We start from the raw sequence: 141,985 nt of genomic DNA on the forward strand, positions 1-141,985 counted from the left end.
CCCTGATCACCTGACCTCAAAGGGTCTGCCCACCCACGCCTTGGAGAATTAGGGATGGTACCTTTTCAATTTCCATTTTCACAGTCCAAGTCCCTCTGGGGGCAACCTGCCCACTATGTGAGAAGCTTAGCAGTTTCCTGGAAGGAGTGGAATTTAAGGGTGGGCTGACCCAGGAAGCAAGCACAAGGGCATTCTGGGAGAAGAGCAGATCCACGTGGAGTAGAGAGAAGAGCCAACGTCCTAATTAAGTTTTAAAAGATACTTTAATGATTCTTTCTGAAGCCTCTTCTGGCCCGTTCAGGAGGCCCACGGTCACATTAATTCATGGTTGAGTCCTTGTCCATTTATTTCTAGTAGGGAAAGGAGAAGTATCAGACTGAGTTAGGGTCTGGTGTAATTGCCAGGTCTCAGGGACTTTGTGATTCCTGGAGCGTAGTCCCCAAGACCCAAGGGAGGGAGGGAGGGAGGGAGAGAGGGAGGGAGGGAGGGAGGGAGAGAGAGAGAGAGAGAGAGAAGCAAGGAAGGAACAGGACTGGATAGAGAGAAATCAAAAAGCAATCCCAAAGCTAGGCTAATCTATGGGTTACATCTCTTTGGGCTAGAATTTTGGGCATGGGGCTGAGTGATTGGACCCTCCGGTTAATGCTTGGAGACTGGAAGATTTCCCAAAGGCTGTCTTGATTTGTAGAACTAGGATTCTCAAAGCTCTGAGATCAGAATTGGTGGGCTGGGTGGAACTCAGAAAGGTGGATTTGGTCAATAAAAAAGGACGGGCTCCAATAGACCTGAGCAGGGCAAACACAGTTCTGGCAGATCTTTGTCCTCCCCCATTCCCTCTGCCTTGCTAAACTGTTAGATTACATCCCTAACACCATGGTCTATTCCCTTATTTGGATACTTCCTCCTCCTGAGGCTGACCACCAAGGTCCAGTTTCAAAATGTTTAAACTCAGCAATCAAAAGGCCCTTTTGTCGACCCTAATTAACATACCAAATCAAAGCAAGCCAACTCATCCTAACAAGGGGTTACCCTTTTCCCTTCATAAACTGCCATTTGCCTATGGGCCACATCTGCCTCCCCTTTATCCAAAGGCAGTCCTTTGTTCCTCTGAGGAAATATATCTTCCTATTTTCCTTTGCCCCTACTCCCCTCTCCCTTGTCTCCTATTCCCTGCCTTTGTCCCTCTGGGGCAAATAGGTCTCCTTTGTGCTGAGAACTTGGTCTTGGTGTGTCCTTCCAGAAAGTTCTACTGAAGGAAGAAGAATGAGGGGTTGGGCTAGCTCTGGGGCAGGAGATTGGTAGTATTCAGTATATATGTCTGGTCAGGATCTAAGAACTGGGGCTTGAGGCCAACCTGGCAAGGGGTCAAAAGGCTTCATCGTGTGTAACTTCAACAAGTAGGCACACTGATTTGTTTCTGGGACTTTGGATGTCAAGAGTGAAGACCTGCAGTTTAGAGGAACCTGGTCTGAGTGTTTGGGGGGGTATTTTGTAGGAGCAGGTTGTCTTAGATGCAATTGTTAGCAAACTTGGGGCTGAGATTGGATTTGTGCATCTAGAGGGGAGGAGCTTACTAAGTTCATGCGCAGCAGCTTCAGGGCAAAGTGCACGCAGTTGTTCTCAACAAGATGATAGGGAAGAGGGATGCTGTTCATCGCTTCTCGTACACGTCTCTCCAGCACCTTAGGGTCAACGCCACCACGTTTGCGAAGTACACGTTTGAGATTTCGGGAGTATTTCATCGCAAGGAGGCCCTCTTTATACACCACACCTTCCAAGTAACCCTGAAGCTTTTGTCGTATACTATTTGAATCTTCCGTGAAAATCATGTCTATGAAGCTAATAGGCCTGGTGAACATCTTGCCTGTGGAGATAGCAGGCCCAATGCAAATCAGAGACAGCAGTTCCTCAAACTAAAGTCCCACACCAGGGCTGCCCCTCCACCTTTCAGAAACCTACAATTTCATCCCAGTTTTCACCCCACTGCAACAACCCTGTGATAGGCCAAATTTGTTCTCGCTCACCTTCATATTGTATGATCTCTCCCTGGCCGCAGTAAACACCCACGTGGGCCACAAAGAGCACCAGCACAGGAAACTGAAACTCAAACAGGAAGAGGTCTCCAGGCTGAGTATTCCCGTTGTCTAAATCCACCTCCTGGAAGTTCTGACCAATGTAATCCTCAGAGAAGAACTTCAAGATGGTGGGTGCCCCTGCCAGGGTCTGAGAGGAGAAATGTCACAGACTGCAGGGTGGATGCACAGGTATAGCCGGGTCATTCTGCTCATCACAGAGGTAGACCTGGCTCGGGGTGGGGCTCTAGGCACAAGGTCTTCACTGTTCTACACCAGCCTCCCTGTCCTTAAGGGACTCTGGAGACCCGAAAACCACAGATGTAAGCTGCCCTGGGCCACCCTTGTGGATCCCACACTGTCTAGCAGTTGGGCCTTCCTTGCTGTCCAGGTTTATCCACTATTCCCCAATCCCACCACTCTATTCTCCTACCTCTCCCAGTTCCTGGATGGCCTTCACCATCTTCCAACTCAGTGTTCCTACAAGCAACACTGGATTCTGTGTATCGTCAGGTTCCTGGGTTGAGTCGTTGTCCTCCTGAAGAAACAGAAAAATTTCAGTGAGATCTGGACCATGGTAGACACCTCCCAAGTCCAATAACTTCAGTAGCCAACATGCACTCATTCACGCCTTGCTACCATTCTCAAGATAGGTGTAGTATCCCTATTTTCAGGAGGAAATTGAGGAATATCAAATCTTGCTGCATTATCAATGAAATACTCAGAGAAAAACTTCAAGGTGTTGAATACCTCTTCCAGGGTCTAAGAGGAGAAATGTCACAGACTGCAGGGTGGATGCACAGGTATAGCCTGGTCATTCTGCTCATCACAGAGGTAGACCTGACTCGGGGTGGGGCTCTAGGCACAAGGTCTTCACTGCTCCACACCAGCCTCCCTGTCCTTAAGGGACTCTGGAGGCCTGAAAACCACAGATGTAAGCTGCCCTGAGCCACCCTTGTGGATCCCACACTGTCTAGCAGTTGGGCCTTCCTTGCAGCCCAGGTTTATCCACTATTCCCCAATCCCGCCACTCTCTTCTCCTCCCTCTCCCAGTTCCTGGATGGCCTGCATCATTTTCATCTTGGTATTCCTACAAGCGACACTGGGTTCTGGGTATCGGCAGGTTCCTGGGTTGAGTCGTTGTGCTCCTGAAGAAACAGGAAAACTTCAGTGAGATCTGGACCATGATAGCCACATCCCAAGTCCAATAACTTCAGAGGTAAACGTGTATTCTCATTCACTGCTTGCTACCATTCTCAAGATAGGTGTAGTATGCTTGTCTTCAGGGGGGAATTGAGGAATATCAAATCTTGTTACTGTACACACAGATAATGTGTGCCCATGTGACCATCCTGCATCCCATGTACTAAATAAATACTGTGGGTTTTTTTTTTTAAATATAACACAGAGAAGTCCAAGTAGTTTCTCATCTTCACCAGGAACAAAGGGCGCTGTGGACATGGAAGGATGATTTCACGGCCCTGGTTAAACCTGAGCTTTGGTTTCAGGGTAGGGGGCCATTGAGACACAGCTAAAGGTCCTGAAAACAACAGGTGACAACTGACCCAGGCATCTCTGTGTCCTTGTGCCCTTGGTCAGGGATCATACTCTCTAACATCCACCAGATAGGGAGACACCTTCCTCCCAGCTCCCCTCCCATCCCATACCCACGGGGTCAAGCAGAAGTTACAGCTGTTGATGGCGGAGCACTGTCCTGGCCCCTGTTGAAACAGCTGGGACCCTGCCTGGGGAGGAGACAAGATGAGGCAAGGACTTCTGCTCCATTTACCTTGGAAAAGATGAAGCCCATCTAGGGAGAGAAAAACCAGTCATTACCACCGGGTTCGTCCCCTGTCCTCACTGCTCAGTCTGCTCAATATCTGGGTGTTGTGCATAAACCTGCTCTAGATGGTTGATTGCAGGTTGAGAGACCTGTCCCCTCTCCATATGGGACAACAAAAAGGCCCTTCTCTCTCGACCTCAACTTCCTCATCTGTAACTGGGGAAAATAATGTTGGTGAGCTGGGCATCACCTGACCACTGTGAAGCACTGAGAGCTCTTTGTGATCCTTACAAGGCCTGAGGGTTTATCTACGGTTTATCTAGGTGTAGTTGGCTCCTGAACGTGCACATTTGCCTTCAGTGGAGGGCTGCAGAGAATACCTCTCTCTCAGCTCAGAGGAGGACATTGGGTCTCAAAGGCTGGTGTTGTCCCTGGGACCCCCGCATCACAGATCCAAAGGAATTACTCAACAGGAAAGCCCAGACTCTCCCTCAAATTTTCCACTAGAGTGGGGGCTGAAGGCAGAGAGCCTCTCTGGCTGCCATCAACTGGGCCTTTGCCCCTTCAAACAGGATTCCAGGTCCATGGCTGCTGTTCCACCCATAATGAAAAATAATACTTGTTCCCAAAAGCTGTATGAAGGCTCCCATTAGCCCAACAACAATGTCATGCAGATCCTACTGTCATTCTCATTGGGAAGAAGGGAAAAATGGGTCTGGGGTGGTTGTTAAGTTTACATCTAAAAAGTGGTAGAAGCAGTGTTCAGACTGAGGTGGTCTGATTTAGCCAGGGTAGGGGACTGGTCCCGGAGTACTGGGACTTCTTGAATGGCACATGGAACCCCGCTTCCAGCCCCCACCAACGGAAGTATTGACTCCTTCTTTCTTCCTGACTAGAGGAGCAGCTACTTTTGCCTTTAGTATTCATTCACTTAGTTATGTTAAAAGGAGAAAGAGCAACACCCTGGAACCATCAGAGTCTGGGACACAAGTTTTCCAATTTTAAGACCCAGGCCCAGACAACACTGCCCACCCTGTTGGGGATCCTGACTTGGAGGCCTGAGTCCTTCCTTCTGTCGCCCTGCCTACCAGAAACAGAGCAGTGTCAGGGTGTCTCTGTAACTGACTTTGGGGTAACTGCTCCCAGCCAGGTACCTACAGCTAAAGCAAGGAGCCCACCTCTTCTGACCATCCTTCCCTGTCCAGGGGCCCCCATCACTGTGACCCCACTGGAATCTGAGCCCATAATGTAAGCTGCTCACCTTGTAGTGAAGATCCCAGGAACATAAAATGGTAAGCCTGGAGAGAGGAGAGCTGACTGCCTGCAGGTCTGTCAGCAGCCAAATTTTAGCTTTGAACAATGGGTTTTTGTCTTATGTGCAGAACCTTTGTCAGTGGCCAATGGTTAACTTATAACAATAAAATCTGTGCCTTACAAGTGTGTGGAGAAGGTTAGTCTTTACTAGTTGCTTTATGACACTAACAGCCTCTCATTTCTTTAATCTCTAGTTACTGCCTCTAAGCGACCTTTCTGCATTCTCTCTGTCCTTCCCAGCTATGGGAAGAGCAGCTGTGTCAATATCCGCAGGCTTAAGCCAGCACCCTATAAGCATGTGTGTGTGTGTGTGTACATACAAGTTGTTAATATTAAAATGTATATGTGACTATACGTTGAACCTCAAGATTACAAAAAAAAATCCTTTTGTCCCACATCTGATGCTTAGTTTTCACTATAAAAAGAGATTCAAGTCGGGCGCTGGTGGCACACACATTTAATCCCAGCACTAGGAAGGCAGAGGCAGGTGGACATCTGTGAGTTTGAGACTTCCTGGTGTACAAGAGCTGGTTCCAAGGCAGGCTTCAAAACAACAAAAAACCCTGTCTCAAAAAAACAAAACAACAACAACAACAACAAAAAAGCTCAAAATCCATCCCCATTGCCACAGTATTAGAAACCCAAACTGTGACTGTGGCTCCAGTTAGCTGGCAAGTGTCTCTTTGCCCTGCGGCGTCTGGAATAAAACTTGCTGTGACAGAGGACTGTAAAGAAGGCCATAACAGTACACAGCAGGTGATAACTAGTGTTCAGATGTCAACCCACTAGGTGAATGATTCTCTGGGGAGCCCCACCTGGGGAGGCTGTTAGGTTACTGACTATAAATGACCACTTGCTCCTGTCTGTAATTTCTCTCACGTGCCTCTTCATTTCTTCCCTAATGAACAGCCATGGCTGTCTTCCCACTGCTGCGTGTTTGTCTCATGTATATATTGCATCTGTTGGGCACACATATGTCCATGGATGGTCAGGGAGATGAGTTCTCATTAAGCTGTATAATATCAATGTATAGAAAATATACTAGGATATGCTTCACAACTAGATCTATTGTCCCACGAGGACTGTAAAGCTCTTAAAAGCCTGCCTTACTCCATTTACTCAGAGTAACAAGAAAATAACAATTTAGCCTTAGTCTAAGACTAACTGCACACAATTAGCTCATATTTACCTGGAGGTAGTCTTGCAGAGCTATACACCAATGTTACCAATACTTTGCTTCTGGTTCACAGACCTTGGTGATCTGTTCCCTCTTATTTGTGTGTCCCTGGGACCCAACAGTAGTTACCACAATTCACTCCTTGTGAGATGTCAGTCTTCTGTGTCAGGGGTAAGAGAACAAGTTTCCATGGATCTGGCAGATAAAGGGGCTAAACAGGAATTTCTGGGGCCAGATTCTGGGCACCGGTGTCCTGGCCAATCTGAGTGAGGCAGCAGCATTAGCCAGAGCCTGAGGGCCAGGGTCCAGGTAGGTAAATGGCTCCTCCTTCCCCTCCTCCTACCTTTCATCATCTGATCTCTGACATCCATGACCGCCCGTTCTCCTCAGCTCCCTTCCCTCACTCTTCACTGGCCTCGGGGAACTCAACGCTTCATCTCCACACTGCCTTGGACAAGGACGGGAGCTAGCTTTCAATCCCATGAATTATTGAGGTTTGCTTTATGCTCTGTTCTAGGGGACATGCTGGCATCCTTGCAAGTGTATTTTGCATGTTTGAGTGTAGTGTTCTGTGAGCACACGCTGGGCAAGGTGGTGGCTATATTTCTCAAGTCACCTCTGACTATATTAACTTTGTTTTTTCTACAGTTTTCTGTCTGTTAAGGGGAATGGTAAGAGTTCCTGCTAAGTACAGGGGCAGAATTGTCTCCCTTTCTTCCTATAGATTTTGTCTGTGGAGTTGGAAACGCTTATTACGTCTAAATCTTTTATGACTGTGGCATCTTTGGATGAGCTACATTTATCAATATGAATGTCCCCCATAGCTCTGTGAATGCTGGAGTTTAAGTCTTCATCTAACTCTAAGCTTGCTAATTGCATCCGTGTCCTTTTTCACTCATTTGCTTTCCTTTTTCCCTTTGACGTGCAATCTGTTTGTGTCTTTGCGTTTACGTTTGATTTGGAGATGGGAGTCTCACTTGTTGCTCAGGCTGGTCTCAGCTCAGGCTCAAGTACACACCATAGGCCTGGCTTTATATTACTGTGTTTAAAATACATACATAGAATATAATTGGGTCTTCCTTTTCAATCTAGAAATATTTAATGTGATGACTTGATATGGTTAATCTTTGGTCTATCATTATTTACAGGTTTTCCCCTTCTGGAGTGTGAGCGTGTGTGTGTGTGTGAGCATGTGTGTGTGTGTGTGTGAGCATGTGTGTGTGTCAGCGTGTTTGTGTATGTGTGAGAGAGAGAGAGAGCATGTCTCTGTGTGTGTGTGTATTCTTTTGTTCGTGTGTGTGTGTGTGAGAGAGAGAGCATGTGTGTATGTGTGTGTGAGCGCGTGTGTGTGTGAGCATGTGTGTGTCAGCGTATGTGTGTGTGAGCATGTGTGTGTGTAGAGAGAGCATGTGTGTATGTGTGTGTGTGAGCATGTGTGTGTGTAGAGAGAGCATGTGTGTATGTGTGTGTGTGAGCGCGTGTGTGTGTGAGCATGTGTGTGTGTCAGCGTATGTGTGTGTGTATGAGAGAGAGCATGTCTGTCTGTGTGTGTGTATTCTTTTGTTCTCCGTCTCTTGTCTACTTTTAGTATATTTGGATAATTTTACTAATTGACTTTAAGATGGGCATGGCAGCACACACCTGAATACCAGCACCCAGGAGGCTGAAGTAGGAGGAACTGAGAGTTTGAGAGCAGCCTGGGCTACATAGTGAGTTCCAGACTCACCTGGGTTATATAACCCGTGTCATATAATAAGACTCTGACTCAAATAGACCCCACTTTAATCATCTGCTGGCATTTAGCTCCATTTCTTTGTTTTATGTATTATCAGTCACTTTAGACATGATAATGTAACTAGTTTTCCAGCTGGACAGTTAGGGTAATTGGTTAGAGTGTGGTGCTAATAATAAAATAATACGTACTTTACACAAACTACTTCATTATGGAGCGTGTATCTGCACAGCCAGTGTAGAGACCATCAGTGCTGTAGCTCTGGTCCCACCATCCCTTCCTGTCTTATGTCGTGTTTGTCATATGTACGTGACACACTCCACGGGACAGTTTTATAAATTTTGCTTTAAAACGTTGTGTGCTTTAAGAGAGAGTAAGGATGCCCCCTCACAGTTACATGCTTGGCGGTCTAAGTGTTTCTCTGATACTATTTCTCGACACACAAATGAAATTCCTTCACCATTTTTCATGGGACAGCTGACTGATATGAACCCTCTGAGTTTTATTTGCAAACAACTTTGCCTTTATTCATCCTGTTGGACAGAATTGTGTTCTAATGTTTTCTTTTTAAATTTTTTCTTGATTCTTTTTCGATTTCTCATCAGGTATCCTGATCTCACTCCCATCCCTTCTTTCCGCCCTCTGCCCTGCAACCTCCGCCCCCACACCCTGAAAACAAAGTTTAAAAATAGAACCAAAAAAAAAGAAAAAAAAATCAAAACATCATGGAAGCTGTAGCGTGGCCCAGTGAGGCACACAGTATCCCCTTTAGCATATACCTCTTCACTTGTACGTGTTCATTGCAATGCATTACCCATGTGGTTCGAGGCCTCTGGCTTGTGCGGCACCCTCAACACTGGCCCTCACTACACTGTCCTGGATGTGCTATTGTTGCCTTGTGCCCTGGGGATCCTGGAGCTGTGGATCTGCAGGTCCAGCCCCTCCCATGCTCCAGCAGTTCATAGATGAGGTGGATATGGGGCGGGCGACTGTGTGGTCCTGGCTCTGGGCCTGGGTGGTACCTGACTTAGCCTGCCAGCTTTCTCTCATTGTCAGCACCCAGGGGAGAGCTCACCAGCCCCGCCCTGGCCAGCTCACCTAATGAAGCAGACAGTGAGGAGTGGGGCCAGGTCCCCTGCCCTCACACCCCAGGTTCACCTCACCTGCGTTCACATCAACAGGACCTGCTCTACTCTTTTGCCCTGGTGAGGGGCAGGGCCTGCCCTCCAGATTGCTGGACTTTACAAGGGGCAGGCCCAGCTCTTGTTCTCATGGCTCCAAAGTCAGTTCTCCTGCCTGTGGCAGGCAGCAATAGGGGTAGGTATTTTCTTTCCCTTTTAATCCAGGTCATACCAGGGATAGGGCAGGGTGGGGTGGGCAGCTCTTCTCTCACACTGGGTCCCAGCACATCTGGCCCCACCAACAGGCTCAGCTCTAGTGTGCTGCCCAGGTGAGGTGCTGTGCCCGCTCTCCCGTGTGCTGCAGCTGGTGAGGGCAGGGCCCGTTCTCCCACCCTTGTGTCCCTGTGGAGAATTTTCTCCGCAGCATCTGGACTTCATCTTTTTTTTTTTTCAGGCCAATTTTTCCGTATAGAAAAGATTTTATTTTATTTTTTTATTTAAATTTGTTTATTTATTAAGGATTTCTGCCTCCTCCCCGCCACTGCCTCTCATTTCCCTCCCCCTCCCCCGATCAAGTCCCTTCCCTCATCCTCTGGAAGAGCAATCTGGGTTCCCTGCCCTGTGGGAAGTCCAAGGACTGCCCACCTCTATCCAGATTTAGTAAGGTGAGCATCCAAACTGCCTAGGCTCCCCCAAAGCCAGTATGTGCAGTAGGATCAAAAACCCATTGCCATTGTTCTTGATTTCTCAGTAATTAATTTTGTACGAGTATGTGGGGTTTTTTTTGTTTTTTGTTTGTTTGTTTGGGTTTTTTTTTTTTGGATTTTTTCGAGACAGGGATTCTCCGTAGCTTTTTGGTTCCTGTCCTGGAACTAGCTCTTGTAGCCCAGGCTGGCCTCGAACTCACAGAGATCCTCCTGCCTCTGCCTCCCGAGTGCTGGGATTAAAGGCGTGCGCCACCACCGCCCTGCTTGGACTTCATCTTAGCAAGTGAGGAGTCAATGAAGGTGCGCACTGTTGAGAATCAGAGCCTGTATTGTCCTTGGCTGCTCTCGGGTTCTCCTTATCTTTGCTCTCTCTATCTCTAGCTTTGATTGTGTTGTGTTTGGGGTGCGATCTTCGTGTTTCCCTTGTCACCGCTCCAGCAAATTTAATGTGAGTTTTGTCTTTCACCTTTTGCTTTTATCCCCGCACATTTTCTGCTCTACTTTCTTCTGTTCTAAAACTCCAATTAATAATATCAGCCTAGGGAGTGAAGAGATGGTTCAGCGGATAAGAGCACTGGCTGTTTATCCAGAAGAACCGGGTTCAAGTCCCAGCATCTACTTGGCAGCTCAGAATGGTCTGCAACACCATTTCCAGGGGATCTGGCACCTTCACACCAATGCACATAAAATAAAGTTAAATAAATTATTTAAAAAATAATTATATCAGCTGGGTTGTGGTGGCACATGCCTTTAATCCCAGCACTTGGAAGGCAGGGACAGGTGTATCTCTGTGCGTTAGAGGATAGCCTGGTCTACAAAGCAAATTCCAGGACAGGCTCCAAAGTTAAAGAGAAACTCTGTTTCAAAAAACAAAAAAAAAATTATATTACTGTGATACTATTTGATGAATCATATACATGAGTAAGATATGCCTTGGTATTTTTTCAAATTTATTTCATTTACCTTTTCTTACAGCATTTCCACTTGCTACTAAAATATTCTTAAGAGTTTTTAAAATTATTTCTAATTATGGAATTTCTTGTTACTGTTACTGGAGTTTTTGTTTATATTTCTTTTTTGCAAGAGATTCTTACTATGTACTCCTGACCACCATGGAACCCAACATATAGTTCACTCTAGCCTTAAACTATTTATTGTTAATCCTCTTTATAAACATATAGAACAAGGAATATTACAATTTGAGAAGCAGTGCCAAGGTCCCCCAGCCCTGTGCCTATGCTGAGCAAGGCATCTCTCCACAGAGTATTGTTGTATGGAGCTGAGACTCCTAGCAACAGCAGATACAGAGGCTGAACTGGCATCTCCTGTGACCAGATGGGTGCCTAGCCAGGTTGTCATCAGAGATGCTGCATCCAGCATCTGATGGGGACAGATGCAGACCCACAGCCCAACACTAGGTGGAGTCCAGGGAATCCTGGAGAAGGGGTGTGAGGAAGAGTTGCAGGAGCTGGGGTTTGGGGGGGTGGGGGGGTCAAGGAAACCAAAAGAAAACCCCAGAATCAACTAACCTGGGCTCATAGGGGCTCAAGGAGACTGAACTGACAACCAGGGAGCCTGTCTGGCACTGACCTAGGCCCTCTGCATGTATAGAACAGTTGTGGAGCTTGGTGCTCTTGTGGGACTCCTAACAGTGGGTGCAGGTATTTTTCTGACTCTTTCACTGGCTTTTGAGACCCTATTCCTCATACTGGGTGACTTTGCCCAGAATCATATAAGGGGAGGTACTCAGTCTTACTGAAACACGATACGCTATGTTTTGTTGATGTCCATGGGAGGCCTGTTCTTTTCTGAATAGAAACGGAGGAGGAGTGGGGTCTCTCATGACACTTCCTGCATGGCCACCCTTGATGCAGGCCTTGGGGTTCACATAATCATGTGAGCATTTTAGGAGCAGAATTTGGGCCTGTTTTATCTCTGTCTCCATAGCCCTTTTCCCATGAAGGGTGTTAAAGTTTTTTCTCCTTGCTTTGAGAAGTAACACAGAAAAGTACTGTCTGACTTTATGTTCTACGGGTTTATACCTTAATAAAACCTAGCAAGGAAAGATTTATTAACAAAACCCTGATATCCTGGAAACACTATATGATACACTCTCCAATCTGATGCCCTGGTTGAAATAGCCTCTCAATTTTAACAAAAAGGAAGATACATGGAGGAAGACACAAAACTAAGGAACAAAATTAAAAATCAGATTCTTGGAGTTGGTGTGGTGATGTGTGTATTGTTATCATTCATAATGCGGGTGACACGAGACCAGTTCCACGAGGGCCTGTGCTGGTGACCTGAGGTTTTGCAGGTCTCTTGGTGTGGGGGAGACAAACAGCTACATCGTGCAGAGAGTGCTTGGGTATAGAGTTTACTTAGTGGGTATTGGGACCAGCATAATAGTAACGGGTTATAGAGGAGGGGAGAGGGAGAAGGTAAGAGAGAAAGGAGGACAGAAGAGAGAGAAAGGGAAGAAAGGGAAAAGGGGGAGAGAGAGAGAGAGGCAGAAGCTGCCTCTCCAGAAGAAGAGAAGACCGGGAGAGCTGGTTGGAGAGAAGGCAGGAGAGGTGGAAGGGAGAGATTGAGAGTGGGCAGAGCTTGTCTCTTAAAGGGGCACAGTATTCAGGTGACAGATCAGGCCAGCAGATTACAACATACATGAAGTCCCAATTATCAGAGAAACTGAGGCAGGACTGAGTATTTGAGACCACCCTGGGAAATTTAGCCAAACTGTGGACTAAAATAAATATAAATAGAAAGGACTGAGGATGAGTCTGATGTGATTGTGCAGATCTAGAGCCTGAAGGCTCAGGAGACTGAAGAATTGTGAGTTCCAGGCTACCCTGTACTGCATTACAGCAGGAGACTGACGGAGAGAGATAATATGAAGCCCAGCATTCATTCATCTTTCTTTGCTTCATGACTGAGGTTGTCCTATGTCTTGCCTCAAACCCTTCCTATCACATTTTCCCAACATATATCCTCAGCCTATGAGCAAAAATAAAGCCCTGCTTAAATTGATTTTGTCAGATGATTTATCAAAGCGTTAGGAAAGAAAGCCCTTATGTCCTTTTCTGTCTCCCTAGTGTAGGTCAGGACATCTTAACATTGCTACTGAGTAAAACTTTGTACCTGAGAAATTTTTACATGACTCTGTATGCAGGGATCTAAAGCAGGCACACATATCAATAAATCCAATAACTAAATCCAAAAGAAAAGATTTTTAAAACAATTCTTTGTGGCTGGAGAGATGATTCAGCAATTAAGAGTGCTGACATATGAGACTAAAGTTCAGATCCCAGCACGCATGTAAACGTCAGACATGATCCTGTTCACACCTCTTACCCAGCACTGAGAGGTCATGGAGAGAGCAGAATCTCTGAGCATGGCTGAGTGCCAGCCTAGAGGAAATCTGTGAGCTCAGTTCAGTGAGAGACCCTGCATCAAAGAACAAGGCAGAGCATGACAAAGGAGGATATCTCCCTGTAGTTTTGTGGCATGCCCACCCGCATATACATGTGCACATACAGCACACACATACACTTCACACGCATACACATACACTTCACATGCATACACACATATACTTCACACGCATACACACATACACTTCACATGCATACACACATACACTTCACATGCATACACACATACACTTCACACGCATACACACATATACTTCACACCCATACACACATACACTTCACATACATAGACACATACACTCATATTTATGTGTAAAATTAAGAAGCAGATAACAAAACCAGTTATTTGTCACACATAATTTTACCAGTCAGGACTAAAGTAAATTTACACACTAATGAGAGAGATGTGCTTGTTTGTGTAACACTGCAACCAGAAGACACGCTAATTTGACACATGCTGAAGAATAGTGGTAAGACCATGACAAAGTCCCTGTGTCTGTAACTGGATCATTATATTTCTGTAAGAGGAGATCGTGGCCCGAATTTCAATTGGTCTTCATAAGAAAAACCCAGAGTCAAAATGGGGTAAACACCGAAGTAGATCAAAGAAGTAGAGGATCCAGCCACTAGAGAGACATTTTACCTCTACTGAATCCTCAGACCGAATACCATGAGCCCCTGTCTCCTCCTGCCTTGTTTTCTTCTCTTTGACCAGACATACCCCTGCCTGTCTCCTCCTCCCTAGTCCTGGTTTAAAGGCTTATGACTCCTAAATACTGGGATTAAAGGTTGAGCCACCACCATTTGGCTCTGTTCTCTTTAGACTGGGTCAATCTTGTGTACACTAGGGTGGCCTTGAACTCATGGAGATCCCTCTGTCTTTGCTTCCTGGATGTAAGGATTAAAGGTGTATGCCACCACTGCCTGACCTCTATGGCTCTCTAGTGGCTTACTTTGCAATCTGATTTTCAGGCAAGCGTAATTGTTAAGGCATAAGCAAATATCGCCAGAGAAGACTTTGTATGTACCGTTGAAAGTGCTGTGGTTCATGGCATGTTATTCTCCAGGGAGGGTCTGCAGTGTGCACCAAGGTGTGTCAGGCAGTGTCAGTGTCTGGTGTGATCAGGTCAGAGTTGTAGCGTGTGATGTTCTGTTTAGAGTTACAATTGCAGTAAAGTCACAGTAGGCAGCACAGGCCAGGACTCCCCACTTCCATTATGTGTTTGATTTTGAATTCATTTCAGGTTTTCTGGGTTCAGAATCCTTTACTTCTGCCAACCTTTTTCTGAATGCTATGCTCAGCTACCAGACCCAGTTGGAACCCTCAGTTTAAACAGCTTTGTTTAGGCCATCCTCATGCCCAGCCAGTCTGCTCTAACATTCCTTTCCCTGTAGTGATATCCTGTTTGTGTTTTAACAATAAAGTTTGCCTCAAGATCACAGTGCAGAACTAAGCCTCTAGAGACCAGGGAGGGGTGGCACACACCTTTACTCCCAGGACTCCGGGTGCAGATGGATCTCTGTTAGTTCAAGACCACCCTGGGCTACACAAAATTGATTCAGTCTAGAATATAAATAGAGCTCACACAAAGGTGATCCCAGCACTTGGGATCCCAGGCCTCTAATTCCAGCACTAGGACGGGATGCAACAAGGTAGAGAGAGGAATATAATGCAGCAGGAGACAGGAGCTCCATTCAGTCTGAGGCAGCAGTCTGAGGACAGGATCACCCTTTGGTCTGAGCATTGGTAGAGGTAAGAACTCTCTAGTGGCTGGCCACAGGTTTCTCTGATCCTCAACTTTCACCCCCAACTCCGAGTTTTTATCATGAACATCAATAAAAATTCATGCTATGTCTCCTTGTCTCTTGCTCAACACAGATCAGTTTCTTTTTTATGGTTCGTTTATTTTTTATTTCACAGTTGTGAGTGTTTTGCCTGCATGTATGCATGGGCATCGTGTGCATGTTTGTGAGGTGTTCCAGGAGGTCAGAAGTGGGCATCAGACCCCCTGGAGCTGGAGTTGGAGGTAGTCATGTGTTAACATGTGGGTGCTGGAAATCGAACCAAGGTCCTCTGAAAAAGCAACAGGTGCTTTTAACTACTGAGCCATCACCTCTCTAGGAAACCCCTCCCCACTTTCACTTTCCTCAGTCCAACTTGAGATCCTTCCAATCCACAAATCTGGGGACAATCTCCCCACCCGCTTAGAACCCTCATTCATTCTAGTGACTTCCAGTGATTCCAGCCACACTGTGCTGACAGCAGAAGAACCTACATATTGCTTTCCTTAGTCCTCTGGACTGTAAGAAATGTATATGAAATATGATCTCCCTTCCTTCCTTCCTTCCTTCCTTCCTTCCTTCCTTCCTTCCTTCCTTCCTTCCTTCCTTTCTTTCTTTCTTTCTTTCTTTCTTTCTTTCTTTCTTTCTTTCTTTCTTTGTAGTTCTGGCTGTCCTAGAACTTGCTATGTAGACCAGGTTGGTCTCAAGCTCAAAGAGCTCTGCTCTCCTGAGCGCTGCACCCAGCGGTTCCATCTTTTCTACCAGTGGGAGTTTTATATAGATAGAGAGCACAGGCTCCATCTCCTTTGTCTCAGGTTTCCTCTTCTCAGCAGAGTCCTGTAGCCTTGGATGCCATGAATTCTGGACAGGCTCATAGCCTAACATTTGTCTAAGATCAAAGTGCCCAAGGCTGCATCCTATGCCAGGTGGTCTTGGCACAGAGCTTTAAACCCAGCACTCAGGAGGCAGAGACAGGAGGATCTGTGAGTTCAAGACCAGTCTGGTCTACAGAGTGAGTTCCAGGACAGCCAGGGATTCACAGAAACCCTATCTGAAAACAAAACATACATATCAACAACAACAACAAAAAACCCATAAACAACAAAAAAGCTGGGCCCTGTTCTCCAAGATTACACTTGATTATCAGTTGCACAGCGTTTGTTGATGTTAGCAGCCACCTAAGCTGTGAGGCCTAGCTCTGGCCTAGCACTGGCCATCCAGAGTGAGGGACAGGGTCACCTTTTCGTTGATAGTAAAAACCCAGGTGCTCCTAGTGCTTTGGACTCTGTGGTCATTTCCCTGAGATCCCAGACCCATTTCTTATGTGTGTCCCTAAAAACGGAAGCAGCCTCACACTCCCCTGCTGACCCTAGAAGCTGAACGGCCACTGCTTCATTCTTGCTCCTTCAGAGCAATCTATGGTCTCCTGTTCACTGCTGTATTGCCTGAGGAGCAGGTCTGCGCGGTAGGCCTCTAATAAATGATTGCTATTGAATTCATGAACGAATAAATGAGTGAGTCAGAGGGCAGGGGCTGAACCATACTTCAGACAAGCAGGGCTGAATCACAGGGCAATAAGGGGGTGGGGTGGGGAAGAGTGGGAGAATGAGGTGGGAGAAGGGGAAATGAATTTGTAGGAGGAGCCTACACCCTGAGCAGGCTTCCTGGAGGAGCCAGAACCAAACTCCAGTTTAGGAACTTAGAGCCCACCCCCACGATGTTGCTTTTTTGTTTGTTTTGTCTTTGTTTCTCCTTGAGCCTAGACACCCAGCTAATAAAAGGCTACAAAGCAGAGATACCAAGTGCACTAGGAACCAGCAGCTGTTTTTGGCGGCACGCTCCCCCTCTCCCTCTCCCTTTTCTGTCTCTCTCTCTCTCTTTCTCTCTCCTCCCTCACCTTTCTCCCCTTTTTGCCTTCCCCTCCATAGCTCCCTGAATAAATATTTAACCTCATTTCTACATGTCTGTCTATCCATGTTTCTGTCTCCTGCCCGCTGGCCATGTGTCTCCCTGCCTGGGACCAGCCACTGCTCAGGGACTGGCAGCCATCTCTGCAGGGTGGCTGCTCCCAGGGCCCCCTGCCTGCCACCACATGGTCCGCCACCACCATTTGGGGACCTACAGCATTTCTGCTGCCTACTGCCGCGAGGATCTTGCAGCATTTTTAAAAAATCATAACATCTAACATCCTAAATAGATTTTAGAAGATATTTTAATGATTCTTTCTGAAGCCTCTTCTGGCCCACTCAGTGGGGCCCAAGGTCACATTAATCCATGGTTGAGTCCAGTCCATTTATTTCTAGGAGAAAAAGGAGAAGTAACAGACTGAGTTAGGGTCTGGTGATATCACCAGGTCTCCAGAACTTTGTGATTCCTGAAGCTTAGCGCCTAAGACCCAAGGCAGGGAGTAAAGGAAGAAAGGAACCTACGAAGTCTGAATGGAGAGAAAGCCCTGAAACTAGGCTGATGTGTGGGTTGCATCTCTTTGGGCTAGAGTTTTGGGCATGGGGCTGAGTGGTTGGACTCTGCTGGTGTGCCTTGGAGACTGGAAGACTTCCCAAAGGCTGTCTTGATTTGAAGAACAAGAATCCCCATATCTCCGAGATGAGAATTGGTGGGCTGGTTGGAAATGGGTGGAACTCAGAAAGGTGGATTTGGTCAATAGAAAGTGAAGGGCTCCAGTAGACCTGAGCGGGGCAAACATGGCTCTGGCAGATCTTGTCCTCTTCCATTTCCTCTGCCTTGCTAAACTGTTAGATTACATCCCTAACACCATGGTCTATTCCCTTATTTGGATACTTCCTCCTCCTGAGGCTGACCACCAAGGCCCAGCTATCAAAATATTGAAATCCCAAAACCCAAGTCCCTCTTTTGTCTCTTCCATAATTAACAAGCCCAATAAAAACAAACCAACTCATCCTAACAAGGGGGTTTCCATTTGCCTATAGGCCACATCTGCCTCCACTTTATCCAAAGGCAGTCCTTTGTTTCTCTGGGGAAATATATCTTCCCTTTCCTCCTTGCCCCTTTCTCCCCTCTCCCTTGTCTCCTATCCCCTGCCTTTGTCCCTCTGGGGCAAATAGTTCTCCTTTGTGCTGAGAACTTGGTCTTGGTGTGCCTTTCCAGAAAGTTCTGCTGAAGGAAGAAGAATGAGGGGTTGGGCTAGCACCGGGGCAGGAGATTGGTAGTATTCAGTAAATATGTCTGGTCAGGATATAAGAACTGGGGCTTGAGGCCAGCCTGGTAAGGGGCTCAAAGGGGCATCATAGTGTGTAACTTCAACAAGTAGGAACACTGATTTGTTTCTGGGACTTTTGGATGTCAGAGTGAAGGCCTGCAGTTTAGAGGAACCTTGTCTGAGTGTAGCAAAGTCTAGGTACATTTTTTCTTTTTTAGCAAACTCAGGGACTGGGATGGAGATTTATGCAGTGAGAAAAGAGGCACTTACTGTGTCCGTGCCCAGCAGCTTCAAGGCAAAGTGCACACTGTTGCTGGTGATATCATTGTAGGGAGGAGGAATGCTGGTCATAGCTGTTTGCACCCTGCCCTCCAGTTCTTCAGTTTTAATGTCACTGCATTGGCGAAGTACGTGCACAAGACGTCCAGAGCTCCTCAAGGCATTGAGGTTCTCTTTGCATACCACACCTTCACAGCTATCCCAATGCCTTTGTCCTCTGCCCCTGCTGGAGGTCCTTCCTGTGGAGATAGCAGGTTCAGCACATATAGGAGCTGGCATTTCCTCAAACTGAAGTTCTATACCTGGGCTGCCCCTCCCCCTTTCAGAGGCCTACACATTTTTCATTCCAGCGCAGCCCCCACCCGATGACTGGCCAAATTTGTCTTGCTCACCATCAAAGTGTATGATCTCTCCGTTGCCGCAGTCAACACCCATGTGGACTTTAGAGGATTGTGGCATAGAAGATGGCTTCTTGAACAGGAGGACATCTCCAGGGAGAGTGTTGCCTTCGTCTAACTCCACCTCCTGGAAGGGCTCGCTCATGGACTCCTTGGAGCAGAACTTAAAGATGCAGTATTTCTCTAGAAGGGTCTAAGTGGAGAAATGTCAGACTGTAGGTTGGATGCACAGTTATTGCTGGGTCTTTCTGCTCATCACACATGGTAGACCTGGATCAGAGTGGGGCCCTAGGCAGAAGGTCTCCATTGCTTTACACCTGCCTCCCTGTCTATAAGAAACTGCAGAGGCGTGAAAAGCACATATGTACCCTGCCCTAAGTCACCCCTAGGGACCCTATACTGTCCATCAATTGGGACTCTCATACACGTATTCCCAAATCCTGCCACTATTTTCTCCTCCATATCATGCTTCCTGGATGTCCTTCCTCATCTTCCAAGTTGGTATTCCTACAAGCAGCACTGGGTTCTGGGTGTCAGCAGGTACCTGGGTTGAGATGTAGGCCTGAAGAAACAATAAAACTTCAGTGAGATCTGGACCATGGTAGACACCTTCCAAGTCCAATAACCTCAGTAGCCAATATACCCTCATTTAACTGCTTGCTACCATTCAAGATAGATGTAGTATTCTTATATTCAGGAAGAAATTGAGGAACAGCAAATCTTACTATAGTTCACACAGCTGACCTGTGTCCACATGATCATCCTGCGTCCTATGTACTAAATAAATACCATTGCATGTTTCTTTCTGTAAAGGAACTAAGGCATTCAGCTTAGTTTCTTATCTTTACAGAGGGCACTGCAGACTTTGAAGGATGATCTCACTGCTCTGGTTATACCTGAGCTTTGGTTTCAGAGGAGAGATAATAGGAGAAGGACTATAGGGGCACTGCTAAATGACCTGGAACCATCAAGTGATCCCTCACTTTATGTCCTTCTGACCTCTGGCTAGAGATCATACACTCTAAAATCCACTGAATAGGGAGACACCTTCCTCCTAGCTTCCTTCCCATCCCATACCCACGGGGTCAAACAGAAGTCACATCTATGGAAGACAGTGGACTGTTGAGATGCTGGAACCCTGCCTGGAAGGAAAAAAAAATGAGCCAAGGACTTTGGCTAAATTTCCCTGGGATGAGAAGCTCATCTAGGGAGAGAAAACAGTCATTACCTCGGGCTACTTTCCCTGTCCTCCCTGCTCTGGCTGCTCAGTGTCTGGGTGCTGTGCATAAACCTGCACTAGATGGTTGCTTACAGGTTGAGAGACCTGTCACTTCTCCATATGGGACATGATATTTGGAAGAAAGCTAAAAGTAATGGACTGACTTAGGGTCTGGTGTAATCAACAGGTCTCCGGCACTTTGTGATTCCTGGAGCTTAGCTCCTAAGACCCAAGTCAGGGAGACAGAGAGGAAAGTAAGAAAGGAACTTACTAGGTCTGGATGGAGAGAAAGCCCTAAGCTAGGCTAATTGTGTGGGTTACATCTTTTTGGGCTAGAGTTTTGGGCATGGGACTGAGTGGCTAGAAACTCCTGGTAAGGCTTGGAGAATGGAAGAGTTCACAAAGTCTGACTTGATTTGAAGAAGAATCCCCAGATTTCCAAGATGAGAATTGTTGGGCTGGATGGAACTCAGAAAGGTGAATTTGGTCAATAGAAAAGGAAGGGCTCCAGTAGACCTGAGCAGGGCAAACACAGTTCTGGCAGATCTTGTCCTCCCCCATTCCCTCTGCCTTGCTAAACTGTTAGATGACATTCCTGAAGATAGCCACCAAAGTCTATTCCCTTATTTGGTCACTTCCTCCTCCTGATGCTGACCACCCAGGCCCAGCTATCAAAGAATTGAAGTCCAGCAATCAACCACCCTCTTTGTCTATCATAATTAACAAGCCTCCCCCCCCCCCCAAAGAACCAACTCATTCTAACAAAGGGGTTACACTTTTTCCTTTATAAACTGCCATTTTCCTATGGGCCACATCTGCCTCCATTTTATCCAAGGCAGTAGTACTATGTTCCTCTGGGGAAATATCTCTTCCCTTCTCCCTTGCCCCTTTCTCCCCTCTCCCTTGTCTCTTATCCCCTGCCTTTGTTCCCCTGGGGCTAATAATTCTCCTTTCTGATGAGAACTTGGTCTTGGTGTATCCTTCCAGAAGGTTCTACTGAAGGAAGAAGAATGAGGGGTTGGGCCAGCACTGGGGCAGGAGATTGGTAGTATTCAGTAAATATTCTGGTCAGGATATAAGAACTGGGGCTTGAGGCCATCCTGGCAAAGGCTCAAAGGGCATCATAGTGTGTAACTTCAACAACGGGGCACAGCGATTTCTTTCTGCAACTTTTGGATGTCAGAGTGAAGACCTTCAGTTTATAGGAACCTGGCCTGGTCTGAGTGTAGCAGGGGAGGGGAATGTCGGAGTTTTGCTGGAGTAGGTTGTCTAGGTATATTTCTTAAGAAACTCAGGGTTGGGATGAGGATGTGCAGCTGGAAGAGAGGCGCTTACTGAATCCATGCCCAGCAGGTTCAGGGCAAAGTGCGCGCAGTTGCTGCTGATAGCATTGTACTCAGGAGGGTCGTTGTTCATAACTTTTTCCACCCGGTGATCCAGGTCCTTAGGGTCAATGCCACCACGTTTGCGAAGCACACGAGAGAGCTGTCTTTCTCTCTGCATTTGACGGAGGCCCTCTTTGAACACTTTACCTCTGCTGTTCTCCAGCAGCAATTGTACTGTGCCACCTACACCATTCTTGGTGGTTACTCCTGTGGGGATAGCGGGCCCAGTGCAAATCAGAGACAGCATTTCCTCAAACTGAAGTCCCACATCCGGGCTGCCCCGCCCTCTTTCAGAGACAATTTCGTCCCAGTTTTCATGCCAGCTCAGTCCTCTCTTGACTGGCCAAATTTGTTTTCGCTCACCCTCAAAGTGTATGATCTCTCCGTTGCGACAGTAAACACCCACATGGGTCCCACAGCACTGTAGACTAGAACTCAACAACTTGAACAGGTAGAGGTCTCCAGGCTGAGGCTCTCCTAGGTTTAACTCCACCTCCTGGAAGTGCTCATTCAGGAATTTCTCAGAGAAGAAGAAATTGATGGTGATGGCTGCCTTTGGTAGGGTTAAGAGGAGAAATATCACAGACTGTAGGTTGTATGTAAAGGCACAGCTGGGTCATTCTGCTTGTCAAGAGTCAGACCTGGCTTGGGGTAGGAACCTAGGCAGAAGGACTTCACTGCTTAACACCTGCCTCTCTTCCTTAAGGGATTCCAGAGGCCTGCAAACCACAGATGTACCCTGGCCTGAGCCACCCTTAAGGATCCCATACTGTGCAGCAATTGGGATTTTCTTTTCACCCAGGGTTATCCACATATTCCCAAATCCTGCCACTCTTTTCTCCTCCCTCCTCCGATTCCCGGATCTCCTTCCTCCTTGGTCTTCCATCTTGGTATTCCTACAAGCAACACTGGGTTCTGGGTGTCGGCAGGTACCTGTGTTGAGAAGTCGGCCTGAAGAAACAGGAAAACTTCAGTGAGATCTGGACCATGGTAGACACCTCCCAAGTCCAATAAAATCAGTAGCCAGTGTGCACTCATTCACTGCTTGCTACCATTCTCATAATAGGTGTAGTATTCTTATTTTCAGGAGGAAGTTGAGGACTGTCAATTTCTATAGTGCCACAGTGATAATTCTATGTCCCATATACTAAATTAATACTGTGGCATTTTCTTTTATTTTATAAGGAACTAAAGCATCCAGTTTAGTCTCTCATCTTTACTGGGAGAGGGCGCTGGAAACTTGGAAGGATGATTTCAGTGCCCTGGTTATAACTGGACATTAGTTTAAGAGGACAAAGAGAGAAAGAAAGGAGAGAGAGAGAGAGAGAGAGAGAGAGAGAGAGAGAGAGAGAGAGAGAGACTATTGGGGCTTTGCTATAAAACCTGAGAATAACAAGTGACCCCTCACCCCAGGCATCTTTGTGTCCTTGTGCCCTTGGTCAGGGGTCACACTCTCTAGCATCCACCAGATAGGGAGATGCCTTCCTCCCAGCTCCCCTCCCATCCCATACCCACAGGGTCAAGCAGAAGTGACAGCTATGGAAGGCCGTGGACTGTCCTGGCCCCTGTTGAGACAGCTGGTACCCTGCCTGGGGAGGAGACAAGATGAGGCAAGGACTTCTGCTTCATTTACCATGGATTTGGAGGAGCTCATCTAGGGAGAGAAAAACCAGTCATCACCACCGGGTTCGTCCCCTGTTCTCCCTCCTCTGTCTGCTCAGTGTCTGGGTGTTGTGCTTAAACCTGCTCTAGATGGCTGATTGCAGGTTGAGAGACCTGTCACCTCTCATTTGGGACATTAAAAAGTCCCTTCTCTCTCGACCTCAACTTCCTCATCTGTAACCTGGGGACAATAATGTTGGTGAGCTGGGCATCACCTGACCACTGTGAAGCACTGAGAGTTCTTTGTGATCCTTACAAGGCCTGAGAGTTTATCTAAGGTCTAGTTGGCTCCTGAACTTGCACATTTGCCTGCAGTGGAGGGCTGCAGAGAATACCTCTCTCTCAGCTCAGAGAACAACATTGGGTCCCAAAGGCTGGTGTTGTCCCTGTGGCCCCTGCTTCACAGAATAAAAGGAATCACTCAACCAGAAAGCCCAGACTCTCCCTCAAATTTCCCACTAGAGTGGGGGCTGAAGGCAGAGAGCCACTCTGGCTGCCATCAGCTGGGCCTTTGCCCTTCAAACAGGATTCCAGGTCCATGGCTGCTGTTCTACCCATAATGAAAAATAATAATTGCTGCCAAAGCTGTATGAAGGCCCCAGTTATCCTAACAACAATGTCATGCAGATCCTACTGTCATTCTCATTGGGAAGAAGGGAAAATGGGACTTTGGGGAGGTTGTTATGGTTACATCTAAAACGTGGTAGAAGCAGTGTTCAGACTGAAGTGGTCTGACTTAACTGGGGTATGGGACTGTCTCTGGAATGCCAGGAATGCCAGGATCTCTTGAATGATACATTGAATCGTTTACTTCCTGACTAGAGGAGCAGTTACCCTTGCCTTTAGAATTCATTCATTTAGTTACTTTTTAAAGAAATATTTATTTATTTATTATGTATGCAATATTTTGTCTGTGTGTATGCCTGAAGGCCAGAAGAGGGCACCAGACCCCATTACAGATGGTTGTGAGCCATCATGTGGTTGCTGGGAATTGAACTCAGGCCCTTTGGAAGAGCAGGCAATGCTCTTAACCTCTGAGCTATCTCTCCAGCTCCTCATTTAGTTACTTTTAAAGGAGAAAGAGCAACACCCTGGAACCATCAGAGTCTTGGACACAAGTTTTCCAATTCCACAGCTCAGGGCCTGACAACGCTGCCTACCCTGTTGGGGATCCAGGCTTGGAAGCCTGAGTCCTTCCTTCTGTCACCTTGGCTGTCAGAATCAGAGCAGTGGCAGGGTGTCCCTGAGACTGGCTTTGGGGTCACTGCTCCCAGCCAGGAACCTACAGCTAAAGCAAGGTCAGAGTAGAAGCCCACCTCTTCTGACCATCCTTCCCTTTCTGGGGACTCCGGCTACTGTCACCCCACGGGAATCTGAGCCCATAGTGTAAGCTGCTCACCATGTAGGAAGATCCCAGGAACATAAAATGGTAAGCCTAGAGAGAGGAGAGCTGACAGTCTGCAGGTCTGTCAGCAGGGAAATGTTAACTTTGAACAATGGGTTTTTGCCTTACAGCCACCAGCTTTGTCTGCAGCCAATCGTTAGCTTTAAAGATTGCCTTACAACTGCTGTGGACCAAGGCTGGCCTTTAATGGTTGCTTCGATGGGACTCCCATCTTCTCATTTATTTAACCTTTAACTACTGCCTCATCTTTATCTTCTTCCTTACACTGTCTTATATACTTCACAGCTGTGGGGAGAACAGCTGTGTCAGAACAGCTACAGGTTAAACCTTAAGCCAACACGTCATAAGCAGAAATTGCTAATTTTAAAATGTAAACCTGATTCTATGCTAATCTCAAGCTTATAAAGAAATCATTTTGGGGGGCTGGAGAGATGGCTCAGTGGTTAAGAGCATTGCCTGCTCTTCCAAAGGTCATGAGTTCAATTCCTGGCAACCACATGGTGGCTCACTACCATCTGTAATGAGGTCTGCTCTGCTGCCCTCTTCTGGTCTACAAACACACACAGACAGAATATTGCGTACCAAATAAATAAGTAAATAAAGAAAAAAAAAGAAATCATTTTGTCCCATGTGCTATGGAAGAGTAAGGATGCCCCTCACAGTTACATGCTTGGCGTTCTAAGTGTTTCTCTGATGCTATTTCTTTATACACAGATGGAATTCCTCCAGCGTTTCTCATGGAGCAGCTGACTGATGTGAACTCTCTTAGTTTTTATTTTATTTTATTTTATTTTATTTTTGAGACAGGGTTTCTCTGTAGCTTTTTGGTTCCTGTCCTGGAACTAGCTCTTGTAGACCAGGCTGGCCTCAAACTCACAGAGATCCACCTGCCTCTGCCTCCTGAGTGCTGGGATTAAAGGCATGCGCCACCACCACCCAGCTTCTTAGTTTTATTTGCAAACATCTTTGTCTTTATTCATCTTGATGGACACAGAGTTTAGTTTTAGCCTTTTTCTTGCTCCTCTGTGGATTTCACATTTCTCCATCCCTTCTCTTCTGCCCTCTGCCCTTATAACCTCCCCTGAAAACAAAATTTAAAAGTAGAACCAAGAAAAAAAAAGGACATCAAAAAACATCATGGAAGCTGTAGCATGGCCCAGTGAGGCACACAGTATCCCCTTTAGCGTATACCTCTTCACTTGTACGTGTTCATTGCAATGCGTTACCCATGTGGTTCGAGGCCTCTGGCTTGTGCGGCACCCTCAACACTGGCCCTCACTACACTGTCTTGGCTGTGCTATTGTTGCCTTGTGCCCTGGAGATCCTGGAGCTGTGGATCTGCAGGTCCAGCCCCTTCCCATGCCCCAGCAGTTCATAGATGAGGTGGATGCTGGGGCGGGCGACTGTGTAGTCCTGGCTCTGGGCCTGGGTGGTACCTGACTTAGCCTGCCAGCTTTCCCTCATTGTCAGCACCCAGGGGAGAGCTCACCAACCCCGCCCTGGCCAGCTCACCTAATGAAGCAGACAGTGAGGAGTGGGGCCAGGTCCCCTGCCCTCACACCCCAGGTTCAGCTCACCTGCGCACTGTTGAGCCTCACAGCCTGTGTTCTCCTTGGCTGCTCTCCTGTTCTCCTTATCTCTCCTTTCACTGGTTTGATTGTGTTTTGTTTGGCGTGAGATCTTCATGTTTCCCTTGTTACCGTTCCAGCACGTTTAATGTAAATTTTGTCTTTCACCTTTTCCCTTTATTCCCTCATATTTTCTTCTCTCCTAAAACTCCAATTAATATCACCCTAGGGGTTGGAGAGATGGTTCAGCAGTTAAGAGCACTGGCTGCTTTTCCAGAATAACTGGGTTCAAATTTTTAATTTGTCTTCCAAACTCTTGCACCTTACTCCAGAGGTCTGAAAACCACGTGGTCAGATTGACCACAGCAGTGACCTCCCTTCTTTACACCAACTTACTGTATCAGCTACTTTTCCCTTGTTTTGGTGGCGAGATACCTGGCAGGAGCTACTGAAAGTGGGCAATAGTTTAGCTCATGGTTAGTGGGAAAGCAATGGAGTGTGAAGGGTGGTGAGACCGCACCAGAGTCAGGAAACAGAGAGGTGAACCTGTTTTTGTTTAGTTGGCTTTGTTTTATTTGTTTGTTTGTTTTCATACTGAGTTTCACTGTATAGACCAGGTTGACTTGAAACTCATGGCCTACCTGCCTGGAAGTACATGCAAGGACTTGAACAGCCTTTCGGTTGCTTTTAAATTTTTTTTTTTAAATTTTAGGTGGATCGATGTTTTGCATGAATGAATGTCTGTGTGAAGGTATCAGATCTTGGAATTATAGACAGTTGTAAACTGCCATGTGGGCTTTGGGAATTGAACTCAGGTCCTTTAGAAGAGCAGTCAGTGCTCTTAACCAATAAGCCACCTCTCCAGTCCCTGCTTTTCAATTTTTTTCCTTTTTCTGGTCCTGAGAAATGTGACACCGCTCTGACGTCACATACGGTATAATTTTCTTCACATTTCTTAGTGTCTATTAATTTTTCTTCCGTAGATTGACAGTATTTATCTTTCTGAGAAACTTTTAGGTCTTTGGTTTTTGCCTCACCCCCATGCTCCCTCCTCCTTTTTGAGACAGGGTGTTGCCCTGGAGCTCTGGCAGACCTAGAACCTGCCACATAGGCATAGGTCAGGCCAGCCTTCAACCTGCAGCAATCCTCCTGCTTCTGTCTTCAAAGTGCTGGGATTACAGGAATATGCCACTATACCTCACTTCTAAGTTTTCAGATTTTTTTTTCTGTCCTGCCCTATAGCATATTCTTTAAGGCCCTGTGGAATTGCTCCACAGTTCACTGGCACTCTGTTTATTACTTTCAAATCATATTTCTCCTCTGTTTCATGTTAGATAGTTTCATTTATGGTGCCTAAAATTCACCAGTCTGTCATGCTGTCTGCCCTGATGTGGAACCAATAAACTTATCTTCATCTCTGGCATTTTTCACAAGAAATTCCATTGGGATATATACATTTTATTTTATTTTATTTTTGGTTTTTCAAGACAGGGTTTCTCTGTAGCTTTGGAGCCTGTCCTGGAACTCGCTCTGTAGACCAGCCTGGGCTCGAACTCACAGACATTCACCTGCCTCTGCCTCCTGAGTTCTAGGATTAAAGGTGTGTGCCGCCACTGCCCGGCCCATTGGGATATTTTTAACATTTTTATTAATCCAGTTATGTTTTAACGTGTAGTATACAGTTGGAATAATTTGTAATATCTTTTTCTAAAATTCATGTCTTTGGTTTATTTTGCCTGACTCGTTGTTGACCACACTGTGTGCTGTGTTTTCCTATCTGGATTCAGCGGCTGTGTCTTTCACCCCACCTAGCATGTAAGTAAGGTCTTTGCCTGCCTAAGGTTTATGCTTGGCCATTGTCCCATTATTCTTTAGCCACTGTATTTTTTAAAAATATTTATTTGTTTATAAATTATGTATATATTATTTGTTTATTTATTATGTATACAATATTCTGTCTGCATGTATGCCTATAGGCCAGAAGAGAGCACCAGATCTCATTACAGATGGTTGTGAGCCACCAAGTGGTTGCTGGGAATTGAACTCAGGACCTTTGGAAGACGAGGCAATGCTCTTAACCACTGAGCCATCTCTCCAGCTCCCTACCCACTCTATTTTTGCATTGCTACAAAGCATTTGAAACTTTGACAGATGTGGTTAGGCTTGGGAACAGTCTCATCTTTCCGGATCTTGCTGTTGCATGTTGCTAGGTAGAGATCTGTGGGTTTTGAGTGGGAGTGGTTATTCTCCAGCACAAAGCAGGGTATTTCTAGAGCTCCCTAATATTCAAGGAAGGAAGAAATTTTCCAGTCTTCATGATGGAAACGGGTATTTAGGAGAGACCCAGGCACTGCACTCATATGGTGGCACTATATATGTGCATTCAAACATCCTTATACACATAAAAAGTACTTTTTGGACTGGGGCTGCTGCTCAGTGGCAGAGCACTTCTCTAGCAGGTATGAGGCTCTACATTCAAGCCTCAGCATCAGGAAAGAACAGACTTACTACGTACCTTTGGAGACGTTGCTTCAGTATCTTCTCATACACTTTTCTCTCCTGAAAATGAGATAGATGGTAATTTAGTTCCCACGTCTGTTTTGGGTAACCTCTATTTTCCTTCTATGGAAGCTTTTAGGTTCTTCTTTTTAGCTTTACAACATCTTGTAAGGATTTGTAGTATGCATATGAGTGCACTTATGTGTGGTTGTTTGGTATGTATAGTGTGTGTGTGTGTGTGTGTGTGTGTGTGTGTGTGTGTGTGGTTTAAATGTACTCTGCTTTGTATCCTCTCACTGGCCTGGACTTTGCTGATTCGGCTAGGCTGGCTGTCAGCGAGGCCCCAGAAGTCTGTCTGTCTCTTGCCTCCCAGAACTGGGATTATAGATATAGGGCATCTTGCCTTTTTTTTTACATCAATTCTAGATATCAAAATCAGGCCTTCATGCTTGATGCACACGCACATCACCAACTCAGCAATCTCCTAGGCCTCATCCATAATTTCCTTCCCTTTTCTTATTTATTTATTTATTATGTATACAATATTCTGTCTGTGTGTATGTCTGCAGGCCAGAAGAGGGAACCAGACTTCATTACAGATGGTTGTGAGCCACCATGTTGGTTGCTGGGAATTGAACTCAGGACCTTTGGAAGAGCAGACAATGCTCTTAACCTCTGAGCCATCTCTCCAGCCCTCCTTCCCTTTTCTTATGTAGGATTGGAGTCGGGAGAGCTAGAGAGCACATAGCTTTTTTTTTTTAATTTTAAACATGATGTTTATTGATTCATGAGAATTTCACATCATGCACCCCAATCCCACTCATTTTCCAATTCCTCTGTGCCCATTCTTCACCCTTGTAACATCTTCCCCCAAGGAAAACTTAAAAAATAAATAAATACAAATGAGAATAATAATTAAAACAAATAAACAAAACAACCCCCAAAAACCAAAGAAGCAAAAGAAACAAAGCAAAAAACCATTTCACTCCTGCAACCTTCCTTTCCCTGGTCTTAGCCGCACTGGGGGCTGCAGTGTGTCAGGCAGTAGACCCTTTTGTCCACACAGCTTCACTTGCAAACGTTCCTTGTGTGGTGTATTGTTGGTCAGGTTCTGGCTTCTGGCATCCCATCAATGCTGAACCCTCACCATACCCTCTCCCTGATATTCTGCTGTTGCCCTGAGTCATGGAGATCATGCAGCTATGGTCTCATAGGGCTAATCCCTTCTTGTAACTCCAGCAGGTCATAGGTGGGGGTAGATGTTGGGGGTTCCAACTCAAAGCCCTGGATGTGGGCCTGGGTGATAGCTGAGTTGGTCAGTCTGGGCTGCTGGAACCCTGCCCCTTAGGTGAGGGGTGGGGCTAGCTTTCCCAAGTGCAGAAGTCAGTGCTCCTTTGAGAGGTGGAGTCAGCGACAGGGCAGGACCTCTTCTCCCCAGGCCAGTGAGGGGTGGGGCCAGCTCAGTATGGCCCTTGTACTTCACACATGGTTTGACACATGGTTCAAACATAGGCAATGGACATCAACACAGACCCCGACATGGGCTGCAGCAGCACCTTGGGCCCAGTTTTCACCATGGCCTGGGTGATAGATTGGAATGGGTCCATCAGTAGCATGATCTCTAGACTCCAACATGACTCTAAGTAGAGGCCCAGACATGGCAGTGGCACGGCCTTCAATTGTAACACAGGAGTCAGGGACATCAGTACAGCCCCTGACGGTGATAAGCCCATGAACCCAGACATGACCCTGGCCCTGGGTGGTAGTGCAGGCTACCTAGATTAGCATGGCCCAAACAACTACACGTTCCTCTGATCACAACATGGACACAGGTGGTGGCCCAAAAGCCATGCATCCTTGTGGCTTTTGATGGCACCATGGGCTATGGACATCAACATGTCACCATGGCCCCTGGTGGCAGCACAGGCTCCCCAGATCAGTATCGCCCAAGCAGCAGGGTGTTCCTCACACACCAGCATGGCCCCAGGTGATGGCCCACCACACCTTGGGCATTTGCATGACCCTTGACGATAACAGGTGCCTTAGATATCAACATGGATCCCAGCTTCAATAAGGCCATGGATTCAGACATGGCCTCAGCTGCAGCCTGGGCCTGGATGCCTCCATGGCCCCAGGTGACAGTGCAGGCCACTCGGATTGGAGTGGTCCCTTCAGTGGCATGGCCCTCAGGCATCAACATGGCACATGTGGAGGCTCAGGCCTCGGCATCCTCAAGCATTCAGTGATAATAGGAGCCACAGACATCAACACAGACAAGGGATGCAGCAGGGCCTTGGACCCAGATAGCAGCCCAGGCCCAGATGTTACCATGGCCTGGTAACATCTCACCTCTTCAGGTATGCCTTTCTCCACAGTCCATGGTTCCTTCTGCCTCTTTCTCTCTCTCTCCCATGCCCCACCCACCATATACTGGTTCACCATAGGGCACTGAAGAGTCAAAGAATAAGAAAATAAAAATGTAGATTCCAAAAATAAGAATGTAGAAATAAAGAAATATAGTTATAAGTCTAGGAGAATGAGAACAGATTATCAGCAGCTTTCTCAGCAGATCAAGGCTCAATCATTCAGGTGAGCTATTTTCTCGGATGCTTGGGAAGCCTCCAACAGCTTAGGTCATTCCATTTTACAACTGGCTGTTTTATTTACAAGGCCAGAGCTTCTCCCTGCAAATTGAGAGTAGTGTCCTGGCCATCTTTGATAAACGACAGATGTGAACTGAGTTAACCTTTAGGAGACAGAGATGCGTGATCTCTGGTTTAGGCACTGTCTCTGTTATGGGAAACTGGCGCCACCGGAGGAGAGGCAAGAGGCTTCAGTATACACCTGGAGGTACCAGGAGACAGTAGACAAATACAATGGGTTAATTGATGAGCTCTGATAATGGAGGTTGTAAAGTATGCAGTCTGTATCTGAGTTTTACCTTGAGATAGTGTGAAAAGCTTTCTGCTATCTCTTAAGTTCTCAGCCTAAGAACCAATTAATTCTAATTTATTAACCTTCTAGTATTACTAGCAGTCTCTTTTCTGACTAATTGCTAAAGACATCTGTTTTCTTGCAATTAGTGACTTTTGCTGTAATCTCCTCTAAAACACATTTCATGAAGACTGCCTAGTTACCCATTGACATTAGAACTCACTCCCCTATTGAGGGTCTCTGTTGACTGACCCACTCATGAAGGAGAAGAGTGGGCAGTCACACTGTGCTCCGGAAGTCCTGTTGGTTGCTCGGCTACTGCTGTTTCAGTCAGGGGAAGTCCCAGCTAGGGGCTGCTTCACCTGGCTGCTTTGCTGGGGACTTTTCCTTCCCTTTTTAGAAAATACACCTGGAAGATTCTAGCTGTGTGCTGATGCTACAACTGCAGCCAAAGGGCTTAGACTCTACCAGTCCCTGTCACAGGAGCCACCATGGTAGCCAGAGCCAAGAATCCAGTAGCAAAATGCAGCTCCTGCCTGATGTTTCATGCCATGCTTTTGTTTGTGTGATTCCTTGTTCAGTTGATTCTGGTTACCTCAGAAATCTAGGTGCTGGCATGATACTTAGGGTTCTTGTGTCCTTTCAAGGTCTCACATTAACATATTAAAAATACAAGACATACTTTGTATTAGATTGTGATTTATTGAGGTGGGGTGAAAACAAAAGAGAGGAGGCTTACGCCACACAGGCAGACTGCCCTCTACTGGACAGTGAAGGGCGCTGCCCCTCTGAGCGGGTGGGGACTGTGCGCTGTGGTGCTGGGAAGACCCCGGTTTTCTAGGAGATGAGAGGGAAGTCGGGGCAAGGAATTTTTGTGGTTTTTATTAGAACTGCTGGTTGGATAGATGCCTGGGGCTGTTCCAGAATGGAAAGTTTTGCTTGGTTGGATTTCTCCTGGTAAGGAGGGTCAGGGGGATTCTAGGAGGCCTTCACTCAGTGCTTGGGAGGCTGAGGCAGGGGGATCACTACTAGTTTGGTTAGTTGGGTTACAGGTTGGTTAGTTTGGGTTATAGAAGATGGCTCTGTCTCAACAACAAACAAAATTCCAAAACGTAACAAAAATTGTAGAACTTTAAGACAACTCTGAGGCCATTTCTGAGCCCTCTCAGCCTCAGTGCCTTAGTGCCCCCCCCCCCCCAGGAACCAAGGACCTAACAACTATACATGCACGTACTGAAATGTTGAGAACTTTCCATCTCCCTGAGTCCTTGTGAGTATTTTCCAAATAGAGCTCCGTTCCTGGAACTGGGACAAGATAACCCACAGATGTCCACGGATGTTTTGACTCAGTCCCTGGGAAAGGGGAAAGTAACCCTCAAATGTTTCCTCTTACCTCACCTGATCTGGCAAGAGCTCTCCAGCCAATTATTGGTAATATCCCTTTGAATAAGCCAATCACAATAGTTAAAGAACAACCCCCACACTCCCCTCCTTGTTTCTCTGGCTTTTTTGCTTTAAAAGTAGTCCTTACCAGCTATTTGGGGCCTTTCTGGCTTCTCGAATGCTGAAAGACCCTGTTGCAACGGAATTAATTAAATCCTCATGCTTTTACATCCAACTGTGGTGTGAGGGTGGTCTCTTGGGGTGACTCCTCCTCAGTGATTGGACTCCAGGGTACAACATAATATCACAAGATATAAAAACCCATTTTTAATACTCTCCCTTGCTGTTTTAGGATGGATAGTAGCCCCTCTTCATCTGCAGTGTTGCTGCTGGTAGATCTGTCTGCAAACATTACATGAACTGTAAGGAAATTTTTAAGAAACTTTGTTTGATCAGGAGCTGGTTAAGGCATTGGTTTCAAGAACCTTTAAAACATCAAGAGCTAGTTGAAAACAGAAACCTCTGCAAAAGTGTAAACCACAAAATGTTCCTAGCACCTGTTGACACCCAGCTTTGTGATCTAGACAGAAGCAGGAGTAATTGCTAGGGGAAGGGAACATGCACAAAAGCAAAAGTAGCTGCTTACAGGGGAAAGAGGGTGTGCAGAAGTAGTCCACATCCTGTATCTAGCAAAACCCCCTTGACCCTGAGTAAACCTGACTGGCAGTTTTTGTCTGTATATGTCAACCCCAAATGAATAATAAGAGCTCTCCCTACTGCATTGGGGACTGCTCGTAGCTAGCTAGTATGCTCAAAGAAATGCCGGGAGCAAAGACCTGCACTTGGTTATAGTCAAGCCATCTTAGTTCACAAGTTAAGTAAGCTGTTCAGAAGCCTCTGTAGGGCAAGTTCCAGGCCCAGGAGAATAACCCAGTACCTTCTTATCTCTTCCTGTGAGTTAAGCAGACTGCAGGTCCCAGGCCCCAGAAGTAATTAGCATTCCTCTGCTAGCAAACAAACACAGACCCTCAGTATTTCCTTCTCTTCCTGTCAGCTAGGACATTCCAGTTAGAACAATTGCACAGCAACCTACCAACCCCCCACCCCTTTGCCATATAATGCTCCTGAGAAAAAATAAAATTTGCAGCTTGATCAGAATACAGACTTGCTGTCCTTTTTCTCTTGTCTCTTGTCCTTTCATTTCTCCCCTCCAGGGTCTGGGCTCTTGGTCTGTGTCCACTGATTGGGACAAAGAAATAAACCTTCTTTTGTATTCAGAATTTGACTGGATTCCAGTGGTCTCTCTGGGGTTCTCAACTTGGGCACAAGAGAACATTTTCAGAAATGAACAATCGGTAAGTTTTCAGCTGCATGCCATTCTGCATGATGAAGTCACACTACTCTGCTGTCTCGCTGGGACAGGACTCATCCGAGGAACAAGTGGAAAGGTGTGAAGGCCATTATCAAAACAGTTGTTAGCCCGGCCAGTGGTGGTGCACGCTTTTAATCCCAGCACTCAGGAAGGAAAGGGAGGTGGATTTCTGTGAATTCAAGGCCACCCTGGTCTATAGAGAGAGTTCCAGGGCAGCCAGGACCGTTTCACAGAAAAATCTTGTCTCAAAAACCAAACCAAATCAAACCAAAACAAAAAAACAAGTCATTAAAGCTGGGCTGCTGGTACATGCCAACACTCAGGAGATGGCCGCAGGGCAATCAATCAAGAGTTAAGTCCAGCCTGGGTTCTATAGGATCTTGTCTCAAAACCAAATGAAACAAAGCAACAGCAACCAGAAACACCAGTTATGTTTGGGAAGAGAAAAGTGCTAAACAGGGAAGGAGACACGGCAGGCCCAAGCGGTCTCTTGGTTTTGTCTTAGACAAGAACCACTAGTGGGTGCAATCTATCACTTCTGGACAACTTAGGGGAGGCTTGAATTTCGGTTCAGACAGTGTTAGTTTCACCCTGAGATTCTACAGAGCCATGTGGGTGGGATGAGAGTGGGGTAGCCATGCTGAAAGCTGAACACTGGTGGGCAGCATCTGGATAAAGGAGAGGGAGGAGACCACAGTGATGTCTGGCTGGGGAGAGGACAGGTGTTGGGCTGTTAGCCAGTTAGTTACTGAGCTATTAATGTTAGCGATTCGTTCCTATCAATGAAACAGAGTGGTGTAAAAGTATGAGCTCTGATGGGCAGAGGCAACCAAGGGAGGCACGGTCATGCTGACCATGAGATGAAGGAGATAAAGAGGGGGAGAGATAAAAGTTGAAAGTATGTCACAGGATAAGAAGAAATTTACATAAGGCATAATTTACAAAATGACAGCTAAATCACCGTCCCATGGGAACCACAGATATAGTAACTAAATACATGAAGACCACACTTGGGAGAAACAAAGCACAACAAGCCCTGTTCTGACTCTGCGCCTTATATGCAGATGCCACCCATTGTCCAGCATAGACTGCTACATCCCCATTTATGTAATTCAAATGTACTTACTGTCAGGGGACTGCAGCAGTCCCGCTAGGAACATCCACACAGAGGCAAGACGGTGATGACCCTGAGAGAAGCTGGAAGGCTCCTTTTAAGCACAGCTCAAGGGGCGGTCCTAAGGCGATAATTTAGATACGAATGGCTCGAACAAGTGGCAATCATATTAGCATGTTCTAATTGGCCAGGGCGAGTCAGGGGCTGGTTAAGTCTACAGCTTTTTTATTTGGGGGCAGGCCTGGCCAAGCCCCAGGCTTTGTCCTTATTTGGATATCACCTTGAGCTTATTGTGGAAGCTGGCTGGCCGGATGTGCACTGATTGGGGGAGGGGGCAGGAAGAGCTGGCTCAGGCCTGACCTGCAGTACTAGGCTTCCTCCTCCTCGCTGTCAGGGGTGTCAGATTGACTGCCCTTTGCTTGTGGCTGATTCAGAAACTGCTTGCTCAGTTCCAAAAAGCACGAACCGAGGCCCAGTTCTTAACTGAGTTCTTAGGGCAGGCTGTCGCGATGTTTGCTGGCCCTCTCAGCTACCAAAATAGATGGGCAATACCTAGGCGTGTGTCTGTGCTAAAATCATCCCAGAAAAGTAACACTGAGACCTTTTCTTTTCTCTTTCTTTCTTTCTTTCTTTTTTTTTTTTTTTTGGTTTTTTTGAGACAGGGTTTCTCTGTGGCTTTGGGGCCTGTCCTGGAACTAGCTCTGTAGACCAGGCTGGTCTCGAACTCACAGAGATCCGCCTGCCTCTGCCTCCCATGTGCTGGAATTAAAGGCATGTGCCACCATCGCCCGGCCCCGCTGAGACCTTTTCAAACATACCAGACCGATGCATGATGTAGTGCTCTCACCTGAATCACATGAAAGGGACACCTTAACACTGTAACGGTGGTGGCCCCCGGACCTGTCATCTGATCATCGGGCTGGGCATTACGAGGACTTCCGGCAGTTCCCGTGGCTTTGCTCAGCACGGCCCCACTGTTTTACACGGTTCAATCAAAGAACCCACTGAGATTTCCATCAATCTACTGCATTTGGTCCTGTGCTTCCTCAGCGGTCCTGCACCTCCCTCGATGGTGCTAAACCTCAGGGCCTAGGTGGCTGCTGCTTTGGCTTTCCCCAGCTCTCAGGTGGGTGGACTGATGTCTGACCACCTCTCTGTATTGGCAGTAGCTCTCTGCTTCAACAAGTCCTCTCAACTCTGTGGTCTCTTCACTTTCCTGTTGTCATTCTGCAACACACGCACGCACACGCACACACACACACACACACACACACACGCACACACACATGCACACGCACACACGCACACGCACGCACGCACTGCTGTGTGGAGTGTAATGTGTGATCTGAGAATTAATGTTAGTAATTTAGGGGCTGGAGAGATGGCTCAGAGGTTAAGAGCTCTTGCTGTTCTTCCAGAGGTCTCCAGTTCAATTCCCAGCAACGACATGGTGGCTCATAGCCATCTGTAATGAGATCTGGTGCCCTCTTCTGGCGTGCAGGCATACACAATAAATAAATAAACCTTTAAAAAAATACCATGTCTCAAAAACAAACAAAACAAATATTAGTCAATGAGAGCCAGGGAGATGGCTCAGTGGGTAAAGGTTCTTGCTACTACTAACCCGGATGACTTGAGCCTAATCCCAGGAACCCACATGGAGCAAGGAGAGAGCTGACTCCCAAAAACTGTCCTTACCTTTACACACGAACCAAGGCTGGCTCACACGTGTGCACACAAACACACACAACTAAGAGAAACGGAGGAGAAATGGAGAAGAAGGGGAGGATAGAAGGGCTGGGAGGTTGGGGGAACTGGGAGCAGAGGAGGGAAGGGAAACTTTGGTTGGGATGTAAAAACAAAAATAGAATCATTAAAAAATTATTAGGATAAAAGAGCTGCAATTACCAATGGCCATGCTGACAGTTACAGCCAATGAAACTGATATATTTCACTAAGTATCATTCAATAAATTATGACTATGTTTCCGACAGCACATTCATAATGCCTAGCATGTGTAAAACCTTGGATTCAATCTTCAGCATGACAAATAATATTTTTTTTAATCAGAGAAAGATTTTCAACTGAATGAAAAGTCAAGTCACAAGCAGGGGAAAAATATTTGAAAAGACACATCTGTTGAATGGGTGCTACCCAAAATATGCAAAGACTTCCTAAAACCTGGTGATGAGAATTCATTTTTTTAAAACTGAGCCAGAGACCTTAACAGAGACATCATCGGGGAAGGTGTGCTTCTATGGTAAAGAAGCACATGGAGAGATGGCCACGCCATCAGTTAGAGAAACACAAACTAAACAAGAAGAAACTGTTGCACACTCCTGGAATGGCCAAAGCCTGGAACACAGCATCAACTGTTAGCAAACATTTGAGTCATTAGGAAGTCTCTCTCACTGCTGGTAGGAATGCAGAGTAATCCAGTTTGGAATTATTTCTGTCCTTATCACATGATTTGGAGATTGTCTTCCTTAGTATTATTAACCCAGAGGAGTCAAAACTGTCCACCCAACATCTTGCAAATGGATGCTATTTTAGTTACTTTTAGTACTGCTGTGACAAGACACCATGACCACAGTTCCAGAGGGTAGTAGAGTTCATGGCATCGTGACAAGCAGTGTCGCAGCGGGCAAACAAGCATGGTACGGACAGCTTATATCTGATTCACACGCAAGAGGCAGGTGCTAACCTGGAATGGTGGTGTGGGCTTTTGAAACCTCGAAGCCCACCTCCAGTGACACATGTCCTCCAACATGGCCACACCTTCTAGTCCTTCCCAAACAGTTCTACTAACTGAGACCAAGTATTCAAACACAGGAGCCTATGGGGGCTCTGTTGTAAAAATAACATGGTGGGTGGTGCCATCCCTGGGCTAGTGGTCCTGGGCTGGTGGTCAGAAATCAGGCTGAGCAAGCCATGAGGAGCAAGCCAATAAGTAGCACCCTCCATGGCCTCTGCACCAGCTCCTGCCTCTAGGATCCTGTTCTGAGCTCCCATCTTGACTTCCTTCATTGATGAACAGCAATGCTGAAGTGTAAGTCAAATAAATCCTCTCTTCCCCAACTTGCTTTTTTCTTGTTGTTGTTGTTGTTTTGGTTTCTGAGACAGGGTTTCTCTGTAGTTTTGGAGCCTGTCCTGGAACTCACTCTGTAGACCAGGCTGACCTCGAACTCATAGAGATCTGCCTGCCTCTCTCTGCCTCCCAAGTGCTGGGATTAAAGGTGTTCACCACCGCCACCGGGCTCCCAACTTGCTTTGTGATCATGGCATTTTGTTGCAGTAATAGAAACCCTAAATAAGATACTAAGACTAGTAAATGACGAGTACTTTCTTTTTTTAAAAAAAAATATTTATTTATTTATTATGTATACAATATTCTGTCTATGTGTATGCCTGCAGAAGAGGGCACCAGACCCCATTACAGATGGTTGTGAGCCACCATGTGGTTACTGGGAATTGAACTCAGGACCTTTGGAAGAGCAGGCAATGCCCTTAACCTCTGAGCCATCTCTCCGGCCCAACGAGTACTTTCTTATGTTAAAATAGTGTTCACGCAGCCAATCAGGCAGGCAAAGAGTATGCAACTTGGTGGCAGCATTGCAGACAGAGGAGCGACTGTGCCTATACTAAAGCGAGAAAATGGCACAGGCCATGCCTAGAAAACAGGAGTATGGTCTCACGGCATAGCCCTGGCTCTCTGTCCTTCTTTCTTCTTATCACTGGGCAGTTCTGGCCAGCCTGGAACTCTACATAGACCAATATGGCCTTGAATTCACAGAGAGAGATCTGTCTGCCTCCTGAGAGCTGGTATTAAAGGAGTGTGCTATTATACCCAGAACATTATATCTTCTTAAATGAGTAAGAAAAATTAAGTGGGTTTGAATCAAACTAATAACAAATTAACATTTGCTTCTGGTTTTGTGTATAAAATCCAACGACCTTGGACTGCATGTAAAACCCTTTCTTCTTTAAACCTGCATTCACAGACCAATTCTTATTTCCTTATCTTGTTCCTTTTGCTTCAAATTCTGGCCCCATACTTCAAGGATCCAAAGGAACTTCGTTTGAATTCATTCCTACAGCCAGTTTTGGGTTTGCATATTCCTGGAGAACTCTGATAACTTACTGGGGTATCTAGTGCCGCCTCCGAAGTTGATGTCTCACAGTGTGAACTTCTGGAAATGTCACGCTGCACATCTGCAATACTGGAACAAGATAGGCTTTTTCATCCAATAAGTCACAGAAACAGAGAGCTAGGGAGAGCACCGTTTGACAACAGAACGGAGTGATGTTGCTCCAAGACACAGTACACACACGATTCTAGCAACCACCGGAAACTAAAAAAAGGCAAAGAATTCTATCCAAAACGACAGAAGCCTGGCTCTACCCAGGCGCAAATATCCCATAGTCTGTTGTTTAAGCCTCTCAGCATTTGAGGCCTTCTTGGGGTCGCCCCACAGGAAACTAAGCCAAAAATGATTTTATTTGTCATCTAAAGAATCAAAATTACCACGACCCTGAACAAGGAAGGCCAGGATGCTCTCTGTCCTTTCCTCGGTGAAGATGCAGGGACTTGCAACCCCGGGAAGCAAAGAATAGCCCTACTGAGGTGCAGTGCAGGCAGCGCTGGATAAGCAGGATGGCGAGACTGAACACGAAGCTTAACAGCCTGGGCTGGGTGGCGTAAGGCCGCAAGGAGAGTCGCCGGGACAGGGCGGGAGGTTGCAGCCCCGAGATTGCAACTGCAATTGCCAGGGGAGCGGAGAATAACATGCTGAAGCGGAGAATTCATGCTGAAGCCATGAAGCACCTGTCCAACAAACAGCCTAAAACCACAAGTCTGTCCAGAGTTTCGGGACACTTTGGCCAAGCAGCAAGCCTGTGATTGGTGGCGCTGCTGCGTGAGGCGGGACTTCCTCCCCACGTCCCGAGACAGGAAGTGGGTCGATTTTCCGCCGAAAGGAGAGAGAAGTTGCGACCCGGAGCCAGACACCTGATGCTGGTAGGTTTTGTCCCGTGAAGTTGGGCTAGTGTCTGTTGCGGTAGGCGTCCGTGGTGTCCCAGTAGGTTGGCTGGTGTCAGAGGAATGGGAGAAGAAGAGCTGGGTAAGCTACCCGGGCGTCGGTCCTACTTCTCTCTGCTTTGTTTTCTCCATCTATTTAAAGAGTGTTTGGTAGCCCGCGGAGCTGCTGTGGTGGGTAGATGTGCAAGAAATACGCGCTCACACAGACTGAAGTTTAGTTAAGCACACACACATGCGATGCGTACGTACGCACATACAAGCACACATGCATACACACGTACACATTCACAGAGCTGATGAATATCGGCTCTACAAACTCCGAATCGATGACTCTTGTTGGAGGAATCACCTGTAGCAGGAATTTGAAGCGCATGCGCGCGCACACACGGACTTGGTGATTTTTAAGCTTCTTGAATGTCAGCAAAGTCATTTGATGTTAGAAGTGGAACGAAGACATCTTGATAATACATCATCTTTCATCTTCTACTGAAAAACAGTAAGGAGACCGGTGGGAAGTCGCACGGTGTGAAGGATGGAGTCACGACTAACATCTCATTCCATTTCCAGCTCACAATTCTTGTAGTCTATGCAGATTGCTTTTCAGTTGCTTTCAGATGGTGTGGGTGTATGGGCAGGAGCTTGGAGACGTGAAGGAATGAAGAGAGTGGCGAGGTGCATCTAGATACCAGGTTAATGGCTCAGTAGTTAAGAACATTTGTGGCTCTTGGCAGAGGATCAGGATTTGATTCCCAGCACCCACATCGTGTTGCTTACAATGAATGACTTTATTTATGTAGATAAATGGTTACCGTTGAATTGCGACACGGGCAGAAGTATCACCTGAAAATGTCATAATATGCACAGTATTGCGTGTCTAGACGCTGTATAATTCTAGACACAAGAATACAAATGGGCTTACATTTTGTATTTTTTTTTAAAATACAATACAGGAGTGTTGCCTATCACTCCTGCTAGGAATTTTAAGGACAAGGCTCAGACCTATTTCTAGAGACTTAACAGTTCGCTGGGTTGGAACGTGACCAAAAACAGGCAGTTCTTATTTCTGCTCATTCTGTTGGCCAGTTAGCTGTGTCTTACCTTCTACCAGTAGCCAGCTGTCTGTTACTGTTCCACTGACACATCCCTTCTCTCTTTAAATGCTCAAGAGTTTTTAATTGATAAGTAAATGTACAAATGCACCTATTACTGACTGCAGTTGTTATGTGAGTAGGGAAGTTGCTTATATTGGGCTGGGGGCGTAACTCTGGTAAGGTGGGTACCTTGTATGGACAAGACCCTGGCTTGATTCCCGCCATCAAAGGTGGGGAGGAGGGGAGAACAAGGACTTTGTTCTCTGTAGTAAACTAGGAGATAGCCATACTGTTGTGTGGTGCTCAAAATGTTTGGCAGGTAGTTAAACTTGGTGGGGGTCAGGAGCAACTTGGACACAGTGGTCTCCAGGGATTATGGACCAGATTCATGATTCAGAGAATTTTAAATAGCAGATCATAGATCTCTGGGCTATTTTAGAGATAGTCAAAACTATACCAAGTATTGAATGTGAGTGTCTTGTAGTAACAGGGGGCGGGGTCATTATATACCACATCCACCACCACGCTTGGCTCTTCTACACTCAGGCTACACAAATTAGAAGTCACCACAGTTACTAATGGGACTGTGTATTCGGGCAGAAGAGAACTATTGGCCCACGTTTTTAACCTCATTTCACAGCCCCCCCTGACAGCTGCTTTGATTTCTGGTGAGAAAGCTTTTCCGTCGATTTGTGTCATTAATGTCTTGTTTCTCTCTTCAGGTATATGAGTTTCCTGAATGCAGAGAGCAGTTGTTCCCATGCTCTGAGCATTCAGAGATTATGCAGCCACAACCATGCCTTTGATACGCATAATTCAAGGGGAACAGACACAAGCCAGTGGTTGCAGTATCATCGCTTGAGTGTTCTGTAAACGGTGAGTGTGTGTTCCGTACCTGGAGAGAGGTGGGAATTAGGCTGTACGTCTCAGAGGTGATTCTGAGCCATGCAGGCATTAGGAGAACAGAGAGGAGGAGGACCACTCTAGGTATCCAGGAATCAGTTGATGGTTTATAAAGTATAAGTGGTAAAAGGACAGTATTGAGTATCTTTCGACTTTTGCAAAATGCTGTCTATCCTTTGGGTATTGCTTCTTGTTTCTTCCTTCTCACTTGCTACTTTTCTCCCCTTCAGATTAATGTTTGGGATGTGGAAGGAAGTAGAGTAGGTGGCAAAATGAGGGGCAGGCTTATGGGAGAGCAGTGTGCACGTCTACTCGGTCCGTTTCTAAACAGCGTGCTCCTGTTAAATAGGAAAGCTGGGAAACTCGAGTTTTGTTGGCTGGGAGCTTTCCCGGGGGTGTGTTACATCACTGTCTCCAGACCAGTCTGTTTACATCTCTTAAGATCCCTTCGGGGGAAAAGATCCAAATGTAGGCTCAGGGATGGTGAGGGGGCAGACTCGGGTTCTAGTTCATACTGTGGAAGTATTTTGGCTTAGTCACTGCATGTTGTTTGAATCAGCTATAACCTGTTTAATTCTAAAAACTCAAATAAATGGAGGTTTAAATATACCAAGTTTGACTAAGTGAAAACATCAGAGAAACCAGATTCTGTCAGAGTCGAGAATAGGAAGAACAGAAGTCCAGCTGTGAGCTGAGCCTCGTTTGTTTCCAGGATTGGTGGCGGCAGCACACAGTGATGTGATGGGCCACAGTGAACTTGACAAGAACTGTGCAGCAACAGCTCTGTTGAGTGGCTGTGGTACCGGTCATAGGTACCTCCTTGCTGATGACAGATGCTAACTGGCAAACTGTCACCTTCGTTCAGCTCTGTTACATTGGCACTAAAGGAAGCTTGTCTGCAATGTTCAGGTCTTCAAGCCTAAAGTTATGAATTATCTTTTCTTTAGTATCTAGGCATTTGCCAGGCGGTGGTGGCGCATGCCTTTAATCTCACCACTCAGGAAGCAAAGGCAAGTGGATTTCTGTGAGTTCGAGACCAGCGTGGTCTATAAAAGCTAGTTGCAGGACAGCCTCCAGAGCTACAGAAAAAAAACCCTGTCTCGAAAAACCAAAACCAACCAACCAAACAAACAAACAAACCCAGAATACATAAAAAATATCTAGGCATTTTAAGAATAGTGGTTTAAGAACAGATTTGTAGTCCAGACTAGCCTTCTACTGTGGAGTCCTGCTTGAGCCTCCTGAGTGCTGAGATTACGGGGTGAGCCACTATGCCTAGCTTTTAGTTTAATTTCTTCAGGTAGGGTCTCATGAAGCCCAGGCTTTGCTATGTAGCTGAGAATGACCTTGAACTTCTGATCCTACTGCCACTACCTTCCAAGTTCTGGGGTTACAGGCATCCCCAGCTAAAGAATAATAATGCCTTAAATGATAGATTCAATCATATTGTTCTGGAGACTAAGAAAACAGAGTCCTTGAAGTCAAGCTGACCCTGCCTTTAGCCTCCTAAATGAAAAGGTAGATAGAACAGGTCTTGTTTGCAAAATAAATTCAAGACCTACTTATCTACCAACAGCCATTCCCTACTTTCTGCAGCCTTACCACAGGAAATGGTTGGCGTGAACGGATAGATGAGAGCAGTGGGGAGAGCCAGAGTGGACACAGTCTCACTCCACTAGTGATAGGAAGGTGCCTGGAGCTGAGAAGACGTTTCCTATAGTGCAGGCTCTAAGAATCCAAAAACTGCGGTATCATCCGCAGAGTGCCACACCAGAGTAGATTGTGCTGTGCACAGCCTCTGGTGACTGAGTCACGCAGGGCGGTGGCTTTACCAGATGTGAGGGTGAGAAGTTGAGAATGCCCAGCTGCCAAGAAACTTGTTCTGTTTTGTACTGACAGCCAAGTACATGCTATAGAAATATTTTATTTCACGTGTTTAATTGATTGCCATCATTTGAGCCAGCAGGGAGCCTGTTACTTATTTTCCTTTCTTGTGTGGAAGGGGTATGGTGAGGTTATGTGTCGTGGTCCACACATGAAGTTTACAGGACAACTTGCAGATTCTTTCTTCATCACATGGGCTCTGGGGGTTGAAGTCAGGTCATCAGATTTGGCACCAAACCTTACCCGCTGAGCCGTCTCACCAGCCTCAGGAGGCAGTCACACACGGCACTTTTTGCCATTCACAATGGCTCATGTATGTTATCCCAGCATTTGGGAAGCTGAGCCAAGAGGATTGCTACACGTGTAAGGTCAGCTTGGGCTACCTAGTGAGACACTGTCTCAAACAACCAAAACCAAACCACTACCATCAATGACAACAAACAACAACAATAATAATTCTGTAAAACTATTTAATTTTACCAAAAGTCAGTAGTGTTTTATATCCTACGTTCCTAACTGCTTGTTCATTCTGCTGCTAAAGATGATACATTCGGGGGCTGGAGAGATGGCTCAGCAGTTAAGATCATTGCCTGCTCTTCCAAAGGTCCTGAGTTCAATTCCCAGCATCCACATGGTGGCTCACAGCCATCTGTAATGAGGTCTGGTGCCCTCTTCTGACCTGCAGGCATACACACAGACAGAATATTGTATACATAATAAATAAATATATGTAAAAAAAAATAGGATGCATTCGGATAGTCTGGCTACTAAATGCTTGCCAGCCTCACACACACACACACACACACACACACACACACACACACACACACACACACATCCGGTCCTGTGAAGGTTTTACAGACTCGTTCCCCTTGCTCAGGTAGGGTTCAGGACTTGTGTGATGGGAGTTACACAGCAAGTTGGGAAAAGCTGGGAGAAGAGCAGATGTAGTTGGGTTTATCTGCCCAGTTCAGGGGTTGTGGTCATAGTGGTCTGTTTTTTAAAAATACTTTTCTATACTGGGTGTGGTGGCAGGAGTTCAAGGCCAGCCTGGTCTAAATAGCAAGTTCCAAGCCCCCAGGGTTACATAATGAGACCTTCTCAAAGAAACTTTCAAACACACATACACACACAAAATTTAATGTTTTTCTGTTTTGTTTTTTAACAGATTTATCAGCAAGTCGAGCTGAACATGGACATGAGGTAAGCCCTACCCTTGTCAAAATTTAGTTTCCTCAGCTTCTGCATGGGATTGTAAGGATTTGGGATATATCACAAAATCCAGCAGATTTTCTCTTATTTTTGGATTAATCTTTTTCTCTTGAAGAAGATGACATTCTTAGCCGGGTGGTGGCGGCGCTCGCCTTTAATCCCAGCACTCAGGAGGCAGAGGTAGGCAGATCTCTGTGAATTTGAGGCCAGCTTGATCTAAAGAGCTAGTTCCAGGACAGGCTCCAAAGCTACAGAGAAACCCTGTCTCGAAAAACCAAAAAAAAAAAGAAAAAAAAAGAAAAAAAAGTGATGACATTCTTAAACAAAGGTTCCTTATATGTGATTCTTGAAGTTGGCTGACCTCTAGTTTAAGTAAATTTTAAATGTCAAAGATCTAGATATCTTGTTAAATTAAAAGAGTTTTAAAATCTTAACAGGTGTCCTGTTTCTGTCATTTGCCCATGTTTGTAGTCTGTGTGACACATTCCAGGGGTCCCACTAGAACTCTGAAGCCAAACTGGCCACCATGTCTGTGATCCGCATTTCCCATTTGGTGGTTTCTATTTCAGTAGAGAGTACTGTTCACTATACACATGCGTATTTCAGTAATGTTCTAGCCAGTTCTGTGTAAGGTAAGAGGCCAGGTTGGCAGAGCAGGGGTGAGTGTGTCTATGTGTGCATGTGTGTGACACGGACAGGGGAGACAGGGACACACACAGAAGCTGTTAAACTCTCTGGGCAAGTGATAACCAGGATTCTCAGCTGCTGCTCACACTAGTTCAGTCTGGAAGGAGACGAGAGTTGTTACCGTGCTAGAATTGAAGTGTGCTAGGAAACAAAGTTGTAAAGAGAAGGACAGTTCCCTTCAGCTAAACCCTGGGTGGTCAGAGTAGGGCTTGCCTGTGTTGGGCGGCATCAAAGGACATGGCACTCAACACAGTCTCCATTTTACAAGAGGAGTTCTTGCTGTGCAGCTGGAGTCCCGAGCTGGACTGTGACTTAGGAAAGTATTGGGAATGTGGATGGGAAGCCAGGTCCACGGTCACTAAGTGGCCCTTGCGAGCTGCTGGCCAGGGCATGTTCTTCTCAACAGGACCCAGCTTTGACTTTGAACACCATAACTATACCATATGTCATTTGTTACTTGGCACTTAGCTTTGTCGTGACGCCTCACATCCCTACGGACAAACACGACTTTCCCTTGGTTTGAACGGAAGCTGGTCTGTAAGGTTTTAGGCTAGTAGGTACAAAATAGCAGTCAGGCCCAGTTGATGGTTTCCAGTCTGGCTGCTTACATTTTGTGACAATACCTAGAATGAACCATCACTAATGTTCTTCCTCGTAACTCCATCCATCCCTGGCCCCTTTCTCGGCACACAGGAAAGCACCCCATTCACAAGTTGTGTGTGTGTGTGTGTGTGTGTGTGTGTGTGTGTGTGTGTGTGTGAAATGCTCCCCTGAGCCGCTACCTCATGGGGTTTTCTTCCTGCCATAGGTGCTTTGCTGTAGTTGAAGGAGCCCTGCCGACTTTGCCACAAAGAGCAGTGGTTAGATGAAGGTGTTTGTTTACACATATTGGCGTGCACCTGGTGACATGTTGGCCTCCAAGGTCGCATTATAACAAGGCACACACCGCCCTGCCTTTAGTCATCCTAGGGGTAACCTCAGCACTAGAGTGGGGTCAGACCACCACACAGAAGACAGGGCATTACAGAACCTGGACACTGGGAGGAACCTGCCATGCTGCTACCGTTTTCGTTATGAAACGCAGGGATGGATGGCTGTTTCAGTCACTGTTCTGCTGTCCTAACACTCTTAAAAGTTCAGTTTCCTCTGAGACTCAAGGCAGTCTCTGAACTGTGACCCTCTGTAAAATCAAAATAAAAACACAGATTGCATACTTCCTCCCAACATACTGTAGCACAGAATATACATTACCATTCCAAGGGAATGAAAGGGATCAGAGTGAGGAGCTCTGGGCCAAAGCCAGACCTAGCCCAGCAGAGCCCACTAAATTCTTCATCTACACGTCTAATGTTAACACATTCTTCAGAATGCTCATCCAGCCCCCACTTTGGCAACCATGACAGGCTGCAGAAAAGACCCAGCAAGATGTGCTAAGTCCTTGACCTTACCTGACCTTGTCCTAATTACTGCCAGACATCCTCCTGTGTTGAAATAGGAGCAGCAGGGGGGGGGGGTGCTGCGTCCCAGGCACCCGGCTGCCCCCAGGGCTAGCTTTACCCGAAATAATTACACGGAAACTGTATTCTTTTAAACACTGCTTGGCCCTTTAGCTCTAGCCCTTACTGGCTAATTCTGATACCCCGATCAACCCGTCTCTAATAATCTGTGAGCACTGGTCTTACCGGGAAGATTTTAGCCTACGTCCATCCTGGGTCGGAGCTTCATCGTGTGCTCTGCCCAGGAGTGGGGCATGGCGTCTCAAGCAGAGCTGTCAGTCTGAGCTCACTTCCTCTTCCTCCCAGCATTCTGTTCTGTTTACTCCTCCCACCTATGTTTTAACCTATGAGGGCCAGCCAAGCAGTTTCTTTATTGCTTAACCAATGAAATCAACAGATTGATATATGACACTCCCACATCACTACTGTAGTAAGGAACCAATCAGAAGTAAGCTGGCAGGCTCTGGGTATTCTTTACTGATAATGGTGAGCGCAGGAACTGCCCCCCTGGAGGGCCTCCAGGTCCAGCAATCTTTCCACAGCTGCAGCTGACTGATCAGCTCAGGACAGGTTCCCTCAGCCTAAGGTGTGCCAGTCCAGAGACTTGAAGACCCCCTAGACCTTCGCCTTGCAGTGCCCCCAATAAATGCCCTGCCCCACTGTGGCTCAGGGGTCCTGCCTACTCCACCAGCTGTGTTGGACTGACCTGAGCTCGTAATTAAAAGGACTCTTGCTTTTTCATCTGTCTGGTCTCTTGGTTTGGGGGTCCAGACTCTGGGCACAGCACTGTCAGACATGCTGACTGACATACACTTCTCTTGGGGCTGGTTCCACACCCTGTCAGCAGCTCCCCTTGGCAGCTATCCCAGGGTTCTGGCATCTCCAACCTATTTTGGTTTCCAAGGTAATCAACCTTTATAGCTTCACACTCTGGGTCTCCCTGCAGGGACAGCCCAGGCACACACCTGGCTTCAGGGCAATCCTTAGCTGTGGAGGGAGATTCCACAACCCCCTTTGTGTTCTTGACTCTGGAGCCAGAAGTGGCTAAACTGCCAAGGTCTGCTGCTTGCTGGGGCTGGGCCGGCCCCCTCTCTACGCACATGGTGACCTTCACTGTCCAGGCTTTCCTGGAAACTTAGCTGGGTGTGTTCTTGCCCTGAGGTCACCACTTTCATTTTAGCGTGGGGCTTTTCCTTAAATGTTTTGTCTCCTTGAACACAGACTTGGCTCAAACAAGCACTTCCTGGTGTTCCTTTTCTCCTCTAACTGTACATTTTGTGCTTTGCTTGCTCCCCTTCCTCTTCGTTAAGAATCTGCATAAGAGCAATCACCAAGAGCCACACGACAGGGTCAACACCAGGCTGTCTTGAGATCTCTGCTAAATCCTTAATCCAAAACTTGAGTTTAGCTTCAGGCAGATTTTTAGTGCAAGGGCAAAAAGGTCTTTGCCAAAACAGCAACAAGAATGGTCTCTAGGCCACTTGCTAATGTTCATCCCCTCTTGAACTTCTTGATCTGGGCCCTCACAGTTCAAATCACCCCCAACACTGTTTTCCATGCTCCTAATAAGCCCCACATAAGTGTCCAACCATTTTTTTATTTCAGAGTCTCAAGTTCTTCCATATTCCTCCGACAAGCAGCGTGGGCAGGCCCGTCACAGCAGCACTCCAGGCCCTAGTACCAGCTTCTGACTCAGTCACTGTTCTGCTGCTGTGACGAGACACCACGGCCAAGGCAACTCTTACAAAATGTAATGGGGGCTTAACAGTTTCAGAGGCTTAGCCCATCATCATGGCAGGAAGCAGGGCAGCACTCATGGTGCTGGAGCAGTAGCTCAGAGAGAGGGACATCCTGATCCACAGGCGGAAAGACAGACCGGGCCTGGCCTGGGCTTTTGGAACCCCAAAGCTCACCCCCGGTGGCACACTTCCACCAGCAAGGCCACACCCCCTAATCATGCTAATCCTTCTTAAATAGTGGCACTCTGGATGACTAAGCATTGAAATAGATGAGCCCTTCGTACACAACCTACCACTGTGGTCTAGAGATGGGTACCTGACTTCCTTGTATTTCTGCAGAGTTTCTTGCCTTCTTGGGTCTGTTCTCAGTAAATAGTGAAACGTCACACATGTGTGGGGCTGCTGAAGCCTTAACCCTTATAAATTATAATTTATAAATGACTTCCTGACGCTATCCTTATGTCTATAGGCTTAGGAGACTCAAAATACTTTACATATCCACAAACAGACAAGTGCAGTTCAAGCCCACAAGAGCCCTTTGAGTTCAGAGTCTGGCCCCTTCTCTGACAGCCTGGTCTGATAATGGCTCCCTGGGCATCACACAGGGAGTGGCACCAGGATGAGTCCATTATCAGGTGAAATGAGTCCAGCACCCCATCCACCCATCTACCCCGTGACACTAGCGTGAACTGTGGCTTGTGCTGGCTGCAGGAAACTTGAATACCAAGTTCAGCCAGCGAAGTGAGGGTGGCTGAGGGAGAGAACAGAAAGACTTGAAACAACATCAGAAGGACCTAAAAAAAAGTGACATGCTTTGGCATTGAGATGCCATTGCGGATCTTTAGGCTTCCGGACTTTTCCAAAGAAAAACAGGGGTGCACGAATTGGGGGAGCTGACAGTTGAATGTGTACAGATGCTGAGCAATGTCCACGTTGAAAAACGACAGCTTGGAGTTTTCATAGTCTAGCAGGATGCCGATCTTCTTTGGGGCAACTGTGATTCTTATGTCTGGAGTTGTCCTGTCGTGCAGAAATTCGTACCGGTGCCTGAAAATTCAATGTTGATACAACAAAGCTTTGGGAACCACAGGAAGCTGCTTGCAGAGTGTTTCGTACTGACCTGATTTATACCCCTACGATTTTGTCCCTTGTAATCCCTGACTACCAAGTAACATGACATTTCCAAACTACTTTTGCTAACATTTGTCGTAAAACAGTTTGGGACTTTCTTCTTGAGCGAATTCTGCACCTAAACAGCTCTTATACAGAACCATGAACTCCCACTGCATCAGAATTGTGCAGAAAGAGGAAATTTGAAGCCAGTGCTACTCGTTTGGAGTAAAGACATTTGAAATGGGAGTCCTGTGGGCCTTCATGAGAAACGCTTTCTGTATAACCTGAACCAGGACTCCATGACATCCAGTTCTTAAACTTGCACCCAAGTCAGAGGCTGTGGTCACCTGGCTGCCACAGGTGAGTTGTGAGCACTGCCGTACACTTTTTATGTAACCTGTGTACTTTGGAAAGTGGCCACAGGACGTGGACATCTGAAGAACCGTGTTTTCCGCAATGTTGATTTAGACTCCTAGATCGACATTGAAGTGTCAGTGAGCTAGCTAGGCTCCACCTCCTTCACCTTCTTCCGCCTTTAAACTAAGCAGCTACCAGACAGCAAACGAGTCCTTTCTCTACCAATGGACTCAAGAGCATGAACCAAAAATGAGTCATGGAGGACTTGTCCCAATAACCTGCTACTGGCCCCTTCTTCCTGCCCCCCCCCCAACTCCAATGCCTCCTTTATCTCTTTGATTCTGACCCTTGTTCTTTCTAAAGAAGCCTTTGACCTTTGTTCTTGGTTCAAATTAAATGTATGTAGAGAATTCTTATATCCCTGAAGGGGTTCGGAGGGTCAGCAGAGTCCAGTCTAATCCACGTCTCTCCGGGGAAAGCTGCTATTTGTGATAGATGGTCATGGTCAGGTTTCATCAAGTCCAGAGTGTCAGAGGCTGCCTTTCCCTGCTCTTTGGTTTTTCAAGACAGGGTTTCTCTGTGTAGCCCTGGCTGTCCTGGAACTCCCTCTACACCAGGCTGGCCTTAAACTCAGAGATCCACCTGCATCTGCCTCCTGAGTGCTGAGATTAAAGGCAGCCAGAGGCTGCCTGCATCTTTATAAGAGGTGCTTAGAAAGTGGTAGGGACTTGGGGTCATGCGTGTGTGCTTTGTTTTGCAAGTTTTCAAGTGAAGGAAGGTAGCTGCCATGGCTTTGTCAGTCCAAACGTTTAGCACATTGGCCAGGGCTCCAGGACCTTTTGTTCCTCCATCCACAGGGAACCAACCATTTCATACAGATCTGTTCTACACAGTGCTTGGCTGCAGAAGCCTTGGTCTTAGGAACTATTAGCCACACCGACTAGAGATGGAATTGGGCTTCCTCAGCAGCTGGAAACTTGGAATGTGGGAGCGGAGCATAAATGAAAAACCCACCAGTGGTTAAGATGCACAGCATGAGCTGTAGCTGTTGCTCCTCTTTCAGGAGTGGGTGGCAACAACTGGGAGACCTGTGACTTCTCTAAGCAAGCGCCTGCCTTGTTCACTATTAGTAAACCTTGCGTCTTTGAAACCCTCACCTTGGGTGTGCAGACTGAGTTTACCTTGTGGAGGCGAATGTATGCCTCATGCACCAGGACGAGCAGTTCGCCCCCAGGTCTTCCTGTTTAGGGACGTCCTCACAGGCCACGCCAACCGTGTAGTCCAAACGCTCATCTACCTCCACCTCCCAGTAATGGCGTCCTCGGACTGGAATTAGATCTCCAATGACAGCAGCACACCTGGTTTTAGAAAGCAGAAGCGTTGGCTGGAACCAGGTGTTAGCTTGTGTGGCAGGCACAAGACTCGGGGTTCCATCAAAAGGTGGGAACACGTTTCATTTAGGGGTCCACAGGTGTAGCTAATGCTGAAGATTGAAATATTACAGCACCTGGTAATGGATGAGATGAAACCCACAGAACCGGTCCTGTTATCTCTTAAAAATGGCTCGGGCATTTCTAGTAATGAAGGTAGATTCATTATAAGATGGAGGGGCTGAAGTATCTCCATATGCTTGAAGTTCATGACTGGCCGGCCCTCAATTTGGGTATAGCGACAAAGGATCTCAGGTAACCTTCATGCTAGGGGTGTCAGGACTCCAGAGGCTGGGCTGGTGTGAAGGTGTGCTGTATAAGCCTGGCAACCTAAGTTCCACCCCAGATCTCAAAAGATGGAGGGAGAGCACCAACTCCACCGTGTCGTCCTCCGACCCCCACTCCCCATGGTATGTGTGTGTCTGCGCTCATCCATGTGTGTCTGCACTTATACATGTGTGTCTGCGCTCATACATGTGTGTCTGCGCTCATACATGTGTGTCTGCGCTCATACATGTGTGTCTGCACTCATCCATGTGTGTCTGCACTTATACATGTGTGTCTGCGCTTATACATGTGTCTGTGCTCATACATGTGTGTCTGCACTCATCCATGTGTGTCTGCACTTATACATGTGTGTCTGCGCTTATACATGTGTGTCTGCGCTCATACATGTGTGTCTGCACTCATCCATGTGTGTCTGCACTTATACATGTGTGTCTGCGCTTATACATGTGTGTCTGCGCTCATACATGTGTGTCTGCACTTATACATGTGTGTCTGCGCTTATACATGTGTGTCTGCGCTCATACATGTGTGTCTGCGCTTATACATGTGTGTCTGCGCTCATACATGTGTCTGTGCTCATACATGTGTGTCTGCTCACATGTCTGTCTGCACTCATCCATGTGTGTCTGCACTCATCCATGTGTTTCCATGCTCATACATGTGTGTCTGCGCTCATACATGTGTCTGTGCTCATACATGTGTGTCTGCTCACATGTCTGTCTGCACTCATCCATGTGTGTCTGCACTCATCCATGTGTTTCCATGCTCATACATGTGTGTCTGCACGCTCATACATGTGTGTCTGCACTCATCCATGTGTTTCCATGCTCATACATGTGTGTCTGCACGCTCATACATATGTGTCTGTACTCACACATGTGTCTACACTCATACATGTGTGTCTGCCTGCACACATACATGTCACATACACTAATAATGAGGATGATAGAAAACTTTTTTGGAAGAGATTCAGAGAGTGACCCAAGCAAGATGACACGTTCTCACCAGTCATCAAAGCTGACCCCAGCCCTCCTCTGGGAACCGACACCGCCAGCTCAGAGGGACATTCTGGTGTGCAAAGTACTCAACAGAGGAAGGTTTCCACTGCAAGTGGGGTCACATCAGAACCCCCAAAGTATCTAGGTCTCATCTATGCCAAGATACCTGTGCTAGCCAAACCTTCTGCAGCCTCTAACTGGGAAGATTTGTCCAACGGACATCTTTTCTTCCACTCTCTAAGCCCCTGTCTGATCGCCTGAGCAAAGCTTTGGGAAGGCAGCCCCCGTCTCTACCTATTGCAGATGTCAGCTGTTCAGTACGTCAAATGGAAACCATGTTCCCACCCCTCTCACCTGCCAGAGCGGAGAGGGGTATATGCCTTTCAGATCTCCATTTTGGTTAGCAGACTCACTGTCCAGGGGCTGGGGAGCTAGCTCAGTTGGTACAGTCCTTGCCTTGTAAATATGAAGACCTGAGTTCAAGGCCCAGAGCCTGTGTGAAAAACCCAGGGGCTGCAGAGATGACGTGAGTGTTTGAGTATTTACCACTGTTTCCCAGCACCCCCATGGCAGCTCAGAAGTTTGTAACTCCAGGTCCAGGGATAGGACACCCTGTTTTAGACTGTGTGTGTACCAGGCATGCATGCACGGATATACATACAGTCAATCACTTGTACATACACAGTAACACAATTTAAAAATACATAAAGTAGTTAGGCAGTGATAGCACACACCTTTTAATCCAGCACTTGGGAGGCAGAGTCAGGCAGATCTCTGTGAGTTTGAGGTCAGCCTGGCCTACAGAGTGAGTTCTAGGACAGCCAGGGTTACACAGAGAAAGCCTGTCTTAGAAAGAAACACAAACACACACACACAACTGGTATGGTGGTGTGGCAGATTTCTGGGCTCACTGACCTAGCCTACTAGCTGAGCCCCAGTCCAGTAAGAGACCATGTCTCAAAAACAAGATGGGTGACTCCCGAGGACACCTGAGGTTGTTGTAAGATAAATAAGCCCTTTCTTCTTTTGGTCATGGTGACAGCCATGGAAAGCACATAGGACAGGCTCCAGCAATGCCTTGGGTACCTCTGCCTTTCAGAGGCGTGTCTGACTCATGCTTGGGTTCTAGTAGAGGGCACGGACAGGATCTTTCTCTCCACCCTTGCACACAGCATAGCCATTCACAGAGCAACAGCTACACTGGAGTTGGAGAATAAAATGGGGCTCTCTAACTCAGCTGGGCCCCTAAAGAGCCAAGACAGTGGGTCTTAAACACTCCCAAAGCAGACCCTAAGCAGAACCCATAAAGAAGGATAGTCCAAAAGCATTTTCTAGAATCAGGAATGGTGGCTTACCACCTGTCTTCCCAGTGCTTAGGAAGCAGGGACAAAGATGAGACATTCAAGGCATTCCACATCTGATGTGGGATTCCCCTCTGTGTGCTGTGAATATGTTTTATCGTCATTGATTAATAAAGAAGCTACTTTGGCCTGCAACAGGGCAGAGTAGAGCTGTGGTGGAGGGGGGAACTAAACTGAATGCTGGGAGAAAAAAGGCAGAGTCAGGGAGAAGCCATGTAACCGCTGCAGGAGGCAGATGCTTCTGGAACCTTTCTGGTAGGCCACGACCTTGTAGTGATACACAAATTAATAGAGATGGCTTAATTTAAGATGTAAGAGCTGCTAAAAATAGGCACAAGTTGATAGGCCAAGCAGTGATTTAATTAATATGGCTTTGTATGATTATTTCAGGTCTAGGCGGCTGTTGGCAGTACACCAACAGATTGGTGGCCAACATAGGACTTGAACCTACAACCCTGGGATTAAGAGTCCCATGCTCTACCACCTGAGCTAGCTAGGTCCGGATATACAAGCAATCTGCCAACACACATCCTTAGGAGAGTCTTTCTCAAAACAAGTTGAAAAGCCACTTAAGCGAGACTTGATTGAGAGTCCACTTGCACCTCCCTGAGTACAGACAACTGTTTTCTTACACCATCTCCGTCTGCCTCTCCACCCATGCTTGCTCTACAGGGAAGGCTTCTCTTAGCAAACTCCAGCTTTTCTTCATACTGCCTCATCCTGAAATCGCCCGTGGTCTGGGCTTCTCCTTGGGCTGGAATAACTGGCAGCGAGGAGCTGTGTCTCCAGCTGCTGCTGGCCATGGGAGAGCCCCTGGCTTCCTCAACAGCTCCTCTGAACTCTACTTTTGGCCACCTGGACATAGAGAGGCTGTGTTTACTGTTTAAAGCCTGGAGATGGATTCAGCCTTGGGAGTTCTTCTACCCCTTCCTTCTGTTGTGCTTTTCTCCCTGTTATATGGCAGCCCTGTTTTAAGGGTCTTATATCTCCTTGGAGAAAGAACGGTAGAGGTAAATAGCTCACATAATGTACTGAGCTCTAAAAGGAGCGAGCAAGTTGGACAGACAGATGGCCCTCAGGCAACGTCTGTTCTCAGGTTTTGTGTAAATGCAAAGACAGTTTTCTGCACCCACTTAGTACTGGCCCACCCCACCACTTTGTACTAAAGCATCACAGTGTGAGGGTGACGGGGCAGGCCAACGGAGGTGAGGACCAGGGCTTCTCTCCTGTCTGGGGGCAGAGTGGTAAACACCTCTGAGGTGCAGTTAGTTCTTGCTGCTACACCAGAAGCTAAGGACCCGGGATGCTTCCCCAGCTGCCACACATGCGCTCACAAAGGGGCTGCATCCTTAGGAAACCTGACGTCACGTGTCACTTGCATCCTGGTTGTGACTTCTCTTGGCTTTTCTAGAGGCTCGGAAAAATTCTCTAAAAAGGAGATCTGGTTCACCTTGACTGGGGAGGGAAAAGGGTCACCAGCGGCCACCTTATAAATATTCATAAACCTCATTAAGAAGCTACAAAGGACCCACTGTGCTATGATCCCTTCCCTTCAGCTCTGCTGTGCATGCACTACTTTGCCCAGTGAACTCCTGCCAGGACTGCAAAGACAAGACCTAAGACAGTGGTTCTCAACCTTCTCAATGCTGTGGCCCCAACCATAAAATTATTTTCATTGCTACTTCATAAGTGCAATTTTTAACACTGTTATGAATCATAATGTAAATATCTGGTATTTGGGATGGTCTTAGGTCGTGACCCCTGTGAAAGGGTCGTTTGACGATCCCCCCCACCCCCCCACCCCCCCGCAAAGGGGTTGTGATTCACAGGTTAAGGATCATAGCAACAAGGGGAGTGCTTAGTGTCCCTGTGCTATGTGACCTGACTTCCTGGCCATGTCCCACAGTACCCACAGGCTGGGATCCACTGTGAGTCTTCCCCTTTTCTAGGTCCCATCCCCAATAGCTGCATGCTTTTGTCATAATCCAACTTCCTCTAAAGAACAGTGGCATTAGGTAAGTTCCCCGAATGCTCCACCGGGTGGCCAGTCAGTCACCTGGTAAACTGGGTCTTGCTGGGCGGCAGCTCCCTTCTGAAGGTTTTCTTCTCACTCCGAACCACTGTGAACCCATCTTCAGAAATGGTCAGCCAGGGATGGCAGCTGTCCTTGTTCAGCTGGAAGTAGCTTCCTGTGGAGGGAGGGAACATGGAGAAGTCTCAGCCCGTCATTTAAGGACTTCTCCAGCATGGCCTGGCAATATTACTGAATCACGTGGGCTTCTTCCAGAGGGACACACAGACGCTCACCCGGGCAGGCTGAGCGACCTGCAGACAGGGCTGGCCGGACTTGAACCCTCAGTGCCCGGCAGAAGTTTGCACATTTTATCTCCCTTAGTCCTCAGGGCTATACCGAGACAGGGGCGTTACTGTGTTCATTTTGTAGATGAGGAAACTGAGGCACAGGTGATCAAGAAATAGGCTGGTATATGATAGAGCTCAGACTGAACTTCTCGCCTCTCTGATTCCAGAGACCGGTTCTTAATTTGCAGGCTGTGAGTGTGTGTACCTGAGTAAGAATTTCTAACCTTGCCAAAGAGAGAGAGAAAAAAAAAACCTGAGGGAATTTGGGTTTTGTTGTATTTTTTTTAAAGACGGGGCCTCATACTGCAGTTCAGGCTCATCTGAAACCATTCTTTCACACAAACTGGCTTTGAACTTGTAGCAATCCTCCTGCCTCAACCTATTGTATGCTGGGTATGAGCCAAGGTTCAACCCTTTGCTGTTTAAAGAAGAAAGAAACTAAAGCTGGCTGTCCCTTTGCCCTGTGTGTCACTGCTGGTTTGTTTGGAGCAAGCATCTGTTATTTCAAAACACCCCGCTTGCTTTTCCCGTCTGTGTGGCAGGAATAGGAATGCGGGTTACTCAAGGACCTCCTGCCAATGGAAATGGGGACAAAGAGACACAGTGTGCTTCCGTGAAAGATCTCAGTCGAGGGAAATTTGTCCTGAAAACTGGCTAGGCTCGGTTTCTGCTGCTCACCTGAGGGCCACCCACTCAGCCCCTGCTTGAACTGGCTGTGAACTGAGTCCAGTTCAAGCCTTATGAGGCTGGTCTCAGCAATGCGGAGCTGTAGCACTGCCTGGGGAGGGTTGTAGATGTTTCTAATGAGGTCTCTGCTCACTCGGGACTTGGACATGGGACATGCCAGTTCTCTGGCACGATGAAGGTAGATGAAGGCAGATGAGAAGGGATGTCAGCACGCAGTACGGTCAGACAGAGAGGGAGGCAGGGAGAAGGCTGACTAGTGGAGACTCAGTTGGCTGCTAACTGCGGAGGTGCTTGGTCTGACAGCAGAAGCAGGCAGGCGGCCATGGCTACTTAGAGATCTCAAGAATGTTGTAAAAACCTTCTTCCAAACCAGGTGTGGTGGCTCACATCTGTAATGCTCAGCCCTAGAGAGGCTGAGGCAGGAGGATCACCTTGAGTTCTAGGTCGGCATGACTATATATTGCGTCTAGACCAGCCTGAGCTACAGAGTAAGACCCTATCTCAAAACACAAAACCAATCAACCAACCAACCAAACCACTTTTTAGTGAGATAAGAAGTGTATAGGCCACCCAGATCCAGGGGGTCAGCCTCTGGTACCCGAGGAGCATGGGGAAAAGCCTTGAGTTCTAGCACTCTCTCAGCCAACACAAGTTCTTTGGGGCTTAGGCCTTCATTTATAAACAGCAAGGGCTCTGATGACCCGGAAGTCCCATCGATGCCTGATCTGCCCACAGTGTGATAGTTTTTTTCTGGTGCACTCTTGGCAGTACTGAGTCTGTAACACAGTAGCTAATTTTGGGTCCCAAGAGTATGTGGCTGGGGCACAGACCTGTGGTGTGCACTGTTGCAGGCTCACTCCTGGCACTGGTGCCCCCGACATTGAGGGCTCGGACGTAGATCGTGTAGCTGTGCCCAGGCTGCAGCTGGATCAGGGACTCACAGGTTGGGATGCCTACAACAGACCTGTGTGCAGAAGCAGAGTGAGCGTCAGCATGAGCCCAGGCACACACCAGCCATCCCTCTCACATACACTGTGCTCCCCCTAACCCACAGCAGCACAGACAGGAGTGCCAGCTTGGCTCCAGAGCAGGCTCCCACAGTTCACTTAGCTTGCCAGTCTGTGTTTGGCTGTTGCCCTTCTAAGTTCCTCAGCCAGATTCCCTAAGGACCTAGCACTGTGCTCAAAGTGTCTACTGGAACGTTGTGGAGTATGTGCCCTGTATCTGTCGCTGGCTATTAGAGGCTGTGACCTCCTGAGGGCGGGACTGAGTACAGGAACAGCAGAACAGTCCTGGACCCATGGATGCCTGCCAGTGTATGTCTATGACCAGACAACTTTGTTAAAAACAGCTGCCACGGAGGCTATTCCAGTCCATTTCAGCTGGACCGTATGGGAGTACAAGCTCGTAATAGCCCCATCTGGATTTCTGCAGCTGTCAAACTCATTTCAGCTCAGTGGACAAGCAGAGTCTTCAGGATGGTGCTCATGTACAAATGTGACAGTTTACCCACCAAGGACAGGACGCCATGTCGGAGGCTGCAGCTCTGGGCCAGAGGGGCACCTCTACATGTTCATGGGCCAGAGGGGCACCTCTGCATGTTCGTGGGCCAGAGGGGCACCTCTGCATGTTCATTCAGTAGATATTAATAAAGCACTGTTCAGGTGCTATCTGTGTCCTGGGGGAAACTAAACACAATTCCCATACCTGGGGAACCTGCGGTGTGTATGGGAGGAGAGGCCTTTCTCGAGAGGCCGCATGGTATTCATGACAAAACTGTGGTGTGTGACAGTGTCGAAGGAGGGTGGTGGCTTTAAAGTTGAGCTCTGAAAAGTGACTAAAGCAGGTGAGAGGGGATAGAACAGTGTCCCGCACAGAAAACACGCGCACAGAGGACACATGCACAGGGGTCCCGTGGCAAAGGGGATAGGACAGTCTCCCGCACAGAGGACACGCGCTCAGGGGTCCCGCGGCAAAGGGGATAGGACAGTCTCCCTCACAGAAGACACGCGCTCAGGGGTCCTGCGGCAAAGGGGATAGGACAGTCTCCCGCACAGAGGACACACGGGCAGGGGTCCCGTGGCAAAGAGGATAGGACAGTCTCCCGCACAGAGGACACACGGGCAGGGGTCCCGCGGCAAAGGGGGTAGAACAGTCTCCACCACAGAGGACACACGGGCAGGGGTCCCGCGGCAAAGGGGATAGGACAGTCTCCCGCACAGAGGACACATGCACAGGGGTCCCGCGGCAAAGGGGGTAGGACAGTCTCCCGCACAGAGGACACACGGGCAGGGGTCCCGCGGCAAAGGGGGTAGGACAGTCTCCCGCACAGAGGACACACGCTCAGGGGTCCCGCGGCAAAGGGGGTAGGACAGTCTCCACCACAGAGGACACACGGGCAGGGGTCTTGAGGCAAAGAGAAAGTGAAGCAGGAGCTGGGGAGAGAAGGGTTGTTGATATGGGATGAGGGATGGAGGAAGAAAGAGGCACAGCCTGTGGAGAAGCTATAGCCTTCCCTTCAGAGATGGGACCTGTGAGTCAGGCTGTTCTGGGAGAGTGAGCACCACTGTAGATCACCCAGGCTGCTGACCTGTCCTCTGAGGGCTCCATCACCATGGGTTGGCTCAGGGTCCTGGGTTATTATAAAAAGTGCAGCAAACCTGAATCACCGTGGTGGTCAGAACCACTGCCCCCCCCCCCCCGACTTCTGACTCTCTTCAGAAGTAGAGAACAAAGGTCAGCTTTGATGTGGTTATAGGCACATAGATCCTGGCAGGAACAGATAAATAGATTCATGTTAGATTCCATAGCTGTCAATCATCCCCAGCTGGTGATGCTTAGTCTCCACAGATTGAGGGAAAATGCCAAAGATCTGTGTGGGGTAGCCTGGGGACTCCAGGCATTTGAGCTCGAGAGCAGTGCAAATAAAGCGCTTCTCGTTTTCTTAGTGAAGCAAGCACAACACGAGGTGACGTTTACAGTCTGCTTAAGCAAACACAAGCGCAGCTGGGGAATACACCTGAAGTTGTGTCTTATCGTCTTTGGTCATGTGCAAAGAGCCAAGAATATTCTTCCTTTGCCTTTGCCTTTCCCACAGATTTAATGTGGGCATGCTTCATGTCCTTGCTTTCAAGTGTTTGCTCATCACTGTTTATGCAATTCTTCATAGACAGTCCCCTCTGGGAAGTATTCTGCATTCTGCCCATCCACAGTCCACAGTAAGTTCACGCTTTCTTACATAGGCTCCCATACGAGGCCAGCATTAGAATTTACCTCCCTTTCTGAGTGATTATGGAGGAGGGGTGGATTGAGCAGGGGAATAAAGGAGGAGGAGGGAGGGAGTGGAGGAGAGAAGGGGGGAAGCTGAGGTTAGGCTGTTTAATAAATAAGTAAATAAACAAACAAACAAATAAATACTTTGCTTCCCCAAAAGCTGCCCTGAACCCTCCTCCATTCTCTTGATGCAGCTCGGTGCTGCCCTCCACAGCAGAGCTCCGCTAGACTCCATGACAGGGGCTGGGCTGCCCAGCTGGATGATCCCTTGATCTGCAAGCTTTCGAATGGCCTGACTATAAGCCAGAAGCAGCCAGACTCCCTCTGTGGTCCTTGCCATAGCTCTTGGGACCCACAGACACTGGTGGCCATCATGTCCTGTCCTCGTGGTCATGGGAAGGCCTCCCGTTCTCCAGACAGCCTTCTGTAACCTTTGTACTTGGTACTTGGAGTCTCTTTTGGCGTTCCTGTGCCCTTCTTCCTCACACCCTATTCAGTCACTTTAATCCCCGTCCTGTGGCACGTCCAGCCCACCCCTGTCCCCAAGGTCATGCCCTGAAGCCCTTCTGGCTCACTCCTGCCCTTCTCAGGCTTAGTCCTCCTATCCTGAACTCAGTTTAAACATCTATCAAAAAAGCAGGCCCCGCCTCTGCTAGCGCTCTCTCCATTGTATTTCTTTCTCGAACTGTGTGTTTTACACGTGGTTTATTGGTTTGCTTGTACTTGTTTTCCTCCCATGCCATTTAAATAATTAACATGAGACACAACTGCTCCTGGCAGCACCGATCTATTCCCAAGAGAATGTTGAACACCAAAGACACTCCACTTGGAGCTTGTTTTCTTCTTGGCAAAACTGGCCTTTGGGTAAAAAAAAACTGCCCATGCCTCAACCCCTCAACCACTGACGAAATGCATGGTGTCCAGACTGGACAAGCAGGATACAAAAAAAAAAAGAAAGAAAGAAAGAAAGAAAGAAAGAAAGAAAGGAAAGAAAGAAAGAAAGAAAGAAAGAAAGAAAGAAAGAAAGAAAGAAAGGAAAGATTGTCAAACCTTGCCAAGGCAGGGTAAGATAGTTTTAAATTTTTTCCTGCCTCTAGAAATGATCTGTCAGTTACTCTAGACCTTAGCCAAAGTTGGTTGCTTCAACATTGCAAATAAAACTTTGGGTGATTGCCCAGGTAGCCAGTTGTCTCCATCATATACTACATATTTTGGAAGCTGCTTGATTTCATTTCCTACCTACTCAAGAAATATTATCTCCCTTCTCAGGTTTTCAATGGGATTGAAGATTAGATAGTCATGGTTACTTTTCTCTTATGATTTTGTCAAGCCATTTCTAATACAAGATTTAGACTCCTTAGGATAGAATAATTATTAAAACAATATATGTTCCTTATTTACTATTGTTTATACTGGTTGTAATTCTAATTTTTATACTTGATATCTGTTCTTATTGTGTATAGTTTTATATTGGGTTTGGAACTCTCTTATTTAGACAAAATTGGGAGGTGATGGGGAACCTCCTTCAGCCAATGGCCTTTGAGAGGCTGAATCAGACAGGGCATGGCTTTGGGGTACCAGAAGGGCAGCAGGATCACCCTCTTGGTCTCTTCCTGATTCTACACCTGGATGTTGGACACCCCCTCCCCGTTTCCTTGCTGTGATCCGTGAGTTTCCCTTTTCAATAAAGAAAACCCTAGTACCCTATTCAGAGCTAGCCTGGGATTATTTGATTTGTGTTCCTCCCATCTGCTTCAGACCGTGAGCTCCATAGGGCAAGAAACGTGGTTTTTCTAGTTCTCTAAGGTCCTCAGTGCTTGATACTCGGTACGTGAATGAAAAACAATTTTTTTTTAAAGGCAGGATCTCAAACGCGTGCTTGGCTTGAATTTGCTGTATAGATGAGAATGATCTTGAACTCCTGATCCTCCTACCTCCACCTCCCAAGTGCTGGAATCATAGATAAGTAACACTGTGCCTAGATTGTTTTGTTTGCTTGTTTATTTTGGGTTTTTCTTTTTGAGATGGAGGTGGGGTGGAGGTGTATCTTTGTATCCCTGACTACTCTGGAACTCACTCTGTAGTAGACCAGCATGGCCTTGAATTTAGAGAACCGCCTGCTGCCTCTGCTTCTCTAGTGCAGGGATTAAAGGCACGCACCCAGTGATTGTTTTGTTTTTATTGTTGTACCATCTCTTGGCAATGCTGTCTGCCTTAACCTCCCAAGTTCTCAGTTTACAGGTATATGCCACTATGGTTGGCCTAAAGATAAGTTTTAATTAGACTGTGTGTGTGTGTGTGTGCGCATGTGCACATGTGTGCTTGAGTGTGCTTATGTGTGCAGTCTGTGCACATAGAGTTATGTGTAGGTTATGTACCCGTGTGTACACACATAGGGCCGAGGAGGACATGGAGTGTTCTTCTCTGTCACTTTCTGCCTTTTCCCTTTGAGACAGGGTCTCTCACTGATCCTGGAGCTAGGCTAGCAGCCAATAAGCCCCAGTGTTTCTCCTGTCTCCTCCCACTACAGCACTGGGGTTACAGGTAAGGAGCCACACCCAGCTCTTGACACAGGAGATGGGGATCCTAACTCAAAGACGCCCACTTGCACAGCAAGCACACTTACCCAGCAAGCACACTTACCCAGTGTGCCCTTGATTATCCACCCAGAGCCAGGTGGTGTAGTGGCCCGTGCTTTTGACCCCAGCACTTGGAGGCAGAGGCAAGCGGATCTCTGTGCGTTCAAGGCCAGCCTGGTCTACAAAGTGAGTTCCAGGACAACCAGGACTACACAGAGAAACCCTGTCTCAAAAAACAAAAATCAAAACAAAACAAACAAAAACTTTCCTCCCCACCCTTTGGGGGAAAAAAAAACCTAACACAGGGTTTTGCCTCTTGTATTCCTCATTCGTGATCAATAGCATTCTAGCTACTTCTCAGGCACCTTAAGTAACCCAATTAAGATTGCCGTGTGCCACAAATTGTGCCCTTGTCCCCACACTGCACGTGCTGTAGTACCCAGCCAAGGCCTCCAGACTCACTCAGTTACCCCCGAGGCTTCCGGCGTCTCTGCCTGGATCAGCTCCACTGTGTAGGAGTCCACAGGATTCAGGTTCCCAGACTCCCAGCAAATCAGCGCAGCCTCTTCACAGCTTCTGATCGCCTCACTTTTTATAGTGGGAGGAGAGGGGGCTAAGCGCAGGAGAAAGGAGACGGGACCAACCATTAGGCTCTGGCCCAGCCATCACCACAGCAAAGCAAGTACCTGGTCACCCTTTCAGACATTCCTGGGGCTGTGGTGGTTTGGGTAATAAATGTCCCACGTAGCCTAGGGCATTTGAATGAATGCTTGGTCCCCAGCTGGTAACCCTGTTGGGAGAGTTCTCAGGAGGTATAGCCTTGTTGGAGGAAGTGTGTCACTGTAGGTGGCTTTTTTAAAAAATATTTATTTATGTATTATGTATACAATATTCTGTCTGTATGTATGTCTGCAGGCGAGAAGAGGACAACAGACCTCATTACAGATGGTTGTGAGCCACCATGTGGTTGCTGGGAATTGAACTCAGGACCTTTGGAAGAGCAGGCAATGCTCTTAACCTCTGAGCCATCTCTCCAGCCCTGTAGGTGGCTTTGAGAATGTAAAGGCTCACACACGTTCACTCTGCTAGCACTTGTAGTTTAAGATATGAGCCCTCAGTCTGCTCCAGCTCCTGTACCTTTGCCATGTGTCTACCATGATTCTTCTTTCTTTCTTTCTTTCTTTCTTTCTTTCTTTCTTTCTTTCTTTCTTTCTTTCTCTTTCTTTCTTCTCTTTTCGAGACAGGTTTTCTCTGTGTAACAGTCCTAGCTTTCCTGGAACTAGCTCTTGTAGACCAGGCTGGCCTCAAACTCAGAGAGATCTGCTGGCCTCTGCCTCCCGAGTGCTGGGATTAAAGGCGTGTGCCACCACCGCCTGGCTCTGCTGTGATTCTTATCTCTCTGGAACTGTAACCCTAAATAAATCCTTCCCTCTTTAAATTGCCTGGGGCATGGTGTTTCAAAACAGCCATAGAAAAGTAAATTAATACAAGTCCCGAGTGTCAGTAAACTGTGGGTGATGGACCAACTATGGGGGGAAATGTCCCTACAACACTGGCATGTAGATCTAATGCATTAAATGACACACAGAGAAGAAAAGCAACCACACGCAGCTCTTTCTGTCCTTTCAAATGAAATGGAAAACCCAGTCACGGCTAGAAACCCGCAACTCCCGCGTCGCCTCGAATGAGAATGAGCCATTCAGTACCTGTCATATACACTGCGTGCTCACTGGAGGGGCTGGGGCCGGTCCTGTTCTGAGCGACCACCCAAAACTCATATTGGGTATTTGGCTCAAGGTTTGTCACTGAGCAGTATGTCTCTTTGACTGTCTTGGTAAACTCTGGAAGAAAAAGGAAAGGTCAGAATTCAAACCCTCCAAGGCCACATGGCTTTACTGTGTCCCCCTTGTAAAAGACAGGGCTGCAGATTCCATCCTCCCCTGGCACGACCCCGCCCCTGTGCTAAGAGGCTCTGCAATCCTAGCCAATCTTTGAAGTCAGGCTTATGTAGGTGACAGTTTAGCAGTGGTTTAGTGACGAACAAGATGCAAGGGGAGGCTTGGGACCCAGTGACAGACTTGCCCCCTTACTGCTGGGTTTGCTTTCACTACGTGTGGGTGAGTCTGAGGACAACCTCTGGAGAGAGAGTTCAAGGCCCTGGGGAGGAAGCCCCGCACCCTGACCCTTGACCAGCTGGCCCAGCTCAGGCCAGGGGAGAAGACTTTAATTACTTTTACCTGGTAAGAAGCAACTTGAGGAAGGAAGGATTCCTGCCTCAGGGCAGGGAAGGCAAGGCGGCTGCAGCCACTCGCTCACAAAGTGTCCTTACCCAAGAAGCAGAGCTGATCTCTGCTGACCACGCTTTCCCTGTGTGAATCCCTCTGAGACACCAGGTGGGTCAAGCCTGCTCTGTTAAACCTTTCTGGAAACACCTCCACAGACACGCCCACAGATGTGTTTCCATGGTGATTTTAAATCCTTCAAGCTGAGATAAACCATCATAAGTAAGGCCATCTTGGACCATCATAGCACACTCAAGGGGGTCTCAGACCTGAACTGCCTAAGACAATAACCAACCCATAAAATTTTAAGACAATAAATGTGTATTATTTTAAGTCACTAAATTCGGAGGCAGGAGAATTGCCACAGGGCAAAAATTAACTGGCACAAGGCATGATGGTGCACATTAGTAATCCTAGTACCAAGGAGGCAGGAGACTAGCTGTGAGTTCAAGGCCACTCTGGGTTACTTAGACCTTCTCTCAGAAATCTAACCAATTGAAAGGTATGAAAAAGTGTTAAAGAAAGCTGTTACTTGCTAAACTAATAATAATTTAAAAACGAACAAAACCAAATACCCTGCGTGCGTGGATAAATCTGCTCTCAGAAGCCAGAGTTATCAATGAAAATCAGTTTTAGGAATCGGCTGCTGTGTTGGCTACGATAAAGCAGTGTGACTAAAGTGGCTCCTGGCAGAGTGTATTGGGGCTTATGGTTTCAGGGGGATAAGCGTTGTTTGTGGTTGGAGGCTCAGAAGCAGGCAGGCATGACAGTGCTCAACAATACAGGCCCTTGCCACCACTGCTGGCTGCCCATCAGAACGCTCACAGAGCATAGAAAGATCAAGTTGGAACTAAGATTCTTCCTGCTGGATAGCCCTCACAGTGCCAGTGGGCACTCTGCAGGCTCCTGTAAGAAAAAGGCATCAGTGATCTTTCCCACACTGGACCATTCATGCCCTGACCGTGGGAAAAAGGCATCAGTGATCTTTCCCACACTGGACCATTCATGCCCTGACCGTGGGAAAAAGGCATCAGTGATCTTTCCCACACTGGACCATTCATGCCCTGACCGTGGGAAAAAGGCATCAGTGATCTTTCCCACACTGGACCGTTCATGCTACAACCCTGAGTTACTGGTGGCAAATCTACTCGCTGGTGCAATAGTGATCTGATAGTTATGAGGGTAACCAACCACGCTCTAATTGGTTATGAGTCTGCTCCACAGGAATGATTTGATGCCTGGCACTGTAAACCTGGTTAGAAGTCCATGACTAGGGAGATCATAGGCCCTAGTGGGGAACCGACTACTGTTTGATAAGTGGCCATGTTGCCAAACTGCACTCTATAAACATTTATGATCACATCCATAGATCTGTGTTGCTCTCAACCTTGGCCAGAAAAGTTTCTTTATGCAGTGGGTAGTGGTTTATACAGAGATTCAAAACTGGTCAAAGTGCCAAGAATAAATGACCCTGAGTGGTTAGCTGTGGAGGGTGGTCTATGATCCAAGGCTCAGGGAGGTTCAGAGAAGAGTGCTCAGAAAGAATGAAGGGAGCAGATGGGGAGGAGAGCTGTGAAATGCGGACATCTAGACATGATGTGACATCTAGACATGGTGTGGCGTCTAGACTTGATGTGGCGTCTAGACATGGTGTGGCGTCTAGACATGATGTGACGTCTAGACATGGTGTGGCGTCTAGACTTGATGTAGCGTCTAGACTTGATGTGGCGTCTAGACATGGTGTGGCATCTAGACTTGATGTGGCGTCTAGACTTGATGTGGCGTCTAGACTTGATGTGGCATCTAGACATCATGATGTGGCATCTAGACATGGTGTGGCCAGTGCGCATATCAACTGGCAGCAGCCGTGGCTCCCCCATGACATCAAGCCAGTCAAGTTTCCAGTGTGGGCGGGGGAGGGCCCTGGAGACCCCACCGAGCGGAGGAACTACTGGCAGTGGATGGCATGTGAGTGAGGGTGGGTCGCTCTTCTTTGCGGATGTGGCCACTGTAGGCTGCTCATGCCCCAGTGGAAGGCCGTGTGCCCATGTGCATCTGGGCAGCACTAGTTGGAACTGGAGTTATTAGGAACAAAAAGTTGGGAGAGAGATGGTGTGGGGGAACTAGGAAGAACTGGACGGTGGTAGTGGTAGACAGATATGATCAATATACATTGTATAAATGTATGAAACTTTCAAATAATAAAAAAAATAGTCTTTAAAAGTCTCCTTCCTGGCCCCTGGGCACAGATGCTACCCTGACCTCCCTTACACAGAACCTCCACCTGCACAGCCTGGAACAGTGTTCAGTGCTCTGGGCAGAGAGTCTGCCCACAGACCTGGTTGTCATCCTGGTTCCTCCACAACTCACTGTGACCCACAGACAGCTCATTTCTCTCTGAGCCCCCACCATCTGCATCTATTAAATAGAAATCTCCAGGTCCGGCAAGCTCACTCTAACCCAGCTCATACTGGACGGACCTATCAGTATGACCAGACCTTCATTACTTGTGGGGCTTGGGAGGTAGTTTTTCTGCACTCTGATCTCCCCTTCTTGTTATGGTTTAAAGAAGTGGCCCTCAACAGTTGTGTGTTGAGGTTGTCCCTAACCCAATAAATACCCCAGGAGGTGGCGAAAACTTCAGGAGGTGGATCTGATGGGAGGAGGTTAGATCATTGGGGACATGACTCTGAAAGGGATATTGGTACCCCCAGTCCCTCCGTTTCCCTTGGCCCCATGGATGCTACCAGGTGAGCAGCTTCTCTGCCACCTTCTATTGTGATATGCTGTGTCATTAAGGATGAAAACTATGGGCTACTAAAGTTTCTTCTTTAAAAGTAGATTTATCTTTGATAGTTGCTATGGTAACAGCAAGCTGACTGATGATTAATCTTAATTTCAACTTGATGAGATTTTGAATCACCAAGGAGACAGGCCTCTGGGTGTCTATGAGGGCATTTCCAAAGAGGTTTAGCTGAGGAGGGGTGACCCACCTTGAATGTGTGCCATCATTCTGAGGGTGGAGGTCCCGGACTGAATATAAAGGAGAAACCGAGTAGAACACCAGCATGCATCGCTGTTTCTTGACTGTGGATACAATGTAACCAGCTGCTCGTGCACCTGCTACTATGCTCTCCCTTGGTGCTGGACTGGACCCTCCAACTGTGAGCCAAAATAAACCCTCCCCTCCTAAAGCTGTTTCTCATTCACAGCAAAGACAAAAGTAACTGATGGCTAATACAAATACACTGTTCACAGGAGACAGGCTGATGGATTAGTGGGGGAAGGGTGGCCCCCGCCCTAGTACGACCCAAGCCATTTCCCTGGCAGTGAGGATAGTCCCAGAGCTGCCCAGAACAATGGGCCGTTCCTGGAAGCATTCTGGTCAGCAGCAACTCTTTCAGGGTCTAGACTCTACCTGCTTGGTCCTTGCCAGGTGAGCTGTCCCGCACTGGCCTGTAGGACAGCTGATAGCTCTCCACGGTGTCATCGGAGTATAAGCTCCAGCACACACGGACGGAGGACCCTGTGGCCGAGTTGGGGGCTTGAGGATTTATCACTGGAGCAGAGGGAGCTAAAAATCGAAAAGAGAGAAAGCAACATTGAGGAGCCATGCAGGTGTGGGATGGGAGTAGCCACCTTCTATTGTATTGTACGAGTTTGTGTGCATGGGTGTTTTGTCTGCATGCATGTCTGTGGGGGTGGCCCAGTCAGCAAAGTGCTTGCCAAACAAGCCTGAGGACCCAAGTTAGGAGCCCCAGTGTCCACGTAAAGAGCCAGGTGCAGTTATGTACACCTTGGAGATAGGATTTCTGCAGCAGACGGGCCAGACAGCCCACACAGCCTGGGAGCTCCAGGGTCAGCGAGAGACTCTGGTTCAAAATATGAAGTGCAGAGCAGTAAAGATGCCTGATGTCCATCTCTGGTCTCCACATGCACATGAATGCATGTGAATGTGTTGTGCCCCACCCCCAACACACACACACACACACTCACTCACACACTCATACACACACACACACAAACGGGGGTGGGACATGCTTTTTACGACCCCTTAGCATTAGATCTACTCTCTCACCATGTGTGGAAGTGATGGATGCCATATTGTTAGCTCCAGGGGCTGGGCTGCCCAGCACATCTCCAGATCTTATTCACCCTGCAGAACTAAGTCCTTCTACTCATTCAGCAGTTCCCACTTCTCCCTCCCCGGTCCTGGGCTGTCACCATGAATTTGACTTCTTCAGGCACCTCACGGAGAGTCGTGCAGTGTTTGTCTTTCTGTGAATGATCTGTTCCACTTACTATACTGTCCATTTAGGTCCATTCATGTTCTCTCTGTCTGTCTGTCTCTGTCTGTCTCTGTCTCTGTCTCTGTCTCTGTCTCTCTCCCTCTCTCTCTCTGTCTGTCTCTGTCTCTGTCTCTGTCTCTCTCTCTCTCTCTCTCTCTCTCTCTCTCTCTCTCTCTCTCTCCCCCCTGGTGAGATGCCCAGACCAGAACCACACCTGGAACGGTATTGATGGAGTCCATCAGCTGCTCCACATCCGAGAAATCCAAGGTCTGGTCTTCAAACTCAGGCTGTGCAGAGAGCTCCACGTCTGTTTTGGTTTTTAGGAATTTCCCCAGCCTGTAGGTATACAAAGACATGGCCAGGGCCTGGGGAGTTGGCTCAGCAGTTAAGAGCACTGGCTGCTCTTCCAGAGGATCTAGGTTCAATTGCCAGTACTGACGTGGCAGCTCACAACCCTCTGTAACCCGGTCCCAGGGGATGTAACACCCTCTTCTGGCCTCTGTGGACACCAGATACACACACGGTCCACAGACCATGCAGACAAAACACTCACACGTGTTTTTTTTAAAAAAAAAAACACAAATTCACACAAAGATGGACGGGCTTTCTTCTTAGGGGTCATCTATAGTGCTAGGTTACTAGGAGGAAATGGGGGCCCCTTTGCCAAACTTGCATTTCTTCCCGTGCTTCTAGATTCTGCTATCTTATTTGATGATGGACCAGGAGGTTACCTCATCATAATCTTGTGGCTTTGACAAATCACAGAGATAAGCACTGGAAGGGAGGCAATGTTTACTTTGGCCCATGGTTTAAGTCCACGGTCAGGGGCTCCATTGTTCTTGGGCCCTGTGTGGAAGCATGGTGGAGGGAGGGGCAAAATGGAGGAAAGCTGTTTATTGTGGGCAGCCAGGAAGCAGAGAGAGGCAAGAAGGAGGGGCCAGGGACAAGGCTGCACCTCAAAGGCAAACCTCTAGTGACCACTTCCTTCCGCTAGGCCCCAACTCCTCATCTCCACCACTCCTCACTGTACCACAGAATTATAAACCCATCAAAGGATCCCCATCATGAAATGGGGGCTCTACTGATCCAGTCCTTTCCCCCAGAACCCTAATTTCTGAACACAGTTGCTCTGAGAACAAAGCCTTCGACCCATGAGCCTGTTAGAGAACACTTCCTATCCAAACCACCCATCACTGTCTAGGCCAGTGGTCCTCCACCTTCCTAACGCTGCGACCCTTTAATACAGTTCTCATGCTGTGGTGACTCCCGACCATAGAATTATTTTGTTGCTACCTCATAACTGTATTTTTGCTACTGTTACAGATTGTAATGTAAATATCTGTGTTTTCCATGGTCTCAGGAGACCCCTGTGAAAAGGCTGTTTGACCCCTCCCCAAAGGGATTGTGATCCACAGTTGAGAGACATTGGTCTAACCCTTCCCAGGGACGGGGAAGGGTTGGCCTAAGAATGAGGGGAAGTCCATCCTTCAGCAGGATGCAGATCCACATCTACTCCCACATCACCCCCCCATCCCCACAGGTACTTGGGGGTTCTACTCTGTAGCCTCGTACTCCCCATGGCCAGGAGCCCTCACGTTGCTGCTCCAGAGACTCTAGATGGATAGTCCTGCGTCTGCTCCCCAGCAGATGCGAGGCTTCTAAGTGGTGAAGGTGGAATTTGAAATCCAGCTCCATTTTTGCCAAAACATATGTATGTAGGCCCTGGCACTATTAAGTTCCCATGCTGCTCCCAGATGCTGTCTCACTAAGTTTGCACCGAGCTGGCCCTGTTTATAAACAGAGAAGGCGGGGCATTGCCTTGGAGCTGTCCACGGTCACTGTGGAAGCAGTGTTTCTGCTCTGCTGTGTCGGACTTGAAAACGTGCATGTTTTCCTCCACAGCATGATCAAGGCAGGAGGAGAGCTGGGAGCACGTTCCCAGTCCTCAGTTTCTCCCAGTGAAGCAAAGTTCCTGTGTGTGTGTGTGTGTGTGTGTGTGTGTGTGTGTGTGTGTGTGTGTGTGTGAGGGGGACCCGAGCACAGGCTTGCTGAGTGGGCCTCACCACACACATTCCCTTCCAGCCCAGAGATTCTAAGATTCAACTCCAAAGGGCCCTACTGTCCCCACTCTGCCATTCCCAAGTCAGTAGTGATTTATTTATAGGGTCACCGGAGCTGAAGAGGGAAGCCGATAACCCAGTGGAACCGAGTCTAGCAGGGAAAGGGGTGGAGACAGAAACTAGGTCAGGACAAACTATTACCTGTCAGTCATAGCCACTGCATCCTGAAAAGGAAGAGAAAATATTAAACCGGTTTAGGAAATATTTTTTCTCAGCAATATAATAATGTAATTTTTTTAAAGTTGGAAATTACAAAAAGGGGGGAATCACCCTAACAAACCCACCATCCTTGTGCATTTTCTTCAACACCCCTGCACCTCCTGGGTCACACAGGGTCCTCTGGACCACTGACTACAAAGAACTGCAAGGGATCGTTGCCTAGAAATGCCATTGTTTACTTAATGGTTCCTCTGTTGTAGGACCCACCACAGGTTTCCATCATCATAGGTAACGCATGTTTCCTACATCTGTATGTGAGATGCAGTGGCACCGCGGGACCACGGGCTCAAGAAGTTGAGCACTGGGTCCTCTCCGGCTCTTGCCGGATTGTTGTCCACCTTTATTTGGGGGTCTCTTACCATGATCAGGCTGAAAGGAGGTTTGGCTTTGAGGAGTAGCTGTGAGCTTGGACAACGAGGGGGTCATACTCAGCAGCTAAGATGACCCTGAAGACCTCTTTGCGAAACCACATCTGCCCCATAATCCCATGGGACCTTGCAAGATCTCTAAATGTGGTTGATATTCTCATAACTTCTTTACATGGGGTTTGGGCCAGATTTAATATGATCTGGATATAATTAAGGCTTAGATATTTTGTATTTTGGCATATGTATGAAGTTACAAAGCAAGATTTGCAACTGCCATCCTTGGCACAGGCCAATTTAAGGTACCTTATTAACCTGGACCAACTTTCTCCCAGAGACCCAAGAGAAGCTGCAAAAGCAACCAAGAAACTCTCATGGCACTGCCTTTGCCCACGTCCATGAGCAAGGGACAGAGGGACAAGGCTTGGAGTTACCTGGGGAGTGAGGGAAGTGAAGGGCCAGGTATCTCTGCCTGCTTGGCCACCAATCAAGTGATATGGAGAGATGGGGGGACAGCCTCACCCACGAACATAAGATAGATGTGGACCTCTGGGAGGAAACGGGGGGCTAGCCTACTCTAGGCTAGACCTGGGATTCCATCTCGGGGTTCTGACCCTTTCCTTTCTGTTTCAGCACGGGTGGGCTAGCCTACTCTAGGCTAGACCTGGGATTCCATCTCATGCTTCTGGCCCTTTCCTTTCTGTTTCAGCACAGGTGGGCTAGCCTACTCTAGGCTAGATGTGGGATTCCATCCCAGGGTTCTGTCCCTTTCCTTTCTGTTTCAGCACGGGTGGGCTAGCCTACTCTAGGCTACACCTGGGGTTCCATCTCACACTTCTGTCCCTTCCCTTTCTGTTTCAGCACGGACCTTTAGGAACTCCACCTTCTCTTGGTGACACATCTCCTCTATGGTTTCCATCAGCTCTCTACAGGCGTCCAGGTTTTCTCCGCAGGTGACCAGCTGTCCGTATAAAGCCTCCAGCTTCTCTTTCTTTTTCTCCCCTAGGGCTTGAATTTTTTCTTCATACTTTTGAGCGAGGGTTTCCAAGATCTCATTGTAATGTGACTCAAAGTTTTGCTCTTGTCTTCCGAAATTCTCCTGCAAGACAGTTGACCTCAGGCATCATTTTAGCGCATGTGCTGTGTTGGCTCGAGTCACTGGGGTCCTGAAGTTCTGTCTACTCCGAGCTGTTTTCACCCCTTCATTTTATCCTATCTCTTAGCAAGATGCTGGGGTGGCTGCTGGGGACGTGAAAACAGAGGAGATTCCTTCTGACATTCCCCAAAATGTCCTTTAATTACTTATTTAGTTAATGCATGTGAACAGGTGCGTGTACATACATGTGTGTGCATGTGGAAGTCAGAGGATAACCTCCGGTGTGTGTACATACATGTGTGTGCATGTGGAAGTCAGAGGATAACCTCCGGTGTACATACATGTGTGTGCGTGTGGAAGTCAGAGGATAACCTCCGGTGTGTGTACATACATGTGTGTGCATGTGGAAGTCAGAGGATAACCTCCGGTGTGTGTACATACATGTGTGTGCATGTGGAAGTCAGAGGATAACCTCCGGTGTGTGTACATACATGTGTGTGCATGTGGAAGTCAGAGGATAACCTCCGGTGTGTGTACATACATGTGTGTGCATGTGGAAGTCAGAGGATAACCTCCGGTGTGTGTACATACATGTGTGTGCATGTGGAAGTCAGAGGATAACCTCCGGTGTGTGTACATACATGTGTGTGCATGTGGAAGTCAGAGGATAACCTCCGGTGTGTGTACATACATGTGTGTGCATGTGGAAGTCAGAGGATAACCTCCGCTGTACATACATGTGTGTGCATGTGGAAGTGTACATACATGTGTGTGCATGTGGAAGTCAGAGGATAACCTCCGGTGTGTGTACATACATGTGTGTGCATGTGGAAGTCAGAGGATAACCTCCGGTGTGTGTACATACATGTGTGTGCATGTGGAAGTCAGAGGATAACCTCCGGTGTGTGTACATACATGTGTGTGCATGTGGAAGTCAGAGGATAACCTCCGGTGTGTGTACATACATGTGTGTGCATGTGGAAGTCAGAGGATAACCTCCGGTGTGTGTACATACATGTGTGTGCATGTGGAAGTCAGAGGATAACCTCCGGTGTGTGTACATACATGTGTGTGCATGTGGAAGTCAGAGGATAACCTCCGGTGTGTGTACATACATGTGTGTGCATGTGGAAGTCAGAGGATAACCTCCGGTGTGTGTACATACATGTGTGTGCATGTGGAAGTCAGAGGATAACCTCCGGTGTGTGTACATACATGTGTGTGCATGTGGAAGTCAGAGGATAACCTCCGCTGTACATACATGTGTGTGCATGTGGAAGTGTACATACATGTGTGTGCATGTGGAAGTCAGAGGATAACCTCCGGTGTGTGTACATACATGTGTGTGCATGTGGAAGTCAGAGGATAACCTCCGGTGTGTGTACATACATGTGTGTGCATGTGGAAGTCAGAGGATAACCTCCGGTGTGTGTACATACATGTGTGTGCATGTGGAAGTCAGAGGATAACCTCCGGTGTGTGTACATACATGTGTGTGCATGTGGAAGTCAGAGGATAACCTCCGGTGTGTGTACATACATGTGTGTGCATGTGGAAGTCAGAGGATAACCTCCGCTGTACATACATGTGTGTGCATGTGGAAGTGTACATACATGTGTGTGCATGTGGAAGTCAGAGGATAGCCTCCGGTGTGTGTACATACATGTGTGTGCGTGTGGAAGTAAGAGGATAGCCTCCGGTGTGTGTACATACATGTGTGTGCATGTGGAAGTCAGAGGATAACCTCCGGTGTGTGTACATACATGTGTGTGCATGTGGAAGTCAGAGGATAACCTCCGGTGTGTGTACATACATGTGTGTGCATGTGGAAGTCAGAGGATAACCTCTGGTGTACATACATGTGTGTGCATGTGGAAGTCAGAGGATAACCTCCGGTGTGTGTACATACATGTGTGTGCATGTGGAAGTCAGAGGATAACCTCCGGTGTGTGTACATACATGTGTGTGCATGTGGAAGTCAGAGGATAACCTCCGGTGTGTGTACATACATGTGTGTGCATGTGGAAGTCAGAGGATAACCTCCGGTGTGTGTACATACATGTGTGTGCATGTGGAAGTCAGAGGATAACCTCCGGTGTGTGTACATACATGTGTGTGCATGTGGAAGTCAGAGGATAACCTCTGGTGTACATACATGTGTGTGCATGTGGAAGTCAGAGGATAACCTCCGGTGTGTGTACATACATGTGTGTGCATGTGGAAGTCAGAGGATAACCTCCGGTGTGTGTACATACATGTGTGTGCATGTGGAAGTCAGAGGATAGCCTCCGGTGTGTGTACATACATGTGTGTGCATGTGGAAGTCAGAGGATAACCTCCGGTGTGTGTACATACATGTGTGTGCATGTGGAAGTCAGAGGATAACCTCCGGTGTGTGTACATACATGTGTGTGCATGTGGAAGTCAGAGGATAACCTCCGGTGTGTGTACATACATGTGTGTGCATGTGGAAGTCAGAGGATAACCTCCGGTGTGTGTACATACATGTGTGTGCATGTGGAAGTCAGAGGATAACCTCCGGTGTGTGTACATACATGTGTGTGCATGTGGAAGTCAGAGGATAACCTCCGGTGTGTGTACATACATGTGTGTGCATGTGGAAGTCAGAGGATAACCTCCGGTGTGTGTACATACATGTGTGTGCATGTGGAAGTCAGAGGATAACCTCCGGTGTGTGTACATACATGTGTGTGCATGTGGAAGTCAGAGGATAACCTCCGGTGTGTGTACATACATGTGTGTGCGTGTGGAAGTCAGAGGATAACCTCCGGTGTGTGTACATACATGTGTGTGCGTGTGGAAGTCAGAGGATAGCCTCCGGTGTGTGTACATACATGTGTGTGCGTGTGGAAGTCAGAGGATAGCCTCCGGTGTGTGTACATACATGTGTGTGCATGTGGAAGTCAGAGGATAGCCTCCGGTGTGTGTACATACATGTGTGTGCATGTGGAAGTCAGAGGATAACCTCCGGTGTACATACATGTGTGTGCATGTGGAAGTCAGAGGATAGCCTCCGGTGTCATCCAGAGTCTCTCACTGGCAGGGAGTGTGCCAATTAGGTTAGGCTGGCCAGCCAGTGTGCCCCAGAGATCTTCCTTTCTCTGCCCCCCAGCACTGGGATTACAAGCATATGTCGCCACACCTAGCTTTTCTATGTGGGTTCTCAGGGTCAAACTCGGGTCCTTGAACTTCACCAAGTGAGATCTGTGCTCCCCAGCCCTGAACAGCCTTGCCAGAAAGTGCTACCTTCCCTGGCACCATGTTGTAAACTTCACCCTGTTTCAGCTACCTCCTATTACCATAGCAACCAGCCTTGCAGCTCATCAATGGTTAATCAGCTTGTTGCTGGGAGCTTTGACTTGGAGGCAGAAGTGTTTGCCCTGGGAGAGGTCCGCCTGCCATTCCCCCCTGTGTTCTCACATCTCACGATATCTGTCCTCACTAACGGAGACGTGGACAAACCCCAGGAGTGTACCAACTCTGTTCACGGCAGCGAGGAGAGATTAGGACAGCAGAGAAGGAAGGGTTGTAGCAAATGCACTGCCTGGTGAATGAGGAAATGCTGGAAGAAGGATGTAGACAACGACTCTCACATGTGTGGCATTTATGAATGTGTTGGTTTTCTTGACATAGCATCCTATTAGGTGTCCCTGTATGGCACCCACTATGCAGGCAGGCTGGCCTGGAATTCACAGCAATCCTCTTGCCTTAGCTTTGCAAATGCTGGGATCACAGACATGCATCAACACACCTGGCTGATACCTACAGTATTTAAACTGGAGGCTCAGAGACTGGGAAACACTGAGTAGACAAGACAGATTTCCAGTATCCTTTCCTCACCCTGGAAGTAAACAGGAGTTCAGTGGTCTTTGACTGTTGCCACCTTCATGCAATTACAAGGATGTCTCTCAGAGCTATTACAAGCACCTACTGTGTGCTAAGACTCAGTCAGAATAGTGAGAGGGTCAAGCAGGAGATGAGTCTCTGGAGGAGAGAGCAGGAGGCCCCCAGCATCCTCACTGGAGATGAAGATACTTGGGTGTGGGAGTGTGACAGAAGGCATGGTCACAGAATGGAGTGTCAGCCGGGCGGTGGTGGCGCACGCCTTTAATCCCAGCACTCGGGAGGCAGAGGCAGGCGGATCTCTGTGAGTTCGAGGCCAGCCTGGTCTACAAGAGCTAGTTCCAGGACAGGAACCAAAAGCTACGGAGAAACCCTGTCTCGAAAAACCAAAAAAGAAAAAAAAAAGTTTGGTGTTTTGCCTGCATGTGTGTCCGCACACCACATGTGTGCAGTGCCCACAGAGGCCAGAAGGGGGCATTGGAGGCCCAGACCTAGAATTACAGGCTATTGTGAGCCACCTGGTAACCAATCTCAGGTCCTCTAGAAGAGTAACAGTGTTGTTAACCCTATAGTCATCTCTCCAGTCCTAGCACAGCAAGCCTGCCCTGACTGTCTCATTCCTGTCTCTCCTCCTGCCACCTTGTGTTTGGAAGGAGAAGAGCTCCCATCCTCCTCACGCCTTACACAGGAATAGTGGGACAGCTCTCTCCTCTTTAAGGCTGAGGGTGAAGAATGGATGTCTTGCAGTGTTTAACTAAAGCTGGCCAGGACAGAGGACGTACACTTGCTTTGTGGAGATTTAGAGTGTGCCCAGCTGGGCAACTAAGAACAGCTTCTGGCTTAATAATCTTGGTCCATGGATGAAGCACCTGCATTCTTCCCGTTTCAGGACAGGAAGAGAGCTGGCACTGAACGATGAGAAGTCCCTTTTGAGGCAATGCAGACACAGGGAATAGCTTAGCAACCCTGGACTCCACTTGTCTTGGGCTCTGCACACTCCTAGACTCCAAACAATGCACCTAGCAGCCTGTTAGCAATCTAGGATCCCTGTTTGCATAGAACTGCATGTATACATGCTCTAAACAATGGAGATAGTTACTCTTCTCTGCAATCCTTGATAACAAAAACACATCCTGGAACACAATCTAGGACTATGGGAAGGGGGCTGGTCTGGCCTAGACTGGATTTGGGTGCAAGCATATAAAGTCAGACTGTGTCCTCAAAGTGAACTTTCAGAGAGGAGAGAGCGCTGTGTTACCATCTTATGCTTCACATAATTGGGCGTGCATAATGATTAAAGTCAGATGCATCATGGGCAGGGGTATGGGCAGCAAGCAAGGGTTCATGTAATCTAAGCCTGTCGGTTGAAATAGCGAATTGCCCAAATTATAGCCCTAATGCCCAAACTCCTCTTCTTGAGCCCCATAAAGGGAACCCCCAAAACAATAATCAGGGCTCCTGAGTACTCTCACTCATGTGCCCTGTTGTCAACCTTTTGGTTTTTTCTTTCTTTGAGACAGGGTCTCTACAGCCCTGGCTGTCCTGAAACTCACTCTGCAGACCATATATACAATGGAATTGTTTACAAGAAAACGGATGCCGGTAGAGAGAATTCAATTAAGTGAATTAAGCTAGTCTCAGAAGACAAATACACATTCTCTCCCATTCGTGGTTCCTACATCTTACGTAGATTCATAAATCATGTATGCACATACGGCATGGAAGTGTCTGGGGAACAGAGAACATTAAGGGGTAGAGGAACAGGGAAGATAAAAGGGGAGTGGAGTTGGGGGAGTACTCTCAACACACATCATAAATGTGTGAGAATTCCTGATGTAACACAAAATGTATAATGAGTATTTTCACCCCTGACTGAATACGGCAACATGACGCCACCCTAAAGACCTAAAATGAAAAACTCCAGAGATGAAGGCAACAGCATGTCCCGCCATGTCTGGTGATACAGCAGGCCATCAGATGGTACCCTTGGGAATCTCAGGCTGAGCCCAAGAGCAGGAAAAGAAAGAAGAGGACAAAAACAACCAACCAAACACAAAGCCCACCAAGGGCAGGGGCCTGGGGAAGCGGCTCAGTTGGTAAAGTGCTTGCCATGTAGGCATGGAGGCCTGAGTCTGGATCTCCAGAACCTATATAAAAAACCAGGTGCAGCAGTGGTCCTATATAATCCCAACACTGAGGGCCGCTGAGACGGGAGTCTCCAGGTCTTGCTGGTCAGTCAAATTAGAGAGATCCAATTTCAGTCATAGATCCAGTCTCAGAAATAAGGTACCGAGTGACTGAGGAAGACACCCAAACTTGACCTCTGACCCTCACATGTATGAACATACATGTACATGTACACTTGTATACACAGGTGCACATGAACACACACATACCTTCCCCCACCCCATCCCAACTCTAAGGACAAAAAAACTGTTCAATTCACCATCTGGATGTGTTACCGTGGAGTCATCATTGTTAGAATAAAAAAAATCTAAACCCTGTGCAATTGGCACTTTGATTGGAAATTTTCTGCTTTATCTATCTATGCAATAAGCATGTATAACACACTTGCTTTGAAATATCCCATGCAGTAGGCCTGGAGATACACACACACCAGCCTCCCCCACCTAGAGGACACAGAGGACGTAGTAGGGGATGCAGACAAGTGACCATCACCTCTGTGGCTGCCCAGGGCTGGTGGGAGGCCTATGGGTAACCCCTCACATTCTAAGAGATAGCTTCCAGAGCTCGCTGGGACTGCCTGCTTGATGTGGCCACAGGCGGAAGCTGCACGTGTGATGAAGTCCCCAAGGACATTCTCACCTCCACTGTGATGAACACCTCCTCCAGGTGGCTAGCGAAATTTTCCATCTCGATAATCTGCTGCTCCAATCTGCACATGTTTTTGTGAATTTCATCCTGTGGAGCAGAACAAACAAGGCATTAATGCTATGCTTGCTCTAACGTCTTTAAATTTAAAAATATGCATATGGATGCTTGTCTGCATGTATGTCTGTACGCTGTGTGTGTGTGTGTGTGTGTGTGTGTGTGTGTGTGTAGCAGCCACAGAGGCCAGAAGAGGCCATCAGATCCCCTGGGACCACAGTTATAGGTTGTTGTGAGCTACCGTGTGGGTGCTGGGAATTGAACCCAAGTCCTCTACAAGGGGAGCCAGTGCTCCTAACCGCTGAGCCATCTCTCCATCCCCCCATTCCATGCCTGTAGAGGCATGTAGGATGCGTTCCCTGCTCGCCTCCCTGAGACACACATACCCTCTGCAGACAAAGATGGAAGGAGACCTGCTACCTTGGCGCTCTCCAGTGCTTTGTTGAGTGGCATAACTTCATGTCCCTCGTGTGCCTCCACATCCTTCTCAGCAGTTCTTACTGGCGTCTTGCAGGTGGCACAGAAGACATCAACAGGTTCTTCTTCTTCATCCTCCTCCTCTGGGATGACGTAGCATTCATACTCCTCGCTGGCACGGCCGTGCGTGTACCTGTAGGCTTCCCGGAGGTCTTGGCACTGACCGGGAAGGCCATAGCCCAGGTCCTCGGCCTCAGCTGCCTCACTAAGCCCCCAGTCTCTCTGCTCCCTGGTTGGGTCTCTCCTCCTCGGGCCATAAGGAGGATACTCCAGAGTCCCTAATCTGTGCTCATCAACAAACTCATCCCCTAACTCATGGTCATCTTCAAGTCCATATAAGTGGACGAGCTCGTCTACTTCCTTCGGGAGACTCTTGCTGTCCCCTGCCCCTCTCGGCTCACTGGTCAGTTCAGCCTGGTTTACTTTGCTCCTGATTCTGCCACTTTCTCCCGGGAAGAGCTGCAGTCTGTCCTCAGAGTCATACAGGTCCATGTGATAGAAGTGGAAGTCTGTGGGGGCCCTTGACCCGCCCAGCCCCAGCTCCTCCCCTGCGTCCTCCTCCATTGGTACAGAACAATCCTTCTCAGGCGGTCAGTGAATATTCTGAGTCCTAGGACACAGAAGAGATGGACGTCAGTTCCCAAGAAGGCATCAAAGGAGTTATAGTCCCAGTCCACATCATGGCAAACTAGTTCACCAAAGTGTCCGGGCTGGCAGTGACTCACAATTGCTCAACAATCACGAAAAACCCACGAGGCACCGGTGAGCCAAGGCTGGCTAGCAAGCATAGGGAGTTGAGACCCTGTTACAGAAAGGCAGTGGGGAGCACCACCCTGAACCAGAATCAACATGAAGACCTTGTCTCAATCCTCAGCCCTCACAAACCATGTAAGATGATAAATATTGATTATTTTAAGTAGTCAAGCTGTGGAATAATTTGTTATAAAATAATAGTATGTATGATACCAGCCTCAAAATAACCTTCTTTCCCTTCTGCTACCATTTCCCCCTCTCTTTTGTTCATGCTCAGGCTCCTTCAAAAGACGTCATTGATAATACCGATCTTTACACCACGGCATGTGTATATGGATGGGGCTTTCTACAGGGAATGTGGGCACGGACACTGAGGAGTTATCAGCTTTCAGATCCTCAGGTTTGTACTTAGTCTTTCTCAGAGCTGCTTTGCCCGGGAATGAGGCAGCATCTGAGGTTCTCTTTTCTCAACAGCGCTTCTCTTCTTTATTATAAAAGCAAAAATGTCTTTCTTGTTCATTCTGATTATTCCATTGCACAGTAGGCTTTCATTGCTTGGGAATTTGATAAGACCTCCAGGAGACTAGATGAAAGGACAATCTCAAGTCTCGGTATCGATGCTGAGAGTGAGTGACATTAATGAATGGGTAAGAACATTTTTTTTTCAAGGTAAGTGCTTTCCAGCTCTCTGCTTCCAACAAAATTGCAAGAGGATCTAATCAAGTTGTCAGCTGATACGTTATTTAAGATAAATGTTCATGGTAGGTCATTATATAATTTTGGCATATATTTCAGAAAGAGCAGGCAGAATGGAATGACATTATTATAAATTGCTTCCCTTCCCATCTACTTATACAAATGTATGATCACTCTGTGCTTGAATGGACAAGATTTAAAAAAATACAAACTCAGCCGGGCGGTGGTGGCGCACGCCTTTAATCCCAGCACTTGGGAGGCAGAGGCAGGCGGATCTCTGTGAGTTCGAGACCAGCCTGGTCTACAAGAGCTAGTTCCAGGACAGGCTCCAAAACCACAGAGAAACCCTGTCTCAAAAAACCAAAAAAAAACCAAAAAAAAAACAAACAAACTCTCATTCCTGTTACATTCTAGAAGGTGATATTTTCAAACTTGGGTTTGAGGTTTTTTTTAAAAACAGATCAAGTCCCACTCTTTCATTAAAAGATGCATTTTGGGGCTGGAGAGATGGCCCGGTCAGCAAAGCGCCTGCCACAGGAGCACGGGGACTGGAGCTCATTCAGGTCAGGTAAGAACCGGAAGCAGTTACACGTCTCTGTAACCCAGCACTGGGAGGTGGCAAAGGGACAGAGACAGGCGGATCTCATCAGCCAGCCTGACCCAGTCGAGGAGCTCCAGCTTCGGTGACAGTCCTTGTCTCAAAACATAAGGGGGAAAGCAATCAATGAAGGAACCTGACACCAACATCTGGCCTTACACACTCATGCCTATGTGTGCCCTTGCTCATATAAACACCCCCCCCCACATATTTCCATTTTATTTTTAAATTGTTTGCCAAAATTTGTAATGTCAAGTATTAGTGAGACCTTATTTTCCTGCAGTAGGAACGTCTGCTTAGCTGAGCATTCAGACATGCAGGACTGAGAAAACAGCTCACACCTCTTAGAAAAGACTGAACGGTCCTGTTGAGAATCCTCCACCACAGTGAGGAGTAAACCGAGCCAGGATGGACTGTGGTGAGGGGGACTGAGGTTAAGTTTCCAAGTCTTGGAGGCAGTTTTGGCCTTGGAAACCACTGAAGGGAGAAATGGACTTAGACACAGGTGAGGTGCACGGCAGCCTGGAGGTGCTGCTGATCCCTCAAAGACTTGGTATGTCAAAGCATGCTTTGTGTTAGAAATGTCATTTGTTGATCATCTATGATACTGTCTTCAAAAGATATGCACATAGGATTTGGGACCTAATTTTCTTATAATCACAAGTCTCTAAATAGTAAGTTCATTCTTCTACTGAATCAAGTTACCAACATAATTTTTAGTTGAATACTTGCTGTGAGCTCTGATTCATGGGGAAAGGGAGAGAATGAAGAAGAGGGCCCATCATCTGAAAATGAACCCGAGAGGATGAGCACAGAGCCCTGCTCCAGGGGCCACATCTCAGACAACAGCAGCAGCAAGTCGAGGTTAGCCTGTAGTCACCCCACCTGGGCCCCTGGCTCTTAGGGATGACCAGGAAGTCCTCACTCTCAGGGGGATCCTGGGACTCTTTGCCAGCCCTGCTGGCATCACCGTGTGCCTGGACTATAGTGCTGGGTCTCATCCATTGCTTTGGCACTGGCTGTGCCTGGGGCTGGCAAAGTGTGGATGCCACAGAACAGGACACCACCAGGTGCTAGACACAAGGCACGAGACACCGGCCCTGCTCTTGAGATGACCCAGACAATCAAGTGATTATCATGCCATCTGAGGCTGGGGCCTGACTTCTCAGAGATGCTTCCTTCACTCTCTCCTGGTACTCCAGGTCTCTTCTCCCCTTAAGACTTAAGTCCCATAGACTAAAATCACAGTTTCTCCCTGAGGCTCCAATATCACACCTTAGTGTTGCTCTGTAGGCAGAATTTTTCTTTGAAGCCATCTTTTCTCCAGTCTTCTGACTGTGGGCCCCACGGCTCTTGGCGCTGGGTATCTGCCTGACATAGGCACTTAGATGTGTAGGCAGCCATCTTGAAGGCTCAATCACAGGCCGGTCTCAGCTCTTCTGGACCCTGACGCAGTCCCCATCTCCTAGTGTTTCACTCTCAAAGTGACAGCACACACCTTCGCTAGCAGACTTCTATGCTCCTTTGACCCCTTTCAGTATCTCCCGGTTAAATCTCACTCAGGGTCTTTCTGTTCAGAGCTTCTTTCTTCCTTCTTCCTTCTCTGCCTCTCCTCAGCCACCTACCTCCCCTACCCAGCCAGTGCCTGCCTCATCCTTCATGAAGACCAGCTGTAATGATTTCAGCCACATAAGACTGATACTTCCGGGTTCTAGGAGTCATGCAGGTACAGACAAGCCCTCAGGCAGAAGTATCTAATGGCCCATGCATGACCCACGTGTGCACATGAATGGTTACATCCACATATGACTCAGCTAAGCCCTTGCGTGCATGCATGAGCCCCGTCATCTGCGTATGACATAGCCATGTCAACCCCCTGTGCACATGCGCCAGGCAGGTTTTAAAAGCTGAGCATGCCACCTCTCTCTCTCTCTCTCTCTCTCTCTCTCTCTCTCTCTCTCTCTCTCTCTCTCACACACACACACACACACACACACACACACACACACACACACACCTTCTCCCTTTCCCAAGGCCACTGCTCTCTAGATTCTATCTCTGAGACACTCTAACTGTGTGACATCACAAAACTACCTCTCTAGACCTCCCTTTCACGGACTATAATACATGGCTATAAGCCAGGCTGGTTAATTAGTGATCTATCTCAGAAGGTTGGCATTTGATGCAATAATGTAAGTATGTGAACGGTTGTATACATTGCTTTGCTCAAATTAAGCGGTCTACAAACATCCAATGCTTTTATTCTTGTGTTAATATTATTTGGACCAGCATCTACCACCTTGGCCAATTCAGAAGCCTCCTACCTGGACTCCTTGGAGAGTGAGGACCAGGGATGGGGAGTGAAAGGCCACAGCAGTGTGGAGTCAGCTGCTGACTGCACGTTTGCCCCGTGAGAGCCACTGATTGGAGGAGGCTGACTACCCTCATGTTCAGCTAGAGACATTACCTAATGAGATCACTGTTAACCTCACAAAAACGTCCCAGTGGCCTAGGCAGAGATGCTCTTCTAGGGTTGGAGGGCCTCTAATTCAATTTCTAGATTTTAATATGTCAAGACTGAGTTTGGGGGAGGACAAGGGGCTTTTTTATGTCTGGGCTCCTCTGCATCTCATTGTGTGCTAGCCACCAATCCAGTGAGAGCTGACAGCCTATCTTAGGCTTACCATGCCTTGGAGGATAAGCTCTCTAAAAATAACCTTACACCTCCATGTGTGTGTGTGTGTGTGTGTGTGTGTGTGTGTGTGTGTGTGTGTGAGAGAGAGAGAGAGAGAGAGAGAGAGAGAGAGAGAGAGAGAGAGAGAGAGAGAGAGAGAATTCTGTATTATTCAGAGATCTTGACCAGAAACACTTGCAACTCGAAGATAGAGCTCAAAGTACCACCACATCGAGGCGTGGAGAAGATTCCAACAAGACCGGCATTCCATAACTCACAAGCTAATAAGAGCGCAGCCTTCCACGCCAGCATCTGCTCTCTGAGTGTGAATGTCACCTGGTCTGCATGCTCAGCAGTGAAGTACGAATTCTGCAGCACAACCCCCAGCACACAGGTCCCCTTGGCTCCTGCACTTCTTAAATCTCCTAATGGAGTCAGAATGGGGGGGGGGGCACTGACCACAAATCACCATTTCATAATGTCTGAAATAGGGCAGTGAAGCAATAAACCTATATAAACAGTCTACACTGCACGTAGTATTGCAGACTCTTCCTCTCTCTGCTTGTGGGCTGGAGCACTGGCTCAGCTCTTAATCGTGCTTGCTGCTCTTGCAGAGGATCCAAGTTTGGTTCCTGCCACACACACCAGGCTGCTCTCACTGCCTGGGACTCCAGCTTGACCAGGTTCTGACACCTTTGGCCTGTACTCGTGTACATACCCACATGCACACACACACATCAACATATCACTGAAAAATCTCTTTAAAAAGAAGACATTCGTTTAAGCCTTATTGTGAGATGTGTCTTAGATGATTTAATTGGAAAAAATCTCCTTGCTTTTTTTTTTTTCCTTTTAACCTTCTAGGGAGCCTGGGCACATCTGAGAATCTACTGAAAATAATTCCCTAGGGGTGCCACCGTAACGGGATGGACATCATCCTGCATGTAATAAGTGCTTGTCTGCACAGCTCCTAGCGAACCCCCAAGTGCAGCTAAAGAAAATTTGCCTTGCCGGGGCGGTGGTGGCGCACGCCTTTAATCCCAGCACTCAGGAGGCAGAGGCAGGTGGATCTCTGTGAGTTCGAGACCAGCCTGGTCTACAAGAGCTAGTTCCAGGACAGGCTCCAAAACCACAGAGAAACCCTGTCTCTAAAAACCAAAAAAAAAAGAAAAAAAAGAAAAAGAAAATTTGCCTTTCAATGTTAGCTGTATAGGACGGCAAAGGTGGTTCTGACCAGTTTCCCAGGCCCAGCGCAGACCCCAAGCTTTCCTCAAGGACAGGCCGCCTACAGCTCACGCGGAAAACATCAATGTTTGAATCAAAGCGTGGAGATAACGAGTTTTGAGAAGGCATTGGCAGATTCCAATTTAAAAGTATTTATCAACACAATACCGTAGCCAGAGCTCCAAAGCGTTCTAGCAAATGGGCCCCGCACTTAAAACACCTGATGGACACTGGTCAAGAATCATCAGCTTCTCCCAAGTTTTAAGAGACTTTTCATGCCTGTTACCATCTTCAGGCAATGTGAATCCTTGCAGATTCAAGAAGGCATGGAAAACATTGCCCCTGTCCGGTGCAGTTTCGTAGCGTCCTATGACAGCCCTTCCCAGCTAAGGGAAAGACGGCGCATTAACACAGCGACTGTGTTAGCACAGTGAGATAATACGGTTTACACACAAAATATAATTATCCCCAAACTTGCCTGCTCATTTAGGGGCCCATACACACGTCCTTTATCTCCGAGGTCCTAGGTTTCTGCTGGAAAACTGGATTTCTCTGTTCAGCCAGCTCCCCTTCCTGGTGACCTCTGGCTGCTCTGCAGGCTGGCCTTGCCTAGTCCACCCTGCGAAGTGGGGTGCCAAAGCTGGATGGTAATATGAGCTAGCTCCCACCACAAATAGCAACAGGGTTGCCGTGAGTGGCAGTCCAAATATAGACCTGCCACAGCAGCCTGGCCACTGCCTACCACTCCAGTGTCACCAGGAGCAATCACATGCTTTGCTCTGAAGGACTTCATTTACAGACCCAGGACTCAGATGGCTGGTCATGTGTAGAGGGCTGGAGTTGCTAAGGCCAGGCCAGAATGGAAATGCCCGCAAGTCCTGAGACTGTGACTTCTACCTGGGTTTTCTCAAAGTATTTTGTGTACACAACTCTTCCGTCATCCTTTGCAGTTTGGGAAGTGTTCCCCTCTCTCTGAATGAAGAACTAGTAAAGCCTGTGATTTCTGTTCCTTCTTAAGTGACACACTATTAAGTCTCTTCAAAGTCAGCAACTGAGCAGCCAGTTCTAGAGATTTATTTAAAGGTCAAACCTAGTTAATGGAGCATCAACATCTCTCTTCTGTAGCTTGGTCCTCTTTAGCAGGATTCCTGTCTCAGGAGAGTGAGATGGGCCTCTCCTCCCCACACTGAGAGCAGAGGCCTGGATGTGAGGGGGGGGTGAAGGTGACTAGCTGGCTGTTTGAGTGGCTGTCACAACTGATGCTAACACGGCCGTGGGGCCTGTCTCACTCTCAGCCATGATACCCTCATGTCTAGAGAAACCCACTGTGAAGAGCCCTCCCCTGAAGTTCCCACAACCTGGCAGACAGCCCTTCTCTCCCCAGAAGTCTGCTTTATTCCTCTCCAAAGTCATCTGGTGTCCCACCACCAGTGAGTTCTCCTTTGTGGAGGTGGCATTTGGGAACAGGAACTAGGTTACTCCTTGGTGTCGCTCTCATCTGTTGGCCCCATCTTTGCTCCCAGCAAGCCCTAAGCTGCAAGTGAATCAAATAAGTCTCCCTACCCCCACCAACACAGCTCATTTTCTCTTCTGGAGCTCTCTCTCCAGCAGGAGCAAACACAGCTCCCTAAAGGGGCCATTTGAGGACCAATCTCTGGGCACCAGGTGGAGGGGCTATGGGGAAAAAGGGGCCTGAAGTGGAGGGGCCGTGGATGGAGGGGGCACAGGATTGGGGGCATGGGTAGAAGGGCACAGGGTGGCGGAAGCATGACCTACCTTCTCCAACCTGACATCTCCCCCCAGAGAGTCTGTCTCACTGCTCCTATCCCAGATAGAATTTTTTTTCTACTCAGGCCTTAATTTTTTTCCCAATCATTTGAGAGGCCCAAGAAGTGTGACTCAGGCTCTAAACAAACCCTTTGCCTTGAGTATCATTAGGTGATGAGGAAGGACGGAACGCAGGCAAAAGAACACTCGAGTCATGACAGAGGCTATCAAGCTGACTGTATTTCTCGTTCCGAATCTGTCACACTCTTCTTTTGCTGTGGTGGGTATGTATAAGCATGTAATTGGTACTGAAAGGGGAAGAGGCTAAGCTGAGCTCCATGCCTTCTGAATGGCCATTCTGAGTCTATAGGAGTTTGTCGAGATGTATGCAGAGTTTGAGACTACGGGAAGAATGATTTCCTTTGGAAGTCTGTATGTGGTTATTTGATCTGGGGGTTTTGTATTTATGGTTTTGGCTGCTTCAGTATATATATATATATATATATATATATATATATATATATATCATGTCATTACTTCAGTATATCCAAAAATATTAGAAACAAAATGAAAAAAATTATCTGAACTTGGTGGCTCTTGCCACCCGTAATCTGGGAATTTGGGAGACCGAGGCAGGAGGATCACTGAAGTTCAAGGACAGCCAGGGCTAAGTGGAAAAACCCAAACAGATAAAACAGAAAGTTTTAAAAAAAACCCATCAAGAAGGATAGACAAGGGCTGGAGAGATGGCTCAGCGGTTAAGAGCACTGCCTGCTCTTCCAAAGGTCCTGAGTTCAATTCCCAGCAACCACATGGTGGCTCAAAACCATCTGTAATGAGATCTGGTGCCCTCTTCTGGCCTGTAGACAGAATACTGAGAATACTGTATACATAATAAATAAATAAATCTTAAAAAAAAAGAAGGATAGACAAGCTATTCATCACTTCATACTGCTATGTTTTTGGTTTTTGATGTGGGGCCGGGGATTGACCTAAAGCCTGAAGTATACTTAGCATACGCCATACCAATGAGCTACCTTCAGCCCCATATAGTTTTGTTTAGATGAGCAGAAACTTGAAATGAATCTATTTTTAATTAATATGATTTATTAGGTAATTGTGATACAGCAACTCAATATTTGCAAGTATTAAGCAATGACATAGGTGCCTTCTGTTTTGGGAACCAGGGTCCATGCTAAACACATCTTTAGCGCCAGGTCACATATCCTTAGCCTCACGCCTGCATTTTTTTAATGTGGATGTGCCCATGATATGTTAAAATACATATTAAATGGAAAAATATAAAATATCATTCCATTCCAAGTACACACACACACACACTGTATTAACATCTAGGTTCTTCAGAGAAAACAAACCTACAGGATGTTTATATAATTGAGAAATTTATTTTGAGGAATTGGCTCATATGATTATGAAGGCTTCTGCTGCTAGCAAGCTAAAGAGGACCTAGGAGGGCTGATGATGTGGTGAAAATAAGGAGGACAAAGATCCCAGTTTGAATCTGAAGGAAGGTCAAAGCTTGGCATCCAGCACCAAGGCTCTCTATATAGAGTCCAGATAGAAAAGGACCCCTCCCCCTTGGAAAAAAAAAACAAGCGTGTGCTCAGGCAGCAGTCATGATCAAGGTGTGGCCAAGTTGACCCTTATCTCCAGGTCCTCCCCAACAGGTCGTGTTGTCAAGTAGAGTGAATTAAATACTTGTAAAGGGTGGTGAAGCTTCCTCAGCAAAAATAATAAGACTGTTGCTTATATAATAAAGGTGTTTATGGGTATGTCTGTTGTTCTTGGATTCTAAGGTGACAGGTTTAAGACAAGGCATCGTTAGGAGCCTTGCAAGCCCGTGTGAGGAAATGATTTTTAGCCAAAGCACTTTCTTCAGGGTTGTTACAATACGCCAGAAGGCAGGTTTTCCATAGCGAAAGGGTCTTGCTTAGCCCTAGAGGAGATGTACTGTAGATAAGCTCCCTTTCTAGGTCTCAGTTTCCTTGCCATCGAGATAAAACTGGAATAGATTATATTTAAGCACGCTGAGTTGCCAGCCAGGAGGCTTGGAAAGCAGAAATCCTCAATATACCAAAACCACCGCGGACACTCAGTAAAGGCTTGCAAACTTGGCAAAAATAAATGTGCCTGCGATTCAGTTCTTTTTTGTTGTTGTTGTTTTGTTTCTTTTTTTTATTTTTTCGAGACAGGTTTTCTCTGTAGCTTTCAAGCCTGTCCTGAAACTAGCTCTTGTAAATCGGGCTGGCCTCAATCTCATAGAAATCCACCTGCCTCTGTGCTGGGATTAAAGGCGTGCGCCACCACCGCCCGGAGCTACTCTCAGTTCTTAACACCCACAGGCAGTCAATAACTGCTGAGTTCAAATGAAAGTTTGATCACACCAGCATATTTGTGGCAGGAGCCACATCCTTAACAGGGTCCTGCTGAAGGAAATTGTCATTTAGTGTAGAGAACTAAGACTAATAACTAGTGTAGAGAGATGGCTCACAGGCTAAGAGCACTTACTGCTTATACAGAGCACCTGCAGTTCGGGTCCCAGTTCCTTAGGGGGCTCACAGCTGCTTAAACTTTTCCTGAGCTTGGGGGATCTGACGCCCTCTTCTGGTACCGGTACTCAGGAGCAACGTCGTCCTGTCCCTACACACACGAGATTAAAAGTAAAATCTCTGCCAATCACGACGGGGTGTGCCTTTAATTCTCGCACTCAAGAGCCTCAGGCTGTGGACCTAAAAGTTCAAGGCCAGCTTGGTTTACTTGGTGAGTTCAAGGTTAACCCGGGGTAAAAGGGAAACCGGGTCTCCCCCTCCCCCCCAAAGACTTTTCATTGGCTCTCACTTAACCAACCCGATGCGGCCTCCCTCAGACAGCCAATCAGAGAGAAGGGGGCGGGAACAGTTGCGCGGCCGAGAGCTGTAGCGGCTCGCGAAAAATGTCGCGGCCCGGCGGGGTCTGGGGGTCCGCGGCGGCCATGGCATGCGAGCAGCCCGACAGCCTGGAAGGCTGGGTGCCGCTGCGCGAGGACCTCTTCCGGGAGCCCGAGCGACACCAGCTGCGTTTCCTGGTGGCCTGGAACGCCGCGGAGGGCCAGTTCGCCGTCACCTGTCACGACCGCACGGCGCAGCGGCGACGCGGGCCGCCGGAGGGCGGCGGCGGCGGGGGTTGCAGCTGGGCCGGGCTGCTGTCGGCCGCCGGGTTCCGGGGCGCGCACCGGCAGTTAGCGGCGCTGTGCCCGGCGCTGGAGTGCTGCTTCCCGCCGCTGCCACCCGAGCTGGACGCCGCGGGCGGCGGGGGCTGGAGCCTGGGGCGCGGGCTGTGGGCGCTCGTGTGGCCGCTCGTGTGGCCGGCGCCTGCGGACCCCGGCGACGCGGCGATGCACGAGCTCTGCCACCAGCTGGAGCGCTACCTGGGCCAGGCGGCCGACGGCTGCGGCGGCGCCGCCGTGCGCGACGTGCTCTTCCCGGCCCCGGGCGACCCAAACGACTACGAGGGCCTGCGCGAGTTCCGGGAGAGGACGATGCGCGCGCGGTTGGACGGGGCGGCCGCGCGGCTGCGCCAGGTACGCGGCGTTGACCCCGGACGGAGGGCGGGTCCCCGGGACACCGGGCGAACCGGGTGACGGTAGTGCACCTGCGCCTCGGCTGGGAGGGGGAGGCCCGAGACTTTGCAGCGGAGTAGTTTTCGTGTGTTTGTTTTCTGGGGGCGGGATCTTAGGTACCCCTAGGGTGACCTGAATTCCTCATCTTTGTCTCCCCTTCCCAAATGCTGGGGTTATCAGAGTGCGACTCCGCGCCACGCCCTGCGCGCTCTCTCTTTTTGTTTGTTTTTTTAAAACAGGGTTCATTCTGTGGTCCAGGCTGACTTTGAACTCACAGCAGTGCTCAGCCTCAGCCTCTCAAATCCTGGGGTTGCTGGCGAGCGCCACCATTAGTGGTTTAGAAAGAAGTTTGCTTGCAGATCTGAGCCAGCCTCAGTCCTTCACCTTTTCCCTGATCTTAGCGGAGCAGGATGTTGTAATGGGGAAAACCCAGAGATATTGAAAGCAAAACCGAAAACAACGCGTTCCCGTAGGAAATAAAAACATAAGCTAAATGCCAATTCCAGGTCCTCTGGGGAAGGTGAGAGGTGGGTAAAAAGCATCTTAGAGGAGGAATGGCTTTTAAAAGATAGTTTTATTGTCACTCATTAAGCAATAACTATCAAATGGAAAGCCCTTGCAAGTGAGGCTTCATTCGTCAGTTTGGAGTGGCAACCATAGAAAGGCTCTTTTGGTCCAGAAGGAGGTAGTCTGGGACACACCAATTCATTATTTGTGTGGTAAACCTAGACCCTAAAGGAAGGGAGGCATTGAGAAGTTCACTGAAAGATTTAAGGAGCGTATATGTTTTACACAGCAACATTTTCCCGAAGAAAGCCCAGAGTCAGAGCTTCATTCTGTGCACGGGCACTCCCTGGACATTTCCCGTTTCTCCTGGGTTTGTTCTCTGCAAACCTTGACCAGACGCAGCTGGGGGCAGAGAGGGGTTATTTGGTTTACAGGTTGCAGTTCATCCTCACGAAAAGGCTGGCTACTGGCTTGTTTTCTCGGGCTTGCTCAGCTGCCTGAGTCCAGGACCACCTGCCCAGACCTAGGTCCTCTTCTATCAATTTAGCAATTAGTAAAAATGCCCCACAGATGTACCCACAGCCACTCTGCTGGAGGCAGTTGTTCGCTTGAGGGTCCCTTTTCCCAGGTATGTCAGGTGAGAACCGAAGCTAATTATGACAGCCATTAGTAAGCAATGATTTTCCTATGTTTTGAGGAACGGGAGGTGTGAGAAGAATTTAGTCACATAGCAAAATATTGGTTGTTGTATATTATCTTAAGATAAATATAGAAGGACCCCTTTAAAGCTAAAACGGCTTTATAAAAGGATTCTGTTAGTGGGGTCTTTGTTTTGTGACAGGGTCTCACATATTAGTCCAGGCTGTTCTGGAACTCACTGTGTAGCCCAGGCTACCCTCAGACTGGTGATCCTCCTGCTTCAGCCTCTGAAGTGCTGGGATTATAGGCTTTTGCCACCCCACCTAGCTCAGCCGGGATCACTGTATGCTGTGTGGCTCACATACCTGCTTTCCGTGATGATCTCACTTTATAATACGAGGAAACTGCGGGAGGTTTTTTTTAGACAAGCCAGGTTTGGAACCTTAACTGATCATTTTATACCAGTCAGTGCTGGAGATTGGGTCTTGGGCATGCGAGCAAACCCGCTGCCACCGAAGCTGCCTCCTCGGCATCTTTATTTTCAGGCAGAAGCTAAGTTGCCCAGGGCGGCCTTGAACTCTCGGTAGCTCAGGCAGGCTTAGCCTCTTGCTCACCCCTCCTGTCACCCTGCACTCCAGCTTTGTAGGCCTTATTCTACTTTTCTGATATCCCATGCTTTTTAGAAACTTTCAGCTCCAGGATGAACCAGATTCAGCTCCCAAAGTGGTTGTAATTAAGGCCCGAGCCACTCACTCTTGACATTCCAAGTAGCTGAGTTATAGGTCCGTTCCACCAGCTCAGAATTTCTTAGATTCTTACCCCCTTCCACTTAATCTCTTAACGTTTGTATTTCCCCCAAGTTCAAGTTCCTTCCCAGCTATTACAATTCTAACCTAGCTCATACTATTGAGCTGCTCATGGGCATAAATCACCTGTCCATCTGCATCTTACACATGGGGTTAGAGTCCACAGAAGTGTATATAGTGTTTTTGCTTGTGTGTTTTGAGACTGGGCCTTGCTTTGTAGCTCAGGCTGACTTGGAAATAGTGATTTAGCCCAGGCAGGCTGGCCTCAAACTCAGTAAAATTCTTGCTTCAGCCTCCCAAGTGTTGGGATTATAGGCTTGAGCCATTTTACTGAGTCCTCATATTATTAAAGAGCCCCAAGACAACACTGTTGTATGAATGTGAACATAGTAGTGGTGGTATTCCATGGACAAGCCATCTTACTTACCCACGCTTGTGTTGCTGGGTTTCTTGGAGAACATTTTCATGTTTACTTAATGTTTAAAATTGATGGTTTAAAGTTGAGAATATTGGTTTTTTTTATTTGTTTTTTTTTTGTATGGTTTTAAATGCCTAGTATTATTTACACTTTTGTCTTTTCTTTTAGGTTCTTCAAGATCACGGAAAAGCCAACACCATGGTAGAGTTAATGAAAGTTTATCAAGAGGAAGATGAAGCATATCAGGAATTAGTTACCATGGCAACCATGTTCTTCCAGTATTTACTGCAGCCATTTAGAGATATGCGGGAAGTTGCGACCTCATGTAAGCTTGATATTTTGGTATGTTCCCTGATACTTTGTCTCTACCTGTCGTGTATTATCCTTCCAGTCACACACACACACACACACGTATAATTTTTATTTATTTATAGAAAGGGTCTTATGTAGCCTAGGCTGGCCTCAGATTTACCATGTAGCTAAAGCTGGCCTTAAGTGCTTGATTCTCCTGCCTCCACTTCCCAAGTGCTGGGACTATAGGCAGCGTTCTTCAGTGGTAGAACTCGTGCCAGTGTTTTTAAGGCCCTGGACATAAAACCACAAGCTACAACAGCAGCAACCAGGCCTGGTGGCACGGATCTGTAAATCTAGCCGTGCAGGAGGTAGGCTCAGGCCTGCCTGGGCAATGAGAATCAAAGCCAGCTTGGGAAACTTAGTAAGACCCAGTGTCAAAACAAAGAGTGGGCTTGGGACTGTGGCTGTGTGGTGGTCTGTTTGCTGAGCACGTGCAAGCCTTCTCCCCCAAGAGGGGAGGTTACGGATTGAAAGGAGAGAGATTACTTTGCTCATTTTATCAGTCCCCCGAGGAATCCGCAGATATGGAAGCATCGACATTGTCCCTGCTGATGGGTGGTTTGATGTGATGTGTATTTCCTTTAGCTTATTTTCTCCTGTAAGAACACATGTAGATTTCTTAGAAATGGGCCCTGAACTGTAATTCAGTAATTTAAACTTTAGTCTTTGCTGCCATTCTGACTCCATTAGGGTGATCCCGTTTAGAAAATGCATTGTTAATATTGCCTTTTGTCCAACCAGCTAGACCCAGGAGACAGCAGACAGATCCCTGCTCTGCTCCTGCACTGGGCCATCTTCGCATATGTGCTTTGGTGACCTCGGCAGGAAGTTGTTCTGTACATGCTGCTCTAACCCACGGACGGGGTTGTTCCCATCACTGTTGGGAAAGTCATGTGTGTGTGTGTGTAGCACATGTGTGGAGGTGAGAGGACAGCGTGTGTGTGTGTGTGTGTAGGTGAGAGGACAGCGTGTGTGTGTGTGTGTGTGTGTGTGTGTGTGTGTGTGTGTGTAGCGCATGTGTGGAGGTGAGAGGACAGCGTGTGTGTGTGGGGGGCGCATGTGTGGAGGTGAGAGGACAGCTTGTGGAAAATGGGTTTCCTCCTTCCGCCATGTAGGTTCCCGGGATTGAACTTGGGTCATCAGGCTTGGCAGCAAGAGCTTTTACCCCTTAGCCATCTTGCCAGCAATAATGTTAGGATACTGTTTACCCTCAGAAGAAACCTCATCCCCACAGGCAGTCATCTCTCACTTTCTCCAGCTTCATGCAGTCCCTAATCTACTTTGTCTCTGTATTTGACTGTTGTGGAAATTTTATTATTTTTATTTTTTTATCTTTGTGTATATGATGTGTGTGTATGTGCTTGTTTGTGTGTGAGCTGCTGGAGATCTCCTGTCTCCACTGCCTATTCTGGCACAACATTTATATTGTGAACACATTATTGTGTCTGGCTTTAGATAGATTCTGGAATCTACTTTAGGTAGGTTCTAGAATCCGAACTCAGGCAAGGCAAGGACTTTTCCCTGTGAGCTATCTCCCCAGTCCACAGAAATGTCACATAAAGGCGGTGGTGGCGCACACCTTTAATCCCAGCACTTGGGAGGCAGAGGCAGGCGGATCTCTGGGAGTTCCAGGCCAGCCTGGTCTACAAGAGCTAGTTCTGGGACAGGCACCAAAGCTACAGAGAAACCCTGTCTCGAAAAACCAAAAAAAAAAAGAAAAAAAAAAGAAATGTCACATAAAGTCGGGCATGGGTGTAGCATACCTTTAATCCCAGCCCTCAGGAGGCAGAGGCAGGCGGATCTCTGTGAGTTTGAGACCAACCTGGTTTACAGAGTGAGTTCCAAGACAGCCAAAGAAAGATACACAGAGAAACCCTGTCTCACAAAAAAAAAAAAGTCACGTCTGTGGAACTATACAACAGATGTGGGTTTGTGACTGCTTTCTCACTTAGCATATTTTAAGAGTTGGCCATAGCCATCGGGACCTCATTTCTTTTTATTGGCAGATAACTGTCATTATAAGAACATACTGCATCTTGCTTACCCAGTCTCCCTTGTCAGACACTTGGGTCATTTACCCTTTTTAGATATTACGATAATGCTGCCATCAACATATGTGTATGCATACCTGTGCTGCCTCCTCCCCTTTCTTTTTAAATATTTATTTATTTATTTATTATGTATACAATATTCTGCCTGTGTGTATGTTTGCAGGCCAGAAGAGGGACCAGATCTCATTACAGATGGTTGTGAGCCACCATGTGGTTGCCAGGAATTGAACTCAGGACCTTTGGAAGAGCAGGCAATGCTCTTAACCACTGAGCCATCTCTCCAGCCCAAATTTTTTTTTTAAATATTTATTTATTTGCTCCTCCCCTTTTTTGAGTCAGGATCTCAACTATAGCTCAGGCTGACCTGACACCCACTGTGTAGCTTAGGATGATCTTGAATTCACAGCAGAATTCCTACCTCAGCCTCTTGAGTGTGGGATTATACTTGACTTACATGCTTTGGTTTCTCTTGTGTATGTACTGGGAATTGGACCTGATAATGTTTATCTTTTTTTTTTTTTTTAAAGTTTAACCTTTTGAAGGCTGCCAGACTGTTTCCCAAATCAAGTGCACCGTCTTAGTGCACCTAAGTGTGGGCACTTGGTATATTTTGTTGTTTCTTTTTGAGATCAGATATTGCTATACAGCCCATATCAGCCTTGATTCATATCAGTTCTCCTGCCTCAGCCTTCCAAATGCTGGGATTACAATGTGTCACCATGCCTGCCTTCAATGCTTGTTCTATTTGTCTTTTTATCCTAGTGGGTTGGAGTGGTATCTTGTAGCACTGACTTGCATTTCTGTAACACTAACCGACACCAGCGTCACTGTCTTAAGCTTTGTAGAAGGACGCTGGATGCACAGGAGCCCCTGGTTCAGGCTGTCAGAACAGCGCACAGGCTTTTGTCCTTGCAGTTCTGTTGGCTGGGAAGTCAAAGATCAGGTGCTAGCAGACCTGGTGATGGGTACTTGCTTGCTAGTGTTTGGCTGTCTTGATGTAAAGAGCAGAGAGATATTATGCCTCTTCCTTTTTATAAGGGCATCAATCCTAATCATGAGAGCTGTATCCTCATGGCTTATTACCCTCACATTGGGGATTTAAGCTTCAATATATGAACTTCAGGGCCCACAAACATTCAGCCCATAGTTGCAAATGGCAAAATACATAGATGTCAGTATCTTTTAGGTGACCGTATTGCATTAAGTACTAAGTATTTAAGGTTCCTAAAAGGAACTACAGCAAAAGCAGCCTGAGTTCTGAGTACCAAACAGCAGACGTCTCATTCGCGCCCTGTCAGGGTTTCCCCTCCATGCCCAGAGGACAGCTTTTGTCAGTGGAGCCTGCACCGAGCCCACCAGAGCCCTCCTACTCAGCAGCCAGCTAAGCAGTAGTCTACACAGCCGCTCCCAGTTTCCTAATGGTGGTACATGACTGTTTTGTAGAAGTCCTTGAGTGAGGATGACCTGGGTCCTAAAAGGGTGCTTTCCCTGGAGAAGGAAGCCAATGAATGGACCAGACGGGCTGAAGAAGCAGTGGTTTCTATTCAAGATGTCACTGTGAATTATTTTAAGGAAACAGTAGCAGCATTAACAGGTAATACTAAAACTACTGTACTAAGATATATGTGACATTTATTTTACTGGCATTTATTTACATTGGCATGCATCATCAGTATCAGGAACCACATTTGCTGAGCACTGGGAATTCAGCAGAAGGATAAGCATGACAATCTCCAGCCTGGTGAACAAAGTCTGTGATAAGTTTGTTCAGCACATGGTAAATGGCAGGGGCAGCAAACAACCCTGAAGATGAAAAGCAGGGCTCTGAGATCCTGTGAAAGCATTGGGTCTGATTGGGGTGCTCATACAGGCCTCTGAGAGGTGTACTTGCACCATTCCTGAATAGTACATGGGAGTGGAGAGGAGTTGGGCATTTACAAGGGCTCTGTGCTTAAGAAAACTTGGCAAATAGGAGAAGGAGAACTTAAAGCATGACCATGGGCTGGGTCCCAGAAAGCATGGGGAGCTTTTTATGAGCAAGAATATTGGCCAGCTAGGCAGGGGTCACACTAGACTTAAATAGGAAACCTCATGTCTGTCAATCTTCTTGTTGCTGGGCGATGGTGGCGCACGCCTTTAATCCCAGCACTCGGGAGGCAGAGGCAGGCGGATCTCTGGGAGTTCGAGGCCAGCCTGGTCTACAAAGGGAGTTCCAGGACTGGCTCCAAAGCTACAGAGAAACCCTGTCTCGAAAAACCAAAAAAAAAAAAATCTTCTTGTTAAAGCATCATACATACATACATATGCACACACATATATACATACATGTATATATGTCATTTATGATATGTTTTTATGTATAAAATTGTGACCCTTAATATCTTTTAAAACGATTGGTAGAAGTTCCAGTTGTCTTAGTACTTCTGTTGCTGTAATAAACACCATAACCAAAGCAACTTGGGGAGGAAAGGGTTTCTTTCATCTTAAGTTTTTCACCAAGGGAAGCTAAGGCAAGAACCTAGAGGCAGGAACTGAAGCTGAGACCAGGGAGGAATGTTGCTTACTGGCTTCTCATTGCTTGCTCAAATCGCTAGCTTGAATCCTTCCTTTTTCCCTTCCTTCCTTTTTTGGTATCTTTTATTGAAAATAGATTTTCTTCTAACACAATATATCCTGATTAGTTTCCTCTTCCTCTACTCCTCTCAGTTTCTCCTCTTCTCACCTCCTGTTTGAATCCACCCCCTTTGTGTCTCTCATTAAAAAACAAACAGGCTTCTAAGGGTTAGTAATAAAATATAATAAGACAAAACAAAAACTCATACATCAGAATTGAACAAAACAACAAACAGAAGAAAAAGCCCAAGAGAAGGCACAAGAAGTAGAGACCCACTTGTTCATGCACTCAGGAATTTCAAAGAAACACTAAAATGGAAATAATAATGTATATGTGAAGGACTTGGTGCGGACCTGTGCAGGCCCTGTGCTGCTTCAGTCTCTGAGTTCCTATGTGCATCGATCGTGTTCATCTAGAGGACCTGTTCTTCTGCTGTCCTCCGTGCCCTCTGGCACTTGTACTCTGTCTCCTCCTTCACGGGGTTCCCTGAGTCCTGAGGAAGGGGTTTCATGGCGACATCCCTGTTAGGACCAAGCATTCCAAAGTCTCTCACTCTGTAGTAATGTCTGACTCTGGGTCTCTGTATTTTTTCCATCTGCTTCTCTAATGATGACTGAGCAAGGAACTGATCTATGAGTATAGCAGAATGTCCTTAGAAGTAATTTTATTACTTTTTTTGTTTTTTTCAAGTCAGAGTTCCCTATGTAGCTCTGGCCTCATTCCATAGTCCACGTCCACCTGTGGCTGCCTCCTGAGTGCTGGGATTAAAGATGTGCACCACCATGCCTGGCTACTTTTTTTTTTTTTAAGAACAGTAGTATTTGGTTTTGTCCTAGGACCTTGGGCTATCTAGTCTTAGGTTTGGTCACCCAAGCAATGTTGGATACGAGTTCCATTGTGGGCCTTAAGTCAAATCAAATACTGGTTGGTTGCTCCCACAAGCTGTGTGCTATCATTACCCTAGCATATCTTGCAGTCAGGACACCATTGTAGATCAAAGGTTTGTGGCTGGGTTGGTGTTTATATCTTTCTTATATGTAGGTGGACCTTTCTGTCCTGCCAGCCAGCTCCCAAATAACCACACAGAGACTTATTATTAATTATAAATGTTCTGCTGATAGTTTAGGCTTGTTACTAACTAACTCGTACCACTTAAATTAACCCATATTTCTTATCTACCCTCTGCCATATGGTGGTACCTTTTTTCAGCACAGCATGTTCATCTTCTACTTCTGCTGCATCTGGCTGGCAACTCCCTGCCTCTACCCTTCTTCCCAGCATCCTCTCTGCCCCCAAAATCCTGCCTACCTATTGGCCATTCAGCTTTTTATGAAACCAATTGGAGTGACAGATGTTCACAGTGTGCAGAAGGATAATTCTGCAGCACTATTGTAGCATGCAGAGTACCTTCCTGGATTTAAGACACTAGAAAATAGGGGTAAAGGCTCAGTGTAGGCACCAGTTTGACTTCTCCATTTTTGATGAGTCGTATAGGTGTTATCTTCTGTAATGGGGCCTTATCTGCCTTAGTTAGGGTTTTATTACTGTGAAGAGACACCATGACCATGACAAATCTTATAAAGGAAAACATTTAATTGGGGCTGGCTTATATACAGTTCAGAGATTTATTCCATTATCATCATGGTGGGAAGCAATAGTGGCATGAAGGTAGACATGGTGCTGGAGAAGGAGCTGAGAGTTCTACATCTGGATCTATAGGCAGCAGGAATAGACGTGCCACACTAGGCCAGGCTTGAGTGTCTGAGACCTCAAAGCCACACCTGCTCCAAGAAGGCCACACCTACTCCAACAAGACCACACCTCCTAATAGTGCCACAGGCTTTGGACCTATGGGGACCATTTTTATTTTAACCACTATACCGTCAGTTTGTGGAGAGCAACCTATAGTCTTTGCAACTGCCTGGTTGTTTGAGGATTCCCTCTGGACCCCTTTGGCCAAAAGTTCAATTAGACGTAGCCCAATCCCAGTATTGGAAGATTTATTTGATAACTTAAAGATGGCCAGTTGGGGCTATCTCCCCATTATTTGGCAACTTTATTTAGATCACCTTTCTATGTGTAAATGTTTAGGGGGCCTCTACTGGATTAGGACCCCACACTACCGCTCAGATGGCCTTAATTTTATCTCTCCCATTCCAGCGTCTCATCCATAACTAACTATTCTATTTCCTTTTCCTAATGAGATCTATTTGTCTCCTCTAGCCCTCCTTTATAAATAACCCTGGTTCTTCAGATTGTAGCTTTGTTATCATTGACTTAACAGCTAAAGTCCACATATAAGTGAATACATAATGTATTTGTTTTTTCTGGATCTGAGCTTACTCAGGATGATTTTTGTTTTGTTTTGTTTTGTTTTTGTTTTTCGAGACAGGGTTTCTCTGTGTTTTTGGAGCCTGTCCTGGAACTAGCTCTTGTAGACCAGGCTGGTGTCGAACTCACAAAGATCTGCCTGCCTCTGCCTCCCGAGTGCTGGGATTAAAGGCGTGCACCACCACCGCCCGGCCAGGACCGCCCGGCCAGGATGATTTTTTTCAAGTTCTATCCATTTGCCTACAAATTTCATGATGCCATTTTTTGTAACAGCTGAGAAATATGTATGATATGTAAATGTACCATATTCTCTTCACCCATTCTTCTGTTGAGGGACATCTAAGTTATTTCCAGTTTCTGGCTATTATGAATAGAGCAGCAACGAACATGGTTGAACCAGTGTCTGTGTGGTAGGATGAAGCCTCCTTTGGGTATAATGCCCCAAAGTGGTATGGCTGAATCTTGAGGTAGACAGATTTCCATCTTCCTGAAGAACCGTCACACTGATTTCCATAGTTCTGTACAGGTTGCACTCCCATCAGCAACGGATGAGTGTTCCTCTTACTGTACATCCTCACCAGTATCCTCAGGTGTAAAGATGAGATCTCAGAGTAGTTTTGATTTGCATTTCCCTGATGCCTAAGGATATCAAACATTTCTTTAAGTGTTTCTTGGGCATTTGGATTTTCTCTATTGAGAATTCTCTCTGTAGTCTGTGCCCATTTTTTTTAAATTGGGTTATTTGTTTTCTTGATATTTGGGTTTTTTGAGTTCTTTATATATAGTTTGGATATTTGTCCTCCATCAGATGTGCAGTTGGTGAAAATCTTTTCCCATTTTGTAGACTGATGCTTTGTCTGAATGACGGTGTCCTTTGCTTTACAGAAACTTTTCAGTTTCATGAGATCACATTTATTGATTGTTGATCTTAGTGCCTGTGTTCTGTTCAGACAGTCTTTTCCTGTGCCAATGCCTTTAAGCCTGTCTCTGCTTTCTTGTCTATCAGGTTTAGTGTATCTGTTTTATGTTGATGTCTTTGATCCATTTGATCAGAAGTTGAGTTTTGTGCAAGGTGATAAGTGTGTATCTATTTGGATTCTTCTGCATACAGTCATCCACTTTTACATACCACTTACCAAAGTAAACTCTACATTAGGTAAGCAATCTAAACTGATCTATAACCTCTAACAAAATAGAAACAGTGCTGTGGGGGTAACCCTTCTGTGCTCTGAATATATGTTGCTCTCATTGGTTGATAATAAAAGCTGCTTTGGCCTATAGCAAGGCAGAATATAGCTGGCAGGAAAGCCAAACTGAAAACGGGGGGGGGGGGGGAGGGGCGGAGTCGAAAGAGACTAGCCACCCAAGAAACAAGATGCCAGCAGACCAGTAAAAGCCATGGCTACATATCAACACATAGATTAATAGACATGGGTTAATTTAAACGTAAGAGCTAGTTAGTAATAACCCTGAACTATAGGCCAAGCAGTTTGTAATTGATATTAAGCCTTTGAATGATTATTTAGAAGCCACAGCAGGATGGGGCAGGAAAATACAAAGTCTCCCAACCAAAAAATCCCAGGGCCAGATAGTTTTAGTACAGAAGTCTACCAGGCTTTCAAAGAAGAGTTAATGCCAATTCTCCTCAAATTATTCCACAAAATAGAAATAGAAGGAACATGTCCAATTCATTTTATTTTGGTAAGTGGTATGTATTGAGAAAATTAATCGTTTCTTTTAGATTTTCAAATTTGGTGGAGTACAGTTTTTTAAAGTATTTCCTTATTGTCTGGGTTTCCTGTGTCCGTTGTATGTCCCTCTTTTGTTTCTGCTTTTGTTAATTTGGGTATTTTCTTTATGCCTTTTAATTAATTTGGATAAGGGTTTATCAATCTTACTGATTTTTCAAAAAGAACCAACTCTTTCATTTCATTGATTCTTTGTATTTTAATGTTGTTTCTGTTTTACTGATTTCAGCTAAGTTTGATTATTTCTTACTGTCCACTCCTTTTGGATGTGATTTCTTCTTTTTGTTCTAGAACTATCAGATGTGTTGTTAAGTCACTAGTGGGAGATTGCTCCAATTTTTTTCTGTTGGCATCTATTGCTATGAGCTTGCCTCTTGGAACTGCCTTCTTTGTGTCCTGTAAGTTTGGGTATGTTATGTATTAATTTTCATTCAATTCTAGAAAGTCTTTAATTTCTTAATTTCTGTCTTGACCCATTTTTCATTCAGTAGAGAGTTTGTAAGCATTCTGTTTTTGTTGTTGGTATCCAACTTTAATCCATGGTAGTCTGATGGCATACAGTGTGTTACTTCAATTTTCTTGCATCTCTTGAGTTTGTATTGGAGTATATGGTCAATTTTGGAGAAAGTTCCTTGAGCTGTGGAGAAGGTATATTCTTTTGTATTTGGGTGAAATGTTCTGTAAATAGTTGTTAGGTTCATATGGTTTATAACATCAGTTAGATCTAGCATTTCTTTTCTGTTTTTTTTAAAGATTTATTTATTTTATTTATTTATTATGTATACAACATTTTGCCTCCATGTATGCCTGCACGCCAGAGGAGGGTGCCAGGTCTCATTACAGATGGTTGTGAGCCACCATGTAACGGTTGCTGGGAATCGAACTTAGGACCTCTGGAAGAGCAGCCAGTGCTCTTAACCACTGAACCATCTCTCCAGCCCCCTAGACCTAGCATTTCTGTTTAGTTTTTCTCTGAATGACCTATATTGGTGACATTGGAGTATTGAAGTCCCCATTATCAGTGTGTGAGGGTTAATGTGTGATTTTAGCTGTAGCAGTGTTTCTTTTTTCTAAATTGATTTTTATTGAGCTCTACAGTTTTTTCTGCTCCTCTCCCTGCCTCTCCCCTACCCCTTTCAATCCTCCTCCAAGGTCCCCATGCTCCCAGTTTACTCAGGAGATCTTGTCTTTTTCAACTTCCCATGTAGATTAGATCTATGTAAGTCTCTCTTAGTGTCCACATCGTTGTCTAAATTCTCTGGGATTGTGGTTTGTAGGCTGGCTTTCTTTGCTTTATGTTTAAAAACCACCTATGAGTGAGTACATGTGATAATTGTCTTTCTGTGTCTGGGTTACCTCACTCAAAATAATGTTTTCTAGCTCCATCCATTTTCCTGCAAAATTCAAGATGTGGTTATTTTTTTTTCTGCTGAGTAGTACTCCATTGTCTAAATGTGCCACATTTTCCTTATCCATTCTTCAGTTGAGGGGTATTTAGATTGCTTCCAGGTTCTGGCTATGACAAACAAAGCTGCTGTGAACATAGTTGAGCTGCTGTGAACATAGTTGAACATAGTTGTGGCACGATTGAGCATCCTTTGGATATATACCCAAAAGTGGTATTACTGGGTCTTGAGGAAGGTAGTTCCCTTTTCCCCACAACTTCTCCAGCATAAGTTGTCATCAGTGTTTTTGATCTTGGCCATTCTTACAGGTGTGAGATGGAATCTCAGTTATTGATTTGCATGTGTTCTTACCTTGTCTACCCATCTTTTCCTCTATTTGGTGTAGCTGGGGCTGTCTGTGACTCTGGTCAGTCTTCCAGGTGCCAGTGAAGCCAAGGCTCAAATGGTTGCTCCTTGTGGTGCAGTCAGTGCCATGGTTCCAGTCACCCCGATGGTCACTCTGTTCCTGGAGGTTGCTTGGTGCTCCTGGGGTTTGCTCTGCTCCCGTGGAGTTCGCTGGCTCAGTCCAGTTTCCGTAAATGTCCCTGGTCTGGATCCATTCCTGCTCCTTTGGAGTTCACTGTCTCAGGCCTGCTCCAGCCTAGGTTGCTGGCTCAGTCTGTTTCTGTAAATGTCCTTGGTCTGGATCTTGCTCCTGTGGAGTTTGCTGTCTCGGCTTCTTTCATAGGTTTCTTTAAGGAATTTATTAATTTCCTCTTTAAGGACCTCTATCATATTCATAAAGGTTATTTTAAGGTCTTTTTGTTGTCTTTTGGCTATGTTGAATACTAAGGCCCTGCTGTGGTAGGGTTGCTGTACTCTAATGGAGACATTGTCCTGGCTGTTATTGTGTTTTTATGCTAGCATCTAGGCATCTGGGTTTGGGAAGATTGTAGTTCTAGGAGCTGATACTGGTCTTTGTTGGGTGAGGGTTTCCTTCCTTGGTTTCTGTTGCCCTCTCTGGTTCTTTGGAGAGTGTGGTGATTGTGTGTTGCCTGTTAGGAAATTCATCTAGGATCGAGACAGATGTGGCCACTGCGGGTTCCAGGTGTTTCTAGGTAGTGGGAGCTGACTGTAATAGGAATGGGCTAGGAGGGGGATGCAGGGTGCTCCCCAGAGGGAGGAAAGTCTAGTGTTCTACCAGGATTTGCTTAGCCCCTGGGAATGGGGGCAGAGAGTGAGGAGAGGCCATAGCAGGTGATCTGCTGCAGAGTGGGGATGAAACCTGGGGAAGGGACTTAGAGGAGCTGAGGAAGAGGTGAAGATCTGCAGTTAGCTCCCTGCTTCCCCGTCTGGAATGGCCTGTGGGCTCCTAGGGAGTGCCTGTTATAGTTGGGAACTGGGATAAAGGCATGATTTGGGGTGGGCTGAGAGGGAGAGTTTGGAGGGGAAGATCTGTGTGGCCCACTGGAGACAGGGTGGAGGTCGGGGAGGTTGGCTTCAGCAGGTGGTCTGCAGAGCCAGGTATGAGACTGGAGCACTGGAATTGGAGAAGAGGTGATGTGGGAATCCCCTCTGTATGCTGTGAATGTGTTTTACTGCCATTGGTTAATAAAGAAGCTGCTTCAGCCTATGGCAGGGCAGAATATTGCCAGGCTGGAAGAGATCTAGAGAGAAAGTAGGCAGAGTCAGATGCCAGTAGCTGCCAAAGGAGAAAGATGCCCAGAACCTTTATTGGTAGGCCACAGCCTTGTGGCGATACAAAGAATAATAGAAATGGGTTAAGATAAAAGCTAGCTAGGAAATCGCCTAAACTATTGGCCAAACAGTGTTGTAATTAATATAGTTTCTATGTGATTATTTGGGTCTGGGTGGCCTGGAAATGAAAGCAGTCTCTGCCTACAAAGAGGTGAAGATCTTCAGTTAGCCTACCTGCTTCCTTGGCCACAGTGGCCATGGATTCTCAGGGAGCATCTGCTGGAGCTGGGGGCTGTTTCCCTGGCTGAAGTTAAGTTTGCATTCTTACACATTTGGGGACCACATACAGGGAGGCTAGGCCCTCCTTGCCCTTGATTGTTGATATCAATCAACAGTTAAGAAAATGCCCTCCAGACATGTCCATAGGCCAGCCTGATGGAGGCAACTGCTCAATTGATCTTCTTCCCAGGGGACTCTAGCTTGCATCAAGTTGACAGAAACTAACCAGCACACCCGTTTATTAGGATCTTAATGTTGATCAGACTGTCCACACCACCCGTCAGTCACAGAAGTAGTCTGGACCAAGCTATAAAAGCAGGTGGCTGGTGAGGTGGATAATGAGCTGTTATTGGCCTGCTTTTCAGTTGAATACCTAGAGTTCCTATCAATGACCAAGCGGTGTTGAAAGGATGTTTTAGTTTGAAGAAGGGGCAACAAAGAAACAACCCAGGATTCATTAATGAGTTGTACTTCTGTTTTATTTTATTAATTACAAACTCAGGAATGCAGAAACAAATGGAGCAGGATCGGAAGAGGTTTGGCCAGGCTGCCTGGGCCACAGCCATGCCCAGACTAGAAAATCTCCAGCTCATGTTAGCACGGGAGACTCTGCAGCTGATGCGAGCCAAAGAACTGTGTCTCAGCCACAGGCGAGCCGAAATCCAGAGGAAGGTAAGACAGACAAACACAACCCTCTAAAGGCATGTTGCCCTTTCCTCCTAGGCGTTGGTAACGAGCTCCCTTTGTGTTTTCCAGCACAGGCTTCCAGTAGATATGTTCTCAAGATGTTTCTGAATATAGCCCAGGACTTGCTTGTAACACTGAGTTTAGGATTGAAGTGGGAGATTTATTTTAAAAACCAGTCCAGCAAAGCTGGGCGGTGGTGGCGCACGCCTTTAATCCCAGCACTTGGGAGGCAGAGGCAGGTGGATCTCTGTGAGTTCGAGACCAGCCTGGTCTACAGAGCTAGTTCCAGGACAGGCTCCAAAACCACAGAGAAACCCTGTCTCGAAAACCCCCCCAAAAAAAAAAAAACCAGTCCAGCAGTATGTTCAGTAAATACTCCTGTACACACACACGTGTGTGTATCTGCATGCCTCTGCTTGTGAACAGTGTGACAGTGTCCTAGAGCCAACATCTTGCATACAGGTGCTAAACATGTATCCCACCACTGAGCCCCAGCCCATCGTAGCTAAACAAGGGCTCCACTATGTCTTAATCTAAGTGGCTCTTCATAGGCTCCTAGTCAGGTAAGAATTTCCATAGTCTTGGGACTTCAGAGCAGAATCTTGTCAGTAGCTGCTTGTAAGAAGATGCCATAGTTGGGCTGACTACAAAGATACTTAATGATTCCTCACAGCTCTGGAGATAGACACCGAAGATTGAGGGCTCTCTTCCTGGCTGTGGCCATCCTTGCTGTGTGCTCACAGCCTCTCCTGTCCATGAGAGGAAGCACCACTAAGAGCCTTCCCACCACAGGGTCCCACCCCTCAACCTCATCAGACCTATCACCTCCAAAGGCCCCTTCAGTATTGCCACACTGGTGCTTAAGAGTGCTAACATTTAATGTTTCTAGACCGCAAATGTGTTGCCTTGATTTAAGGTGGAGTGTATGTAGAGCACACTGAATGCATTCGAGTTTGTCTCTTGAGATGTGAGTGCTTTGTCTGACTCCTTCCTTAGAGTTGGAAGAGCAGAACAAGGCCAGGGTGCTTACTATGCTAATCATGTATTCCTCTCTGCACACAACCAGGTGGAGGAACTTCCAGTCCAGGGAAAGACCATAGATGCTGTAGATGAGCTGGAAATACAGTATTACGAGATTCAGCTGGAATTGTATGAGGTTAAACTTGAGATCCTGAGAAGTGAGGAGACGATCCTTGTCACACGGTTGGACTCTGTTAAGAGACTTATAAAAGGTAACATTCACGTTTATGTCAGAATGAAATGTCGAGTCACATGTTTGAGGACATGTAGACCAATTATCAATTTAGTCTTATGAATGACCTGCTACAGCTACTGCCTGTTTTTAGTTTCTCTTTAGGATGTTTATTGTTCGACAGTATATTCAATACTCTATCAAGTTACCTCATTTTTACCTAATATACAATAGACTCATTTAAGTATAATAATTTTGAAAACTATGAATTTTAATGGCCACATAGTGTCCGTTTTCCAGGCATACTGTGGTTTATGGTCTCTCCCTATCTTGAACATTGGTGCAGCAGAAAATCTTTTTTGTACATGTCCTGTCCACAGATTCCTGATGATAATTTATGAGAATATCTAAATTATGAGATAAATATTTAAAAATAGAATGGTTGGGTTAAGGGCAATGCTTACTAACACTTTAATATGTAGCTACCAAAAAGGCTAGGGTAGAAATTTGAAATACATCTATCTTCCTCTTCCCTCTATTATTTCTCTCTTCTGAGTTTCATAATAGCCCGTAGAGAGGCTGCACAGAAGGGCGCCCAGCAGCAGATGAGGGCCTTCCGTGTCCATGCTGTTCTCTTTGCACCCCAGACACTTGGGGGAGAAGATGGCACCACAGCCTTTGTTTACTTCATTATAATTGATAATGAAAACAGTTTAATAATTTAATGGCTATTTTTCTTTGAGATGTTGCCTTTTCTTTTCTCCCCCATTTTTCTCTTCTTTTTGGGGTTTTGAGACAGGGTCTTGCCATGTAGTTGTAGCTGGCCTCAAGCCCACTGCAGCCTCCTTCCTCAGCCCTGAGGGTCGGGTCTCAGATGTGCACCACCACACCGCACACCTTTACACTTTATAACCCAGTTTATACACGCGTGTCCTGTGCTTTGCTCGTGTTCACACCCCACTACCCTTGGTTGTTACCTACCCTGTGTCTCCTTTCTCTCCCAGTAGTTTGTAGTTCTCCTGCTGTTGTATACACACACACACGCGTGCACACACACGTTACTGATGGGTTCATGTAATTGACAGCCTGGACTCTGCATTGCTCTGTGGTCAATGATGGCCTAAATCCTCGGTCTTCACTTCCCAGGTGCTGGGCTGTAGGTGGCGCCACCATGCCCTGCTTTACTACTGTCCCCAGTCATGCCAGCCGTATCTTCTATCTTAGAATCCTTTCCACACTACAGATTGTATTCAGTTGTTGGTCATACTATTCTCCCCAAATTGGTCCCAATCATTGATTTTTGTTTGTTTGTTTGTTTTTTGAGACAGGATTTTGCTGTAGCTTTGGAGCTTGTCCTGGAATTAGCTCTTGTAGACCAGGCTGGTCTCAAACTCAGAGATCTGTCTGCCTCTCGAGTGCTGGGTTTAAAGGCATGTGCCATCTCTGCCCAGCCCGATCATTGATTTTTTTAAAAAACTGGAGGCCCTGAGCCTTCTGACCACAGTGGGTTGGTCGGAGGCATCCTGGTGTGGGCTCTGCACTCCTGTGTTACCCCCGGGACCCTGCTGCTCCACGTCCTCTGATGCTCTCACTTCTTTATTCTTCCAGATGAAGCTTAGAATCACTTTGGCAACTTCTAACAAACAAAACTCACTGGACATTTGATTGGGATTGTGCTTAAAATTAGTACTTGGGGAGAATGGTCATCTTGCAGTTTTGATTCCTCCTACCCAAGATCATGGTAGGTCCCTCCATATCTTCATTCAGTCTCTCTCTCCAGGCCCCTTCAAGTTTAATGATCCTCACACATGGCCTCAGCATTTGGTTGGTTTAATCTTGATATCCAAAACCTTTGCAGCTCTTTTCAGTTGTGAACATTTTATACATTTAGGGGAACTTTTACTTTTCAGTAGTTAACCTGGAAGGGTGTTTTCCTTCGGGATGGGACTCTGGTTTGGGGAGGACATAGAAAACTTTGTAGTCTATGTGCTTCTGCAGGGTTCGGGGTTGTTACAGGCATGGTTTTTAAAAATGACTTCATTCGCTAGGGAAGGAGGCTCTCTCTCTCTCTCTCTCTCTCTCTCTCTCTCTCTCTCTCTCTCTCACACTCACACACACACACACACACACACACACGGGTGCAAAGAGATGTTTATCACCATGAACACGGGGACATTCTGAGAATGCTTGAACTAGTGGATACTATGTGGCCATTAAAATGCTTTTTCCAGCACATGGAACATGTCTGGTAGAAAACTGTCACTGTATGCAGCTATGTAAGAAGTGTGCATATGTAATTCTAATGCTGTTTTCCTCTACAAGATGTAATACAGCTAGTCTTTCTTTACATTTAAAGACAGTTTTTGAATTATTTTCTTATAGTAAGACATTCCTAAGAAAACCACTAATCTGTTTAGAGAAACAGGATGAAGTGATCTACTACGACCCCTGTGAAAGTCCCGAGGAGCTGAAGAGCCTGGCGTACGGCCCGGAGCTGCACCCTGGCGAGAACGGGGAGCTGAGCGCACTAAGACAGCAGTGCCAGCGGCTGGAGGCTCAGCGGGGCCGCATCTCTGCCAGGAGGGCCCGCCTCAGGAACAGAAAGGTACGCTCCACGAGCTGGCCTCCTTCCTTCTAGGCTTTCACTTTAATGGGAGGGTAAAGGGCACAGGGCATTGAAAAGGTTTACCTACACCATGACTAATGTTCTTTGTATATTTGTCTCCGTGGCTAGAGCCAAATATATATATATTTGATTTTTAATGAGCTCTCCATTTTTCTCTGTTCCCCTCCCTGCCTCTCCCCTCCCCTTAAACACTCCTCCAAGGTCCCCATTTTAAAATGCTAAAAAAAAAATTGAGATTTAAGTTTTTACCATAATATCTAGATTTTTAATTAGTTCATTTGGTAATTATTTATTGAATTCCTACTCTGTGCATAGTAGTTTTATAATCAGAATAAGGGTGGGGGCCTCGGAAGAGCGCTTATGGCAGGAGCCTGAGAACCTCACTTCATCCCCATAACCATGGGGGAGGAAAGCCGACACCCGAAGTTACCCTCTGACCTCTGCCCATGCATATTAATAAAACAAAACGGGGGGAGTGTGGTGTGGCACTGCTGGTTCAGGCCTGAAATCCTAGCTACCTGAGAGGCTGAGGCAAGCTTGAGGCCAGTCTGTGTAACTTATGGAGACCTTGTTTCCAGTGAGGAAATAAGCAATGGCTGCAGCTGTAGTTCAGCAGTAGAAGCTTGACTGGCGTGCATACGGTTCTTGGTTCAATCCCCGGTGCCACAAAATAAAATAAACTTACTACACTAGGGAGAAACTAATAATCACCTGTACAGGATAAATTTTAAGCTAAATTATAGATAATGAAAATGAAGCCAGTCACAGATGCAACGTTCGTCTTACTTTAGACCTTATGTTTCGTGAAACAAAACTTAAAAAACAAAACCCAAAGATTTGTGGGTTTTTTCCTTTTCTTCTTTGTGTTTTTTGTTTTTTTGTTACTTGAGACGGGTTTCTCTGTGGAGCCCTGACTGTCCTGGAACTCACTATGTAGACCAGACTGGCCTTATACTTAAAGATGTCTGCTTCTGCCTCCCAAGTGCTGGGATTAAAGGTGTGCACTACTACTGCCTGGCTTGTTTTCTTTTTTTTTAATTAAAAAAAAAGCTTTTTATACAATATATTTTGATCCCCATGCTCCTCCTAGATCCTCCCCACCTCCCTACCCAATTTTATGTTCTTTCTCTTAAAGAACAGAACAAAATAAAAAATGAAAAGCAAACAAGCAAAAGACCAATAAAGTAAAAAAAAAAAAGCAAAAACAAAGTAGAATGAAACTCATTTGCTCCCTTAATTCTAAAACAAGATAATTACATAAAAACACTGAGAAATAATAATTTTTTTCAGTAGAAGAGAAAGTTCCTATACTTCATTAATTGCTCATATTTATTGTGCTTTATTATTGGAATTATTTTTTTGCCATTTGGGATTGTTTATTAGGCCAGTGCTCTGCCAGTGAGCTATATATCCCAGCCCCAACCTGCTTTGTTTTGAGGCTGCCTGCTGGCCTCCGCTCAGTGGCTTGAATTACAGATGCCCAGCTGTGCCTTCCATGCAAACGTTAACTTCCGGGAACAGTCTTTGCAGGTCTGTGCTCCAGAGCTGTAGTCTCTGGGTTAGGGGCTGTTCTTCAGATGGTCTGACAACTTACAGGCTGTTGCCCTTTGCCCCACACTTAAGAAAGCCCAAGCTAGGGCCATGTGGTTCAGCCCCCCAGTTCAGTGCTACTGTAGTTGGTTGGATGGATGCTCGTCTGTCAGGACAGTGTCCTCTAGACCGTCACTGGTTCTCAACCTTCCCAATGCTGGGACCCTTTAATACAGTTCCTCATGATGTGGTGACTCCAACCATAAAATTATTTTTCTTGCTACTTTGTAATTGTAATTTTGCTACTGTTATGAATCATAATGTAAATATCTATTTTCCAATGATCTTAGGTGACCCCTGTGAAAGGGTCATTTGACCCCAAAAGGGTTGCAACCCACAGGTTGAGAACACTGTCTTAAACTGAACTGGAGCATTGGCCATCAACCTGCGGGTGGTGTCCCTTCCTCTGCAGCCCGGCAGCTCTCCACTGGGTTGGAAAACACTTGGCTAACAGAGTGGAGGCTGAAGTCCCGTTTCAGACGCCACTGTCGGTGGGAATCACAGCCTGGCCACTTTCAAGGGCAAAATGCCAACTTCTTTAAGATTTAGTTTTTTTATGTTTGTGCATGTGTGTCTGCATGCATGTATGTGCACGTGGACGCAGATGAACACTCGGTCATGTTAGCGTTACTGCTCTTGGGTCATGAGGAGTGGTTGAGCAAGGGAGAAGTACACTTTTTAATGTAGTTCCCAAGTATTTCTAGGTGGGCTACCATTTTATAGATATGTTTGGGGATATAATTAGTATTTATAACATGGGGAAGTGGGTTAAACAGCTGCATTAGGACGGATTTGTGAGATGGTTGCCCTATGAAGGCATCCACTGCCGAGCATGATGACCAGGACCCACGTGACATAAGGAGAAAACAGACTCCAGCAAGTTGTCCCCTGACCTCTTGGTGTGCACTATGGCATGTGCCCCCCCCCCCCCAAACAAAGTAATGAAACAGATGGCTGAGACACTTCATCTCTCAAAGCACTCTGCTGGGAACAGGTGACACCTGTGGGCAGTCCTCGTCACATAACTGTAGGGAAGGACCTGCTATTGACCCTCTTTGGAAACTGAATACCTTACATGTTAGTAAAAATGCAGTGTTTCCAACTCTACTCCAGCCCATATTTTACTAAAAAACCATGTATGTGACTTGTGTTATCTGCCCAGGATCACTGCCAAGAAAATCATCGGCTCAGACTGCAGCAGGCTAAACAAAGTGTGAGCCGTTTTCACCAGCACCACAGTATTCAGATGGTGAGTACCTGATGCTGGGTCAGCCTGTGGAACTACACAGCCAGGACCAATGAGGGTGGGCCTCCTTTCCTTGTGCATACATACATGACGAACCCTGCGCCTTTACAAGAATGTGTTTGTTTACATACAGAAAAGAGACAAAATAAAAGAAGAGGAGCAAAAGAAAAAAGAGTGGATAAGCCATGAACGCCAGAAGACACTTGAGCGACTAAAAGCGTATAGGGAGGTAAGTTCTAGAAAGACTCACTTACTGTCATCTGGGGAGATGAGCCTCACCCACCCTAGAAAAGAGTAATGTATTATGAACAGATAACAGAAATTCTTTAAAAGATTTACTTTAGTATGTATACAGTGTTCTATCTGCATGCGTGCCTTCACTCCAGAAGAGTGTATCAAATCTCATAGATGGTTGTGAGCCACCATGTGGTTGCTAGGAACTGAACCCAGGACCTCTGGGAGAGCAGTGCTCTTAATCTCTGAGCCATCTTTCCAACCTGATAACATAGAATTTTAAAAAATGCTATTATTGATAAAGAACAAAAATTAGGGAAGCCACAATGTGAACCCACTGCCAGCTTTTCTTTTCTTTGGATTGAGGTAGGTTCTTAGATATACCCTATAGCTGCTGTTCTTTTGCTGTGAAGAGACAGCCCTACCAAGGCTGTTGACACCCTTTGGTGTCACTACCAAGGCTTATAAAGGAAAGCATTTAACTGGGGGCTTGGTTACACTTTTTTCATGGGCTAGGCCATTGTCATCATGGCTGCCGCTGGCAGCTCAAAGCCTCCCTCCAGCGACACACCTACTCCTTCCTAAACACTCGCTCCAGCATTCAAATAGGTGAGTCATGCTTTTCAAACCATGACTCCCAGAGTAGCCCAGAATTCAATCCTGCATTGGTCCCCAACTGCTATCTATACTGGTGTGTGCTACTTGCCTGGTTACAGCTGCTGTTGTTGATATCACAACATATCTGGGCCCCTGCTCTCTTTTCTGAATGCTCTGAACTGCCTTCAGTCTCAGCTGGCTTCTCCATTTTTATTTTTAGTGTGTCGGTGTAAGCACACACATGCCTGTGGAGGTCAGAGGTCAGCCTCAGGTGGCCATTCTTCAGGAGCTCTCTACCTTGGTTTTTGAGACAGGATGTCTCATTGGCCTGGTACTCACCAAGTAGGCCATGCTGACTGGCCAGCAAGCTCCAGGAGCTGCACAGCCTCCCCCCTCAGCTCTGGGGGTTGGACACAGGTTCTCTTGTTTGCACAAGCACCTTACCTAGCTTTCTTTTTCTTTTTAACAAATGTCTAACTATCGCTGTGGAGGAAGCAGGGGCAGCTGCAACCCTAGGGCTCTGCTGAGGCCAAGGTTAAGAGCATTGCCTGCTCTTCCAGAGGTCCTGAGTTCAATTCCCAGCAACCACATGGTGGCTCACAACCATCTGTAATGGGGTCTGGTGCCCTCTTCTGGCCTGCAGGCATATGCACAGACAGAATATTGTATACATAATAAATAAATAAATATTAAAAAAAAAGAGAGGTTAAGTATTATATGGTCACTTAGTTGAACACTATAGATGTGGGTTGTTTTTTTTTCCTGTTTGTCTTTTGTTTTTGTTTTTGTTTTTTTTTTTTTTTGAAAAAGATAGGGCTTCACTGTGGCCCAGGGTGGTCCCCACCTCAAGGCAGCACGACTGGTGCTCCCGCTGCCACGTGGGCAGTGCTCCTTGAGCTTGTGAAAACAGGCTCGGCAGCGTGGGTTGTGTGGGCGGCCAGAGTTCTTGTGATAGGATGCCCCGTGCACAGGGCACGTCTGTGGAGGTGCACCATTTTGATGCCCCACATTGTGGCAAGTCTCTCACTAGCTTTTCATCCTCAGAGGTGTCCAGCTCCTCATTCCGCACTGAAAACGACCTGCTCAGAACCCAGGGTGCCAAACCTGTCAGGTGGACGCTCTCGGAAGAGGTCCTCAACAGCTCATCACAAAACAGATCATCCTGCCTCTAGCAAAAACGGAAGTGTTGCTTCCCCCTTACCTGAAGCTAATAGGAAAACCCCGGAACATCAAGACGCCGGTGGCAGCATCCCTCTTCAGGTTTTTGTTCCAGCTGGTGACCAGACACTGTCCCGATTCAGTGAGGATCTGTCACTACCACCACAGCCACCGCCTCCTCCACCACCACCCCCTCCTCCTCCTCCACCACTTCCTCTCCCTACTCTGTCCTCTTTTCAAGCCACCACTCATCAGAATTTGGGACTGAGGACTTCAGCAACAGAGGCCCAGCCACTGTCTCTAGCGTGCGAGGCGGCTGCTGAAAGACCATGCGATTGTCTGGACAGCTTCCAGCGTACAGGTAATTCACTACGGTCCTGCTCTTGCTCCCTGTGGGTTCTCATGCTGCTGAAGTCTCAGTTTCAATTTAGAATCTTTTTCAAAATTCTCTTGTTTCAAAATACCCCGCATTTGTTGCCGTGGTATTACTCCTATTATGACTGTTGTAGGTGAGATTGAATTTGACATGCTAACGAGCCTGAAAACACACCTCTGCATTTGCTGCTTGTACAGTGTGACACCCCTAAGCTGTTAAAGAGTCAGTCTACTTCAGCCTGCCCCCACTTCAGCATGGATTTGAGTTCAGCCAGTGTTTCTCAATACAGCTTTAAATGGTGTTTGTTACACCTCTGAGTCATCCACAGAACTAAGTGTTGAATTTAATCGAGAATACTGGAAAATTGGGCCAGCTTTTCTCTTCATACTGAATACACTCACGTTTTTGTTTAGTGAGGGCCACAGTTCTCATGCATAATTCTAATTGTGGCTTCAGACATTGGCCTTTGGGGAAACTGGCCTAAACCTGCCAAGACTCAAAGCCTGCTGCTTAGGAGGGTTGTCTTAGATAAACCCTGGTAAAATGCTATGCTCTGGCTGAGTATGTTGCTCCACCTAGAACACACAATTCCTGGGATAGGGATGAGCATGAAGCCCATGGAACGTACATGCTGCTTTTGGTTAATTGAGCGCTCTGCTTATTTTGAGTTCAGGCCTTCATCATGCCCAGAACAGGCTGTGAAGGAAAACGCCTGCAGGTTTAGGTGGCAGGCAGCCCATCGGTAGGGCTTGCAGTACCATGCAACGAAGAGCGATTTCCTGTTTGCCCAGATTCGAGTTTAGATGCAGGAGTATTCTCAGCTTAGGTTGAATGCACAGTTTCGGGAGAGGCTCTGATCTACTCACACTGTATAGCACCGCAGAGTAAGAAGGGTGGACTTGATTATGGAACTTGCCTAAGCAGTTCTCAGTGGGGTTGTAATCAGGTGAGGCGTTGAGTCCAGAATGGAGGAGACTAGTTAGCCATCACCCAGCTCTTCAGTCCCCAACCAGAAATGACCATTAATCCTGAAGGCTTACCTGGTAGACGTCTAAGTTAGTGGCTGTGTTCATGCCCTGTGTCTGACAAGCAAGGAAAGGTTTTACCCTCAGGGTCTCAGAGTTGTAAAAACAGCTCCTCACTACTATCTTAGAACTTTGAGCTAATTTGTGTTTTGACAGCATTTCACACTCTCAGAAATAGAGCCCTTAGCCACCTCAGGTAAGGTGGGTGGAATTAAACACGCTGTGCAGGAAATGCGCCAGCGCCTCCCTTTGGGCTCACAGAGTGGCTGATAAGTATAACACTTCCAGCCTTTGTGTGGGAACTCTGAGTGACTGTTGTCAGGGTGAGTCATTACTGACTCACCACCAAGACTAGTAGAGAATGCAGGGCACATTTTCAGGATGTTTGGTGGGAAAGGAAATGGAGGAGAGACAACTGAGAGGAAGCCAGGTCTCACCCAGTGATGGGCTGTTCCACTGTAGGGTGTCTGAAGTCATTTCAACAAAACTCGGGATGGCTGTGGCTCTGAGCTACAGTGCATTTGAAGAAGGGGTGGTAAACTGATTGATGTGGGATCATGGTGCTGCTGACAGCTGACCAGCGTCCTGTCAATGGGCCGCTGCACTGTGGGTTTATTAAATCATGGCAGGAACCGATGTGTGTCCTGGAAACCTGGTTCTTCACTATACTTGTCTGCTTAATTTCAGACTCTATGTATGATGTGTTGGCCTGCATACGGCAGGGCAAGGCTTCTCTCCGGAAAGTAGAAACGCCCTCCTTGTCCCCTCCTCGCACCTCAGTCAATGAACAAGTTCTGGCGGCCATCAGGCAGGGGGTGCAGCTGAAGAAAGTCCACCCAGACGCAGGAGCGAAACCCAGCAAGACGAGTACCAGCGACCTGGAGAGGAGCATCAAGGCAGCCCTGGAAAGAATCAAGAAAGTGTCTGCTGACTCAGACGACAGTGATGAGCAGAACCCTGGCGCTTGGGACCACTAGGGCCTCCGGGTGACAAAGGCAGACATGTCCATAAATGTCCAAAAAGCTAGACCAGCAAGGCTTCCCTGAGAAACTGCTCTGTAGCTTAACACTGGGGAGAAGAGTGGAGGCGTGGTGGCAGTACTGTTCCCACGGCCAGCCTACCCACCTGTGGGCAGTCACAATGTCCACTCTAGAGGCACTGTCTGAGCTGGAGGTGCAGCCCTGTGGTGTATACATTAGACAATGTACTTCCATGTGCTTGGACACTGGTTCTTCAGACTTAAAGGCTTGAATGTGAACATGATTTTAGCAATAATCCAAATAAATTATATTCCAGAATTACTTTAAATATTTAAATAAAATTTATTTTGTGTATCAGCACTACAGAAACTCATAATAAACAGTATTTATAATGTATCTGTGTCATGAGGAAATGGTCTCTGGGCCACTATGAAAGCAAAGTTCTTTCTGCCTTGGTGGGTTGGAAACTGCCCAGGATTTCAGCTCAGCATTTAGTTGAGCAAGTGCTGAGGGCACCGGAACAGCATTGCTCACCTCGGACTGGTCAGGAATGGGGAGGGGACCAACACCAAGCGGCCTAGTCACTGCTCAGACTGCCCAGGTATCCTTTAACCTCATCACCCCAACTCTCAGGACATCAACCCTGAATTTCTGCCAAACAAAACAGACCCACATTTCCTGTTTCTCACCTTCAGCATTCTGTCTGGTCAGCACCGGCCTGGCATGGTTGGGAGGCATCCAAACCCTTGAGCAGCTGCTCTTGGACCTGCCTCTGGCCACTGCCAGGCTAGCCATGGATCTGCCACCTGTCACCTATCCCCAGAGCTAACACTGCTGGGGGCACTTACTGGCCAGTCTGGCTTTGGCATCTGGTGTGGGGAGCGTGCACCGGCTCTGTACCGCTCCCTCACAGGTCCAGGGGTGTGTGTGGCAGGGCAGTGTAGGCTGCTGGGCATGAAATGGCTTTGCCCCAGGCCGCCTTTCTCACCACAGGCAGAAAACTGGTAGAACCACAACACTGCAGGCCTTTACTTACCTTTCGGGGAGTTTTAGGTTTTCATTCTGTATTGCAATTTGAGTGTTGTAAGGGGCCAGGACACTTCATCAGGTTTGGATAACTCAAGTTTGTCAAAAGTTTGCTTTTTTGTCAACGGTTTTGGGGGCTCTTCAAAGGCGAGTTCTCCCTAAGTCTGTGATCCAATCGTGTCTTTAGCATTGTAAAACGTTTTGAACTTTCATTTCGGTCTCGTTTCTCCCTTACCTGCTCTTCTTTCAGCTCAGCCCTCAGCATACTCTGACTTCTGGGGTTCGGGATCATGGAAGGGGACAGTGAGTCCTCTGGTCTTGACTCCAAACCTCCCAATGTGCCCTCTTGAGTGCTGCCCATTGGTTTGTGCCTCCTGACGTAGTCTTCTGGATTTTCAACCCACACAAGGTGAAAGCCAGCCCTGCAGCCTGGCTGCGGGCCCCTGGGCATCTCCCTTTCCTACCGCAGGCTTTGATCTTATGTCCTCAGACTGCTTGCCCCTATTTCCCATAGTGTTGCTCTGAAGCTTAAATGATTGGAATTGTGTGCACGCACACACACCACACTTCTTCATCTAGGCAAACTCAGACATATTCTTCTGTCCCAATTCCATTGCTACCTCCTCTCTGGGATCTTCCCTGCTTCCTTCCCTCACATGACCAATGAGCCTTCTTCTAGACATCAGTGTTGTTACCTCGCCCATGGTGCTATTACCCATGGGCTGGGGACATTGAGCTTAGTTGGTAGAATGCTTGCCAAACATGGATGAAGCCCTAAATTCAGTTCCTAGCATAGCATAGAGGCAGGCTTCGTGGTGCACACCTGTAATTCTAGCACGTATTGGCAGGAAGTCCGGCGTTACCGTCTTCCCTGGCTGCGTCCTAAGCTCAGGCAAGCCTAGGATGCTGAAGACCCAGCCCCGGAGATAAACAAATGGATAGTCTAGTGGGCAGTGTTCATACCTGGCTGTTGGAGATGGATCCAGTCCTGAGGAGGCCATACACACTGGCAGCATTCTCTGTTCTTGCTAGAGCAGATTGAGCTGTACCAATCAAGTGGATTTGTTCATTTGAATATTCATTTGCATCTGAAATCAAATAACTCGTGTCAGGAGCTAGAATGAAAAGGTTTTGATTCATCACCGCGTATTCTGTGAAACCACATTGACTGGATTTGTTCTTACCCTTTAGGCTTGTAAATTCATGGGAATGTCCAGTTTTCTGTTGCTGCTCTAACAAACCACTACAAATGCAGTGGCTTAAAACTGCACACTATTTAGACTTGGGATCTCATATAGCCCAGGCTGGTCTTGAACTCCTGACCGGCTGCCTTTACCTCCCAACCACTAGGATTACAGACAGGCACATGCCATTATGCCTCTCCACACACAAACTCTTTCACTGGGTTCTGCTGGGCAGCAGTCTGACATGGCTCTTTCGGGCTAAAAATCAAGGTTTCAGTAGGTGCTTTCCAAAGGTGCCCAGGGAAAGCCATTCCCTCTCCTTGCCTACTTCCTGGAAGTTGCTTGTGTTCCTTTGCTGTGGCCCCTTCCTATCTCCAAAGCAGCAGTGTGTGGCTTCCTATAAGAACTCACGGGATTATACAGGATCCATCCAGACAGTACAGGTAACACCCACCTGAAGGTCCCTTTTGCCGAAAAATGCGGAAAAAATGTGAGCCAATTCAACCTTGTCTGAAGGTCAGAGAGTCTGAACTTACCCAAAGTTGTTAACGAGTATGGCTACACACCCCGAGACAGGGTTGTGGACATTAAGACACAGGTAGGTCCGCCCAACCCTGCACACTTCTGCTCCTCCTTTTGAAATAGGAGGTTTGACCTAGGGAGTGGCTGCCGGCAGGATACTTGGTCTAGGGTGTTTTCACTGCCCAAGCAACATCTGCTTTACTCAGGAAGTAATGTCTGGATGTCTCAAAGTATTGGAGCAAGTAACTGTTCTGGTTGTCCTTTGCATCACGTTAAAGCAGTCTTTGGCCTTCTCCCCTTTTGTATTGGGGTATAAAAGCGTAAGGAAAATAACCATGGACAGACTCAGAACTCAGTCTGCAGGAGGCACTGAGTAACCCTCCCAGTACTAGCCTACACCTCTGTGTTTCTTATCTCTGTTCCTCCTGCCTAACTTTTCTAATCCTCACACCCCCACCCTGGAATGTTTTGTTGAAGCTGGTCTAACAGTCACAGGTTCCTCTTTGGGGCCATTGTTTTATCTAAGGCCGGTTGCCAGGCAATTCCCAGAGGCCTTCCTTTAGGACCCAGGCTGCTCTGAGACCATCCTTAGGAACACTAACATCCGGGATTCAGGATGGCTCAGTAAGAGCACGTGCTCTTACAGGCCACATGGATTTGGTTCCTCTTGAGCAGCTCACACCCAGCTGTAACATTAGCTCCAGGGATCTGACACTCTCTTCTGCCTCCCATCGTCACCGTATGCACACAACACACAAAAACTCACACAGGCACGCATGCATGCATGCACGCACGCACACACACACACGCACACACACACACACACACACACACACACACACCCCCATTAAGGGTTAGCATCAGGTGAGATGACTCGGTGGACAAAGACATGCCACTAAGCTTGAAAGCCAACCCCTGGGACCACATATACGAGATCATAACAGGACAACATACCTTGCAAGTTAACCGGAGACCAGAACAGGAACAACGTACCTTGCAGGTTAAAGTTTGTTTGCAGTTTAGACAGTAAAGCTCCTGCTCGTCCTGCATGAAGTCCTTGCAAGTTAAGGTTTCTATTTGTAATTAAGTTCCTGGCTCTGTGGTGGTGATGCACACCTCTAATCCCAGGACTCGAGAGGCAGAGGCAGGTAGATCTCTGAGTTCGAGGCCAGCCTGGTCTCGAAAGTTCTAAGACAGCCAGAGCAGTTAGACAGAGAAACCCTGTCTTGAGAAACAAAGTTTCTGTTAGTTAGATAAGGTGTAAATTGCAAAACATGTTTTTCAACCTGTCTTAAATTTGCAAGCCCCATTCACAGGATGCGCATCCTCACCCCTGTTCCTCCCCTTTCTTTGTGCTTCTCGAACAATGTGTAACAGCTGATTCTCTCACTCCCGTGAGCACTTCACCCCTCCTATAAAAGGAACTTCGAGAGGCCAGCAGGGGCTGCTCTCTCAAATCCCAACTGGCCAGTCCTGGAGCACCCTCAAATACAGTTTCTCTTACTTGGACAATCGTATGTTTGTTCTTTTCTCCTCAAGAGTCTCAGGTTGAAGATGCGGAAGGAAAAAGTCACCTGCTGCAAGCTGTCCTCGGAGCTCCACACACTTTGGGAGAGTCACGAAAATAGATGAAAACACAGACAATTATTAATAAAATACTAACACCACCCACAAAAGTCACTGGATTGAGGTCAAGACCAGCCTTGGATACACAAAACTGTCTAAACAAAATCACTTCCAGTTCTATATGGTAAGGTATTCATAGCAAGAGCATGGTTGGACATCATGGGACCTTTAGTCTGGGCCTAAGAGGAGTGGAACTGGAACAGAGAACATTCCAGGGTTCGGAGACAACATGAATAAAGGACATAGAGAACATGCAGCAGCCAGACCTCTTCTTGGGGGAGAAGAGCCAATAAGAGAGATGGCTCAGTGATTAAGAACACTGGCTGCTCTTCCAAAGGTCCTGAGTTCAATTCCCAGCAACCACACAGCCACATGGCCACTCACAACCATCTGTAATGAGATCTGCTGCCCTCTTCTGGTCTGAAGGCATGCATGCAGACAGAACACTGCATACATAATAAATAAATCTTGAGGGGAGGGGAGGGGAAGGGAGGGGTCTGGAAGCTGTTCTAACTCCAGGGTTTTGCAAGAAATTTCTGGCAGCTTTGTGTGAGAGCAACCAGGACTCCTTTTGCTAATGGGTGATTTGATGTCCCAGGGCAAACACTCATCTGGTTTATGGAACAGACCCTTTCTTACCATTAGGCACCACAACCTGAAGCCTGGCAGAAGATGCCTTAGAGAGGGCCCTGGAAGCCAAGGGCACAGAGGCACTGTGGTTGCAGCACAGGGCATCTGAGCAGGTCCCACGTTCCCGTGTGTGCATGGGGGGGGGGGGGTGTGCATTGCTGGGATTGGGCAGAAGACATTTCTGCAGTACGGGCTGCTTCCCACATGCCCCCTCCCCAAACAACCCAGGGAAGATGTAAGCCCTCCCCAAACCATCAAAGACCCACCTTGGGAGAAAGACAGAACCCAGAATTGCACGAGCCTGGTGCAATACGGCTTAAAATAAAAACTAAATGAAGGCTCAACAGGTCATCTTTCCTCCACGCCTGAGCCGAGGGCTGGGATTCACACCTCCCACACATTTGGGAAAAGGTGGTTGTGCCTGGTGCAGACTTCGCTGTGTGCAGAGCCTGCTGGATTCTTCTGGAAAGGCCTGCACTAGTAGGATAAAGTCTCCGAGATTGGCTTTCTTTCCCGTATCCAGGCAACCGGCGTCCATTCTCACTGCCTCTCTCGGAAAGCTAGTCCCCTGTCCAAGAAAAGTGCATCGTGGAGAGGGGGGAGAGGAGCCACAGTGTGGCCCACAGTGGCAGAAATGTAACATCAGCTGTGTGCAGTGGTCAACCCCTAAGTGTCCCTATGCGTAGGACTGTCCCCGCAACAGGAAGCAAACATGTTCAATGCTCAAAAGAACCTCCATTCTGTTCCGGAAGCTAGGGAGCCTCCACCTGGACTGACACCCTTGGTCTGCCCTGGAAGGGCATCAGCCTGCTGGAAGACAACATGCATTTCCAAACACCTCAAGGCACAAGGGTTTCCAAGAGATTTTTGTCATCTTAAAAACACACACAAAGATTCTGGTGAGCTGTGTGTGTATTTCTACATAACTAATTCTATTACAACGAAGCCAGGAAAAACCAAGGGGACGAGCCTTTAAGAAAGCAATTGGTCATTTTTTCTATGGCAAACAAAAACACACAAGCAGAAACGACAGTGATACTGGGAACAAGCCTTTCTTAGTCTTTAATGAATCAAGTAAATAAAAATTAAAGGTCCATAATAGTATGTTTAGTAAGGTCAAATTGATACACATAGGTCAAATATCGTTGCTTTCAAAGAATATACTTTCTTCAACTTCCTGGGGGACTTATTAAAACTAAAAATCTATCAGGTCTTAACAAAATGTTAATGAACTCCAAAACACGCAGGCCATCGTCCTCTTTGACAGCAAGGTCTGTAACAAATGTTAAAAGCCAACAGCAACAAATACCAAATGATCTGGATTTAAAACAACTCCTCAGTAAAAGGCAGCCTCCACTCTGAAATGGTAAATTATTTATAACAATCATATCATACATCAACATTTATGGGATACAGATATGTTCAGAGGAAAGGTCACAGTCCTGCAGTGTGAGTTAGTGTGCCTTTCACTGACAAGGAAGTCAAGATGGCCTTTAACTTGAAAAGGTGGGAAAATGCCAGGGGGAAGAAAAATAGAAAAAAAAAACCCAACAATCATAAAATGATAAAACTAGGAATTTACATGTAAATTCCAAAGCTGGTTCTTTGAAAAGATGAATGAAAACTGACTAATTATTGAAAAATAATCAGAATAACAATGAGAAGCATAGACACACAGCACTAAGGGAAAAATAACACAACCCCATGTCAACAGATCCCAAAAACTTAAAGACAATTATCATTAGGGAAAATTTAAATTTGTCAAAAATCTCAGAAAAGAAGAAACTCTGAAGAGACCAATGAACATGGGAAAAAAATTTTAATTATCAAAAGATTATTTCTTTAAAAGGCACTAGACTTGGACAGTTTATGCTTGTTATAAAAACTTCAAAGAGCAGGGAGTTCTGAATATTATTTGAACTATCCCAGGGCCTATAAAAAGATATAGAAAGTGTCCCAAGATATAGTTTAAAGGAACTTCACATAAAAACACCTGACAAAGACAGCAGAAAAACCACACTCATCTCATTAATAAGATATGAAATTCCAAAATAAAAGGAACCCACCAAATCAAGAAGAGTATTTTCTCATTGTAACGCTCTTCGTTTTATTATACAACTTTTATAGAAAAATCCGAAAGCACAAATAAGACAAAGTAAAAATGTGCCAAAGACCAAGCGATCGCGAGTAGCCACTGTTAACTCTGGAAGAAGATGTCTGGTAAAAGGGTAACACACTGTGACTGCCTCAGGCTTCTGTAGAAACGGGAGAGGGCTCTGCTAATATCACCACCCCCAGTAGGACCAACTCATCCTAAGTCACGACAGAGAAAAATCATTTGATCAGCGTGACAGGAGTTAAGATTTGCTTCCTAAAACCCCAGTATCCCTTACTGGTAAAATTACCAGCAAACTAGAGACACAGGAGCATGGCTTGAGCATCCAACATGGAGTCACACATGTGCTGCTGGAAAAGACTCACCAGGGGAGGGGCCGCGGAGAAGCATGTTCCAGACCAGCACAGTCATGGACAAATCTGGACAGAAAATTATCGTCACTAATCAAAACTATCACCTATGAAGAAGGCAAATGGTCTCAAGAACAAAAGTATTAGGATGAAAAGAATCATGACTGGCCGAACACAGATGATGTAAACCTGTTCGCCGACGCACACTTCCACGCAGAGTTAAGAATGAGGTAGATGGATGCTTCCTGGCGGCCAAGACCTTCCGAGAAAAGGACGTAAATAGCAGAAGGGCTGCATCAGACTGTCAAAATGATAAAACACCTGTGAGTGTGTGTATGTATGTATGTGCACGTGCTTGTGTGAGACAGAGATAGTGTGTGTGTATGTGTGAGAGAGACAGAGTGTGTGTGTATGTGTGAGAGAGACAGAGTGTGTGTGTATGTGTGAGAGAGACAGTATGTGTGTGTATTTTACATAATTGTTGAGGATCTTGGATCAGAGGGAAATTTGACTACAGGAGAGACATTGATTTTCTACAGTTTTTTCATATTTACATTTATGTAACCTGTATGTAGCGTCCTCAATTAGAAAACCAAGGGGAAGGATTTCCATTAACAATGCAGTGTTATAGAGTAAACTGTTGAAAAAGATCTCATTTACAACAGTAATCACAATAAAAAAAATTACCTTTATTGGAAAAAATACACCAAGGGACATAAAACTGGGCATTATAAATTTCATGAAACAAGAGAGGTTATAAAGATGCTACTTCTTTTGTAATACAGAAATAGTAGATAATTCAATTTCCAATGGTTCCAGAATTTATAAAATGGTCCCTGAATTTATTCGGTAAATATTAGTATGTAAAATGGACTAGGAAATTTAGAAAATTTCATTAGTGGAAATTTTAAACCCAAAGTTAGGATTACCAAACACTATAGTACCAGTACTAGAATATACAGGCAGGCAACTCAGGAAAGTCTACGGCCACTAGGAGGATGGGGCCAATAATAAATATGCAGTTTGATAACAGTAGAGAATGAATCGTCCCCCCCCCCCCCCCAGGTAGTGCTGTGCAATTTAGAATTAAATTGCGAGCAGAATAGAAAGGAAGCTTTTTTGTTATTGTTGTTTTATTTTGTTTTGGAGACAGAGTCTCACTGTGCAACCCTGGCTGGCCTGGGACTTCTTATATAGACCAGGCTGGCCTCGAACTCACAGAGATCTGCCTACCTCTGCCTCCCGAGTGCTGGGATTAAAGGCATGCGCCACACACCTGGCTGGTTTTTTGAGACAGGGTCTCTGTAGCCCAACTGGTTCTTAAACTTGCTGTGCGGCCAATCCTTCTGCCTCTACCTCCCAAGTTCTGGGATTATAGGAGTGTGCCAGCACAATGAACACACAAGAATAATATACAAATGTGTAAAACATACTAGAATTAGAACTGGGAAGCCTTTTGCAATCGTGACAGCAAAGGACTAACTATAAAGAAAAAGACAGAGTTGACTAAAAAGGTTTCTTTTTAATGTTTAAGCATTTTTTTCTAAGAGCCATAATACAACTTTAATTTTTATATAACACTTCTGAAAAAACTTTGAAATCAATGGGACTGTGTGTGGTGGAGCAAGCTTGTAACCCCAGCACGGAAGACTGAGGCAGGAGGACCGCCACGAATTTAAGGCTAGTGTGGTCTACATAGTGAGTTGCAGGCTAGCCACAGTTACAGAGTTGAGACCTTGTTTCAAAAAACCAAAACCAAAACCAAAGATAAATAAAAGGGGTTGGAGGATGGAGAGATGGCTCAGTGGTTAAGAGCACTAGCTACTCTTTCAGAGGCCCAGGGTCTGGCTCCCAGCACCCACATGGCTGCTCACAACCTTCTGTAACTCCAGTTCCAGGAGATCCGATGGCCTCTTCTGGCCTCTTTGGGCATCAGGCATCCAAGTGATGCGCAGACTACATGCGGGCAAACACCTATACATTAAAAAAACCAATCGACGCGACTGCTAAAGACCTTATAAGAAAGCTGGCCAGAGATGAACGGAAGACACAAAACATATAGTCTAAGAAATATTTCTGCCAACAAGGATATTTTAATAAAAAAAATGTAACTTTGTTAGCTCCTGCTCCATGCTAATGTCAGTGTTACAGAGGGAGCAGGGGGCTCACACACATTGCTAGTGGGGGGGATACTTGGGGGACGTATTTTTGAAAGGCAATTTGAAATATGTTTAAAACCCTAAAAACATGCATGCCTTTTTTCTTACTGGTTAAAACAGGGGCTATGTTATGCTGCAGTAAAAACACCAACCCTGAAATCCCGGGGGTAAAACCTGTAAGGTTTATCTCTGGCTCGGACCACAGGTCCACGTAGGTTGGTGGGTGGGGTGGAGAGAAAGGAGCCGTCCCATAAAGTCACTCAAGGACCCAGGCTGGAAGACGGTCTACCCCTGGAATGTCACCACTCGCTAAGGCAAAGGATCAGGGACACTCTACAGTCTGACCACAGCGGGGCTGGTGAGTAGAGTCTCTCAGGTCTAGGAAGGAGAGGAGCCACGGTCTGGAGATCAGGGAAGACTGGTTTCAGTGATGGATTCTAAGTCAATATTCTGAACAGTTTACAAAGATGTCAGGACAATTTCATGGCGTCCTGACTACAAGGGTAGAAAATTGGAAACAGCTTAGACATCCAAGGTACGATCCACTCAGCGGTTAAAAAGCACTAGTTTCGTACCTATCAATGGAGAAGTGCATTCACGAGTGTTGGAGGGGGTGAGTGGGTTACGTGAAGAGTGTGCATGAGATGGTGTTGGTATGTCACGGAAAAGGAACGGGAGCGGCTGTGCGGGGAAGCTGACGAGCCATGCGTGTTAACGGTGGTTACAATCAGACGGTGGAGCAACAGGTGATTTTTGTTCCTTTTATCTTTAGTTTCTTTTTTTAAAAACAAGTATCTATTACTTATATTCCAAAAAAGCGTTTAGAAAGAAAAAAGGTGTTACTCATGAAATAGTTTGCTTATCCAGTCCATACTTAGCACTAAGCTCTTATGGAGATGAGGGAATGCCTTCCTGCTGTGACATCACGAGACACTGCACAAGGGATGAAACTCAGGCCTTCCTATCAAAAGAGATAAGAGATATGGGGGAGAGGGAGAGGGAGGAGGAGGGGGGGGAGGGGAAGAGGGAGAGGGAGGGGAGGGTGGAGGCAGCATCATATCCCCAGCAGCTGTGAAACATCAGTCTCCTGCCAATCTCTCGACAAAGTGTACAAACGTGGACTCCACTGTGGCCCACTGTTAACACGCTGGGCTTCTGGAGGGGTCCCTGTGGCCCAGAGGCTGCTCTGCAGCAAGGGCTGCACTGTCTGAGACCCACAAGGCCTTGTAAGCGGAGTCCAGAACATTCAGCATCACCACCAGAAATACTGCAAGACTCCTCCTAGTTACGGAGCTGTAGCTGATCTCTCCTAGGTGTTACCCCGGCTTTCTGTCAGGCTGTCTTCCCCAATGCGCGCGCGCACACACACAGACACTTGACACAGCTCAGAATTCCTACCAAAATAGGAATTCTTGACAGATTTGATTTTAAAGAGGGAAGGTGTAAGGAAAAGACATGAAGTAATTCACACTCCTGCTCAGGGCTCTGCTCCACACCCCACTGTCCCCAGAATATCGTCTATTTCTTTGGGGAAACCACATACTCAGAAATCTTGGTCTATTTAAATCATGCCTACCACTCAAAATATGTACGGACGGACGTTGACTGGAAAGCTTCCGGTTTGTGTTGCAAGTGCTTCAAACTCCAGTGGGGTCCCCCTGAATTTTGATCGTAACTTCTAGTGACTTACTATCAGTTCTTAGCAAACAGCAGCGGCTGGCGCTCCCTGAAGGGGAGCTCCTATCAGGTCGCCTCCTTTCCAAGAATGCACCTGGCTACTACACCTGAGGTTTGCCCCTGGGGTCTGCAGGAGAGGGGATTTGTCTATAGGAAAAGAGCCCCCGCAAAGTGGACACGATGCTTTACGGCCACTCACGGACTCTATGACACGCCACCCTTTTTTTGATGACTCACATCCAATGCAGTACATGCTGCCCATCACATAGCTGAAGGCTGTGGCTGTGCAGCCCGCAGAAGGGAGAGCAGCCGCCCCTGCGGGCAGCTCATACATGCAAACCGCTCTAAGCCCTGGACAAGCAGCGCCTCCCCAGCTGTGGCTCATCCGGACCGACCACCTCTGGACGGGAACACCGTTTCTGTCCCTGCAGTCAAAGGCCTGCTGCCTCTTGAAAAAGATGAGTGTGCACCCATGAAAACCACCAGCAGAGAACTTAAAGCCAGTCTGTGTTCTACCAAACTGGCCTCTCAGAGCACGGAGGTTACTGAAGAGTCCCCTACAAACCAGAACCATTCAGAAACGGGCCTCGCTATGTCTGGTCAACAGAAGCGTGATCGGCCTCAGTCCCCTGCCGGCTGTCCTGCGCTGTGGACACACACTGAAATAATACAGTGTGTTTTTACTAGGGCAGATGAATATTTATTTCTTTTTGGCATCTAAGAAACATCAAAGGAGAACCGCGATATGGTTCTGAGGAGAACAGTGGACCAAGGTCCAAGAGACCCAAGAGCCCGCGCTGCTGGTCACAGCTGGGGTCCCCTGGGCACGCCTCTCTGCCTCCGCTTCCTGCTGATGATCTCTGCCAACTTCTCTCCCCCAATTGAGGTCTCCAGTGACAGCTCTTGGGGGGATGACCTGAGGGCTAGCACAGGCTCTGTGTGGCTCTCCCAATCTGCACTTCTAGTTACATTCCTGAGGCTCCAGAAGCAGGTCCTGTCCCTGCCAGCCTTACGTCAGAAATGCATACGGGTTACGGTTAAAGAGTTCTCTGAGTTTTCCTTGGCCTCTTTTAGGCCCCGTGTGAATGGCTGCAGAAAGCCAGCAAAGCAAGGCACAGACCGCCATTCTCGAGTTGTCAGGAGAGCTCAGGGGACACACCGCGGCAGTAATCGCCGGGAGCCAACAGCTCGCTGTACCTGCACAGGGTCTGAGGTCATGACGACCGTCCCAGGGCTGGGCCGGACATCACAACTGGAGGCATGTCCATCAGTGCGAGCGGACACTGGACAACCAGTGGCTCGTCTACTCTGTCAGAGCCTACCTTCTGCAGGGCTGGAGGTTGTATTTGGGGCCAGCCTCCTGTTGACCACCCAGGCTGTTTCTGGGTCACGACTGTTCTTAAAAAGAGAGCAGATAAGAGACATGAGCTCTTTAGAGAAAGCAGGTGGAGGGGAAGGTCAGTGCTTAGTCTCGCACATGTTTGCTGCGGAGTCTAAATCACCCTGCGAGAGGTCCCTAGGTCCTCAGGCTCCTGGGTTGCGGCTGTTTGGGGGATGCCCCAAAACTCTCATTTCCCCACCTGCTGGCTACGAGAAGCTGCCAGACTCTTCAACGGCTCACAAGAAGGATCATGGACTCGTCAGCCCACTGTGGTACTTACTTCCAGAACTTTCTGCATTTCCATTTTCAGCACTTTTGGAAGTCACTGCCATGCGGACGAAGAAGGGGCTTTAGCAGCTATGTTCATACGGTCCTGTCGCCAGCTCACACCCTCGCCAGCCAAGAGCTCCTTCTACATGTCTATGTTTATCTACCTGTGAAGCCCAAGATGAGGATCCCGGCGTCTGCTGCTCCTGGTCAGCCATGTGCCCAGGCTACTGACAGACAGGGAGGCCAAGATGGTCTAAGATGAGAGCCCCTTACCCAGGCTGGGTCATAGCCAGCCCAGTCTTTGTTCCCCAGTGGACCAGTATGAGCTGCTACTGATGAATCCTATTGGGAGCTGCAGGGGAAGGCGGAGCCAGTCACACCCGGGGGTGAATTACATCACAGGTGACCACTGCCATTGCACAAGACACCACAATTTGACGGGTCCCCCTTAACACACCTCAGCACTCCATATCGCCAGCCTTCCTTCCTTTCCCATCCCAATAGAGTTCCATGACCAGAGTGACTGCTACAGCAGGGAAAGATGAGGGCTTGGAAGTCACCACGGGGCCAGGGTGGCAGACAAGCCGGCCCGGCCCCTTCCTCAGGCTGTCTGCATGAACCAGAGTCACGAGGACAAATTCTTAACTGTGTGAATTCATATCTAGAGGGTTCTTAGAGAGCTGGGGAATACCAAAGTTCCCCTTGACCAGGGCATTTAGAAGGGTATCCCATGGGCGTCTCTCTTAAGGATGGATGCCTGTGGGTGGACCTCAGTGCCCAATGGCCCCACCAAGAAGTCTGTGAGAGGAGAGCTTTAGGGCTCCAGGTCCTTCCTTAGCAGGACCTAAGGGAAGGCAGACCCAGGCAGAGCAGAGCTGCTCTGCCACCAATGCCAAGGGCTGCCACCTGAGCAGCTCTCTTACTCTCACAGCTTGTAGGACATCTTCTCGGTCATTCAAGCCCATTGTAGGAACCTGGCTGAGCTTCTAGGCCTGTGGCAGCTCCTATCCCAGGCTCTCCCAGGATCCTAGAAGCCTCAGACTACAGGTGCTCTGCCTAGAAGAGAAGGTAGTCCCATGGCAATGACCTGTATGGGGATCAAGGCTGGGCACCCTGCAGGAGGGTCACTCCATTGCCGGTGTCCCTCCTCAGAGCCACGTGTGGGTTTGCCTGCAGCAGACTGCATTCCTTGCAGGTCATCTTTTCAGCCCAGGGAAGATGGTGCACGATTCCACAGGGCCTGAACTCTGCTGTGGGATCCGATTAAAGCACTATATGTGTTTAGTTGAACGAATGTTTATTAAGCACCTGTGGTGTGCCCAGCACTATGCTAGCTAAGCACACTCCTGCATCCGTTCCCACAGCGTAAGCAGACGCCCGGAAATAGAAACAAAACAAAAACCAACCAACCACCAACAAAAAAACAAAACAAGAAAAGAAACATTGCCGCAACCGTAGTAATCGGGGGAAGATGGGGCACAGTGGATACAGGGGAGTTCCTGTCTGTAGGTACACCCCAAAACTTCTGGGTTTTCTTCCCTCTGGTAAAGTTTCCACTAAATGGTTCCTTTCAAGAAGGGACGTCTGACCTACAGTCTGAGGGTTACATGTAGCCAAGGATAACCAAGAATATGCCCCAACACAAAACAGTAAACTGACTTAAAACATTGTAAGGTCGTTTGTTTGTTGTTTGTTTGGGGTTTTTTTGACAATTATTTCTCTGTGGGTAAGTCAATCCTTGAGTGTGATCTTTATGGATGACGAAGCTGTATCACAACGTCAAAAGGTTAGACACATCGGCTGAAGCATCAAAATGCAGACGGGGGAGGGGAGGAGATGATCCCCTCATGTGCCCCATGGACTAGAATCTGCCGGATAGTCACACACCCTGAATGCTACTCAGTAGAAGGCGCCCAGTGGCCTGTTGTAAAGGATATTGATAGTTGGATTAGAAAATACTCCCCCACCCACCCAGTTCATAGGGTTGCAACAGCCCTTAAAAAAAAAATAACGATATAAACATCCCTGCCTGACTGGGTAAACGGCTAAGGTAGACCGAGTTCTGGATTCCTGAGTCAGAAGCTTCCAGTTGCCCACACCTCACGAGGCCAGAGAAGCGAGAGAGTTTCTATCCGGGAGGACTGGGTGGACGGCACGACTGGTCTGGAGACAGACAGGATGCACCTGCATTGGCAGAAGCGACACAAATGGAGGATGTCCTACGCCTACGTCACCTCACACACACACTCGCCACTCGTGGCCTGGCCTGGCCTGGCCTAGTTATCCGCGCCCAGCTTGGCGAGTCCTCGGCGGAAGTCGTGGAGGTCATCGATCTTGCCATCCAGCACCTCCAGGAAGCTCTTCAACTCCCCCTTCAGGTGGCGCTGTCGGTATTTGCTCTCTTCGATGTCTGTCTTTAGAGACCGCACTTTGTCTTCCAAGTTTTGATTGTCTCTTTCAGCTGCCTGGCGAGACAAGAGGGAGAAGGGTCTGGAAGACAGCAGCGGATGGAGGATGGAGCTGCCACTCAAGACGTCAGTCCTGACGGTTCTCCAGGAGGAGGAGTCAAAGGGGTAGGTGACCAACTGCTGGCCTGAACACCTCAAGCAGCAAGCAGAAATGCAGACTGCAAGTTCTACCCAGAGGGCTTCCCACAGACTCCAGCAGAGAAGATCAGAAATCTGGGCCCCAGTTCTGGAGCAGTCGGTGGAGACCGCCTTTCGTTATATCCTACCAAAGCCAGAACAAGGGGACAGTGACATGGCTTGCTTCCCTGGCCCCACGAGAGCACTCCTTGGCCTCTAGCTGGCCAAGAGTCCTTTGTGAGTGAGGACGCTTAACGCCATAGAAGAAAAGCTTTATCCTGTGGGCATGAACTACGACTTTCTTGAACCTGTGCCCAGAAACTGGTTATCGACACAGCCCTGGGGTTGTGTACTTCAGTAAAGTGTCCTATGTGTGTATCAAAGGGACCCCTAGGGGTGAAGAAAGACCAGGAAGCTCGTGCAGGTCGAAGGTCAGTACCCAAAGTCACAGGCTGGGGAGAGGCCAAGGTGGCCTTATCCCCGGACCCTGTACATACGGGGTATACATCTGTCCTTCCTAACCAGCTGTGGTTCTGCAGGGATTTTTCTGTGGGCGAAGAAATAGTTACACACACTCTGGTTGTGCACAGACCCTTCATGTAAATGGGAAAACCAAAAACCTAACACTGGGGAGGCAGCCCCCGGGGTGTTTGTAACACACAATTACTAGTATTTTTTTTTTTTTTGGTGAGGAGAAACCCACCCTTGACCCTCCTAGATGCATAACTGAAGGAGAGTGGAGAGATAAGGGATATGCTTATCACCTCAGGACCAAATCACACAATCACCTTACCTCTAGCTTCTCAGAGACGTATTCACACTCGGACATGAGCTGAGGTATGATCTCACTCTGTTTCCGGAGGTCTTTCAACTCCTGGGGGGGAGACAGACAGTTTTAAACACACACACACACACACACACACACACACACACACACACACACACACACACACACACACCCTCTTGGAAATTGCTGGAGCTGTGTGTGCAGTAGCGGGTGCTGTTCCCAGAGCCTGTCTTGCTCACATGGACAACAACAGGCGGGCACTCTTCTGAAGCCTCAGTGACCCTCAGGGTGTAGTATCTTAGATGGATCATCGCATGAAATCTGTACCCACGGACATTGCTGTTCTGTTGTGGGGAAAACTGAGGCCTAGGGCGGTTTCGTTAACTTGCCCGTGTTCCAGTGTTGTGGGCTTAACTTTCTCCCTCCCAGAACACAAATGACTGTGAGAATTGACATTCTATTACGTGAGGTTGGCTCCAAAAGCCCCTTCTACTGGCGGGTCATCTTTAACACCGCGTGGGGCTTTTGCTAAGTCTCCTGTCTCTTTTCTTCCTTCCCAGAGAGCCTCTTAGGTATCGCAGGCTGGCCTCAATGAAGACGGCCACTGAACTCCTGATCTTCCGACCTCTACACCCAAGTTCTGGGATTACAGGTGTGTGCCACCATGGTGGTTTTACGAGGTACTGGGGATCAAACCCCAAGACTTCATGAATGCTAGGCTAGCCCTCTACCTTCGGAGCCACACCCACCACCCTCAGTTCTCTCCAGAGAGTCACAGGCACAATGCTACAAGCTGAGAAGCTGAGGCATGGTGCTAGTCCTGAGTCTCTGTCCAGGCGGTCCCAGGGGTCCCAGGTCACCTGTCGTATCTTTGAACAGAGATCACAGAGGTCGCCACGCAAGGCCGGGGTCACCAAGGCCCCCAGAGCTCCTAACTCACCGTCTCCTTTTCCCGGAGCTCGGACTCCAGCTCCTCGATCCTGCTCTTCAGCTCCGTGTTCTTCTCCTTCTCCCTGTTTATCTCGCTGCACTGTTCTTCCAGCTGCTCGATCTTAAAGAACACGACAGTTCAAGCACGAGCTCGCCAAGACCTCTTTTGTGCTTTCGTCTCAAATGAGGCATAGGCTACCCCACTTCCATACTCTCCACAAATAGGTTCCATGCAGCTCCCCTGAGCCGTCTGGCTCTGCTTGCCTGAGGCCAGGACCGGTACATCATGAAACGCAGCCTACGTGCTGGGCTTCTGGGTTTCTTTATGACCACATAGGAGTAGGTTCAGGATTGCTTTATGGATCTATCACAGGCCAGAGGTCCCCTGAACCGATCTGCTTTCCCCAAGAATGGCTTTGACATCGCTTTAATCACGTTCAGAATTACTTGGTTTCATCTCAAGGATTTGAGAGGGCAGCGGAATTTAGCAACGCTACTGGACAGGAAGTCAAAGATCTCTCAATCGCTGCACATTGAGGTGACCCCACCTACTGAGACACAGCAGGGTCCTGCCTGGGGAGCAGTGTATGGGGGTATCATCTTCAAGACGAACTAGTACAACTCAGGACTGCATCTTCTCGTGGGCTTGACCCTGCAAAAGGGCTAACCAGGCAGAGGGGGCGTACAGAGCCCTCAATACTGACACCGTCATCAGTTGCTCAATGTTTCTTGGAAACCTGAACGTGTGTGCCAAGTGGATGGCAGGAGCAGAGCCAACATACAACCCACAGCAGACACCCTGCGTTGCTACACCCAGACAATGCCAGTCTTTGACAGGAGGCCTCTTCCCAGCAGTGGCCGCACCAGCCCTCAGGACCTGAACCCTCAGCCCCCTGACACTGATGACCCCAACTTCTACCGCCAGCCTGAAACCAGTACCCAAAGAGCTCATGCTAGGGAGGCCCGCGCCCTCCCAGGCTCTGGTGACATTACCCCACACCTCTGGGCTCTGGTGACATTACCCCACACCTCTGGGCTCTGGTGATGTTAGCCCTCATCTCTGGGCTCTGGTGATGTTACCCCACACCTCTGGGCTCCGGTGACATTACCCCCTCATCTCTGGGCTCTGGTGACATTACCCCCTCATCTCTGGGCTCTGGTGACATTACCCCTCAACTCTGGGTTCTGGTGACATTACCCCTCATCTCTGGGCTCTGGTGATGTTAGCCCACACCTCTGGGCTCTGGTGACGTTACCCCCTCATCTCTGGGCTCTGATGACATTACCCCTCACCTCAGCACTGCATCTGACTATCACCAGAGTGAGAAACCATCTGTGCTTACACAGGAGCAATCAATCCCTCCCGCAGCAGATCAACTCAGGCTCAGATAGGAACACACAAACTCAGCAACTGGCCCAGCGCCCTGACTGTCGGCATCCTCACCTCAGGGATGGAAAAAGGACATGAGGCAGCTCTGTGGGCAATTAGCACTCAACAAAGGGGTCCACCTCAGTGGCTCTGCACAGGCCGGTCAGGGCAAGGGGCACATGGGGGCCAAGGGACAGGTCCCCCCAAACCCTGCACTTACAGAGCATTCTCTGAAGCCCTCTGGGCTCATACCTAGTATAGTCTAAACAGAAACCGGAGAGCCTCTACAGGGGCATCTCTGAGTGCCCCAAACTACTGCATCAATGCCACAGGAGAACAGAGGAGACCGACCACAGGGTTGGTTACAGGGAAACTTTGAGCAAATTTAAACCCCCAGTCATCAAAGTGGGACAACAGAAAGCATTACACAGTTGGCGCCCATCTTTCTCCTCTTTCAACATAGATTCCTCTTTTTGCTTTCAAATTTATATTTTTGGAGATAATGACTTGGATGGGAGCAGAGTTTCTGTGCAAACAGACTCCTCAGCATTCTGGATCAATTTTCTCATTTAACCTTGGCTTCCCTTTCCTCCACTGGAGAGCCCAGGCCACAGACACTAAGGGACGGTCACCTACAGCAAAGGCCAGCCTGGGAGGAATATGGGGGAACCTTGAGAGGGGGTCTGGTTCACTCATCTCTTCCTTAGCAACGGAAATTCAAAGTCGATAATTTACATCATTGATGTCCTACTAAGAAAGGAAGATGTTCAAGGAGAAGGTAAAAATGTCTTCTCCTGCCCATGGGGTGAGGGCACAGAGAGAGAGGGAGGTGAAAGAGGAGAGAGGCCAAGGGCCTTCAGTGACCAGTCTCCGGCTGCCACTGCGGCTGGCCAGGCCCCCGGTCCTGCTGAAGCCCACCTTGCTGCGGAGTCGGTCATTCTCATCACGACAGATGGAGAACTGCCTCTTCCACTGCTCCACGCTGGCCGCCGACTCCTGCAGGGCTGTGGTCAGCCGGGCGTTGCTCTCCCGCAGGGTCTGCAGCTCAATCTCCCACTTCTTCACATTGGCAGCACTGTAGGAGTGACAGGTGACGGCAGAGATTAGGAGCGGTGTTCAGTGTCCGTCAGCCTGCGCCTCCATTTGCTGGGGAACGGGAACTCTGCCAGCCCTCCGCTCACCCAAGGGCAGCTCAGCCTCTTGTCTCGCAGTCAGCACCAACTGCCAAGGGGGACTGGAGTCTCTCTCTAGTGTGAACATGTCCCCTGACCCAGCCATTTTCTTGAAGAGTTGCCTTGAACACGGGCCAGGATAGCTCCATCCTTAAGAGCCTCCTATTTCACCTTTGATTTCTGTGCTCGGAGAAGACCCTCCCAACAGTGAGGATCCAGGTTCTCTCGGCCATCACACCCTTTTGTCCCCTTTCATTTCTGTCTTAGAGTCCAGCACGGAGTGTGACCTCACGTGATGGAGCAGAGCTGGACAGGACAAAGCCATAGAAAGTTCTGCTGATGGTTGGAGTGACAGCTTTGTCTACAAAGCGCTTGTCACATGGGCATGAGGGGCCGAGTCTGATTAAAAGCCAGGAGCAGCGCACATGTCTGTAACCCCCGTGGTTGGAGGCAGAGGCAGGAGGATCTCTGGATCTTGCTGGCGGTATAGCCCAGATGATTGATGACCTCTAGGTTGGGTGAGAGATCCCACCTCAAAAAAAAAAAATCACAACAAACAGAACAAAACGGGAGCCAGGCATAGTGATGCACGCCTTTAATTCCAACACTGGAGAGGCAGAGGCAGGTGGATCGCTACAAGTTTGAGGCCATCATGGTCTACAGAGCAAGTTCCAGGACAGCCAGAGCTACAGAGAGACCCTGTCTTAAAACAAAACAGAACAGCAAAAATGGGGCCGGATAAGAGTAATGGCTGTGAATGCAAGAGGATCAGAGTTCAAATCCCCAGCACCCATGGAAAAGCTGGCATAGACGGCCACATGTGCCTGCAATTCCAGCTCTGAGGGGCAGAGTTCAAATCCCCAGCACCCATGGAAAAGCTGGGCATAGGTGGCCACATGCAATCCCAGCTCTGAGGGGCAGAGATGGACGCATCACAGAGACTGGATGGTGAAGCAGCCCAGCCGAATGGTGAGCTGCTTTCATCAAGGAGCCTTGACTCAAAAACTAAGGTGAGAAGTGACAGAGGAAAATGCCAGCATCCCCTCTGGTTCCTGTAAGTACACATAGGTGCAGGCCACCCACATGTGTGCACATGCCCCAGACACACAGACACACGCAGAAAGTCAGTCTCGCTCTCTACAGACACAGTAATTCCGTGTTCGTCTCCAAAGTCGATGACTTCTGAGGAACAACATACAAAGTTGACTTCTGGCCTTCAAGTACATATTCTCTCTCTCTCTCTCTCTCTCTCTCTCTCTCTCTCTCTCTCTCTCTCTCTCTCTCTCTCCCCCCCCCCTCAAATGCATGCACATCTGCACACACAGGAGCGTGCAAACACATACACAAAGAGAATTTCTGCCCAGCAGAGAAATGCCTATTTTCTAATGACTGAAAGAAAAATTTAGATTAATACTCTATACCTGAGCCATATGTTATCTTTCTAGCTATCGCCTCATGAATCTATGATGTCACTGGAAAATGCATGCTTTCAGCTTTAAATGAGACACAGTGAATAAAAAAATCCCAGCAAAATGTTTTTATCTAATGAGTTTTAGAGGTGATGAGTGTCAGTTAAGTGACAATTTAGGGGAATGGCTCCATGGCTATTCCTTTACCTTTCTTTGCATTGAACTCGGATTTAAAACATTTATTTTTGGGGTTGGAATATTTTCATCTGGACATCCCACTGTGACTTAAATAACCAAAAATAGGGGAGAAAGGAGGACTGGTCAGCTTTGTAGCATCTAAAAAGAGGTGGCATCCAGAAGGTGGGATTGAAGAGTCTCCTGTGCTCTCTGGAATTTCTAGGTCAGCTCACAGGAATTAAGTTCCATATGGCAGCCAGGATGCTGAGCAACGGCAATGAATGACAGCCCTTTTGGGGTCTCCAGCTGGGCTGCGGCGGGCTGCGGAGACTATCTGCAGAGGTAAGTGCAAACACGGCAGTCCTGGGACGGCGGGCAGGGAGTTACTTTACTGCGTCTAGTTTCCTCAACAGTCCAGCGGGGAAATTAGACGGGACGGGCCTGAAGGTGATCTGCCTCTGACATGGGGAAGTCTGGAGAGAGGAGAGAGCCCTCTTAGCCAGGACGAGGAAACTGAGGGCATCTTGCCAAAGCCCTCAGCTAGGTGCGCAGAGTAATTCTGAAGGTGTCAAGCCAGTCCCGAAGACCCAGAAACACAAGGGCAGCTTGTGCTGTTATCTGACATCTAAGACTTCTTGGTGTCAGAATTGGGATCATGCTAACGGGCAGAACCACTTAGAAGAGACCAAAACCTTGTGAACAACCCGGGCTTCTTACCCCTTCTCAGCTGAAAGCACCTGTGTTTGAAGTGAAGTGGCTGCTGTCTCTGATTTTATCAACACGCTATATTCACACTGTATGCAATAAATATGTAGAACGATGTGTTAACAACAAATATTTTTAAAGATCTGTGGTTTTATTTGTGTATATGTGTGTGTCGTGTGTGTGCCAGGGTCTCAGAGGCCAAACGAAGTGCTAGGTTCCCTGCCATGGAGTTACAGGCAATCACGAGCCGCCAGGCGTGAGCTTTGGCAACAGAACTCATGTTCTCTGTGAGAACAGCAAGTGCTCTCAATGCTGAGCCATCTTTCTCATCTCCATACATTTTCCCCTCTCTTTTTCCCCCATAAATATATTTTTTTTTTGGTTTTTCGAGACAGGGTTCCTCTGTGGTTTTGGAGCCTATCCTG

The 141,985-nt window shown here is 47.3% G+C and overlaps 4 protein-coding genes, 1 long non-coding RNA gene and 1 other non-coding gene across 16 annotated transcripts in view; 3 read left to right on the top strand and 3 right to left on the bottom strand.

The window, feature by feature from the left end:
* Positions 1 to 337: 337 nt before the first annotated feature.
* Positions 338 to 35,611, bottom strand: LOC142837500 (uncharacterized). Of its 8 annotated transcripts, none has more exons than XM_075952601.1 (10): positions 35,528 to 35,611; positions 28,729 to 28,772; positions 24,640 to 24,706; positions 23,212 to 23,232; positions 22,512 to 22,529; positions 21,942 to 22,131; positions 21,529 to 21,785; positions 18,969 to 19,167; positions 18,568 to 18,815; positions 17,314 to 17,418 (listed from the first exon to the last, which is right to left on the bottom strand). In XM_075952601.1, exons 3-10 carry the CDS (start codon positions 24,661 to 24,663, stop codon positions 17,413 to 17,415), a joined length of 963 nt encoding a protein of 320 aa, XP_075808716.1. In that variant the 5' UTR covers positions 24,664 to 24,706; positions 28,729 to 28,772; positions 35,528 to 35,611; the 3' UTR covers positions 17,314 to 17,412. The 8 variants fall into 8 exon arrangements, with proteins under 8 accessions (XP_075808715.1, XP_075808716.1, XP_075808720.1 ...); XM_075952605.1 differs by lacking the exon at positions 24,640 to 24,706 and adding an exon at positions 26,223 to 26,438 and having other exon boundaries at positions 35,528 to 35,610; XM_075952602.1 differs by lacking the exon at positions 35,528 to 35,611 and adding an exon at positions 33,178 to 33,401.
* Positions 35,612 to 40,457: 4,846 nt separating this feature from the next.
* Positions 40,458 to 87,318, top strand: LOC142837281 (uncharacterized). 3 transcript variants are annotated; one of them, XR_012908242.1, is made up of 5 exons: positions 40,458 to 40,532; positions 42,367 to 42,520; positions 45,600 to 45,634; positions 82,644 to 82,766; positions 82,908 to 87,318. It is a non-coding gene; the product is annotated as an uncharacterized LOC142837281 (long non-coding RNA). The 3 variants fall into 3 exon arrangements; XR_012908241.1 differs by lacking the exons at positions 82,644 to 82,766; positions 82,908 to 87,318 and having other exon boundaries at positions 45,600 to 46,032; XR_012908243.1 differs by lacking the exons at positions 82,644 to 82,766; positions 82,908 to 87,318 and having other exon boundaries at positions 40,515 to 40,635; positions 45,600 to 46,032.
* Positions 43,999 to 44,125, top strand: LOC142837992 (small Cajal body-specific RNA 15). The gene has a single exon (XR_012908442.1).
* Fsd2 (fibronectin type III and SPRY domain containing 2) lies at positions 47,913 to 88,171 on the bottom strand. The gene is made up of 13 exons (XM_075952286.1): positions 88,037 to 88,171; positions 81,557 to 82,223; positions 81,074 to 81,169; positions 74,156 to 74,386; positions 72,845 to 72,867; positions 70,798 to 70,919; positions 69,713 to 69,868; positions 65,719 to 65,853; positions 64,475 to 64,625; positions 58,991 to 59,124; positions 57,169 to 57,301; positions 52,217 to 52,393; positions 47,913 to 50,612 (listed from the first exon to the last, which is right to left on the bottom strand). The coding sequence occupies exons 2-13, from the start codon at positions 82,175 to 82,177 to the stop codon at positions 50,360 to 50,362; spliced, it is 2,232 nt and encodes a 743-aa protein (XP_075808401.1). The 5' UTR covers positions 82,178 to 82,223; positions 88,037 to 88,171; the 3' UTR covers positions 47,913 to 50,359.
* A 4,085-nt stretch (positions 88,172 to 92,256) lies between these two features.
* Positions 92,257 to 119,879, top strand: Whamm (WASP homolog associated with actin, golgi membranes and microtubules). The gene is made up of 10 exons (XM_075952567.1): positions 92,257 to 92,905; positions 95,483 to 95,656; positions 99,163 to 99,313; positions 108,277 to 108,446; positions 109,528 to 109,693; positions 112,071 to 112,258; positions 115,032 to 115,118; positions 115,249 to 115,344; positions 116,991 to 117,465; positions 119,193 to 119,879. The coding sequence occupies exons 1-10, from the start codon at positions 92,279 to 92,281 to the stop codon at positions 119,480 to 119,482; spliced, it is 2,424 nt and encodes an 807-aa protein (XP_075808682.1). The 5' UTR covers positions 92,257 to 92,278; the 3' UTR covers positions 119,483 to 119,879.
* A 5,630-nt stretch (positions 119,880 to 125,509) lies between these two features.
* Homer2 (homer scaffold protein 2) overlaps positions 125,510 to 141,985 on the bottom strand; it is a 98,256-nt gene continuing 81,780 nt past the window's right edge. For both annotated transcript variants that reach the window (XM_075952285.1, XM_075952284.1), the window contains exons 6-9: positions 139,016 to 139,172; positions 136,739 to 136,849; positions 135,805 to 135,885; positions 125,510 to 134,891 (exon numbers count right to left, since the gene is read on the bottom strand). In XM_075952285.1, the coding sequence (XP_075808400.1) occupies positions 134,703 to 134,891; positions 135,805 to 135,885; positions 136,739 to 136,849; positions 139,016 to 139,172 (538 nt within the window). In that variant the 3' untranslated portion in view covers positions 125,510 to 134,702. The remainder of the gene's footprint in view (positions 134,892 to 135,804; positions 135,886 to 136,738; positions 136,850 to 139,015; positions 139,173 to 141,985) is intronic.

Source organism: Microtus pennsylvanicus, chromosome 18 (genome assembly GCF_037038515.1).
Source record: "Microtus pennsylvanicus isolate mMicPen1 chromosome 18, mMicPen1.hap1, whole genome shotgun sequence".
In the NCBI taxonomy this organism is placed as follows: domain Eukaryota; kingdom Metazoa; phylum Chordata; class Mammalia; order Rodentia; family Cricetidae; genus Microtus; species Microtus pennsylvanicus.

What these genes read in the sequence shown, in the direction of transcription:
- Fsd2 (XM_075952286.1), bottom strand. Translation starts at nt 82,177, where the DNA reads ATGGAGGAGGACGCAGGGGAGGAGCTGGGGCTGGGCGGGTCAAGGGCC. An exon ending in ACCTGGCAAGGACCAAGCAG is followed by an intron (nt 65,854 to 69,712) that starts GTAGAGTCTAGA and finishes TTTTTCTTCCAG; the next exon opens with AGTTTACCAAGACAGTCAAA. An exon ending in GCACGCAGTGTATATGACAG is followed by an intron (nt 64,626 to 65,718) that starts GTACTGAATGGC and finishes TCCTGCGCTTAG; the next exon opens with CCCCCTCTCCTCCCACTATA.
- LOC142837500 (XM_075952600.1), bottom strand. Translation starts at nt 22,616, where the DNA reads ATGAGTGCACACTGGCTACTGATTTTATTGGACTTGGGAGGTGTCTAC. An exon ending in AGGCCGACTTCTCAACACAG is followed by an intron (nt 22,132 to 22,511) that starts GTACCTGCCGAC and finishes ACCCTACCAAAG; the next exon opens with GCAGCCATCACCATCAATTT. An exon ending in AGAGATCATACACTTTGAGG is followed by an intron (nt 21,786 to 21,941) that starts GTGAGCGAAAAC and finishes CTATCCCCACAG; the next exon opens with GAGTAACCACCAAGAATGGT.
- Whamm (XM_075952567.1), top strand. Translation starts at nt 92,279, where the DNA reads ATGTCGCGGCCCGGCGGGGTCTGGGGGTCCGCGGCGGCCATGGCATGC. An exon ending in TGTTAAGAGACTTATAAAAG is followed by an intron (nt 109,694 to 112,070) that starts GTAACATTCACG and finishes TAATCTGTTTAG; the next exon opens with AGAAACAGGATGAAGTGATC. An exon ending in CCCGCCTCAGGAACAGAAAG is followed by an intron (nt 112,259 to 115,031) that starts GTACGCTCCACG and finishes TTATCTGCCCAG; the next exon opens with GATCACTGCCAAGAAAATCA.